At 38.8% G+C, this 144,179-nt stretch overlaps 1 protein-coding gene and 1 long non-coding RNA gene across 7 annotated transcripts; one reads left to right on the top strand and one right to left on the bottom strand.

The window, feature by feature from the left end:
- Window positions 1-33,705: 33,705 nt before the first annotated feature.
- On the bottom strand, window positions 33,706-54,920 carry LOC104976236 (uncharacterized). Of its 2 annotated transcripts, XR_009493327.1 has the most exons (3): window positions 54,833-54,920; window positions 51,117-51,314; window positions 33,706-34,282 (listed from the first exon to the last, which is right to left on the bottom strand). It is a non-coding gene; the product is annotated as an uncharacterized lncRNA (long non-coding RNA). The 2 variants fall into 2 exon arrangements; XR_816415.4 differs by lacking the exon at window positions 51,117-51,314 and having other exon boundaries at window positions 33,706-34,277.
- On the top strand, window positions 53,851-140,617 carry ANO5 (anoctamin 5). 5 transcript variants are annotated; one of them, NM_001168406.1, is made up of 23 exons: window positions 54,924-54,960; window positions 64,639-64,661; window positions 66,043-66,091; window positions 68,482-68,513; window positions 75,166-75,207; window positions 78,050-78,163; window positions 84,880-84,948; window positions 86,412-86,696; window positions 92,876-92,989; window positions 98,035-98,150; window positions 104,436-104,570; window positions 105,757-105,862; window positions 105,960-106,020; window positions 116,344-116,495; window positions 118,524-118,598; window positions 120,376-120,598; window positions 122,744-122,913; window positions 124,104-124,201; window positions 127,865-127,995; window positions 130,144-130,349; window positions 131,979-132,157; window positions 133,833-133,938; window positions 140,035-140,265. In NM_001168406.1, the coding sequence occupies exons 1-23, from the start codon at window positions 54,924-54,926 to the stop codon at window positions 140,263-140,265; spliced, it is 2,754 nt and encodes a 917-aa protein (NP_001161878.1). The 5 variants fall into 5 exon arrangements, with proteins under 5 accessions (XP_024842729.1, XP_024842728.1, XP_024842731.1 ...); XM_024986961.2 differs by lacking the exon at window positions 66,043-66,091 and having other exon boundaries at window positions 53,851-54,960; window positions 64,618-64,661; window positions 68,466-68,513; window positions 140,035-140,617; XM_024986960.2 differs by lacking the exon at window positions 66,043-66,091 and having other exon boundaries at window positions 53,851-54,960; window positions 64,618-64,661; window positions 68,466-68,513; window positions 105,754-105,862; window positions 140,035-140,617.
- Window positions 140,618-144,179: the final 3,562 nt, after the last annotated feature.

The raw sequence follows: 144,179 nt of genomic DNA, 5'->3' as shown, positions 1-144,179 counted from the left end.
AGGTGTAACAAAATATTCTGCTCACAAACTGGCTTGAATCACTCCAGGCAAAGCCCGAGTAGACTTAGTATATCAGAGGAAGAAACAACACACAATGACATTGTTCAGGGGTCACTTGTGAAAGACTCTTACTCTCCTCTACTTCCACTGACCTCACAATGTCATAATCGTTTCATAATGATAACTATCGTCTTCACTTTTCTACATGTTTCTGAAACAGTTCTTACATGAAACCATGATGAAATTTAGCATTACTTTGAAAGGAGCTTGATGTGAGTTTAAGACATATATATATTGTACTAAGTGGCTGTGTTACAAATTAGAGAATATTCTTTCCCTAGAAGTCTTCTGTGACAGATATAATGTAGATATAATTACAGATTGTCAGGAACAAATTTTGCTTCAATTTAAGATAATTAAAAGTAGTTCTGGCAAATTCAGTGTTCTTTTTTTTGTAGCAAGGATAACTTAATGTCTTCTTCCTGTAGTTACAAAACTATAAGCCTAATGGAGCATTTTTGTTTCAGAATTAAATTGTCATGTTTGTCAAAGATGCATCTAAATCCAATGCCAAGGCTTTCATTAGCTATGTTATTGCAATTCAATAACAGCTCTACAATTTAGGAGGCAAGTAAATACCATATTTTGAATGGAATTTCTAAATAACTGAAATCTTAAAAGACATATATAGCTTTTCAAACACTCTATGGTTATAATACCTGGTAGATTTTATCACCCGAAGAAATTTCTGTTCATCTCTACAAAAACTCCAGTAAATGGTCATTGAACCAGGATTGCAAAACTCTACTGTAAAGTACCGAATTCAATTTTTGGATACCTAGGATATAATTGCTTTCTTCCTCTCTTTTTCTTTCCTTCCTTCTTCCCATAGTACTTACTAAATGAAAATATGTGACCAGTTCTGTTAGGTCTACAGATATAAAAATTAAAGAGATAAAGTCCCTAACTTCAAGTAGCTTACAGCATATACTGAGACAAAGTAATATTATAAGGCAATATAGGATGAAAAGTACCAAGACAGAGACAATAATCTCAGGCATATTGGAAGTAAAAATCATCAAATATTACTGGATATCTATTGTCACCTAAGCATTGTAGTTAGAGCTAGTGAGCTCACAGGACAATTCTTACACTAAGATAAGTAACTTTAATTCACTGCTCTCTAAAAACATGCAGGAAAATCCGCATCCTTTTGCCATGTTCAACAGTCTTGTCAAAGAAATGTTTTATCTTCTCTCTCTTTGGCAGGCATTCAACAGCAAATTCTGTATGATTATCCCCTAATGTTAATTTAAAATTTTCTGATGATGGGAAGAGAAGGAGGAAAGTTTGTTTGCAATTTTCCATCTTTATTTCAGCTTTGAAAACAAAGCACTGAAGATTGTGGTCCTTTATTAATAAGTCATCCTCATAATCAACACAGAAGTCAGTGCTCAGATTAGCATTTGAGATCACTTGCTGCTCTTGCATTTCAGATGGTAAAAAGTGCCAAGTTCTTAGAGGACTAAGGTTATCAAAGTTGAATTTTCTGGATGACATACAATAGAGACGAACTTTCCTTCATTTCCTTTACTTTCATAAACATTTGTAAAAGCATAACAGACAGTTTAGGATTTGACATATACATTGTTAAGAAATGTGAATTAACTGAATAAGCTATGGCTTGTGACTTAGGAGCCCTGGATTCTATTTCCAGTTATGCACTAACTAGATTTGTGACCTTGAGAAAGTCTCTTAATTATTCCAAGTCTGATATCATCAACTGATTAATGATGATATGAATCAAGGATCCCCTAACATCACATCCTATGATTTTGAAAAAACTTTATCAAATAAATAGGTAAGTCAGAGAATCATACGACAAACGTGTCTATAACTCTTTCCTACCCTTCCCCAACTGTCTCTCACTCAGTAAATCTAAGGAATTCTACATTTCCCCCACATATTTTAACTGAGTAGGCCACAGGACAAGGGTGGCTCAGCCAGAACTGAAAATAATTGTGTTCTAAAATACAAAATGACATGCTAGATTCCTGATAAACACTTTCCCATTCTATCTTGTAATCACTTGTTTTGTATTCCTTTGTCTCATCTTTCCCACACTATTATCATTGTGTTGTTTTAATTACTGAGTAACCAAATACTAGCTGACTTCTTATATGTGCTGGGAAACATTCTAAGTGTTTTATAGGCATTAGGCACAGGGCTTGGCATCTTTTAAATATTCAGTATCAAGCAAATTCATAAGTAAATTTAAAATTATTTCTCAATAATTACTATATTCTATGACAAATGCTCAAAATTCTCCAAGCCAGGCTTCAGCAATACGTGAACCGTGAACTTCCTGATGTTCAAGCTGGTTTTAGAAAAGGCAGAGGAACCAGAGATCAAATTGCCAACATCCACTGGATCATCGAAAAAGCAAGAGAGTTCCAGAAAAACATCTATTTCTGCTTTATTGACTATGCCAAAGCCTTTGACTGTGTGGATCACAATAAACTGTGGAAAATTTTGAAAGAGATGGGAATACCAGACCACATCACCTGCCTCCTGAGAAACCTGTATGCAGGTCAGGAAGCAACAGTTAGAACTGGACATGGAATAACAGACTGGTTCCAAATAGGAAAAGGAGTATGTCAAGGCTGTATATTATCACCCTGCTTATTTAACTTATATGCAGAGTACATCTGAGAAACGCTGGAACTGGAAGAAACACAAGCTGGAATCAGATTGCCAGGAGAAATATCAATAACCTCAGATATGCAGATGACACCACCCTTGTGGCAGAAACTGAAGAGGAACTAAAAAGCCTCTTGATGAAGGTGAAAGAGGAGAGTGAAAAAGTTGGCTTAAAGCTGAACATTCAGAAAACGAAGATCATGGCATCTGGTCCCATCACTACATGGGAAATAGATGGGGAAACAGTGGAAACAGTGTCAGACTTTATTTTTGGGTCTCCAAAATCACTGCAAATGGTGACTGCAGCCATGAAATTAAAAGACGCTTACTCCTTGGAAGGAAAGTTATGACCAACCCAGATAGCATATTCAAGAGCAGAGACATTACTTTGCCAACAAAGGTCCGTCTAGTCAAGGCTATGGTTTTGCCTGTGGTCACGGATGTGAGTGTTGGACTGTGAAGAAGGCTGAGTGCCGAAGAATTGATGCTTTTGAACTGTGGTGTTGGAGAAGACTCTTGAGAGTCCCTTGGACTGGAAGGAGATCCAACCAGTCCATTCTGAAGGAGATCAGCTCTGGGATGTCCTTGGAGGGAATGATGCTGAAGCTGAAACTCCAGTACTTTGGCCACCTCATGGGAAGAGTTGACTCATTGGAAAAGACCCTGATGCGGGGAAATATTGAGGGCAGGAGGAGAAGGGGACGACAGAGGATGAGATGGCTAGATGGCATCACTGACTCGATGGACGTGAGTCTGGGTGAACTCCGGAAGATGGTGATGGACAGGGAGGCCTGGCGTGCTGCAGTTCATGGGGTCGCAAAGAGTCAGACACGACTGAGTGACTGAACTGAACTGATGACAAATCTATGACCTATTGTCTTTGTGATCTGCTAATTTTTTTGCCTTGAACCAGTCTACTTTTTAATGTCTCTCATTTCCTTGTCTAGAAAAGCAGGGTGGGTGGAGGGGGGGAAAGCAGTTCATGAAGTGCGTGCTAGGATCAAGTGAGATTAAAGCAAAGTTTGTTTTGATAAATAATATAATATAATATATATATATATATATATATATATACACACACACAAAACTAGCATAGGTTTAATAGCTATAGCCTAGTCTCAAACTTGAGATGTCTGAAAAGGTAGGTCAGCATTATAAATCCCAGACATGGTAGCAGGAGAGAAAGATGAATCTAAAAATGGAGGTTGAGAAAGGTGAGCTCCTCTTAGCAACCATTCATATCTTATCATCACCAACATCATCATTCCAAACATCAAAACCAAAAGTTTAAAGAAGGGGTCACAAAATTAAATGCTCACATGGTCTAAACAAGTTTTAGAAGTGTGGCAGATGGAGGATATGATAGAGTTCAGAGCACATAACTCATTTTAACTGGGCTACCATTACTCTAGTCTAATGCATTACCAGACCTTCCAAATATTGCAAAGTAGCTAGAAATTTATTGTCTATCCAAAATTACCTGTTTTTCAAGATGCCATGCAAAACTAAACACAAAAGATTGCAAATCATATCTACCATTACATTCATTTTCTGACAGCAGGCCTCAAGTCACTTTGCCTTTTTACAGGTAATCATGTCTTATAATTTTAAGTTTATCATTTTCTTGCCATATTCTCACTTTCACTGAAGTCTAAGCCCTTGTCATCTCATGCCTACATCACTGCAGCAATCTTCTTAATGGTTTCATTCCTTTTCTGCCAGGTTAATCTTTCTGAAACATGATTTTCATCAATTTAATCCCACACTGAATCATTTACAATGACTCCATAGTCTCTATCACACTAATTCCACATTCTTCTACCTGTTATTGAAGATTCTCTCTAGTTGGATCCCATTTTATTTATCTGATCATCTTCTTATTGTCTGTAAAGACAAAAGTGGATTTTCAGGAGGCCAGTCTCCTTCTGTCCTTGTAACTGCCAAGTCTGTTTTCCCTATGCCTTTCCTCTGCTAGTCCTTCAGCCTGGAATAAGTCCTGACCTGACCTCTCCGTGCCTATCAAACATCTGTTCTTTTCATGAAGGTGCTAGAGACATTATAGATTGATCAAATAGTTAGCTTAGAAACCCCATTAGGGAACTGCAGATAGAGAGGTAAATTTAGGGGGCTTTGGGAGACCACAGCAAGACTCTTCATCAAGTAATGGGACCACATCAAGACTCAAGAAAGTAATGGGAAAATTCTGAAACAATGTGGGCTTGCTTGACTCACAAAGCAAAACAAGTTGCTTAGCATCAAAGTCAGGCTGCTTGCTTAATGATAAAATAAAGCTAACTTGCTTAGCAACAAAACCATGCAACAGAAGCAGAAGACATGCCCCCAAACAAAAAAAAATGGTGGCAAGAGACCTACATCCTGCCCAGTCAATTCAATGAGTTAGTAACCCTCAAAACATGTTCTTTGGCCCATAAGACATATTCTTTGCACAGTGCTTCCCAAACAATAAAACAATAGTAGATAATAAGGCCTACAACCTACCCAGTGGTGTCATTAAGTTCAGTTCAGCTTTCAGTCATGTCCAACTCTTTGCAACCCCATGGACTGCAGCACACCAGGCCTCCCTGTCCATCACCAATTCCTGGAGTTTACTAATGACCCCCCAAAACAAGCTTTGTGCACACAAAAAACGATCATTTATGGGAAGGTGACTTTTCAAAATGAAAGATTCTCATTGTACTGAGACCTGAGGAGACTGTCCAAAGTACGATGACAGTCCTGGCCCAACCATATATGGAGGGAAAGTAAACTTCCCTGCCCTACCTGAGGGAGGAATGTGATGTCTACTCAAGAAAGACAAAGAAGGTCTTTTCCCCCCAAACCCTCTCTCCCTCTGATTATAAAAATGTAACCCACTGAGTACTCAGGGCAGTGCAACACTTGCCTGCCCATTTGTGAACCTTAAAAGCATCCTATTCTAACAAACCACTTATCTATCACTTTACCTTTGCTGAATTCATTTCTGCATGGAGACATAAAGGACTGTGGTGCCTGAGCTCTTCAGAGTCCTGGAAATGCCGCCTAATGGTTCAAAGACCTCCTTGATATCCTCACCCATACTAAACATACAAAAAAGACACTGCTTTCTCTGAATTTCTATCTCACATACCTTCAGCAATAAATATTAACAGCTTAACAGCCTCCAATTATTCTCTAATTGCATTATATGTTAGAACATAGATGCATGAATAGGGAAACTTGACTTTGGTTTAGATCTTTATTGTCACACAGACCTGGATCCAAGTCCAGAATCTACCATATAAGAGTTGTGGATTTGGGGATTTGTGAATCAATCTTATCCGAAGTAGTAATAATAGATAACACTTATTGAATATTCACTATTCCAGACCCTCTCATAACTACCTAACTCAGTAGTTGTCTCAACAACAACAAACTAGATAATTTTCTTATTCCCATCTAAGATAATTTTCTTATTTCCATTTTCTCATTCACATTAAAAAAAAAAAAAAAAAGCTGAGAAGACTCAGGTGTAGAGAATAAGATTAAATAACTTTTCCAGAATCACAGCTAATACAGGTTAGAGTCAGTATTTGAAACCCAGAAATCTTTGAAGACTACAATTGTAACCACATTGCCATGAGAATAATACAGTACCTTCCAGAAAGGGTTGGTACCAAGTTGTGGCAATAGTGGTCAGAGAAGCAGTATCTGTTTCACCTTTGGAGAATGATTTCTGTTCTCTAGTGTTCAGGGTTCATTCTATTGTATCTACTTAACTGGAGCTTTGGAATACACAAATGAGAATTCATAAAACTTTAAGTGCTATTTATTATATTATTTATTATATTAAATAACTATTTAAAAACTAGCTATTCAGAACTAGTTTTATTAACTCTATTATACTGTGAAGGACTTCTCACTCTTTCTATCATTAATAAATTCTTGAATTTTTTTTTTATTTCTTCCTGCACCATTGTAATCAAGGCCAAAACAGTCAATTGGGCCTTCTAACCTGCTACAGATAACAGGTTAAAATAAATTACTAAATAATTCAGCAAACAGACTCCCAGACCAAAGCTTATGGTTTCTGTCTTTAACCTATGGGGTATCATTATAGCAGAACATGTGCAATTCTTACTAGGTTAAAAAATATGTATTTGAAGGAATGTAGATAGCACCTACATAGTTGCCTGTGGATCTCAAGTTGGGAATTATTACATGGATTGGTAGACAGGCTAAGCTGGGATTCATTTACCTCTCACCCTTCTTCCCCACAGACTTAAATATCTCAAATGGCTTTCAACTCACCCAGGAAAGGCTGTAATTACTGCTTTCCGATTTATCTACAATTGATCTTTCTGTTTATTTTTTCAATCAGTCCTATGAAGACTGCTTTTTCCTTTGATTCAGAAATTATAAAATCTTGCTGTCAATCTGTCCTGACTGATGATCCAAGAGAAATAAGTGATAATTCTTCAAGTGAGGAGCTTTAGGACAGCTGACATAAGTAGTCCAGTGGAGAGTAAATGAGGCAGAGTTCTCTTCTGGAATGCAAGTATCCTGACCTCACAGGGAGAGTGGTTTAGAGGCCACTGAGAAAGATTTTGTTCAAATAAAATTTCAAACAGAATGCAGAGAACTGCTCAGGAGTCCTGGTTACAACAATGAGGACCTCTCACCCTGGGACCTATGAGCTCTAGATTTCTGGGGGAATTTTTAAGACTGGCAGCCACATTTGCTTGGAAAAATATAGGAAAATTATGTTGGTTTTTACAGCATTCCCCACACTTAAGCAGTATCTTCTAGGCACCAGTCTAACTCAGACTGAAAACATTCTTAAAGGTTTTATAATTTTTCAAATTAAAACAATTTTTAAGTTACTTCTAGCTAATATAATCCCCTTCTTAAAACCATAGCATATTAACAGATATAGTTGGGAAGAGGAATGAAGAGCCTGGGGATGATGAAGCAGAGCTATGGATCATTATGGTAACGTTGCCCTTTTCCTAAGAGGCTTTATCTCACCCTTTTAAATTCAAACTAGGGTATAACCAGAATTCTTGGCAGCTTGTGCTAACCATCAAAAATCCAAAATTACATTTTTGTTTTCCAAACTGGAAAGAGAGGCTCCTCACCTTTCTACCTCTAATTTTGTTTGTAGAATGTTGTGGTGAGGACCAAAGCGTAGAAGCATATTTGTTTAATAGCTGTAATCTAACTCGATTAGCTATGAAGGAGAGGAGCCAAGGACAGTCACTGCTCAACAATGTGATCATTTAGTGCTGTTCTGCATAAAGATGAAAATTTCTATTCTCTTCTCAGTTCACTAATAACGCTATCGTTAGGCTTCAATATGCTTGATTATAACTCAACATTATTCTATTCCAAAGTAGTAGCAGCCATTACAAAAAAAAAGAGTACAGAGGTGGATGGCTCAGAGAGGGCATTAATTAGGCTTTAATTTAGAAATAATAATCGTGTTAACAATGGCCTTATTCTGTTTTTTCCTGTTTGATCTCTCTTCCTCCACAACATTGCTTGCACGCATGCTAAGTCACTTCAGTCATGTCCAACTCTTTTTGACCCTATGGATCATAGCCCACAGGATCCTCTGTCCGTGGGATTCTCCAGGTAAGAATACTGCAGTGGGTTGCCAAACCTCCTCCAGGGGATCTTCCCATCCCAGGGATCAAACCTGTGTCTCTTACATCTCCTGCATTGGGAGGCAGTTTTTACCGCTAATGCCACCTGAGTGAGTGAGGCAAACAAGCCTCAACCAGCCCGTACGGTAGGATGAATGCATACATGGGAAAGTAGTTCATCTTTTCTAAAGATAAGAGACATTGCCTTTAGAACTCTAGAAGAAAAGAGAATATTTCTGAAAAACCAAATCTTTCATTTTATCCTATATTGTCTAAGTGAAGAAAAATCATAAAAGATTTGATTTTTTGACAAATGCTAATCAGATCAGATCAGTCGTTCAGTCATGTCCAACTCTGTGCAACCCCATGAATCGCAGCACACCAGGCCTCCCTGTCCCTCACCAACTCCCGGAGTTCACTCAGACTCACGTCCATTGAGTCAGTGATGCCATCCAGCCATCTCATCCTCTGGTGTCTCCTTCTCCTCCTGCCCCCAATCCCTCCCAGCATCAGAGTCTTTTCCAATGAGTCAACTCTTTGCATGAGGTGGCCAAAGTACTGGAGTTTCAGCTTCAGCATCATTCCTTCCAAAGAAATCCCAGGGCCGATCTCCTTCAGAATGGACTGGTTGGATGTCCTTGCAGTCCAAGGGACTCTCAAGAGTCTTCAACACCACAGTTCAAAAGCATCAATTCTTCGGCACTCAGCCTTCTTCACAGTCCAACTCTCACATCCACACATGACAATAGGAGAAGCCATAGCCTTGACTAGGCGGACCTTTGTTGGCAAAGTAATGTCTCTGCTTTTGAATATGCTATCAAGATTGGTCATAACTTTCCTTCCAAGGAGTAAGCGTCTTTTAATTTCATGGCTGCAGTCACCATCTGCAGTGATTTTGGAGCCCAGAAAAATAAAGTCTGACACTGTTTCCACTGTTTCCCCATCTATTTCCCATGAAGTGGTGGGACCAGTTGCCATGACCTTCATTTTCTGAATGTTAAACTTTAAGCCAACTTTTTCACTCTCCACTTTCACTTTCAAGAGGCTTTTGAGTTCCTCTTCACTTTCTGCCATAAGGGTGGTGTCATCTGCATATCTGAGGTTATTGATATTTCTCCCAGCAATCTTGATTCCAGCTTGTGTTTCTTCCAGTCCAGCGTTTCTCATGATGTAAGTCAACGTGAGGAAAAAGTGAAAATATACAGGAGAAACCATCCCTGAAGTTGGCTCTATTTTTATCTCATTTCTCTCTACAAACCTATAACAGAGGATCCTGAGCCAGTGTTTCATAGCACTCTGCCATGCCTCCAGTGGACTGAGGGTCTGCCCACATACCCATCCCACAAGCCTTCTTCAAGGCCAGGTGTGGCCTGGGGAAGCCAGAACTGTTTATCTTTTATGCAACCAGACCTATTCAATATCCCCGATGTGCCTTCAAGTACTATCATTTTTTACATATGCCATAACAGGATAATATTTAAAAGTATTTGCTGGCAACAATTCTGCATAAGACTTCTCCATGGGATAGATCATACTAAGTTAGCCACTTCTGCGTGTCTGTGTGTGTGTGTGTGTGTGTGTGTGTGTATGCACACACATTCTTTCAGAACTAGCCTCAACATCCCTAACACTCTTTGAGGACAGCAAATTAATAGTACAAAATTTTGCAGCACCTCAGAATACAATGCTCTATACATAGCTAGATTTTTTTTATAATAAAATGCTGCTGCTGCTGCTGCTAAGTCGCTTCAGTCATGTCCAACTCTGTGCGACCCCATTGACGGAAGCCCACCAGGCTCCCCCGTCCCTGGGATTCTCCAGACAAGAACACTGGAGTGGGTTGCCATTTCCTTCTCCAATGCATGAAAGTGAAAAGGGAAAGGGAAGTCGCTCATTCGTGTCCGACTCTTAGCGACCCCATGGACTACAGCCTACCAGGCTCCTCCATCCATGGGATTTTCCAGGCAAGAGTACTGGAGTGGGGAGCCATTGCCTTCTCCGAATAAAATGCTAGTTGATATCAATCCATTAGTGTCAAAATGAATAAGACTAGAGACACATCACCCACTCTCTCAACTGAGGAAGCACTTAGACAAATTCAGATTTGTTGCAACTCTTTGCAACCCCATGAACTGTAGCATACCGGGCTTCCCTGTCCTTCACCATTCTCCCGGAGTCTGCTCAAACTCATGTCCATTGAGTCGGTGATGCCATCCAACCATCTCATCCTCTGTTGTCCCCTTCTCCTCCTACCTTCAATCTTTCCCAGCATTTCTTTTCCAGTGAGTTGGCTTTTTGCATTAGGTGCCTAAGTATTGGAGCTTCAGCATCAGTCCAGATGAAGAAATGATTATTACTTTTGGCATTTAAGCCACATTTCATGTATTGACCAAAGTTTGGAAAAGATTTTGCTTCAATGTTTCCAATTATGTAAATGATGATTTACATAACAATATTTAAACAAGGGGTGGTATATAAGATAAAAACTCAAACTGGAGGCCAGAAAGCTGGAGGATGGTCCCCAAAATTGCTTTAAAAGTTGTTCTATTGTATCAGTTCAGTTCAGTCGCTCAGTTGTGTCTGACTCTTTGCAACCCCATGAATCGCAGCACACCAGACCTCCCTGTCCATCACCAATTTTTAAAAATCTCTTCCTTTCATTTTTTAAGTCATACAGTCTGTGGGTTCCCCCTGCTGGCTCTTTTAACTGTTAGAATTAGAAGCTAAAACACTTCTGATCCCTGCACACTGAAAACCAATTCCAGAGAGAGGAAAGGCATCTGAATGGTGCCTGCTCCTGGAGGAGTCTAGTTTGAAAGGGAAGCCCGATTCGAAGATAGAACTAAGCCTAAGCCAAGAACCAGTGAGATTCAGTCCATTATCACTGACGTGTTCATCCACTTAATGTCTTCGTGAGATGGTTTCCAGTACTTAAAATCTAGATTTAGTTTCACTTGAAAGACAGCCAACTGTGAATCAATATTCCCCAGATGAAGTGTACCCACCGGAGTTTTCCACAGTTACCAGGACTCCACACTGACCTGCTGTCTGTTGTTTATTATCATCAGGCACAAGCATCTAGTTTTTAGATATTTGGCCAGTTTCATTCATTATTGCTTTGTGTTCCAGTTCTACCAGGTATGTGACTCTTGGACTTCTGCTTTGACACATAATTTAAAAATCACTTTCTCTAAAAACTGCCACTGACTGTTTCACATCCTCAAACCCCAAACCCTTTCCAAGCTATGTATCTTGTTATTTTGACATAAAAAGAGATAACATGCTTGGGGAAAGTATGCTAAGAAAACTGTAATTCACAACTTAATTGCTTATAATGAGACAGCTCCTATCATTTGAGGCTTTAAACATGAGGGTAGTACACGTAGAGAGTTTTCTTAATGAAGAAAAATTATCAAAAGAATACAGTTTAGAGTTACTCTGTCATTTCTGAATCCACTGCCACAGCTGCACAAGAGAGCAAGCAGTATCCAGAAAACCGAATCAGTCAAATGGAAGAAGAGAAATGTACTATGAGTGACTAAGAAAGGGATGAAAGGAATATTTGAGGTCTTTCAAGAGAAGACCATATAATCTTATCAAGACCTGCCGAAAGCAGGCTAGAATTTAGGAAATTTAAACCTCCTTTTAAACTGCATTTGGATTTTTTTTTTTTTTTAAGTAAAGCTTTATTTGGTCTGTTATGATGTGCCCCCAAGAAACTTGAACTTGCTGTCTGGGCTCACAGCTCTTTGATAACAGTGGCCTTGGGCACTGACGGTTCACCAAAGCTGTTGTTAAGTTTACTTTGCTATATATATTTGGTGTAGAATATGTCCTTTGGCTTGTTGGGTTTAGTTTATTTTTCTCTCTCTCTCTCTCTTTTTCTTTTTTTTTTTTTAAGCACTCGAACAATTAAATAAGGGCTTTCTGAGAACTTTCCCTCCAATTCAAGCTCAATTTCTTTCCTCCATCCACCTCTCACTGTCCATTGCAATTACTTCTCTTCCCCCATCTCAGTAGCTCTTTTATTTAGAGATAACAAAATAGAGCAGCGTAAAGATTATGGCCTGGGAGTGAGGACTCCAGGCTCCAATCATATCTCTGCCACTGATCACTGTCTGAGCTGGTTTCTTCCATCAGTGAGATACAGAGTTTGAAATACAGAAAAATGCATTTTTTTTTCCTTTGACTAATACAAAATTAGATGTCTACGCACATGTGCTTACCTAGTTTAATATTTTTAATTAAAAACATAGGTGAGTTAAAGGGTCCACAGTTGGTATATGAGACTTTATCTATGGCCCAAACACAAGTAAAGTGCATAGGGAGGTTGTATCACATCTGTTTTCCTTTTGGCAGCAAATATTCCATCCCTCTCATTTTGCAATGAAATGTTAGTGGAATGAGACCTGAACAGCTCAAATTGCGTAATAGCTTCTATCAGCATCAAATAAAATAAAAGCTAGCTAGCCTGACACCTGGGGAGTTGGTCTCACAGACAAACAGATGGTTAGGTCCCAAAGGCTCAAAATATCATGATTGGTAATTACATTCAAAACAAAAATTTTAGGGAACTCCTTGGTGGTCCAGTGGTTAGGACTTGGAGCTTTCACTGAGGTGGCCACGGTTCAATTCCTGGTGGGGGAACTAAGATCCCACAAGCTGTGTGGCAAACTGGTCATATTTAGTTCATATTTAGGGGTGAATAGCAGCTGCCAGGTATTAGATGATAGCACTCTCATGGCAGAAAGTGAAGAGGAACTAAATAACCTCTTGATGAGGGTAAAAGAGGAGAGTGAAAAAGCTGGTTCAAAACTCAACGTTATAAAAACTTAGATCATGGCATCTGTTCCCATCACTTCATAGCAAATAGATGGGGAAAAAGTGGAAGCAGATTTTCTTTTCCTGGGTTCCAAAACTACTGTGGACAGTGACTGCAGCCATGAAATTAAAAGATGCATGCTCCTTGGAAGAAAAGCCATGACAAACCTAAACAGCATATTAAAAAGCAGATATCACTTTACTGACCAAAGTTGATATAGTCAAAGCTATGGTTTTTCTAGTAGTCATGTATGGATATGAAAGTTGGACCATGAAGAAAGCTGAGCGCTTTTGAATTGTGGTGCTGGAGAAGACTCTTGAGAGTCTCTTGGACTGCAAGGAGATCCAACAGGTCAATACAAAAGGAAATCAACCCTGAATATTCATTGAAAGGACTGATGCTGAAGCTGAAGCTTTAATACTTTGGCCACCTCATGCGAAGAGCCGACTCATTGGAAAAGACCCTGATGCTGGGAAAGGCTGAAGGTAAAAGGCAAAGGCAGTGCAGAAGATGAGATAGTGAGAGAGCATCTAGCATCGCTGACTCAATGGACATGAATTTGAGCAAACTCAGGGAGAAAGTGAAGGACAGGGGAGCCTGTAGTCCATGGGGTCACAGAGAGTCAGACACAATTTAGGGACTGAACAACAACAACAGATATTAGCTGATCATTAATATCTCTTCACTTGTAATATTCCTGTCCTGGTCCTTCTTGCTAAAGCAGTATTTTTCAAAAGGCATTTCATGGAATTTCACTTCGTGTTCTAAAAAAAGAAAACACAAAGGGTGGGGGTGGGGAGTAAACAAGAAAAGAGGGGAAACTATATTTGGGATACGCTGAATTAAATGAAAACTATTTTTAAAAGGAATTCTTCCCAGAATCTTTAATATACCAAAAAAAAAAAAAAAAGCTCTGTGAATTTGCATGAGGTGAGAGCTACGTTTGTTCTACGTGATATTTGGTACCCTCCATCAAGGGTCACTTTTTTCATTTAATTTCATGGCTGCAGTCACCATCTGTAGTGATTTTGGAGCCCAGAAAAATAAAGTCTGACACTGTTTCCACTGTTTCCCCATCTATTTCCCATTATGACCAACCTAGATAGCATATTCAAAAGCAGAGACATTACTTTGCCAACAAAGGTCCGGCTAGTCAAGGCTATGGTTTTTCCTGTGGTCATGTATGGATGTGAGAGTTGGACTGTGAAGAAGGCTGAGTGCCGAAGAATTGATGCTTTTGAACTGTGGTGTTGGAGAAGACTCTTGAGAGTCCCTTGGACTGCAAGGAGATCCAACCAGTCCATTCTGAAGGAGATCAGCCCTGGGATTTCTTTGGAAGGAATGATGCTAAAGCTGAAACTCCAGTACTGTGGCCACCTCATGCGAAGAGTTGACTCATTGGAAAAGACCCTGATGATGGGAGGGATTGGGGGCAGGAGGAGAAGGGGATGACAGAGGATGAGATGGCTGGATGGCATCACTGACTCGATGGACGTGAGTCTGAGTGAACTCTGGGAGTTGGTGATGGACAGGGAGGCCTGGCGTGCTGCAATTCATGGGGTCTCAAAGAGTCGGACACCACCGAGTGACTGATCTGATCTGATCTGATCAAGGGTCATTTAGAAATGTTTTAGGGCAAATTTTGATCATCATGACAGCTGAGGATGCTCCTTGCACTTGAAGGCCAGATAGTGTGGATGCTGAATGCCCTGCAGTACTTGGGACAATACCACACAACAAAGAATTGTTTGCCCCCAAATGCTAGTAACCTCTCATTGACGCTGGCAGAGAATGTAACATCCCCAAAGGAATCTGACCACAGAGCCTTTAATTTGGAGAGCAACTTGTGAAACTAGTACTTCCTGGGATTTATTTTGGGAACGTTCACTTAAGGTTTATATTTCAAGGCTTAGATTCTAGCACTAACCAACATTTTGCCTGCCTCCCACTTCTAAATTTCTCTCCTTTTAAAAACTGAGTTATAATTGACACATAACATTCTATTAGTTTCAGGTGTACAACATAATGATTTGATATTTGTAGATATCACAAAATGATCACCAAAAAAGTCTGGTTAACAAGCATCACACACATAGTTACGGTATTTTTTTTTTTCTTGTAATGAGAACTTTTAAGATATATACTTTTAGCAACTTGCAAATATGCAATACTGAATTTCTCTTTTTAACTAGGACTTAGTGAAGAGTAAAATTATTTCCAGCCCTTTAATCAATGTGAAGTGAAGGCAGTGGAAGGGAGATTGGTATTTGTGAGAAAAAAATTCTGCTTTGAGTCCACAGAGTCAGAAAGCCAACTTTGTCTCTTTAGAATATTGTCTCACTCCTCTTTCCTCAAGTGTTGCTGCTACTGCTAAGTCGCTTCAGTCGTGTCCTACTCTGTGGGACCCCATAGACGGCAGCCCACCAGGCTCCTCTGTCCCTGGGATTCTCCAGGCAAGAACACTGGAGTGGGTTGCCATTTCCTTCTCCAACGCATGAAAGTGAAAAGTGAAAGTGAAGTCGCTCAGTCGTGTCTGACTCTTAGCGACCCCATGGACTGCAGGCTACCAGGCCCCTCTGTCCATAGGATTTTCCAGGCAAGAGTACTGGAGTGGGGTGCCACTGCCTTCTCCCCTCAAGTGTTAGGATGACTTTATAATCAAAACCTTTCCACACTGTAGGAAAAATTGCTCAAGTGGAAGAGAACCGTTGTCTGGCCACTGGGATTGATGTCAGGATTTTGACCAAAGATGAAAAGATACAGATTTAGAAATGTATGGGGGAAAAAGTCTAAGTCTTACATGTGCCTACATAATTGGCTGTGGCATTTCCCCACCCCTACATCAAGAAGTCTGCTCCTTTCCACTTTCACAGAAACCTTCTCAAATCGTTACCCTTTTGGGACTTTCCCCACCTCAGGTGTTGCTTGCATACAGTTCATCATGTGATTTCATTTCCAAATGCAATGATAAAAAGAGAGTAGAAGCGGGGATAGACGAGGGATGTGAGGGCCATTTTATTTATATTTCCACCCAAAATGATAGATTCTTTATTTAATGCAAAAACCCCTGGATCAACTTGGGAAAATAATTTATATTTTTGGTATCTCAGCTTCCCTGTCACTAAACCATTTGAGTGACAAAAAAATACATACTTTACAGAACTTAAAGTCCTAATGAAATGAGCTCAGGTAGCAAAAGTCCTTGATCCTAGCATATAGTTAAATACTGATTACATAGTAAAACTGTTTTTTTTTTTTTTTTTAATAATAACGAAGCAAATCTTTTGACTCTTCTCATCTAGTATGACTATATACCATACTCAAAAGGAGCCCTTCTGCTTCCAGGTGTAGCTAAGACGATATCTTTTACATAACAAGCTCAGACAATCCTGGTGCAAGCAGGCAGCAGCTGTACCCCATTGGCCTGACTTCTCCTACCTCCCTGGCTTGCTTTGCTCATTCCTTTTTCCATCACTCAAAACCTCAATCAAGAAGGCACAGCAGCTGGGAGAATGCTGCTGCTGCTAAGTCGCTTCAGTCGTGTCTGACTCTGTGCGACCCCATAGACAGCAGCCCACCAGGCTCCCCCGTCCCTGGGATTCTCCAGGCAAGAACACGAGTGGGTTTCCATTTCCTTCTCCAATGCATGAAAGTGAAAGTGAAGTCACTCAGTCGTGTCCGACTCTTAGCGACCCCATGGACTGCAGCCTATCAGGCTCCTCCGTCCATGGGATTTTCCAGGCAAGAGTACTGGAGTGGGATGCCATTGCCTTCTCCAGCAGGGAGAATGGATACATGTATATATATGACTGAGTGAGTCCCTTTGCTGTTCCCCTGAAACCACTGCCACATCGTTAATTGGCTATACTCCAATATAAAATTAAAAGTTAAAAAAAAAAAAAAGGGCACAGCAGCAGAGGCCAGCAAATTAACAACTTCTCTAATATTCAGTTCTATTAGATTTACTACTCTCTTGTTGATCTGAACTGATCCCCAGGGTAATTATAAATGCCATTATATTCTGTTCGTCTTTATTAGCTGGCCCATTTGGCAGCTTGTGGGTAATAGTTGCATAACTGATTCTGTATGGAAGAATCAAAGGATCCAAATTGACTGCAGCTGTATCCAGCAACCAGCCCATGCTCCACGTTTTTACTAAGAGAGAATCTGAGGCCTAGAGGGGGCTGCCATTTGTCTTGGCCTCACTGTGGGTAAACTGCAGAACTCGAATCGGGTTCTCTTGTTTCCTTCAGGACACAGAGTATACTATTTTAGTATACTTAGTGCTTCTTGCAGTCATAAGCCAAAAAAGCAGGAAAATTCAGTTATAAGGATATTAATATACTAGCAATATATTTTGCTTAAATTCAAAATGTAGTTATGTTACATTAGGAATCCTTACAAGTATTGGACTAAATAATACTGAAATGGAGCAAGATCTATGGTCCTTGCCAGTGTTCTCTGCCTGCCATTTATCTGTGCAAAAACTTTAGCCAAAGAATAAGTTTAATCAGAGAAGTGAGAAAATGCAGAAACAAAGGAAAACAGTGAAAGGAGACCAAATAACGTAGTCATTAGGCATAGCCAAGAACCTTTAGTTCTTCTCAAGGGCTGTAAATATTTTGAGCCATATCCTATGAGTTGTCTTATCGATACTGAAACCCCCACCAGGTAGAAAAGTTAACTACATGACAACCAGATTGTAGCCATGACACAAACTGCCACAATCCCAATAAGTGGCCTCAACGAAATGGAAATAAATTGACCCTGGAGCTGAAGACCAACTGCAGCTAAAACAGTCAAGATGACACTGATGATCAGACCACTGATAACCAATTTCAAGATGACTGTCAGAACTGATTGTGCTTTTTCTGCCTGTAGCCCCTTCCCTCTGTCTATAAAAGCTATTGTCCCCTGATTTTCGGGGGAGGTGAGAGTCTACCTTTGGACAGGCGTTGCCCTCCCCAACTCAGCATCCTAAATAAAGCAAACTTTCCTTTCCACAAATTGGGCCTCTTTATTGGATTTTGAGAGGCGAGCAGCAGAACCTCACTTTCAGTTACAGTAGCACCTCAAAAAAATAGAACAGAGGGAGAGGGTGGGAAGATTTGGGAGAATGGCATTGAAACATGTAAAATATCATGTATGAAACAAGATGCCAGTCCAGGTTCGATGCCTGATACTGGATGCTTGTGGCTAGTGCACTGGGACGACCCAGAGGGATGGTATGGGGAGGGAGGCAGGAGGAGCGTTCAGGATGGGGAACACATGTATACCTGTGGCGGATTCATTTTGATATTTGGCAAAACTAATACAATTATGTAAAGTTTAAAAATAAAATAAAATTAGATTTAGTAAAAAAAAAAAAAAGAATAGAACAGAGACCCACCCATTCAGGTCATGAGATAAAAACATCCAGAAAGGGAACATGGTCAGGCAGTCCAGAGGCTGACCTTCCCTGGGGTGGGATGGGACAGCGAGATCCTCTTAATCCAATTCTCACAGGCACCTTGCCATTAAGCTCTGCCCCTTATATTACCTCCATGAACACTTTGGCTCAAGGAAGACAAAAGCTACCACTTGCTAGACTTAACATAATGAAGATAAAGGGAAGAATCTTCACCATCTTCACCTACTTAGCCAAGGGAAGCAAAGGGGCAGTGAACCTGCCCTCTCTGGACTCTTCCCACAGCCCTTCTCCTCAGAACCTCTGTAGTGTCTCCAGGGCAGTACCAGGAGTCCGGGGCTGGATCTCCACAGCCTAGGCTCCAACCCCTCCCTCACTTTCTAAGCAATTATCTGAGGGAAGCCTTTCTCTGCCTTCTGTATCTCCCATTCTTTCAGCCTTTTTCAAGAAACTCTACGCTTCCTTTTCACTTTTTTCAGTTGACTTGCAGTACAATTCAGTTGCTCAGTTATCTCTAACTCTTTGCAACCCCATGGACTGCAGCACGTCAGGCTTCCCTGTCCATCACCAACTTCCGGAGCTTGCTCAAACACATATCCATCCAATGGGTGATGCCATCCAACCATCTCATCCCCTGTCGTCCCCTTTTCCTCCCACTTTCAATCTTTCCCAGCATCAGGGTCTTTTCCAATAAGTCAGTTCTTTGTATCAGGTGGCCAAAGTATTGGAGTTTCAGCATCAGTCCTTCCAATAAATATTCAGGACTGATTTCATTTAGGATAGACTGGTTGGATCTCCTTACTGTCCAAGTGACTCTCATAAGAGTCTTCTCCAAAACCACAGTTCAAAAGCATCAAGTCTTCAGCATTCACCCTTCTTTATAGTCCAACTCTCACATCCACAGATGACTCTGGAAAAACCATAGCTTTGACTAGACAGACCTTGGTTGGTAAAGGAATGTCTCTACTTCTTAATATGCTGTCTAGGTTGTTCATAGCTTTTCTTCCAAGGGGCAAGCATCTTTTAATTTCATGGCTACAGTCACCATCTGCAGTGATTTTGGAGCCTCCAAAAATAAAATCTCATTGTTTTCATTGTTTCCCCATCTGTTTGCCATGAAGTGATGGGTCCAGATGCCATGATCTTAGTTTTCTGAATGTTAAGTTTTAAGCCAACTTTTTCACTCTCCTCTCTCACTTTCATCACGAGGCTCTTCAGTTCTTCTTCACCTTCTGCCATAAGGGTGGTGTTACCTGCATATCTGAGGTTATTGATATTTCTCCCAGCAATCTTGATTCCAGCTTGTGCTTCCTCCAGCCCAGTGCTTCTCATCATGTACTCTGCATATAAGTTAAATAAGCAGAGAGACAATATACAGCCTTGATGTACTCCTTTTCCTATTTGGAACCAGTCTGTTGTTCCATGTCCAGTTCTAACTGTTGCTTCCTGACCTGCATACTGATTTCTCAGGAGGTGGGTAAGGTGGTCTGGTATTCCCATCTCCTGAAGAATTTTCCACCATTTTTTGTAATCTACACAGTCAAAGGCTTTGGCATAGTCAATAAAGCAGAAATAGATGTTTTTCTGGAACTCTCTTGCTTTTTCTATGATCCAATGGATGTTGGCAATTTGACCTCTGGTTCCTCTGCATTTTCTAAAACCAGCTTGAACATCTAGAATTTCATGTTTCACCTACTGTTGAAGCCTGGCTTGGAGGATTTTGAGCATTGCTTTGCTAGTATGTGAGATGAGTGCAATTGTTCAGTAGTTTGAGCATTCTTTGGCACTGCCTTTCTTTGGGATTGGAATGAAAACTGACCTTTTCCAATCCTGCTGCCACTGCTGAGTTTTCCAAATTTGCTGGCATATTGAGTGCAACACTTTCACAGCATCATCTTTTAGGATTTGAAATAGCTAAACTGGAATTTCATCACCCCCACTAGCTTTGTTTGAAGTTATGCTTCCTAAAGGCCACCTGGCTTTGCATTCCAGGATGTCTGGCTCTAGGTGAGTGATCACACCATCATGATTATCTGAGTTATGAACATCTTTTTTGTATCATTCTTCTGTGTATACTTGCCACCTCTTCTTAATACCTTCTGCTTCTGTTAGGTCCATACCATTTCTGTCCTTTATTGTGCCCATCTTTGTATGAAATGTTCCCTTGGTATTTCTAATTTTCTTGAAGCGATCTCTAGCCTTTCCCATTCTATTGTTTTTCTCTATTTCTTTGCATTGATCACTGAGGAAGGCTTAACTCTCCTTGCTATTCTTTGGAACTCTGCATTCAGATGCTTATATCTTTTGTTCTCTTGTCTTTAGCTTCTCTTCTTTTCTCAGCTATTTGTAAGGCCTCTTCAGACAACCATTTTGCCTTTTTGCATCTCTTTTTCTTGGGCATGGTATTGATCCCTGCCTCCTATATAATGTCATGAACCTTCGACCATAGTTCTTCAGGCACTCCATCTATCAAATCTAATCCCTTGAATCTATTTTTCACTTTTGCTATATAATCACATGGGATTTAATTTAGGTCATACCTGAATGGTCTACTGGTTTTCCCTACTTTCTTCAATTTAAGTCTGAATTTTGTAATAAGGAGTTCATGATCTGAGCCACAGTCAACTCCCAGTCTTGTTTTTGCTGACTCCATCTTTGACTACAAAGAATATACTCAATCTGATTTTGGTATTCACCATCTGGTGATGTCCTTGTGTAGAGCCATTTCTTGTGTTGTTGGAAGAGGGTGTTTGCTATGACCAGTGCGTTCTCTTGGCAAAACTCTGTTAGTAGCCTTTGACCTGCTTCTTTTTGTACTCCAAGGCCAAATTTGCCTGTTATTCTATGTGTTTCTTGACTTCCTACTTTTGCATTCCAGTCCTCCTTAACAAAAAGGACATCTTTTGGGGGTGTTCTAAAACATCTTGTAGGTCTTCATAGAAACATTCAGCTTCAGATTCTTCAGCATTACAGGTTGGGGCACAGACTTGAATTACTGTAATATTGAATGGTTTGCCTTGTAAACAAACAGAGATCATTCTGTCATTTTTGAGCCTGCATCCAAGTACTGCATTTCGGATTCTTTGTTGACTGTGATGGCTACTCCATTTCTTCTAAGGGATTCTTGCCCATAATAGTAGATATAATGGTCATCTGAGTTAAATTCACCCATTCCAGTCCATTTTAGTTCACTGATTCCTAAAAGGTCACACTTGCCATCTTCTGTTTGACCAGTTCCTAGTTGCCTTGATTCATGGATCTAACATTCCAGGTCCCTATGCAATATTGCTCTTTACAGCATTGGACTTTACTTCTGTTGACCTTAGTGGCTCATTAAACTCAGACTCTAATTTATCCCTCTTTCTTTGAGGGAAAAGAAGACATAATATTCAAGCCATCCAGGGGATGAGGAGAAACACATTCAATTCTTGCACGTTAACAAAGAAAGGCAAGAAAAGCCAACCATTTAAGTTTCCATCCTAACCTCACCTGAAAATTTATCCTCTCTCCTAATTGTAAATGTGAGGCACATGACGGGAGGCACATAATTCTAATCCAAGTTCCTCACTCTCAGTAAAGTAGCTCTCTGCTCTGTTTCTGATCTCTTCAATAGCGTTTCTGCCTGGTGAAACCTCTCACCTAGTTTAATCTTTAGTCACTTCCTTCTTGTGTTTCCTTTAGACTTACCAACTCCAACTCTTGAGAGCTGACAGTAAGGGGAAATGGGGCAGTGGGATGGCCCATGACCATCACATAGGACAAGACAATAACCAGAGTATCTATCGCCAGCAAAGCCCCTTAATAGTTCCTGAGAAATAAAAATAGAAACTGAATAATAAAATACAGTCTAACCTTTTTTTCCCTCTGCTTCATCTAGTTTCACTTGCTCCTAGGGAACTGCAATGTGAAGGCGTTGCACTGGACACTTCAGGCCAGGGTTCCAAGTGGAAACGTCTGCACCCAACTCGGACAGCTCAGTTCAAGATGGTGGCGGACCTGGGCAGAGGCACTAGCCCAGGACTTGGCAGGATCTGAGCAGCACTCCCATGGAGCCCTGCGAGAACTCCGCCCCTCCGCCCTGCCCCAAACCCTATAAAGCAGTCCCTCCCACGGCCTCTCAAAAAACCTGTGCTCAAGAGCAGCAGTTCCCAACTTTTTGGCACCAGGGACTGGTTTCCTGGAAGACAAATTTTCCATGGACCAGGGGGCTGATTTGAGGATGATTCAATCGTGTTACATTTATTGTGCACTTTATTTCCGTTATTATTATATCAGCTCCACCTCAGATGAGCAGGCATTGGATCCTGGAGATTGGGGGCTCCTGCTCTAGAGCACGAACTCATCCTCTTCATTTGCTGATCAGCGTGCAACGCTTTTCTTTGCTTCTGAATCTAATGATCTTGGTCTCGTTGTATTGGCTCCAATGACACCAGGCAGGAGGACCCTTGTTGGGGTCCAACTCAAAAGGGTGGGTAATGCATGTTACCCTCTGTGCCATGGCAGTTCTGAGGTCAATCATAAAAGGCTAAAAAGTGGGGGGTAGCCAAGTTCCTAGAAATCCCCACCCACTTCTTAACCTGTGAAATTACCCAGCCCATAAAAACTACGGACCTCATGTTTGAAGGCCTCTAGCCTTGTGAGGTGGCCCACACTCCGTGTGCAGTGCGATTCTCCCAGACCCACTCTTGCCTTTTGAAACTGATTTCATTCTGTCTAGTAGAATGTGTGTCTATCGAAACAAATCCACTTGTTAATCCATTATCACTTTGTCTCTTGCTGAATTCCTTCTGTGCTGAGACCTAAAGAATCTGAACTTCATTAAGTCCCGGGACCAGGTGTACAAGATTTCAATTAAAAGACAGTGGGTTGGAGTCGCAGCCCGTGAGTTCAAGATCCAATCTGGATTGTGTCTGGGTTCAAGTCCCATCTGAGTTGTGCAGTTTCAGAAAGAGCAAAAACACAGAAAGTAGAGACTGTGTTTGGAATCTCAAAAAAAAAAAAAAAAAAAAGTTTTAAATGATTAGTGCTTACATCTAAAAACTCAGTTTCTCCCATCTTCTGACTTTTGATGTTCATTCAGTAAATGATTACCTGCTGCCTAGTATGTCCAGACACTCTTCTGTATCTTTTACTTTCTCATGGTGCTTACATTTCTTGGGAGGATACAGACAAAAAAAAAAGTATGTAAATATATATCAGATGGGTATAAATGCTAAAAATAAATAACATAATATAGTTTAAGGGAGAAGGACAAAGGTAGGAGTGATGGGGAGAGGGCAAATCTCCCCGAGGCTCCTTCTCCAGCTCTCCCAAGTTGGACATTTCATGCTGCTTTCATCACAATGTTCTCTCTGACAAATTTTTCTGTGATAATAGAAGGTGCACTAAGCATAACAGATCATTGATAACATAATTTAAAAGAGACCCATAGTCTGCAATTACTAAAACAGATGAAATTTTAGTACATTTCAAAACAGAGCAGAGACTTTTCACTACTGCAATGCTGATTCCTATCAATTTACAACATAAACTTTGTTATAAATTTGCTTTAAATGCTGGCTGTTTTTGTTACCAAAAGGAGTGTGGGGTCCGGCTTCCTGCCACTCATTAAACAGGCTGGTTTGGTGGAAAGGAAAGTTTGCTTCATTTCAGATGCCACAACTGGAGGGGAGGAAAGACGTCTGTCCAAAGGCCGACACCCCCACTGGCAAGCAGTGGGGCAAGAACTTTTATAGACAGAAAAAGGGGGGGTACGTGCAGAAATAGGACAGTCAGTTGTAACAGTCATCTTCTAATTGGTCATCTTGATTGTTTTAGGTACAGTTAATCTTCAGTTCCAGGGTTGATTTGTTACCATTTCTTTACGGTCAGTTCTCGGAATTGTGGCAGCTCATTTCCTGGGTACAGTCTGGTCATCAGGTAGGTAACTTCTCTACCTGGGGTTTCAGTCACAGGATGTGACTCAGAATATTATCTATAGCCCTTGAGAAAGAACTAAAGGTCCTTGCTATGCTTAATGAGTACATTATTGTTATTTGGTCTCTGACTTTTTTCCTTTGCTTTTGCATATTTTCACTTCACTACTCTGATTAAACTTATTCTTTAACTAAAGCTTCCACAGACTAAAGGCAGGCAGAGGACATGGGGTCAGGGGTTGGGGAGCTCGGGTAAGGACCATAAGGGCCCTGCTCTGCTTCATTTTCTTTGAAGTCAGCTCTTCTAAAAATTGAGCTTCCTTCCTTGAAAGTAAGAGCTCTACATAGTGATTAAATTTATCTGGGTGTTTTTCTTTGAATAATGAAAAACAACAATATGTATATTACTTTTATATATTAGTATATTGTGTACTCATATTTACTTATATGAATAGATAGTATTTCACATTTTAAAAACTACTTTTCTAACTATTCATTTATTTAATCCTCACAAAAATCCTATAAAGAATTATCATCCCAATTTTACAAAAGAAATTAGTGAAGCTCACTGATGGTGGGGCCTTAAGTCCTGCACCTGGCAAGCATCAACGCTACTAACAGACAAACAGAAACAATCATGGTTTTGCTGAAAAGGGCCTCCATCTCAACAGTGCTCTCTTTCCCAATTTAGAAATGAGAAATTGAGACAAGGTGTGGTTTAGGTCCCTTTTAGCTCTAAGTTGTGGATTTGATTTGGTGTTTTTTGTAATTACGACTTCAGCTCTAGATCTACATGGTACATCTTGCATTATTGAAGGGACTGCAAGGAAATCCAACCAGTCAATCCTAAAGGAAATCAGTCCTGAAAATTCACTGGAAAGACTGATGCTGAAGCTGAAACTCCAATACTTTGGCCACCTGATGTGAAGAACCAACTCATTGGAAAACACCCTGATGCTGTGGGAAAGTTTGAAGGCGGGAGGAGAAGGGGATGACAGAGGATGAGATGGTTGGATGGCATCACTGACATGATGGACATGAGTTTGAGTAGGCTCTGGGAGTTGGTGATGGACAGGGAGACTGGCATGCTGCCGTCCACGGGGTCACAAAGAGTCAGACACGACTGACCGACTGAACTGAACTGAACTGAAGGTCATGTACACACTGCTACATTCAAAATGAATAAGCAACAAGCATCTATTGTATAGCACGTGAAACTCTTGCTCAGTGTTATATGCCAGCCTGGACGGAAGAGGGCTTTAGGGGAGAATTGGTGCATGAATACGTATGGCTGAGTCCCTCTGCTGTTCACCTGAAACTACCCCAGCATTGCTTATCAGCTGTGTGTGTATGCTGTCACTTCAGTCGTGTCTGATTCTTTGCGACCCTATGGACTGTAACCCCCCAGAGCCCCTCTGACCATAGGGATTCTCAGGCAAGAACCCTGGAGTTGGTCGCTGTGTCCTCTTCCAAGGGATCTTCCTGACCCAGGGATCAAACCCATGTCTCTTACTTCTCCTGCAATGGCAAGTAGGTTCTTTACCACTAGCATGACCTGGGAAGCCCATTAATCAACTGTACGTCAACACAAAATAAAAAGTTTAAAGTTTGGAAAAAAATCTTTTTAAAAAAAGACCCTCTGAAGGCATAATTATCTATTGAAAGAAAAGGTCAACTTCTATGACATTAAGAGGCTGGATGAGAATATATCTAAGATATTTCCCAGTTCTATTAGTCTTCAAAATGCTTTGTAGAACTCTAATTTCTATAGAATTCTGTATTTTTTATTGTATGAAACAGTTTTTCTCTTTCTATTGTAAATATGGTTACCAATATTTATGCATTTTTTTCCTGTAAATTCACAAGAAAATCTCTTTGCATTCCCTGAGCAAACACGCACAAAGAAATTCAGAGGCTCAGAAGCAGCCAATCTGAGTCTGCCAATCAGTACTGAACTGGAGATCTGCCTTTACTGGACTGATTGATTTAAACATAGCTGATTCAAGAATATTTAAGGGTTCCTTTCCCAACCTCAAGTGATATTTCATTCATCACACTAAAAATTTATTCTCTATCCAAGGACTCAAAAGAAACCACATTTGAGTGGTTATGCTCTATGAAAAAGGTTATATCTACATTGCATGTATTCAGAACAACTTGGGAAAATTTCCAGGTCCTTCTGCACTAAAAGATGTGATTAGTGGTGGCATTATAAAACCACAGTCGTTGCTCAAGATCCATACCCTTCTCTTCATTTAAATGATGTAGCTACCCACTTCCAAATATAAAAATATAATTTATAGTATACAGCTAAAAGAGCAAGCCAAAAAAGCAGAGAAGAAACTCTACAATTCAGCAAAATTTGTATCCTATTCATTAGCATCTGTGTTTGTGAGGCCCGAAATAGAGGAGGAGAATGCCAAGTTTCCCTCCCTCCCTCCACTGTGTGCGGTAAATCTTGTCTGCTCTCGGGCTTTCAGCTTCTCATCTGTAAAATGAGGGGCTGGGCTAACTTGGTGGCTCCTGAACCCCAGACGGTAGAAGCAGGAGAAAGGAATACTGACACCCACGTGTACACACACACATTCTATCAACTTAGCACAGGATCAGCACAGGGGAAGGGAGTAAGCAGAAAGCTGTATTTTTAACCAGCTGTGAAAGAAGCATTGATGATCTGTAAAGACTTCCTGCCCCCTGCAGTCCTAGCCCAATATCCCAGCTGCCCAATGCCTTCTAGTTTCTTCCCAGCTTTCAGAAAAACATTATTTCCTCCACGGATACCTGTCAACAACCCCTCCACCTCAGACTGTACTTGTGCTAAGTCGCTTCAACTGTGTCAGACTGTTTGCAACTCTGTGGACTGTAGCCCATCAGGCTCCTCTGTCCATGGGACTTCCTAGGGAAGAATACAGGAGTGGGTTGCCATTTCCTTCTCCAAGGGATCTTCCAGACCCAGGAATCAAACCAGCCTCTCCTGCAACTCCTGCATTGGCAGGCAGGTTCTTTACCACTAAAACCTGGGAAGCCACACCTCAGATTCCCCTACTTGAGTATGCAAGTAGGCACTCCAAATATGCTGGTGTACTTTTCACTTAATAGATGGCTCTTCCTTCCGGTAATTGCTCTATAATTATCTCCTCTCCCCTAATCCTAGGAGCAATCCCATTCCACTTAAGTTAGAATTTCTTGACTGTAATGAAGAAAACATTTGACTCAACTAGCATAAAGGTTAGAAGTCAGGCTTGGGACTCAGAAAACAACCCTGGCACTTAGCGTCTTACATTAAGCAAATCACGTGACCTCCCTAAGCCTACATTTTTTCATCTGTTAAAATAAGGATAATTTGACCTTTTCACCAGGTTCTGTTGAGTACATAGTTTCTGCCCAGTGCATACAGCCATTATTTTTGTTATTATCACTTTAAAGAGAGAAAAATCCTTTCAGAAGAACATAATTTGAAGGGGGAAAACAGCTTTAAATTGGATGAACTCATGGTGTAATATATATATATTTTACACTGGACTGGGCTTTGGAAGACCTGAGAGGACCTGGTCCCATTTCCTCATTGTGTAAACTTAGGTAAGTCCCTTAACCTCCCAGATAGTAAAATAAACCATCATATAGCTTTATGCTGTTTTTCCGGTTAACAATATATTTATTTTCAGGGCCAAATTCATAATGCATTTCTTGCTATATGAAAATGGAGCTGATCTCTTTAAACATTTTTTTTTCCCTTTGTCAGAGGACACAGTATTAAATTTTATCAGTAGAGGGCGCTGGCGAGACGTTGCAGAAGGAACGTCGTAAAATGCACTCTCGTCCTCGTCCCGGTTACGCTGTGCTTTCTCAGCAGGCTTTTGCTGCCCTCAACTCCGGTAGGGAGTGAGTGTGGCTTTCCCAGAGCCTGGCTTCAGCAGTGATCGGTGAACAGAAGCTTCCCCCAGAATTCCCATGCTGAGGCAGTTTTTCTACTTTAGATAAAGACAGCTTTGTAAATAACTTTCCCCAGCCCCTAGAAAGTGGGTTTCCTCCAAGTTTACATTTGTTCATATTCAATTACATCAGGAGTGGCTCCAGGGAATTTCAAAATGTCATTATATACAGTGAATGGGCAGAAACCATGCAGACTGTGAATAGACACAAAATGTTATTTCCTTCATTGACTTCTTATTACATTTCAGCTAAACACTTTGATAAAACGCAAAACAAAATAAAGGTGTGTCAGTCAAGGAAAGCAGATTGGATACCCAAAAATTCATGGTAACCAACCGTGATACATGCTCAACAATGTCAAAACACGCTTCTACATTTGTCTGGTCAGTTCAGTCTTCTTCCTTTAGTTTGACCTGCTAATCTAACCTCAAATCTTAACGTGCCCTTCTTAAAATTTAGCAGTGTGTATAGTTGCCATTCTGTTCTCCAGAGGATCCTCCCTACCTGGGATCGAACCTGGGTCTCCTGCATTGCAGGCAGATTCTTTTTTTTTTTTTTTTTTTTATTAGATCCGCACCCCTCTGCTTGGGCCCCACGAAAGGCCAGGGGAGCCGCGCGAGCCCAGGACTCTGCCCGTCGAATCCTGTTGGGAGCGAACCCTGTAGGCAAAATCTGCAGGCAGATTCTTTACTGAGCAGACATTATCACCATTTACGAGAAAGCACAAGAATTATGTATATTTATATATAAATATATGTATATATACACATACGCGTGCACAAGTGCTCCTGTCACTTCCCACCAAATAATCACATTTGCCGTATATACTGAACTAAGCTAATAGTGTCTCTCCTTGGTTGAAGTAGACGTGCAGCCGCTTGCCTGAGGTCAGTACCTCTGTCTATGCTTTCAATCTCATCATCATCACTCTTCTCTGGAAAATGGCATGACTGAATTATCCCCCTGAATCTTTTTCTTTTTTATATATTGCAACATCTCTCTGATTCTTCTATTAGTGTTTAAATATCCTCAAGTCTCTCTGAAATTCCCTGGTTAGGATTCTGTGCTTTCACTGCTGAGGGTGCAGATTTGAACACTGATCAGGGAATTAAGATCCTATGAGCCAGGTGACAAAGCCAAAAAATAAAAATAGAAATTCTCTTCATTCTACATCCTGTACCAGTTAACAGTGTATCTTTTGACTCATCTTTAAGGTCAAACTTCTATAATGAAATGTTTCAACTCACCTCCAACTCACTCCTCTAACTACAGCAGTCTAGATTTTTGCCTCTATCATTCTGCTAAAACAGGTCTCCTAAAATGCACTCAGGACCTCCTATTGCTAAATCCTATGGGTATTTACAGGCCTATCTTCTTTAACTTCTCGGCATTGTTTGATTCTTCCGTGCACTCCTTGAGATACTTTCTTCCTCAGGATCCCAGGACTCGATATTATCGTGATTTGGTTGTAGCTACAGCTGTTACCTTTGAACTCTTTTTGTCTCTTTTACTTAGCTGTATAATGTTTAAGCTCTCGGAAGTTCTATTAGAGACACTATTATATTGTCATTTTTCATGCTCTCTCTTGGAAGCATCATCTATGCCCATATGTCTATTCCTCCCTAACCATAGATGACTCCCATATCTTATCTCCAGCTCAGATTGGTTCCTTGTATTTCAAGTACGAATTTTCAATAGTCAACTTGGCAAACTGTCTCAAAACAAACACAATACATCCAAATCACAATCATGAGTCGCCTACCTTCTCCAACAGCCTTATCCTTCTTTCAGTGATACACGTCTCATCCATTCAGTTGAGTAAGACGGAAATCTGGGATTATCCTTGATTCTTTCCTCTCCCGTCCATCACCTAGTTGAGTCAATTTTTGCCTTAAGAATTTCTTAAATATATCTAGTTTTGCTATCTCCATAGACACATTCCAGTCCAAGGCAACAGAATAATATATTCATTATGCTATAGCCAGAGAGATCCAATGATGTCTTGTCTGGATAAACACTTGACTAGCTTTCATTTTCTCTTAAGATGTAGATCAAAATCCTTGAGCAGTTTACATGATTCTGTCCCAGCCCCTACTCATACCATCCCTCCTCTGGCCTTGTTCTCTCTGTTTTGGCCACACTAACCATCTTTAGTCAATCAGTGTGTCACACTCCTTCACACCCTGTGTATCTGCATGAGATACTCCAATTTCTTTGTTTTACTCAGATAACTCCCAGCTTGTCTTTAGCTCCCACTACACTCATCTCCCCTAGAAAGCCTGCCTGATAGTTCTGTCCAGATCAAATCTTCCAATCATATGTTCTCCTGGTAACATTGACCTTTCCTTCATTAAATGTGTCACCTTCATAATGTTATATTTTTTATATTGAAATTGAAAGTCACTCACTTGTTTCCAACTCTTTGCAACCCCATGGACTATATAGTCCGTGAAATTCTCTAGGCCAGATTACGGGAGTAGGTAGCCTTTCCCTTCTCCAGGAGATCTTCCCAACCCAGGGACCGAAAATGGGTCTTCCGCATTGCAGGTGATTCTTTACCAGCTGAGCCACAAGGGAAGCCCAAGAATATTGGAGTGAGTAGCCTATCCCTCCTCCAGCAGATCTTCCAGCCCAGGAATCGAACCAGGTCTCCTACATTGCCAGGTGGATTCTTTACCAACCAAGCTATCAGGGAAGCCCCTGATATAAATGCTTTTTTATATTATCATTTCATTAATCTTTATCTTCCCTACAGGACTATGTACTTGCAAGGACAAGGAACATACAAATTTATTCTGTCCCCAGAACCTACCATAAGGTCTAAGTTCAGTCACTCAGTCATGTCCAATTCTTTGTGACCCCATGGACCACAGCACCCCAGGCCTCCCTGTCCATCACCAACTCCTGAAACTTGCTCAAACTCATGTCCATTGAGTCAGTGATGCCATCCAACCATCTCATCCTCTGTCGTCCCCTTCTCCTCCTCCTTCAATCTTTCCCAGCATCAGGATCTTTTCCAGTGAGTCAGTTCTTCGCATCAGGTAGCCAAAATATGGGAGCTTCAGCTTCAGAATCAGTCCTTCCAATCAATATTCAGGACTGATTTCCTTTAGGATCGACTGGTTTGATCTCCTTGCAAGCCAAAGGGTTCTCAAGAGTCTTCCCCAACACCACAGTTCAAAAGCATCAATTCAAAAGCACCATAAGGTAAGGTTATCATTAACTATTTGTTAAGTACATAAATAAATGAAAGAAATATCACTAGTTTCTGAAACACAAAATCAGTACAGAGAACAGACTTACTGCATTTGAGGGAAACGTTTAACCACATATGAAGAGGAGGCATTTTGTGAATTTTCCTTTTGCTGCCCTTACTGGTCAAAATGTGTTCCTCATGAACTTGGAAAGCCTTAGAGGTGATCCAGAGGTCAACTAGGAGGTAAATTAGAAGTCAACTGGCAGGGAACCAAACACTTTCTAAGTTCTGTGTTCCATTTGAACTAGATTAACTTTGACTTTCCCTGTGTTTTACACTAGACTTCCATGTGTTTTATAAGTGCCTAGTCTTCATCTTCCCTCTCAAAATGTTTCAAAATTACTGAACTGGGTAAATTTCAGTGTGAAGATAAAAACTGAAGCCCACATTAAATTAATGAAATAACCCAAAGCTACAAAGGTGATGAGTGCAGACTCCCTACATTAGATGGAAAAACGAGGCAAATCCCCTAGGAATGGTATGGTAGCGGCTTCCCTGGTAGCACTAGAAGTAAAAACCTGCCTGCCAATGCTGGAGACACAGATGACACGGGTTCGATCCCTGTGTTGGGAAGCTCACCTAGAAGAAGAAATGGCAACCCATTCCAGTAGTCTTGCCTGGAAAACTCAGTGGAAAGAGGAGCCTGGTGGGCTACAATCTGTGCAGTCACAAAGAGTCGGACATGACTCAAGCAACTTAGCTTAGCTCTGACAACAAATAGAAATTGTTATTTTCCTTCTCCTTCTTTCTTCTCCCTGGTAGTTCCCTTTCCCTCTTGATGCTTTCATTCTTACATTATTGCCACATTATTAAGAAAAAGACTTTTAGAGACTGAATGTGAATATTTCAACTGATGACTTTGTAAAGGAGAGCTATTCCGGTAACTAAGTTTCCCAGGCAATTTTCATTCTGTCATTTGCCAGATGAAAATGCCAGATGCTTTTTAATGCCAGAATGCTCCCAAAATAACTGGCTATCACTCATTTTTATTTCTGAAGTTAATATGAAAATATTCAAACATTAGCTCAATCTGTATTGACACAATTCATCTCTACCAAGAAATTCCTAATAAGCAGGAAACAAATTGGAGGTAAAATATATTGTTATTCCTTCTTTTCAAACACCAGAGGGCACTAAATACTGAAAAAGAAGCCAGAAATTTTTACAAAGCATACATAAATAGATTTTCTCACTAGAGGGAGCAAGAAAAAGTTAAATTAAAATAATATAGTATATGTACTCTTAAAAAATTCTTTCTCTATAGAACACATATGCTACTTTAAGAGAACAAGTATTTACGTTAACCTAGAGAATCATATTATTATCAGAAGAATTATAATAAAAGTCAACCAGAAAAGATGGTCTCTTTCTCAGGAATCTTAAAATGAAGGGAAATTTATATCTACATCATATATTTCATTGCTATCCTCTCTGTGTCTCTCTCCTTCCCCTCCTCTTTCCCTCCCTCTAAACTTGTGCCTCTATTTCTATTTACATCTCCATTTACAGGTCCAGCTTTATACCTTTAGTATGATATATTGATGTGTATCTCTAACTCTCTCACTTTGTCTGCTGTTTATATATATATATAATATGTATATAACAGAACCAAAACTGAAGTATTCATGCTAGTAAGTACATAGTAAAACAGACGCTGTCATACACCACTGGCAAGGGCATTATAATGGTCAAACAAAACAGACAAATACCAAAAAACAAATTCCGTAAAACAATATGAAGATGCACGTGTTTAGACAGAGAGATTTTTTTAAGCTGAAAATTCATTTTAAGTATACTTTAAGAAAATGAGAGATATGTAAAATATGAATGTACAGACATTTGCTAGAGAAACACAGTAGTAGCAAAGTAGAAACAAGCCTTATACCTTATAGTAAAGAAAATGGTATAATAAACCGCTGTTTCAGCCATAGACTGAATATTATGCTGTCATTAAAATTTATTCAGAAATTATTAAGTGACATGTGACATTATGACATAATGTTAAATTTTTTAAATAGGAAATAAAACTATATAAAAATATGTTCTCAATATAATTTTAAAATGTTCTTTTATTAATGGTTGTTAGATTTCTATAGTAGGGTTACAGATAGATGGTAATTTCTTTTTAAATTTTTCATCTTTTCTAAATTTTCTTGAGTGGGCACAAATCAATCTTCTTTTTTTTTCTTTAAAAAAATTAATTTATTTTTTATCGAAGGATAATTGCTTTTCAGAATTTTGTTGTTTTCTGTCAAACCTCAACGTGAATCAGCCATAGGTATACATATATCCCCTCCCCCTTGACCCTCCTCCCATCTCACTCCCCACCCCACCCCTCTAGGTTGATACAGAGCCCCTGTTTGAGTTTCCTGTGGTCTCAGGCAATCTTCTTGATGAACTTCTCTGGTTCTTTTAGTCTGGCCTCGGGTGGTCTTCTCTGGTATGAAGAATGCTGACATCTTCCATTTGTTGAGTTTTAGTTACACAAAGAGCTTGAAGACATTGTTCTGTGTTTCCCTTGAGAAGGAGTCAGGACCCTGCTCCACGGCTGCACTACTGTTTCTTCGCTGCTTCTCCCTTGACTCTGCACGCCTTTCATTCCTGGATTAGCAACTGTTCAAATCTGCCCTTAGAGAAAAGAAATTCAAAACTGCCCTTAGAGAAAAGGAATAGTTGTACATTTTATCTTAGAAAAAAAAATCAAAGTTTCTAAAAAGATACAAGAAAAGTAAAAACAGCTCTTATTAGGATACATTTAAGAAATGAAAGTATTCAGGTTAGATGATATTTTGCTCTTTACCTGTCTTTCAATTCATCCATCCAGCCAATCATCCATCAAGACATACACATCATTGGTGTATCAGAGTACTTATTTTCTTTTTTTTTTAATTTAATTTTATTTTTTAAACTTTACATAATTGTATTAGTTTTGCCAAATATCGAAATGAATCCGCCACAGATATACATGTGTTCCCCATCCTGAACCCTCCTCCCTCCTCCCTCCCCATACCATCCCTCTGGGTCGTCCCAGTGCACCAGCCCCAAGCATCCAGTATCGTGCATCGAACCTGGACTGGCAACTCATTTCTTACATGATATTTTACATGTTTCAATGTCATTCTCCCAAATCTTCCCACCCTCTCCCTCTCCCACAGAGTCCATCTTAAGTACTTAACCAGCATTGAATAATATAATGTGTTTATGTTTTATGTGACAGCTGCTCCGTCGTGTCCGACTCTTTGCAACCTCGTGGACTGTAGCCTGCCAGGCTCCTTTATCAGTGGAATTCTCCAGGCAAGAATTCTGGAGGGGGTAGCCACTTCCTTCTTCATGGGATCTTCCAAACCCAGGGATCGAACCCAGGTCTCCCACATTGCAGGCAGATCCTTTACCGTATGAACCACCAGGGAAGCCCTTAGTCTCCTTTAATCTAGAACAATTTATTAGGCTTTCTTTGTCTCTGGCAACACTGATTTCTTGAAAGACCATAAGTTAATTACTTAAGTATAATGTCTCGCAACAATTTGTATTTTTTTTTTCTTCTTATAATTCAATTCAAGGTACAATTTTGTCTGGGATACTAATGAAGTAATGTTTTCTCCTCAGTGAATCACATCAGATGCCCCATTTTTGGTGACTAGTAAGTAATTTCTGGTAAAATACTTTGAGATATGTACATATCCTATTTCCCTTTAAAATTTATGTTATGGTTCTATCATTCTTTGATGGATGGTTCATGTCTAAATCAATTATTGCTATCATAATCACAAAACGGTGACTTTCTAATACCATCATCCCTTCTACTTTTAGTAGTTGGCATTCTTCTACTATTAAAAGATTTCCTTTCTCTCTCATTTACTTATCAATGGGTTACAATTCATTACTATAATTTTTTTATTTTGAAATTTCAATTGTGCCAGCTTTGGCCGCTGAAAGCCCCTTCAGGCTTGCCCTTTGTCCTTTGGACACAATCCCACCTTTTTTTTTTTTTTTGAGCACTGTCTTAAAGTCAGTTCAGTCGCTCAGTTGTGTCCGACTCTTTGCAACCCCATGAATCGCAGCACGCCAGGCCTCCCTGTCCATCACCAACTCCCAGAGTTCACTCAGACTCACGTCCATCGAGTCAGTGATGCCATCCAGCCATCTCATCCTCTGTCGTCCCCTTCTTCTCTCGCCCCCAATTCCTCCCAGCATCAGAGTCTTTTCCAATGAGTCAACTCTTCGCATGAGGTGGCCAAAGTACTGGAGTTTCAGCTTTAGGGCACCATAAGATGGTCCAAGTTCATTTGTACTTTTCCTGTTTCAACCCTGGAAAATTCTAATCTGATACTATGAAGTTCTTTGTAGCCTTTCTCTATTCCATATTGGTATCTCCCTTCTTCAAGATCTACAACTCTGGTCATCAGTGTCTTTACTCATTAGCTTAACACTGCAATACACAAAAAAGTAGTTTCTAAATTGCGACCCTCTTGCTACTATGAAATGCAAACTTACCAAGTAGAGCTTAAAATTAGTTTATAGTTCTTTTTGTCTTTAGAATAAGGGTATGGTTCAAAAGTTACTAAAATATTATTTAAAGTTATTTGATTAGTTCTTTTTGTCCCTCTAAGTTGTACTATTTGAAAAAAATATGTTTACAAAGCTAATTATACTTGGTTGGTTTTAGAAAAGGCAGAGGAACCAGAGATCAAATTGCCAACATCCGCTGGATCATAGAAAAAGCAAGAGAGTTCCAGAAAAACATCTATTTCTGCTTTATTGACTATGCCAAAGCCTTTGACTGTGTGGATCACAATAAACTGTGGAAAATTCTGAAAGAGATGGGAATACCAGACCACCTGATCTGCCTCTTGAGAAATTTGTATGCAGGTCAGGAAGCAACACTTAGAACTGGACATGGAACAACAGACTGGTTCCAAATAGGAAAAGGAGTTCGTCAAGGCCGCATATTGTCACCCTGTTTATTTAACTTATATGCAGAGCACATCATGAGAAAACGCTGGGCTGGAAGAAACACAAGCTGGAATCAAGATTGCTGGGAGAAATCTCAATAACCTCAGATATGCAGATGACACCACCCTTATGGCAGAAAGTGAAGAGGAACTCAAAAGCCTCTTGATGAAAGTGAAAGTGGAGAGTGACAAAAGTTGGCTTAAAGCTCAACATTCAGAAAATGAAGAACATGGCATCCGGTCCCACCACTTCATGGGAAATAGATAGGGAAACAGTGGAAACAGTGTCAGACTTTATTTTTCTGGGCTCCGAAATCACTACAGATGGTGACTGCAGCCATGGAATTAAAAGACGCTTACTCCTTGGAAGGAAAGTTATGACCAACCTAGACAGCATATTCAAAAGCAGAGACATTACTTTGCCAACAAAGGTCCATCTAGTCAAGGCTATGGTTTTTCCTATGGTCATGTATGGATGTGAGAGTTGGACTGTGAAGAAGGCTGAGCACCGAAGAATTGATGCTTTTGAACTGTGGTGTTGACTCTTGAGATTCCCTTGGACTACAAGGAGATCCAACCAGTCCATTCTGAAGGAGATCAGCCCTGGGATTTCTTTGGAAGGAATGATGTTAAAGCTGAAACTCCAGTACTTTGGCCACCTCATGGGAAGAGTTGACTCATTGGAAAAGACTCTGATGCTGGGAGGGATTGGGGGCAGGAGGAAAAGGGGATGACAGAGGATGAGATGGCTGGATGGCATCACTGACTCAATGGACGTGAGTCTGAGTGAACTCTGGGAGTTGGTGATGGACAGGGAGGCCTGGCATTTGCGATTCATGGGGTCGCAAAGAGTCGGACATGACTGAGCGACTGAACTGAACTGAACTGAACTGAAGGAGCCAATAACATTTGCTAGCAACTAAGATCATAAATCCATCCAGCCTAGCCAGGATGCCTCTGCCTATTATGGGCTGAATATTTGTGTTCCCCAAAGTTCCTATGCTGAAACACAAGCCCCCAGTGTGGCTATATTTTGAGGAAGGACCTTGGGGATATAATTAGATTTAGACTACGTCAGCAGGATGGAAACTTCATGATGGGATTAGTGCTCCTATAAGAAGAGGAGGAGAGATCTCTCTCTGTCCTCCCACATACTTTGAAGAAAGGCCGTACGGGAACAAAGTGAGAAGGTGGTTGTCTACAAGCCACGAAGAAAGCCCTCACCGAGAACTGAACTGGCCAGCGCCCTGATCTGGGACTCCCTGTCTCCAGAATTGTGAGAAATAGATAGGTGTTCAAGACACCCAGTCTGTGGTGTTTGTAACAGCAGCACAAGTTGACTAAAACAGGGCCTTTTCTCACTTCTACTAGTTTTCTTCTCCTCAGCTTTGCCCCCGGAAACCAGAAACATCAGTTGGCAAGTGGATTAGGGGAAGGGCAGAGGGATGAAGAGGTCAATCATACAAGCTGTTTCCTAAGGGCAGGCAACTGCCATCTACAGACTTTAGCATGGAGGGAGGTAAGAAGTCTTATCTTTTAAAAAAATGTTTATTTATATTTTTGGCTGCACTGGGTCTTCGTTGCTGTCTGCAGGCTTTCTCTAGCTGCAATCCATTGGCTTCTCCCTGCGATGGCTTCTCTTGTTGCAGAGCATGGGCTGTAGAGCGCACAGGCTTCTGTAGTTGTAGCGTACAGGCTTAGCTGCCCTGCAGTACATGGAATCTTCCCCAGCCAGGGACTGAACCCATGCCCCCTGCCTTGGCATTCATCTTAACCCCTGGACAACCAGACAAGTCCAAGAAGTCTTGTCTTTCAATAACAATTGAATCACTTGATGGATATCTGAAAATGTGAAATTCTAACTACCGAACTGAAATAGTATTTTGTAAACATGAATGTAATAAGGGTTTAAAAGCTGAAAAGTATTGACTCATTCCAAACACCATCCAGGGCTAGGCACTATTTACTTCTACCAAACAAATATTTAAGAGACAGTGAAAGATTAACATGAATTAGTGCTTGAACGGTACATGAAATCATGCTTGCTCATTATCCTGAATATACATCTGTCATGACCTGAATTGTGTTTGCTCCAGATTTTATATGTTGGAGCTCTAAGCCCCAGTACTTCAGGATGTGACTGTATTTGGAGATAAGGCCTTTAAAAAGTTAAAATGTTAAGATAAGGCTGAAAGGGTGGAACTTAATCCAATATGACTGGTATCCTTGAAAGAAGAGGGAACCTGGATACACAGAGAGACACCAGGGGCATGTGTGCGCTGAGCAACAGCCATGTGAGAACACAGAGAAAAGATGGCCATCTGCAAGGCAGAGAGAAGGGCCTCAAGAGAAACTGAACCAAACCGAACCTACTAGCACCTTATCTTAGACTTCTAACCTCTAGAACTGTAAGAAAGTAAATTTCTGTTAAGCTACCCCATGACATAAATATATATGTGAATATATATATTTGAATATATATGTGTATATATTTGACATGTCACAGTTATTTCCCCAACACCTTCTAGTTCTCTGTTTCTAACCCTAAACACATTCCTCAAACTAATTCATCCTCTTTTTCCTCTGTTATTGTCCTTGGCTTTCTTCCTAAGCTGCAGTTGGAATCCATTTTCCTGTACTAAGCCTTCTTTTAGCCTCTATAGGGACAAAATGAGCAGATATAAATGGAGGCTGGCATTTTTCCTGAAGCCTCTTTTACAGGGCTCCTGCAATCACCAGATGCTAGTTTTTTTTTTTTTTTTTTTCCATCCTCAACCCAAATCCTGTGGTTGAACCAAGCCAAAGTCTGCCAGCTATACCTTATAAATATCTCATCAACTAATACCCCACCAAGACTAGGAGACATGAACTTCCCCTAGGCACTGGAAATATGTTAGCAAGTCACATATAAGCTGAACTACCAGTTCAAAATCTTTGATGGCTCGTTAGCACAATAGGATCAACCTCAGGAGAGGAGGTGTGATATCTGACAGCTGCAAATATGCTCTACACCAATCATCCTCTTTTTTCCCTTCTACTTTTCTCCTTATGAGATCTGTGTATTGCCTGGAGTAAAGGTGTGTGTGGCTAGATGACAGCCCTCTCTCGCAGAAAAGTTCTCTGTGGCTGGAAGAATAGTTTTTTTCTTTTTCTTTTTTTCAAGAATGAGGTGTCAAGTCAATAAAAACGATGGAAAGAATAGAGGCACTGGGACCATGCTTGCTGCCCATCACACCTCTTGGGTCATATGAGAGCTCCTGGGCAAGAGAGGAGTTAGGACCAGAGTATGAAGGAGGCCCTACCATGAGGGACCTAGTGAGAGTTGAGGGATTGGCACTGCCCCTATGGGACTCAGTTGCTAGAAAATTGAGCAGAGGATCATTCCCCTCCCTTCCTTAAAATACCCAGTGTTGGCAACTACCTTGGAGAAGGAATACCATTCTGGTATTCTTGCCTGGGAAATCCCATGGACATAGGGGCCTGGTGGGCTATGGTCCATGGGGTTCCAAAGAGTTAGACGTGACTTAGCAATTAAATTGGAGAAGGAAATGGCAACCCACTCCAGTATTCTTGCCTGCAGAATCCCATGGACAGAGGAGCCTGGTGGGCTGCTGTCCATAGGGTTGCACAGTCAGACACGACTGAAGCGACTTAGCATGCATGTATGCATTGGAGAAGGAAATGGCAACCCACTCCAGTATTCTTGCCTGGAGAATCCCGTGGACAGAGGAGCCTGGTGGGCTGCTGTCCATAGGATTGCACAGTCAGACACGACTGAAGCGACTTAGCATGCATTCATGCATTGGAGAAGGAAATGGCAACCCACTCCAGTATTCTTGCCTGGAGAATCCCAGGAACAAAGGAGCCTGGTAGGCTGCCATCTATGGGGTCACACAGAGTTGGACAGGACTGAAGTGACTTAGCAGCAGCAGCAGAGGACTGCCTTGGTGGTCCAGTGGTAAGGCTCTGAGCTTCCAATGGAGGGGATCTGGGTTCAGTCCCTGGGCAGGGAACTAGATCCCACATACAGCAACTAAAAAAAGATCCCCACATGCCAGAGTGGAAAGATCCTGCTTGCCACATCTAAAAGCTAGCACAGCCAAATAAACAGATTTTAAAACTCCTGCTTTGACCTCCAGGGACCTCCACACCTTTATTTTAGCTACATGCATGTATAATCACAGGTGCACTGAGATTCCCTCAAGCGACTGTGAAACGTTGGGTTTGACAAGGGAGACTTGAGTGAGATACAGCAGGCGCTACCTGTTGTTTGTGGCTGAACAGAGACAGTGGATGGATTTTGAGCATGTTTGACAGGTGCTCTTTGAGGATCCCTGAAAATGAGAAGGCAAGATAGCTTGTTGACAGAGGGGACATGGGAGTACACTGGAAGTACTGACCAGGGATAAAATTAACATGGAAATCTACTTCCTTTCTGCTTTATCTTTCCATGTAGCTCTTGCTTGTGCTCAGTCGTGTCTGACTCTTTGTGACCCCATGGACTATAACCCACCAGGTTCCTCTCTCTATGGAATTTTTCAGGGCAGAATACTGAAGTGAATTTCCATTTCCTTCTCTAGGAGATCTTCCCAACCCAGGTATTGAACCTGTGTCTTCTGCACTACAGGCAGATTCTTTACCACTTCCCAGATTCTTCTGGGAAGCCCCATGTGAAATAACTTCTAAAGCCACAACAATCTCATCCCAGGATACACAATTTTGTTACATCTACAAAGAGTCTTATTTCCAAATAAGGTCTCATTCACAAGTATCAGGGGTTAGGACTTAAATATACCTATTGGTGAGGACACTATTCAACCCATGACCTGTCCTATGGAAGTGTTCCTTCAGCTGAGAATCCTTCCTTTTTCGTTAATCCCAGTTGGGCAAGGCGATTTTTGTAGTCTGTATTACCAAAATTTTAGTGTTTTTTCATTTTCTAGAAAAAATTACATTTAGTTGAACTTTGGTTTTCAAAATATGTTTGGTCTTTATCCACCTTTCATAGGTAGGACGGGCTTCCCAGGTGGCTCAGTGGGTAAAGAATCCACCTGCAATGCAGGAGACTGGGTTTCGATCCCTGGGTCAGGACGATCTCCTGGAGGAGGGCATGGCAACTCACTCCAGTATTTTTGTTTAGAGAATGCCATGGACAGAGGAGCCTGGAGGGCTGTAGTCCATAGGCTCACAAAGAGGCAGACACGACTAAAGCGACTTAGTGCACAGCACACACACAGCATAGGTAGGAAGCCTTAAAACAGCTGCCAGTTACACTGTGCTCAGCTACTTACCAAGAAAGACAGCCTCAGACAATTCACTGCACTGATCAAGGTTGATTGAACTGTTTCCTTTATTCCTGGGCACCGTGCAGGCAGCATTTCCCACTTCCCTTTGCAGTTTGGTGTGGTCATATAGCTAGTTGTGAGCAGAAATGCTGCACATCGCTTCCAGCTGGCCCATAAACCCTCTCAAGAGGTCACCCATTCACCTCTCTCTCCCAACTCCCTAACATATTCCAGTCTGGATATCTAGATTCAGGGCAAAGTTGAAAGATACAGGATGATGATGGTGAATCATCTATCAGTCTGAGTTCCTGAATGATTAAGTAAAATAGAGCTCCCTAACAGTGATCAGGAACACCATTTTGGAATTTCATGGAGTAAGAAATGTACTTCCATTTCACTCAGGACTAAGTGACCAAGATTTTGAGGGTTATCTATCAGATGAGTAAACATTTTCTTAATACAAATAACAAAGGTGATGAGTAATCGATTCAGTTGGGTTCTTCCTTACTGGGAAGTTTGAAGGCCAAAGACACAAAATAGGATAATCTACAAAAAGTGAAAGGGTAAAATTCACACATTTCAAAGTGACCCCTTAGAGTCTAACGAAAACACACCTACTTGCCCCTTCTACCTCCTCTCCTGCCATTCAAACTGAGCGGCTTCACTTTCACTTTTCACTTTCATGCATTGGACAAGGAAATGGCAACCCACTCCAGTGTTGTTGCCTGGAGAATCCCACAGACTATCAGGCTACAGTCCATGGGGTCGTAAGAGTCAGACATAACTTAGCGACTAAACCACCACCATAGTACGTTGTACAACACAGGCAATCGACACAGTGAGTAGAGCAGAATATAAGGGATAAAAAGTTGATATGAATTCATAAAAGAATAGGAAAAAACGGTTGAAGAACAGGTCACCCTTAGAAACTTAAAAAGAGGTTTTTCTCCAAACTCTTCTATTTCACCTTTTAAGTCCCTAGATACACCACTTCCCCCGTTTCTCCTCTTCCTTAGAAGGGTGTTGGAGGAAATAGCACTTGAACATGGGCTTAGTTAGACACAATTTCCAATCCATGCTGTGCTACTTACCAGCTTTGTGACCATGGGCAAGTCCTTAACCTCTCTGCTGTTCAGTTTCCTTGTTCACAAATAGGGCCTTATGGGGATGACAATTTACCTAACAGGGAAGTTCCTTTCTGTCCCCTCTGTCTTTCTCGTACTGAGGCACCAAATCTAGTCATGCCCTCTGAGTAGATCTCCAATGCTCTTGGGCTTCGTTTCTCTCCTTCCTGGCCCCAGTCCAACCTTCATACATCTTAAAGGAGGTAACTTGTGATACAAATAAATGAAACTTTATTGAAGCAATGACAGGCAGGCAGAGAGTTATTTTTGTCAGGGCATCCTCCATGGTCATTTACATAATACGAATTGGTAATCACTTTTGCTGTAACACATTAGCTAGGCAGTAAGGCTTTTCAGCTGTAATATATGAAGTTAGTAAACCATTAGGCAGCCAAAAAGTGCAGAGAGGAAGAGCATAATCTCTCGAGCTTACCTACCTCCATGTAAATCCTGGCTTTAGCCCTTACCTGTTGTGTAACCGTGGGCAAGTTACTGAAACCCTTTGCACCCCAGTTTCCTCGTGAGAAGAGGGACAAGAGTGCATATTGTACGAGGTATTAGATTAAATGATATATAAAGTCCTTAGACCAGAGTCAGAACTAAAATTAGTTGAACAAAATGACTGAAAGATCCCTAAATATGAAGAAAATGATACATGTTCTTTTACTATTAACCTTCTTTTGTTCAAAACAGCTAACCCTATAGTTTGAGCAGATATGTGAGCTCTGACTCAGAGATAAACACCTTAGGCTTAACTAAATGAAGGTTAGACACACAAAGCTTTATGAAGGGTGACATATAATAGCCACTCATTCATACACTGAGAAGAAAAAAACAGGTGAACCAAGCCCAGACACAGAAAACTTTACCTTCTATTTCTCTCTCAGACACACACACACACACATCACCCACATATCCTTGTTTTCTATGTCCTATATAAGTGCCATATAATATTGTATGAAAGACTGTTGATTTTTAAATGAGTTGAGTTTAAAGCCATTATAAAAACTAATTAGGAACTAACTTAAAATTATAATATAGTGTTTATGATCATGAACCCCTCTTTATCTGTTTCGCCTGTTTTTCAGATAAGCAGATTAAGTTACAGAGATGTTACAATACTTGCACAAAATGACTGGGGAGAGGAGATACATTTATTGGTCTGTAATAGGTTTTTGTTTTTAAAAAAAAAATAGGTTAGAGTCTTAAATTCTCCACTCACCTAATCTCCACAACCCTCCAAAAAAAGACATAGACCCATTTCACAACTGAGGGAACTGAAATCCAACAAGAATTGGAAGTTTGTGCAAGATTATAAAACTGGTAAGTAACAGAGCTATACTTTAGACTTCAGTTTGCCTACCCAAATGCCTCGAGTTTTTCCCTTGGTTTCTCAGTTTTTCTCACTTTCCAGTAGCTGGGTGAAGCCATATGAAATTAATATAGAGTTTACAGACCAAATTTGGGATTTGCACGTAATTCAATGTATACTCAGAGATGTGCCGTGCATGCTGCTGCTGCTAAGTCACTTCAGTCGTGTCCGACTCTGTGCGACCCCATAGACGGCAGCCCACCAGGCTCCCCCGTCCCTGGGATTCTCCAGGCAATAACACTGGAGTGGGTTGCCATTTCATCATAACTGTTCACTCTCATTCTTGCTTCCCTACGTTTCCTTTACTTTCTCAAGTTCACAGCTTAACATCCTACAGGTATGGACACTGATTTGAATGGAATACCATTGGAAAGATCTTGGAGAAATATGAGATACGATCTTTGCTCTCAGATGACTATGGTTTAGTTAGAAAAGAAAAAATCCTCATGAAGGAAAGGATCAGAGAGGAAAACAATGAAGGAGAGATTCACTGGGATATCAATTCATCTGAATATTCATATGTCGAGCCCTATGCTTGCCTCTGGTGGATGCAGTAATGAGTAAGCGACACAGTTCGAGTCCTTGTGGAACAAGAGGTGAGATCAGTGAACAAATAATGGAATAATCACAGATAAAAAATCTGTTCAGAGTGCCTCGCTGCTCTCTGCCTCTCTGTCCATCTCCAGGAACTTCTCTGACCTCAGTAGAACAAATATTGATCAGTTAACTTTTGAAGCAGCCTGTTTTTCTTTTACAGACTCCCATTTCTTTGTCTTTGAAGATGACTTTTCTGGCAATTTGGGGATAGAGTCCTCCCCTGAATGTACAGCAGGTATGTAATCAAGCAGGGTGGGAGTGACTGCTTGCAACTACAAATAAGTATCTAGCTTGGGGGAACTAAATAAAGAATGTGATTAAGAACTTTCTTCTTAAAACATGAAATTACAAACCACAGCAGGCTAAGTTACAAGCTTGCTCGTGATTTGGGGACAGTCAAATATATTCTTGACGCTTCTTATGCTTCTGGTTATAACCACGTAGCCATTGGGTGGAGTACTAGAAAGAGGATTTAATTAGGTACATAAAATGCCAGATGTAACCACTGAGGGAGGGACACACTTTAATTACATTTTCTTTGTACTTATGGTCGAAATTGTAACCAAATTAGGTACTTTGAAAATAGACAAAGTTTGCACAAACATTTTATAAAAGGCTTGACAAATGTCATTGTACAAAATTGTATGCTCTCACTAACTAGACGCTTCTGTATTTCAGTCAAGTTTGGTTTTCTATTTAACCCAAGTTTTAAGGACTCCTTTAAAATTTCAATCGGGGTTGTCATTTATTTTAAGGAATATGAATTGGATGACAGCATATTTAAATCCAAGCATATCATCTTTTAATGGGAAATTACTATTTCTTGGAAGCTTTTATTTCATTGCCACAGCACAGAAGATCATCTGAATGCTACAAAATGGACCATTTTAATCAATAATGTGAGTCTGCTGGGTCTTCAGAATTCCTTCCATTACTTCAAGCAATATTTGTATTGACATCTTTATGCATGACATACATGATTTCAAAATTCAGAAATTTTTTGTTTGCTTCATATATTGTAAAAATATTAGACTAATAAAAATAAATTCCTTCATAGAAATTAAAGGCATGAATATATATATATATATATATATAATTTTTTTTTTACTTTTTAGAAATTTTTGACGGTGCTGTGTGGCATGTGGTATCTTAGTTCCCCAACTACTTCAAGCCAGTGCCCCCAGCAATGGAAGCACTGAGTCTTAACCACTGAACTGCCAGGGAAATCCCGGAATGAATATATATTTAACAATAAAAGGCTCCAGCTTCTCAAAACTTTACCACTTAAAATCAGCTCAACACCACCAATAATAACAAATGCAATAAAGTGAAGACGGCACCCCATGGTTTAATATTTGAACAAGTGAAAACATACGCATTACTATATTTATTGAACCTAAACAATCTTGTGAGTTAGGAGTTATTTTATCCATTTTATAAATAAAGAAACTGTGGCTCAGAGAGGTTAAGAATCTCATCAAATATCACTTGGTTAAGGACTGAGACAGCTAAGATTTGAGATCAGTTTCATCAGGCCTCAGAGCCAACACACTTAACCATGAACAATATAGCCTGATGAGAAGAAAGAAAATCAACTATCAGGCTGCCATAGTAAGCAAAAAGGGAGGCTATGAAGTGAAAGCAGTAGGAAATTACCCAGTGCGACTTCCAGCTGGGTGAAATCATTTTCAGTAACTGAAGAGTGAGATATTTCAAAAGAATAAATATCAGAAAGCTGGCAATTTAGATGTATATTATGAAAATACTGCACAGAATCAAAGTTGATTTTAGTTTCCACCTTGAAAAGCTATGTGGTGATTAAGAACACAAATTTTGGAATCAGGCTATTCTGGGTCCAAGCTCTTGCTCTTTTAATAGCTATGCAATTGTGGACTTATAACCTTTTTAAGCCTTAGTTTACAAAATATTTTTTAAATGGGGATAAAAATAATAATTCTGTCTTAGCTTGGGTTTCCCCTAAGAGGAGAGCCCAAGGTAAGACTTCTGTACAGGAAGGTTTTTCTGGGAAATGATCTTAAGGAAGGCTGGGAAGAGTCAAACATGAACAAACATGAAAGGAAGACAAGGTAATCCAAGGGCGAATGGAGGTAGATCCCTCTGAAGAACCCTTGAAGCGTTATGTTAAATGCACCTCAGAATTGCCTCTCCAAGGGACAGTGGAAAAGGGGCATATTTATCCTTCATTCCCAGTTGGTCAGAGTTGCCTTATGTTGTGTTAACATTCTCCTGCTTAAAGGCTTGCATGTGTGTCAGAATAGTGTGGGGTGGAGGAAACCTACTTCATGGTGGTGGAGAAAAACCAGGACAGAAAGGATGAGATACTCTGTAGAGTCAAAGTAAGCTTCTTTCAAACTACACATACGCATAACTAATTGCTATAGTAAAAACTGGAATAAAAAGGTGAGCTGTAAAATTGTGAGAGAATATCAGTAATTGCCAGAGGCTAGTGGATTAGATAAAGGAATTGACTTCAAATGTGTGGAATAGTTTTGGCAAATGTTCCAGTTTGTGAATGTGGTGATTGTTACATAACTATTTATGTCATAAAGTTATTTAATTGCACACTTAACATTAATGATTTTAATTATTAATATAATTACTAATAAATATTATACCTCAATACAGTAAATTTTAAAAGAAAAGGTGAGCCAGGCTGTGCAATACACACAGAGATGTCTGATGATAAGTTGCTTACCTCACATCATCATGAGGAATCAGTGTAGTAATATATCCAAAGCACAGTAATTAATACTTACATGAATAACAGTGGCTATTATAATTACTAATCACCTGCTTGAGATAATCCTGATGACTTTGAAATAAGTGGTAGAATTGGGAAGTTGAATTAGTTTGGAGGAAGACTGATTTAGCCTTGCATTTATTCAAATTAGATGACTAATATTAAAACATACAAGTGACTTAAGACTTTAGAACTTTCCAATGAGCACTTAGTGTGGAGCTGGATATTTGAGTGGGAGCCTCAAAGAAGAGATAGTTAATGAAAAAAAAAAAAAAAAGAGTAAACGAGAATAACAAGGGAGAATTTGCTGAAAGAAGTTCATCTTCCAATTTCAAGGAAATCGTTGAAAGTACAAAGGAAAGATGAAAACTGACATCCTTTTAATGAATACTTTGTGCCAAGGACTTAGCACTATTATTTTCCATAACCACACTGTTGGGTGGATACGATTGTTTCTATTATAGAGATGAGGAAATTAAGGATTAGAGAAGTTAACCCACTAGCTAAGGGCTACGCAGTCACTTCATACTTGGACAGGTCTGCCTGATCCAGAATGTCTGACTGTAACGTGCCTGCTCTTTCTCGCATATCATGTTTCCAGAAGAGTAAGAGAGTCAGAATTATGTCAGAATTATGGATGGAGACTCAGAGTGGCACAGGTCCATTGTGAAGATCTGGAGAGACATGCTGGATATAATGCTAATAGAAGGCAATGAAGGATAACCTTTAAGGAAACAGTTTCTTCCATTGGCATGATGAGGTTCTAAAGGGATATGATGGTAAAGAAAATGCAGAGCCAGTGGGTGTAGGTTTCCTGATGGAAAACTTTATCTGTGAAAGAGGAAAGGGAAATATAGTAATATAGGTATCCCCATTCAAGGTCCAAGATCCAGATTTTTATTTGATGCAGCCAGTGTAGACCATATGGGTTCATTTGATTTTTCATCTCCTGTGTATGTATATGCCAAAGACAAATTACAATCCTAAGCATCTGGCATTTAAACAAGAAGATGTGATTGCTTTACACCAAAGGAAACTTGTTAATACAGGAACACAGCAGCACTAGAGCACAGATGGGTCTTTGCTCTCTTCTTGAGCTTCCCTGATGGCTCAGTTGGTAAAGAATGTGCCTGCAATGCAGGAGACTGCTGTTTGATTCCTGTATTGGGAAGATCTGCTGGAGAAGGAATAGGCTACCCACTCCAGTATTCTTGGGCTCCCCTTGTGGCTGCCACCACTGCTTGCCAAAGGTCTATTCTATTTTCAAAGAGCAGCCAAGAGATTGGTGCTCAGATAGTGAGGCAAAGTCCTGACTATTGTCTCTATCTCTGCTGATTCTAGTTGTTTCTTTATGTAAATTTTAGAGCTTTTTTTTTTTCAAAATTAGAAAATTATTTCTTAGAATGGCATTGAGCCACAAGCCACTGCAAGTGTGTAATCCAATTATTCTCCCAGATGCAGGAAAGTGAGGGGCAATGAAGAAGACAGCTAGTGACTCAGGGAATAGGAAATGTGATGATAAACCTTTGACAAATCATTCATTCAACAAATATTTGTGAGAACCTTTCTATGCCATTCTAAGTGCCATTGATATATGAGAAAAGAAAACTGAGAAAACCTCAGCCTCCAGGGAGCTTATACAAAAATAAATATGCACAAACAATTAAATATACAAAGTCAGAAAGAATGGCTCTAAAGGAAAACTTTGGGCTAAGAGGATAGTAATGTGAGGTTATTGACTCAGGGTGGTCAGCAAAATTCTTCATTCGGATAGAAAAATGATGGAAGAGAGTGAACCATCAAATATCTGTGTAAAGATTTTTATGGAGAAGAAAACAGTGAGTACAAAGTGCTTGGGAAATGATGGGAAAAGTCTTACTCAGTTTGCGGAATAGCAACGAGACAGCATGGCTAGAATACGATAGCAGAGGTGGGAACTAGGCCTGGATCATGTAAGGATAGTGCTGCAAGCCTACTGGTAAGAAAGATGGTTAGATGTCCCCTTACATGTGATAGAAAGTCACTGGCACAGCTAAGCTTGGTGCTCTGTGATGACCTAGAGAAGCTGGATGGTGGCAGGGGGCGGTGAGTAGGAGGGAGGCTCAAGGGGGAGAAGATCTAGGAGAATACTCACAGCTGATGCATGCTGTTAGTACAGCAGAGACTAATACAACATTGTAAAGCAATCATCCTCTGATTTAAAAAAAAATCATTGCAGACAGCAGAAGAAGCACATCATTTATGATCTCAGGGGCTGTTGCAAGCTGTCATGAGAGAGATGAAAACATTCTTGTTTCTCATCTTTTGCTGAGACAGTTCCCCATCTCTCTAGACTGGGAACCAACTGCATCTTTCCAGTTACAGGGCACAGTAGACATGCCACCCTGAGTCTTTACATTGGCAAATGGTAAGGTTGCATGTGAGTACTCAAAATTGTACTGGTCTTTCTGATGATCATAATAGCCCCAGAGGCCAGCCTGTAAAGTGAGTTTTTCTAGGAGAGGGAAGAATGCCAGATGGTAGGCAGTCCTAGTAGATAGGGCTAGGGCTCACTGAAAAAGTCTAGGACCTAAATAATCAGGATTCAAAGAAACAAATATTGCAGTATTTAAATATTACAAATAAGGAGATTTGGCCCCCTCCACTGACACCAGTATTAGTGGTGAGGAATCTGTGTAGGGTCAGAAAATGCCTGCAAATCTCAGAGAAATGGTTGAAATGGCATTTTTGTTGGGTGGAGGAAACAACACCCCACAACTAGTATCCCTACCTACTGTCAAATCTATAACTACCTCTGCCAGTCAATAAAACTTTCTCATGTTTGTTACATTTTTACTGTTTCCAAAATCCTTTCATGCATACGATTTGTTTGACTTTCACAACTTTGGGAGATGGGTGTAACAGGTTAAGAGCCTTAATAGTCACAGGCAAGGAAGGAGGGATGCAGAATCATCTACTCAAGGTCATCATGCCCTTTAGCTCATTAAGGGACAGAGACATGCAGCTCTTTCGACTCCTGATTCAAAGATTCATACCTGAGAGCAGGCCATTTTATGTGGATTGTAATGATGCTGAAAATATATGGACTAAGTAAAATTTTTGTGTGCTGTGTGCCAAGTCACCTCAGTTATACCTAATTCTTTTGTGACTCTATGGACTGCCAGGCTCCTCTGGCCATGGGATTCTCCAGACAAGAATACTGGAGTGGGTTGCCATGCCCTCCTCCAGGGGATCTTCCCGACCCAGGGATGGAACTCATGTCTCTAACGTCTCCTGCATTGGTAGTCTGGTTCTTTACCACTAGCGTCACTTAAAATTTTAGGAGTTAAAAAATAAATGAATGCCAAGTAGCCCAAAAGGAGAACACTTACTGTAGGAGTTGAAGCCTTGGCACAGAAATACCAAGAAAGCAGACTGATCCAGACCACAGCCTGCAGGCACCATATCTTTGCTTTAAATACCAGCAGGGAGAAGGATTCATTGCATGACTTTCCAAGATCCTTCCTGGCTTCCAGAGTGTAGCTCATGAACTTGTCCTCTTTAGCCTTAAACCCATCTATTTAACGAGGCTGCTAGAATAAAAAAAATACCCACATGCAGTTGTTGCTCATTTTTATACATTTAACTTTCACACAGCCCAGGCTTGCATGTATTATATACTGACACGCATAAAGAGTTTTTTCTACAGAGAATCTACACTTTTACTTACTAGTTATTGTCGTTTAGTTACTAAGTCGTGTCAGGCACTTTTACAGACCCCATGGAGCCCACCAGGCTCCTCGGTCTATGAGATTTCCCAGAATACTGGAGTAGATTCCCATTTTCTTCTCCAGGGGATCTTCCTAACCCATAGATCAAACCCATGTCTCCTGCATTGGCATGCAGATTCTTTACCACCAAGTCACCAGGGAAGCCTACTTACCAGTTGGCAAACAAATATTTTAAGCAATCATTTGACAGTTTAGGACCCAAAGTATGACAATTTTTGTATTTACAGCTGTGTTTCTATTGTCATTTAAACACTTGCAGACCTCCCTTAGGATAGGACACAAAAGGCAAATTAAAATATAAAGGCACTACCAAATGATGCAATAACACTGAAACGAAGGGTGAATAATCTGGAAATAAAGGCTGAAATAATTTGGAGGGCTAAAAAAGATCACTTTCTGCTCTCAATACAACACTTAACTGTGTATTCAATTACATTAAAATAATATGTATTCATTATTCATAACATAATTCTGGAAATTGATGGTTGAAGATTGAGTTTAAAGAGGCGGGGTGTAGCAATGGAAGAAACTGACAGATCCTAAAATTATGAATGGATAAGCAAGATAAAGAATTTCAGTGATACAAATACAAAGAAAATGTCTCAAGATCTCAGGCGTTATGGAAAAAATACATACCTTTATCGAAAGAACACAAGAAAGATCCAACTTTTTTGTAAACAAAGATTAGAGAAGATGAATATCAGCAAAATCTGCATCAAAATATTCAATTTTGCACAAAATCATCATCAAATGTCTTTTTCACATGTCACTTCAAATACGGTGCAGAATCAAGAAATATTAAATATACAAGTCTATAAAATTATAGGAAAATTATTTTGTTGTTATTTTCATTTAATCTACATAAAGCAAAATCTGTACCGTGTGTTAAATCACAATACCCACAGCACCCAGCAGAGTAGCTGGTATATGGGAAGAACACAAATCACATGGTAAACATTTTATTAGACTTAAACAATGATTAGTCAAGAGGTAAATACCAACACTTGTCAGGTAACCACCAATTTATTATAATTACATGTAAGTCTACGGCTTAACTTATGAATACTGTTAGGTAGTTAGAATAGGGAAAAGGAGTCCAGAATGGCGGTGTCTAAAAGATAAGGAAGAGAAAAGCCTGCGAATATAGAACAAAGGAAGGTCTGAGGACTGGAGTGAGGACCTCAGGTAAAACAAACAACACTCCTGGCTGGCCCAATTTACATAGGACAGGTCGGGGGTGGGGTGGGGGGGGGAACATATAAAAAGAGGAGCCAAAGCTAGCTCTCTCTCTCTCTCTCCCGTGCGCTTGGGCGCTCTTCTCTGCACATCTTTGGGTTGACATGCCCTCACGCCTCGAGGATGGATTTTCCTGTTATTATCTAAATAAAATAGAGCTGTAATACGGAGCTGTAACACTGATTTGTCTAAGAGGTATAACATAGTCCGTTCGAGACCTGAGAGCTATAACACGGTCTAAGACCCAAGAGCTGTGACATGCTGAGGGCTTTAATGTCCGTCACTCCAAATCTTTGTTGTGTTGAGACAGAACCGAGGAGTATATACTCCTCGGTTGCCTGACAAATACCAACATTTCAAACACCATTCCAAAACACATCAAGTAAGCAATTGCCTATAGTCTGAAAGAGAACAGACAGCAAGGCATAGGAAAAAAAGAGATGATTTCCAGTTCCACAGTTAACCATTGACTTCACCAAAACACTTCTCGCAGGCCTATTTTCTCATCTGTAAAAGATACTTTTAGGCTCAAAAATGTCAATAGAAGGGGGAAAAAATAGAGTAACATGAAAATTCAAAAAGTTCAAGTCTTCCTTGGTTATGTTCTTATTCTTAAATGTGCCCATACCTGCCCCAAACTCAGTCACTCCCTCCTTAGCACTCTCAAGACCCTCAGCTCAGACCTCTACCTCACCCTTAGTTCATCACCACTTATCTATTTCCCTCTTTTAGACAGTAATTTTTATCTCCCAATTATTGGGGAGCTGGTATTGTTAAGGTCTCAAAGACATAAATCAATTCAGAGGAGCCTGTGAAGAGTGTGACCATTCACTCTGCTTGAGGTCGAAATGCTCAAGCCACTAAGAAACTCTGAGATGGAGCAGGGCTCAGTGCAAAATGGCTTCGTCTTGAGAGCATCTGAATTCTTAACTCATTACAACGGCACTGTACAATGTGCCCCTCACAAATCCCCGAGGTGGGTCCTAATAATGGTTCTCTTGAAGAAACAAGCCAATGTCTCCTGAAGAAACTTGACCAATGCCATCTAACTTCCAAGGGGCAGAGGCTGAATTCGAATTTAGGACAAACTTGACTTTCCACCAACTGTGTGAGATGAGATTCCCTCTGAAATGCAGGAAACCTGGGGTTTGATTCCTGGATCGGGAAAGTCCCCTGGAGAAGGGCATGGCAACCTACTCCAGTAATCTTGCCTGGGAAATCCCATGGACGGAGAAGCCTATGGGGTAGCAAGAGTCGGACACGACTTAGATACTAAACCACCACCAACCGTGTTGCTGCTACCTGCGCAGGATTCCGGAAGGAGGGGCTGCTAGAAACTCGCAGAACGGGCCACGCGCGGGCCTTTTAAGGGGTGGGGTCCCCTTAAGGAAGGCAGGTTTTTTCTCACCCGACAAAAAATAACTCCTCATCCGGGAAGGGGGCTCTCTCCGAGTGCCGCCCATTCTAGGCGGAGGGCCGGGCAGATAGATGGACGAGGACCTGACCGACAGGCTGAGGGCGCAGTTCGCCCGTCGGCTGGCAACAGAGAGTGGTTCGGAGAGAGGGGAGGCGGCAGCCCAGGAGAACCGGGAGCCCAGGACGGGCGCCAACACGGTGGGATGGGACCAGCAACACCAGTTGAAAAGCGAACTGCCGGACCAAGAGGGCCGGGAGGCGGCCGCGGGCCTGGAAGGAGAATGGGACGCGGAGGAGCCCGGGCCGAGTGAGGCAGGGGGCGGGAGCGAGAGGGAGCCCGGTAGCCCGCAGCCCAGCGGGTCGAGGGGCGGAGAGCTGGCGGGGAGGAGAGAGAGGCGGGGAGAGCCGCGGGAGGGCCAGAACCGACAGCACTGGTGGAAGCCGGGAAGCTTTCATCCCGGCACGATCCAGGAGATGTACTGGGAGCGGTCCAAGAGGCGCTACCGGGAGAGGGCGCTGAAGCTGAGCATCAAGAACCCGAACAAGTGGAAGTACCGGCAGGATAAGAAGCCTCACGGGCTGGCGCCCCCGAGACCGGAGGAACCCAAGGAGATCCACGTTTACAAAGAGGACCTCTTGATCCCGTCCCAAGCACGGCGGCCCACCGTCAGATTCAGCTTCCAGACCGCATTTCAAAAGTCGTCGCAGTGGTCGACCGTCTCCCCCTCGGGCAGCGTCATCAACGAGCTGGCGAAGATGGGCGACCCAGACGTCCTGGAGATGGTGCAGCAAGGTGGGAGCCGGCTCGCGTGGCGCGGAGACCCCGGGGGGACGTTGGCGGCCCGGCCGCCCGGATCCCAGGGACGTTCGTGGATGCGCTGCACCCCGCGCGAGACAGCGCCCGCCAGGCGCATGGTCCCTGCCCGGGTGGGTGAGCGTGGGCGGGTGAACCGAGGTTCCCCAGCCTCTGAACTTGGGCAGAGGAAAGAAAGAGCCTCCTACCAAGGGGAGAGCCCAAGCTTAGCGCGCATGACAGCAGTTCCCGGTGTGGGCCCTGGAGTCCTGTTGCCTGTTTCTATTTGCCAATTACTGTTCAAGCTTTGAGATCCTTGTTAATTATGGGAGGAGCAGACCGAACCCTAAGGTCCATCAGTTTGCGATTCCTATGCACGTGGGGAGGCTGCTGTTTCACAAGGTTTCGTTGAATTTTTAGTTTCTTTGGGGAAATACTTGTTCATCCTTTGCTCCGGGGTTTCCCATCTCCCCCTACCCGTGATACTTGGGCTTTCCTCCTGAGCCATGCCAGAGGCCCCAGGAACCAGCCAGAAGCTAAACAGGTGTGGGTCCAGGAAAATACCAAGCCCTCTGGGACAGGATGGGACAGAGACAGGGCCAGCCTCTGGAAACTCCCCTTGTGGCCGTCCCGAACCCGTATTCTGTGGGTCTGTTTTAGTACACATTTCTTGAAAATGCACATATTTTCGTAGGTCTGTCTCCAGGGCCTTCGATGATATTCAGTTGTCTCAATGACACTTTACTTTCATGTCTTGTTAAGTGTTAGATCTGAACATGGAAGCAGTGGGTTTTTTTTTTTTTTTTTTGTAAAGTGATAAATGATCTAAGAAGTCATACTATTTAGTCTTCAAAGACACCAAAGAAATAAAATGCCTTATTTTATTATGCATCCTCCTCCTCCCCTTAACAGCTTGAGATATAATTTAAATACAATAAGAATCACCCACTTTAAAGGTACAGTTCCAATTTTAGTATATTTACAATTTTGCCATCATCAGCATAATCTGATTTTGGAACATTTTCATTACCCCAAATAGAAACCTCTTAGCTGTCACTCCCCCTTCACCCTCTCCCCACCTCAGGTACCCCCAGCTCTAGGCAGCCTTTAATCTATTTACTGTCTCTAGGTTTACCAATTCTGAACACTTCTGGTAAACAGACTCATACAATATGTGATCTTCTGTAACTGGTTTTGCATGTTATAACTTGTATCATTGCATTATTCCTTTTTATTGTCAAGTAATATTCCATTGTAGATATATTCATACTTAATCTGTTTATTGATTGGTGGACATTTGAATTGTTTCCACTTCCTTGGCTACTGTGAATGATGCTGCTATGAACATCTATTGCAAGATTCTGTATGAAAATACGTTTATATTTTTCTTGGGTATACACCTAGTATTGGAATTACTGAATAATATGGTGGCTGTATATTGAGCATTTTGAGAAATTGCTGAACTGTTTTCTGCCTCATTTTCGTATTTTTACAAGTAGTATATAGTGACCCCAATTACTTCACGTCTTCACTAACATTTGTGATTGTCTGTCTTTTTTATTTATAGCAACCCTAGTGGTTGTGAAGTGCTGTCTCAATGTGATTTTGATTTACATTTTCTCAGTGACCAGAAGTGTTGAGTATCTATTTCAGTGCTTATTAACTATTCATGTATCTTCATTGGAAAAAATGTCTATTCAAATCCTTTGCCTGTTTTAAAAAAATTAGTTAGTTGCCTTTTAATTATTGTGGTGTAAGAAGTCTTTATATGTTCAGTGTATATGGCTTGCAAATATTTTCCTCCGTTTGTGGGTTCTCTTTCCATTTTATTGATGGTATCACTTGAAGCAACTCCTCCCTTTTTAAACAAAAATAATTAAATACAGAGGGAAATACAACTACCACCAGGGAAGTCCCCCACAGCATGAATTTTTAAGAGCTACTTTTATTCTTGTGTTTTAATATAAAATGGATTTCTTAGAGTAAATTCCCCAATATAGGTAAGCCTGAATCTGTGTATTATATATTTTCTAAATCACCTTTGAAGAGAAACCTGAATCTGTGTATTACACATTTTCTAAATCATCTTTGAAGAGAAAGTTAAACAGTTGATTTACATGTGATAAAATTTCTCCCTGGAGAGAGAATATTTACACTGTGCCTTTCAGACATAATAGATTTTTCTAGGATTTGTTATATTTTCTGTTTATTTTCTTTACAGTTGAACACAGGAACAATCAGTGATCTCCAATTAACTGTTTTCCCACAATATAATAATTTTTAAAGTGAAATTATAAGGGCAATGTGTAATAGAACATTAAATTATTATATAAAGATATGCTGCTGGCAAAATGTCAGTGTTGCTGAAATTGACTTATTGACTGATCGACATTGTTAGCAAGTTCTGATTTGAAATATTCATTTATTTTTTGTCTGTGGCCGTATTTATGTTTATGTTATTTTATACTCCTGGAAGAAATGTAAACTGAGAAGACCACTTGGTAAATCCAAGGGCTATTTTTGGGTTCTGGGTTCACTGAGTGTGTATTACTAACGTGCTTTCAGTGAAACTCAAAGCTGTCTTTGGGCTGGCATAAATTTTGACTCATATTTTATGATTCTCCATAGTGATCGATAGGGCTTCCCTCATAGCTCAGTCAGTAAAGAATGTGCCTGCAATGCAGGAGACCTGGGTTCGATTCCTAGGTTGGGAAGATCCCCTGGAGAAAGAGATGGCAACCCACTCCAGTATTCTTGCCTGGAAAATCCCATGGACAGAGGAGCCTGGCGGGCTACAGTACATGGGGTCGCAAGAGTCGGACATGACTTAGCGACTAGAGAGAGAGAGAGAAAGTAGAGATAGTGATCTATACTGAACCTTTCGTAGTTCTGGTTTCTAGGCCACAGGAATAGTGGCCTAATCAATTCTATTGACTTGAGGGGAAGTTGCAGGAATAGCAAGAAACTGATCTAGAGTTGTTGGCTTCAAATCTTGCCTCTTCGGATACGCCTCTGTGTTGACAGAGGTTTGTAGATTATGCAGTTTCTTCAACCTTATATTCTCTGGGTGTGAAATGTATCTGGGTCTCTGACATGTGCAAACATCTGATTGTGTGTGTGAGAGAGAGAGCGCAAATAAGTGAGCGCTGTATGAGAGAGGGAGCATGGTGTGTGAGGAAATACATCTATCTTCTTTAATGTTTCTGCTTTTCTGAAAGGGATGCTGTTTACAAAGTGCACTCCACCTGCTTCTCAGGGAGTTTGCAATCTTATAGAGGGTGGTGGGCTGCAGTCCACAGGGTGGCTAAGAGTCTGACACGACAGAGACTTCACTTTCACTTTTCACTTCCATGCATTGGAGAAGGAAATGGCAACCCACTCCAGTGTTCTTGCCTGGAGAATCCCAGGGATGGGGTACCCTGGTGGTCTGCCGTCTATGGGGTCACCCAGAGTTAGACACAACTGAAGCAACACAGCAGCAGCAGCAGCAACAGAGGGTGGTAGAACAGGGCTTACTTAGATCTCTTACTCTGATGCTGGGAGGGATTGGGTGCGGAGGAGAAGGGGATGACAGAGGATGAGATGGCTGGATGGCATCACCGACTCGATGGACATGAGTTTGAGTAAACTCCGGGAGTTGGTGAAAGACAGGGAGGCCTGGCATGTTGTGATTCATGGGGTCGCAAAGAGTCAGACATGACTGAGTGACTGAACTGAACTGACTGAGAACAGGGCTGTGCTGTGCTTAGTCTCTCATTCGTGTCCGACTCCTTGCGACCCCATGGACTTTAGCCCACCAGGCTTCTCGGCCCATGGGGATTCTCCAGACAAGAATACTGGAGTGGATTGCTATGCCCTCCTCCAGGGGATCTTCCTGACCCAGGGATCAAACCCAGGTCTCCTGCACTGCAGGCGGATTCTTTATCATCTGAGCCACCAGGGAAGCCCAAGAATACTGGAGTGGGTAGCCTATCTCTTCTCCAGGGGATCTTCCCAACCCAGGAATCAAACTGGGTCTCCTGCTTTGGAGGCAGATTCTTTACCAGCTGAGCTACCAGGGAAGCCCAGAATGGGGCTACATTTCCCAGAGAACTAAGGCCAGGGTGCTCTGGGAGCAGGGAGGAGGCTGACCAGGGGCCAGATGAGGAGGTTTACTGGTGAGGCTTGAAAGGAAGATGTCGAAACTGTTGTAAAGTGGAAAAATAAGCAAAAATTAGCTAAAAAAAGAAACAGTTGTTAGATCCAGGGTGAGGAATCAGCAAATTGAAAGGCAAAAGCATGAGAGAACTATTATAGATTGGAGATAATCTGAAGGAACTATATCATCAGCTGGTAAAGAATCTGCCTGCAGTGTGGGAGACCTGGCTTCGATCCCTGGAGAAGTGAACAGCTACCCACTCCAGTATCCTGGCCTAGAGAATTCCACGGACTGTATATAGTCCATGGGATCACAGAGTCGGACACAACTGAGCGACTTTCACTTCACTTCAATTCCACATTCTGAAATAAACACTTTGCATCCAGTCCTGATAACAATTTGAAAATATTTTTTAAACTATTTGTTTTATGTTAAGTACAGCAAAAATAATTAGAGGAAGTAAAAGTTAGTGTTTCCAGTTTTTCTACTTTCTTTTCTAAAATATGGAATTATAAAATATTCTATAACTCAAGCTTAAGGTGTACATTTTTTTCTCTGTGCTTGGAACTGTGTTTAATTCTATGCATAACAGTGACTATTTTTGTCCTCAAGAAAATAAAAGCCTCCTTACGCCAGTGTGCAAGTACAATACATTGAGAGACAAGGCATGTATTTTCTTAGACTTCTATTCTTTATCTACTTATTCTAAGAGTTTGCTAGATTAGTTTCCTTTCTTTTTTTTGTGTGGAAAGTCCAAAGAGAGGTAGTCAAGACATTGTGGAATTTTTAGCTGTACATCTAGGCAGTATTCATGAGTAAAACCCTTTGATAATGATACTGTGTGATATTTTATATATATCAGATAATTTTTACTTATATTTTAAATCTTTTAGACGAGAAAACCTGTACTCAGAAAAGTTAAATGCTATGGCTATATCTACAGCATGTTAGTTTTGGACTTTGCTTACACTAGCCATTAACTGTTTAATAGATCCTGCAATAAAAAGACCTGAATACAAAATATATTGTTTTATCTTTATTCTGACACTCAACAACTTATCCAAAGACTTTGAAATAGTTTTGAAAATTAATAAAAGTATAGAATATATCCTAATAATAATAACAGTATCAACAAGAATAACATTCATGATCTCTATGCCAGCAACTGGCTGCATGAGGCAATTTACATGCATTTTCATTTAATGCTTACGCACATCTTAGAATATAATATAGACATAAAAGCCATTTATGTGATATTTGGTAGCTTTGAATTTGGGCTTCCCAGATGGCACTAGTGGTAAAGAACTCACCTGCCAATGAAGAAGTAAGAGATGAGGGTTCAATCCCTGGGTCGGGGAGATCCTCTGGAGAAGGGCAAAGCAATCCACTCCAGTGTTCTTGCCTGGAGAATCCCATGGACAGAGGAGCCTGGTGGGCTATGGTCCACAGGGTTGCAAAGAGTTGAAGGCGACTGAAGTGACTTAGCATGGCAGAGCACACAGCTTTAAGTTTATGTCATATTCTTAGATTGCAAGGAAGGCTAGGAAATGTGTTCTTTTGTTCTTTTTTTGTGAGAGCTCATTGCTGCACCATATAATTAGTATTTTGTTAGTAAAGAACAAGGAAGAGAAAGGATATTTGTGGGGAGCCAGCAGCATCTGCTGTATTAATTGCCTACCATTAATAATCTTCCCTATTTCAGTAAATGGATTCACAAATTGCTCAAGTCTAATAATCTTTCATCTTCTTTGTCTCTCCACCTGCACAGCTGCAATATAATAGCAGTTTGTTTTCCATTTTTACTGAGGTATCTACAGTCCACTTAGGTGCCTTCATTTGCAGTGTTTCCAACTGCAGGCTGGACCCCCAACATCTCTTGTGATTTATTGCAGCAACCTCTCATGATTTATTTCTTTTCTCAGTTCTCACTATCTTTTAACACATCCTCCAGTCAGTAACTAGTGCTTTTCATAAAATTTAAATGTAAATACTATTTAAAGACTATTTCATGGCTTACTATTTCACCAAAGAAGAAATCTAGGCATACAAGGACTTCCACAAATAGTCCCCCACTCTATGCCTTTCTAACACCTTCTTATACCTGTCTGCCATTTACCTACTCATCTTTAGCTTGGCCTTTGTTTCTTTCAACACCTAAAACACTGTTCCTGTCTCGCAGCCTTTGCGTGTTCTCATGTTTCTTGTATCCTCTCAACTTTCACATCTAAGTATAATTATTACCCCCTCAGACAGATTTTCTGAGTTCCTTACGTCTAAACCGCATCTCTCCTTGTTTTTCTCACTTTCTCTGTTTGCTCTTTTAGTCTCTTGTATAGCATTTATCACAGTTTTGGGTCTGTCTCCTCTCATTTCAGTCACTAGGTCATGTCTAATTCTTTGAGACCCCATGGACTGCAGCATGCCAGGCCTCCCTGTCCATCACCAACTCTCGGAGCTTGCTCAAATGCGTGTCCATCGAGTTGGTGGTGCCATCCAACCATCTCATCCTCTGTCTTCCACTTCTCTTCCTGTCTTGAGTCTTTCCCAGTGTCAGTCCTTCCAGTAAATATTCAGGACTGATTTCCTTTAGGATTCACTCTTTTGACTCCTTGCAGTCCAAGGGATTCTCCAGAATCTTCTCCAACACTGCAGTTCAAAAGCATCAACTCTTCAGCACTCAGCTTTCTTTATAGTCCAACTCTCACAGCCATACATAACCACTGGAAATTTGACTGGATGAACCTTTGTTGGCAAAGTAATGTCTCTGCTTTTTAATATGTTGTCTAGGTTGGTCATAGCTTTTCTTCCAAGGAGCCAGAGTCCTTTAATTTCATGGGTGCGGTCACCATCTGCAGTGATTTTGAAGCCCCCCAAAATAAAGTCTCTCACTGTTTCCATTGTTTACCCATCTATTTGCCAGGAAGTGATGGGACTCAATGCCATGATCTTAGTTTTCTGAATATTGAATTTTAAGCCAACTTTTTCACTCTCCTCTTTCAGTTTTATCAAGAGGCTCTTTGGTTCTTCTTCGCTTTCTGCCATAAGGGTGGTGGTATCTGCATATCTGAGGTGATTGATATATCTCCCAGCAATCTTGATTCCAACTTGTGCTTCATCAAGCCCGGCATATCGCATGATGTACTCTGCATGCAAGTTAAATAAACAGGGTGACAGTATACCTTGATGTCAAGGTATACTGCTTTCCCGATTTGGAGTCAATCTGTTGTCCCCTATCCATTTCTAACGATTGCGTCTTGACCTGCATACAGATTTCTTAGGAGGCAAGAAGGTGGTCTGGTATTCCCATCTCTTTAAGAATTTTTCAGTTTGTTGTGATCCACACAGTCAAAGGCTTTCACATAGTCAATAGGTGAAATAGTCAGAAGTAGGTGTTTTTCTGGAACTCTCTTGCTTTTTTGATGATCCAACGGATGTTGGCAATTTGATCTCTGGTTTCTCTGCTTTTTCTAAATCCAGCTTGGACATCTTGAAGTTCACGGTTCACATACTGTTGAAGTCTGGCTTGAAGAATTTTGAGCATTACTTGGCTAGCATGTGAGATGAGTGCAATTGTGCAGTATTTTGAACATTCTTTGGCATTGCCTTTCTTTGGGATTTGGATGAAAACTGACCTTTTCCAGTCCTGTGGCCACTGCTGAGTTTTCCAAATTTGCTGGCATATTGAGTGCAACACTTTCACAGCATCATCTTTTAGGATTTGAAATAGCTCAACTGGAATTCCATCACCTCCACTAGCTTTGTTTGTAGTGATGCTTTCTAAGGCCGACTTGACTTCACATTCCAGGATGTCTGGCTGTAGGTGAGTGATCACACCATCGTGGTTATCTGGGTCATGAGGATCTTTTTTGTATAGTTCTTCTGTGTATTCTTGTCACCTCTTCTCAATATCTTCTGTTTCTGTTAGGTCTCTACCATTTCTGTCCTTTATTTTACCCCTTTTGCATGAAATGTTTCCTTGGTATCTCTGATTTTCTTAAAGTGACCTCTAGCCTTTCCCATTCTATTGTTTTCCTTTATTTCTTTGCATTGATCAGTGAGAAAGGCTTTCTTACTCTCCTTGCTATTCTTTGGAACTCTGCATTCAAATGGGTATATCTTTCCTTTTCTCCTTTGCCTTTTCTTCTCTTCTTTTCTCAGCTATTTGTAAGGCCTCCTCAACCATTTTGCCTTTTTTGCATTTCTTTCTGTCTCCTCTGCTGTACTGTAAATTTAACAATAGAGAATGAATGCACGTTAGCGATTATCACCACCATTATTATCATTGTTGTACTGACAATCAATGGCAAGAACTGTGAAAAGTCTGAGACTTGACTGCATTTGAAAGTTGACAAAGTAGCCTGTTACAATTTTATGGTTACTGGTAGAAGATTATGAGACACCTGGATGGGAGACAAAGAACAGTTTACTATTCACAGCATTAGCAGTAGCCAGAGTAGCAGCATATATCAATTTCCTGAGTCCAGGTTGTCACAGGTCAGTGCAGAGAGGGCCTAAATATTTGTTGTGTGGTTTGCAATACAGGACAGCAGTCTGAGCTTAGGGAACTGGAGTGTTTTTTTGGTGAGTAATTGTATTAATTGTATCCCAACATTTACCTACCCTTAAGTATTCATCCGTAAGTAACATACTTTGGTTTTGCATGGTTAAACTTTATGTAATTGAAATATTGCTAATTATTTCTGCCTTTTTGCTAACTATTTCTGGGAGATTTATGCTTTTGCATCTAATTAAAACTAATTCAATTTTATTGCTAAACACCATACATGGTGTGATTATACTACATTGTATTGATCCACTGTATTGTTTCTGGATATTTGGGGTGATGCTGGTTTCCTGAGTGTTGTATGCTCAGTCATGCCCAACTCTTTGCAACCCCATGGAGTGTAGCCCACTAGGCTCCTCTGTCCATGGGATTTTATCCAGGCAAAAATACTGGAGTGGGTTGCCTTTTCCTTCTCCAGGGTATCTTTCCAGCCCCAAAAATCGAACACACATCTCCTGTATCTCCTACGTTGGCAGGCGTTTTTTTCTTTTTTTTTTTTACCACTGAGGCACCTGGGAAGGCTTGGTTTTCTGGTTATTACCAGTAATACTGTTACGAGCGTTCTTGTACCATTCCCATAGCGCATGCATTTCTACTGAATTTATAGCTAAGATAGCATTTGTCAACTTTTTTTTTTTTTTTAATCTCAGAACCCGTTTATACTTTTAATACTTATTAGGAACTTCAAGGAGCTTTTGTTTATGCGTTAACTTTATTGATCAGCCAAGGATATTCGCTTTTGTCACTTCTATTCAGCATAGTACTAGAAGTTCTAGCCAGACGAGTTAGGCAGGAAAAGGAATAAAAGACATCTAAATTGGAAAGGAAGAATTAAAATTGTTTCTGTTCACAGATAATATGATCTTTTACATTTTGAATTCTCCCTATTCAGAGTTTTAATGTATTGTGATCAGTTGGCCATTTTAACGTGACTTTTTTTTATTGTTTAATTTAGACAGACGATTCAGTAAAGAAGAACGTTATTCCAAAGCAAATGAGGTAAGTTAAATATATGTTTTAGCTTTTTATAAGTCAGAACAAAAATTGAGGCAAGGTTAGATATGTACTTCATATGAATACTTGGGTCTTTGTACTTCAGTTATTTATTCATAGTACATTCTTCATGTTTTGTCCTCCACCTTATTAATTCTTAAGTAAAGCAAATTCCATGTTTCACATAACCTTAATATTGAATCTTTCTGGGTGTTATAGGAGAGAAAACATAAGTTTGGATTTGTTTTGAGGCTTTCTGTGATGTAAACTCAGATATGCTGAGACTTGATATGCAAGATAATAGTATTTAGCTTAACACTCTGCTTGACTATAATGCAAGGAATAATATTTGATGGCTATTTTTGGTAGAGTTAGCAGTATCTGATTAGTGCCTTTTTACTGAGGTATAATTGACATATAATCTGATATTTATTTCTGGTGTGCAACATAATGATTCATATTTGTTCTTACTGCTAAATGTCATCACAATAAGTCTAATTACCATCCATCATCATACAGAGTCACAGATGTTTTTTCTTGTGATGATAGCATTTAAGATTTATTCTCTCTTAGCAAATGTTTATTCTCTCTTAGCAAATGTGCAGTACAATACCATTGACTGCAGTCACTGTATCATATATTATATCCCCATGACTTATTTGTAACTGACTCTTTATGCCTCCTGACACCTTTCAAGCTTTTGCCTGTCTCCAACCACCTCTTTTCTGGCAACCACCCATCTGTTCTGTATGTCTGTAAGTTGTGTTCCATTTTGTTTGTTTTATTTTCTAGACTCCTCATGTAAGTGAAATCATACAGTATTTGTCTTTCTCGGTCTGATTTACTTCACTTAGCATAATACCCTCAAGTTCCGTTGATGTAGCATGTGGCAAAATTTTATTCTTTTTCTTATGGCTAAGAAATATTCCATTATGTGTGTGTGTGTCCATATTATTTATTAACTTATCCATTCACAGGTACTTCAGGTAGTTTCCATATGTTGGCTATTATAAATAATGTTGCAGTGAACTTAGGGGTTCATGTATCTTTTCAAATTAGTATTTTCTTTTTTGTTGGATAAATAACCAAAAGTGGGATTGCCAGACCCTGTGGTAGTTCTGTTTTTAATTTTTTGAAGAATCTCCATACTGTTTCCCATAGTATCTGTACCAATTTATATTCCCATCAGCAGTACATAGGGGTTCCCTTTTCTCCATATTCTTGCCAACACTGTTATCCTTATCTTTTTAATAGTAGCCATTCTTACAAGAGTAAGGTGATATCTCACGGTGATTTTAATATGCATTTCTGTGATGATTAGTGATGTTGAACATCTTTTCATGTGCCTGTTGGCCATCTGTATTTCTTTGGGAAAATGCTTATTCAGATCCTCTGCCCATTTTTTCAATTGGATTGTTTGGCTTTTTTGCTATTGAGTTGTATGGCTTTTTTTATATATATATGTATATGTATTTTGGTGTTGACCTCTTATCAGGTGTATGATTTGCAAATATTTTCTCCCATTTGGTAGGTTGCCTTCTCACTTTGTTAATGATTTCCTTTGCTATGCAGAAACTTTTTAGTTTGGTGTAATCTCACCGGTTTATTTTTGTTTTTACTGCCTTTGGTTTTAGAGTCAGATGCAAAAAATTATCTCTGAGACTGATGTCAAGGAGCTTACCACCTAAATTTTTTTCCTGGGTTTTATGATTTAAGATCTTACACTCAATTCTTTAATGCATTTTAAATTAATTTTTGTGTATGGTGTGAGATAGTGGTCTAGTTTCATTATTTTGCATGTGACTATCCAGTGTCCCTAACACCCCTTATTGAAGAAGACATTATCCTTTACCCATTGTATTTTATTGGCTCCTTTGTTATAAATTAATTGATCATATATAATGGGTTTATTTTTGGGCTCTCTGTTCTGTTCATCTATATTTCTGTGTTTATATCAATACTATTATGTTTTGATTACTATGTATTTATAATATAGTTGGAAATCGGAAGGTATGATACCTGCACATTTGTTCTTCTTTCTTAAGATTGGTTGGGTTGTTCAGGGTCTTTTGTGGGTTTAGGCAAATTTTAGGATTATTAATTCAGTCCTGTGAAAAATGCCATTGGAATTATGGTTGGTCGAATTAATCTGTAGATTGCTTTGTGTGATGTGGACACTTCAACACCGTTAAGCTTTCAGCCCATGAGCACAGGCAGCTTTCTGCTTACGTGTCTTCAGTGTCTTTCAGCAGTGTGTTCCGGGTCTTTCACTTCCTTGGTTAAATTTATTCTTAAGTATTTTATTCTTTTTGATGCAATTGTAAATGGGATTGTTTTCTTAATTTCTCTTTATGATAACTCTTTACTAGTGTGTGTGGAAGTGCAACTGACTTTTGTGTATTTTTGTACCCTGCAGCTTTACTAAATTTAATATTTAATTCTAACAGTTTTAGGGGGGCAGTCTTCAGGGTTTTGGTTATATTAACACATGCCATCTGCAAATAGTGACAGTTTTGCTTTTCCTTTTAAATGTAGTAGGTCTTTTATTTATTCTTCTTGCCTAATTGATCAGGCTAGGACTTGAAATATTATGTTAACTAAAAGTGTCAGGAATGAGCATCATATTATTATTCCTGATCTTATAGAAAAAGGTGAAAGCTTTTCTTTTGAGCATGATGTTTGCTGTGGGCATGTCATATATAGCCTTTCTTATGGTGATATATAATTTAATAATTAATCAAAAACTTCTCAACAAACAAAATTCCAGGACCAGATGGCTTCACTGGAGAACTCTACCAAAAATTCAAAGAAAATTTAGTATCAATCATTCTCAAGTTCTTCCAAAATATTGAGGAAAAGGAAACACTTCCAAATTCATTTTATGAGGCCAGAACTATGCTGATACAAAAACCAGACAAGGGCACCACAAAAAAAGAAAATTACAGGCTAATATACCTCTTGAACACATATAAAAATATCCTTAACAAAATATTGTAGCAAAAAGAATTCAAAAATGCATTAAAAGGATCATATGCCATGGTCAAGTGAAAATTTATTCTAGGGATGCAAAGATGGTTCAATACATGCAAATCAGTCAGCATAATACATCACATTGACAAAATGAAAGACAAAAATCATATGATCACATCAAAGATAAAAAGAATATGATACTGAAAACCATTTGACAAAATTCAACATCCATTTATGATAAAAGCTCTTCATAAAAGTAAAGATCAGAACAGAAATAAATGACATAGAGACTAAAAAGACAATAGAAAAGAACAATGAAATTAAGAGCTGATATTTGAAAAGATAAAATAAAATTTACAAGCTTTCAGTTTCAACTAAGGAAACAAAAGAACCTAAATAAAATCAGAATTAAAAGAAAAAAAGTTATATCCATGCTGTGCTTAGTTGCTCTTCTGCTGCTGCTAAATCGCTTCAGTCATGTCCGACTCTGTGCAACCCCACAGACGGCAGCCCACCAGGCTCCCCTGTCCTTGGGATTCTCCAGGCAAGAATACTGGAGTGGGTAGCCATGCCCTCCTCCAGTGGAGCTTTCCCAACCCAGGAATCGAACCCACATCTCTTATGTATCCTGCATTGTCAGGTGGGTTCTTTACCATTAGCGCCACCTGGGAAACCCCATGTATATACAGAATTTTGCATACAATTTCATGTGTTTCATAGCTCCCCTGAGTTGTAGGTTTAGATTTTGCATAGAGAATCTAGAGTTTTTGTTGTTGACAGTTGTATGCTCTCCATTGCCTTATTATTAACAGTGCTGTGTCTTCTCCATGGTGCTATTAGGACCTGAGAAGCGGAGAGTCCAGTTTTCTCATCTGTCAAGAACCACGGGTAAGCAGCCATCAGTAGTGCACTTTCTTGCATGGACATGATGGGTTATCTTTGTATAATCAGCATTTATGACTCTTATTTAGTTCACAGTTATTTTTCAAGTTCTTATACATGATATTTGATGCTTTATTTGCAAACAATCCATTGCTTGTGGGGAAAAAGGTGTCATCAGGCACATTAGTTAGAATGGTGCATAAAGCATAGCACTTTGCTTGCATTTTACTTTCCCAGTTTTAGAGATGAGAAAATGAAGGGTGTGAGACGTTTAATGATTTGACCAAAATTAAACATATGTTTAGGGGGCATATCCTGGACTAGGTTAGAACTCAGGTTTCCGAGGTCTAATTTAGTATTCTTTCTCCATACATCTCTCGTCCTACCTGTAGCTGCACACCTAAGAATAATCATGAAGAAGTACAATTTATTTAGCAAATTTGAATGTCAATTAAGAGGTAAATAAAGGCATTCAAAATTTTATATTAGTTGCTTACTAACTAAAAGATACCATTTGGGAAGATATGGAAACAGAGTTATTTTCTTACTGACTATTTTGATACAAATGTTTTCCTTTTCACTAGCATACTGATCTTTATGTTCCAGAATGAAGATTGTGGGGTTGATCAAAATAAAATACCGGAAATTTTATTAAAAAAATTTTTTTTAACTTATTTTAATTTATGTTTATTTTTTGACCATGTTAAACACTTATCTGATTCCCAAGTTGAAAACCATAGATCAAATAAGGTTAAGTGGAGCCTAAAGCATATGCTATTTTGGCGTCACTTTTTAAGAAGAATAATAGGACAATAATTTACTTTAAAACCCTTACAAAAATGTTTGACCGTGAGAACAAGCACATTGCTAGAATTCTTCCTAAATGCTTGAAGGGACTGATGTAAGAGGCACTGAAACTTTGACTTCATTATTTGCTGGTAAATCCATCTCTGTTTGAAACTATGAATCAAAGCATTTCAAGGAAAAGTTTCTTCTTTCTTTTCTCCTCTCAAGTCTTCTGTAGTGAGCATTTTTAGTTAGTCCTTCCAGTGCATCGTGCATCCTTTACTTTTCTGTGTGTCCGTGTCTAAGTACATATGTGTATTTACATTTCCCCTGCTTCTTACACTAAAGATAGCATACTCTATGTATTGCTCTGTTCCTTGGTTTTCACTTAAAAACATCCTGGAGTTACCTCTGTATTGTGTATCGATTTCACTCTCATTTGCTAGTGTGTGACATAGTATTCAATTGTGTGGGTTTAGGATAATGTATTCATCCAGTCTTTTATTGATGGACCTTTGGGTTGTTTTTAATCTTGGAAATCTTTTCTTTTTTTTAGTCTTTAACCCTTGGGAATCAGGCTTATAATATTTTGGCCAAGTGTATCTTTCTAAATAGTATTTAACCATCAAAAATAAAGGCATATGTAATTTTACCATATATTACCAAATTTCCTTCTGTTTTGCATTTCTAAGAAATATACAAGTGCTCTCTTTCTCCAGAGCCTTACTAACAGTGTTTACTGAGTTTAGATGTTTGCCTGTCTGTTAGAGAGATATAGATAGTGGAGCTTTTTCATTTACTACTGTATCCTAGGATAATTTAAACTTTCATACCTCTCAATATGAGTGAGACACTTATCTTTTTTCTACATTTATGGTCATGTTCATTTATTTTGCTGGATCATCTGTTATATATCTTGTCTATTTTTCTGTTAAGCTGTTAGGTTTTCTTTTTTTTTTTCTCCTTGATTATTTTGTGGGAACCGTTTACATATTTATTATCACCCCCTTGCCCATGAGGGAAATTGAGAGGGGACATTCTCGTTTCCCTGATGAATGATAATGTTACACATCTTTTCATGGGCTTATTGACCAATCATACATCTTCTGTTAACTGTATGTTCAAATCTTTTCTGTATTTTAGAAACTGGATTATCTTTTACTGGCTTTTAAAAAGTTTGAAGGCAAGACCTTTGTCAATTTTGTGTATTCCAAACATCTTCTCCCAATCTATGACTTTCCCCTTTTTTTTTTTAACTTAACACTGTTTTTTAAAAAAAAACAAATTTTCAAAATGTCAAAGTTCAGATTCTCATTCTTTTTTTTTTTTTAAATGAACCATGCTTTTGGTGCTCTAAAAAATATTTGTCTGTACCAAAGTAGAGGAGATTTTCTCAGATTTTCTACAATTTTATATTTTTAACTCTTACCTTTGGTCTGGGGTTCATTTTGAGTTCACTTTTGTAGATGATTTGTGGTGAGAATTAAATTTATTTGCTTTTTACTATGCATATGTAGCACGTGCTATCATTTCCTCATAGAACCTTTGTGGAAACTGACCATGTAGGTGTGAGTTTATTTCTAACTCTGCTTTGCCCCATCATATGTCTGTTCTTCTGACAGTATTACACTGTCCTGATTACTCTCAGTTCAGTTCAGTTCAGTTCAGTCACTCAGTCGTATCCGATTCTTTGCAACACCATGAACCGCAGCACGCCAGGACCCTTGTCCAATACTAACTTCTGGAGTTTACCCAAACCCATGTCCATTGAGTGTGTGATGCCGTCCAACCATCTCATCTTCTGTCATCTGCTTCTCCTCCTGCCCTCAATCTTTCCCAGCATCACGGTCTTTTCAAATGAGTCAGCTCTTCGCATCAGGTGGCCAAAGAATTGGAGCTTCAGCTTCAACATTAGTCCTTCCAATGAACACCCAGGACTGACCTCCTTTAGGATGGATTGGTTGGATCTCCTTGCAGTCCAAGGGAGGCTCAAGAGTCTTCTCTAACACCATAGTTCAGAAGCATCAATTCTTTGGTGCTAAGCCAACATCCACTGGATCATGGAAAAAGCAAGAGAGTTCCAGAAAAGCATCTATTTCTGCTTTATTGACTACCAAAGCCTTTGACTGTGTGGATCACAATAAGTTGTGGAAAATTCTTCAAGAGATGGGAATACTAGACCACCTGACCTGCCTCTTGAGAAACCTATATGCAGGTCAGGAAGCAACAGTTAGAACTGGACATGGAATAACAGACTGGTTCCAAATAGGAAAAGGAGTACGTCAAGGCTGTATATTGTCACCCTGTTTATTTAACTTGTATGCAGAGTACATCATGAGAAACGCTGGGCTGGAGGAAGCACAAGCTGGAATCAAGATTGCCGGGAGAAATCTCAATAACCTCAGATATGCAGATGACACCACCCTTATGGCAGAAAGAGAAGAGGAACTCAAAAGCCTCTTGATGAAAGTGAAAGAGGAGAGTGAAAAAGTTGGCTTAAAGCTCAACATTCAGAAAACGAAGATCATGGCATCCGGTCCCACCACTTCATGGGAAATAGATGGGGAAACAGTGGAAACAGTGTCCGACTTTATTTTTTTTGGCTCCAAAATCACTGCAGATGGTGACTGCAGCCATGAAATTAAAAGATGCTTACTCCTTGGAAGGAAAGTTACGACCAACCTAGATAGCATATTCAAAAGCAGAGACATTACTTTGCCAACAAAGGTCCATCTAGTCAAGGCTGTGGTTTTTCCAATGGTCGTGTATGGATATGAAAGTTGGACTGTGAAGAAAGCTGAGTGCCGAAGAACTGATGCTTTTGAACTGTGGTGTTGGAGAAGAGTCTTGAAAGTCCCTTGGACTGCAAGGAGATCCAACTGGTCCATTCTAAAGGAGATCAGCCCTGGGTGTTCTTTGGAAGGACTGATGCTAAAGCTGAAACTCCAATACTTTGGCCACCTCATGCGAAGAATTGACTCATTGGAAAAGAATCTGATGCTGGGAGGGATTGGGGGCAGGAGGAGAAGGGGACGACAGAGGATGAGATGGCTGGATGGCATCACCGACTCGATGGACAAGAGTTTGAGTGAACTCCGGGAGTCGGTGATGGACAGGGAGGCCTGGCGTGCTGCAATTCATGGGGTCGCAAAGAGTCGGACACGACTGAGCAACTGAACTGAACTGAACTGAAGCTTTCTTTATAGTCCAGCTCTCACATGTATACATGACTACTGGAAAAACCATAGCCTTGGCTAGAAGAACCTTTGTTGACAAAATAATGTCTCTGCTTTCACTTTGTAGTAAACGTATGAAAATCAGATTATTTCCAATTTATTCTTCTTTATCAAAATTGTTTGGCTACTCTAAAATCTACATTTTTCATATAAATTTTACAATCAGCTTGACAAGTCTAAAAAAATTATTTTTGGTGTTTTGATTGGTATTGCCTAGAATCTATAGATTAATTTCAGGAGAATTTACATCTTAACAATATTGACCCTTTTCAAAAATACATGAACATAAAATATATCTCCGTTTTGATATGTTTTAGTATATATCAGCAGTATTTTCATTTTTAATGTGCAAGTATTATACATATATGTTAAATCTGCCCATAGATGCTTCATATTTTTGATCCTCATGTAAATATATATATTTTTTCATTTCCAATTGGACATTACTCTTTCTCTCTCTCTCTTATCTCTATCTTTGATTTTAAAAATATACAGATTTAAAGCACCTGGCATAACAATTCAAAAGTTAGGCCTTAAGGTGTTCAAGTTATGTGTAATGAAAGAAAGATGTTATTGCCGACTCCTGTGTAGCACCAGTAATAAAAGTTTTCAACGCTATTTATAGAGAAGAGGCTCTGACATATCTTTTTACAAATAAATTAGATTAAATTTAATGAATTGAAAAGACACATACAAGTTGTGCTTATGGTAAGTTTATAATAATATGAGAACTAAATATCATGGTAATATTATTAAAAAGGCAAGAAAAATGTGTGGATTACATGTAGCCATTTATTATATTAAAAAATTCAGTGCTTAGATAAAACTAGAAGTAAATACGCCAAATGGTTACAAAGTACAAGGAAATAGGAATGATTTTAAAAATACATTTTTAGTAGGTTTAGTGTTACTATTTTGTAATGAAAAGTGAACATATTCGGCACATGATGGCAATGTATAATAAAGTTATTAATTCTAAATTTTTAGTCTATGGAATGTTAGTTGTATCATTTTGTAATCAAGTCCTTTGGTGATCTTCATTTAATATATTTAAAATTAATTTTTAGAAATGTTAAGTCAGTACTTTTTCAGGACCAGCTGTTGATACTGAGCTCACTGATTTTTATATTGTGAGGATATCGTGTATTGGAAAGGCTGCAAAGTAACTTGACATTAGATGTATTTATCACAGAAGGCTTTTTACCAGTCATTTAGGTAAATTTTTATACCTTGCATACTCAACATTCTTAATGTGGTGGTACTAGTTAAACCATGACTCCAGGGCCAACTTATTATCCAGGCATGGGAGCCACAAAATACTTTTTGGAGCCCGTGGAAATGTTTTAATTTTAATATATTTTAAAATCAGTAAAAAAAAGTATAATCATATTATTATTTTTTATTAAAAATTTTAATAGAAAAGGGACCCGTGAAAGTCATAATATGGTCCTATGTGGCTTCTTAGAGTATGAGTGTTTCATTTCCCTTAACAATTTTGTGATGACTTCTGGTAAAACATCTGAGAAAAGCAGTAACTTGTGCATCTCATGAAAGATGCCAAGAAAATTAAAGTGCTAAGTTGAAATATTTCAGCCCAACACAAAATAATATGCTTTATACAGTGACCAACATCCATCATGTATCTGTCTTTTTTTTTTAAATAATGGCAGTATTAAGTCATCTATACATAGTAGGTTGTTCAGTTTACAGAGCTGAGACTTTCCCAGCTTAGTCACCAGTTGCTGGGTCTCTTTAGCATTTTCCAGAAAGACAACAGTTTAAACAAAACTTTGTATGGCAAGAACTGAAATTCTTTATTGATAATTTAATTAGATAATTTATAATTTCATTTTACTGTGAAATATAGTACTTGCCTTTTTGTGCCATAGGTTGTTTTCCTTCCAAATATCATTGATTATCCCAGATGTTTTGTAGTGAATTGCTTTGGTATTCTAAAGATAATGGTAACCGAAGATTGAAGACAACTCAGCATTTAAGTAATTAAGTTACTTTTTCCCCCCAGTATTCTGATAGTGAAATATTTTAATTGTAATGAAAGATCGTTAATCTTTTAGATCTGATTAAAGCTTGGAACCTCTTTCTAAAAAAAAGGCAATTACACACACACTTATATGGTAATGGTAATTTCAGTATTTTTTTTCAGTAATGAAATATTTTACATTATTGGGTGAGCTTTTCATACCATACGTGGTCCCAGAATAACTGTAATAATTTTGCTTTCTTTGCCTGATGTATATAGGCATACATAACAGAATTTCTACTACATCTATTCTACTTTACATTTCCATTCTCATGTTTTCCTTCATTATTTTTTCTGTTCTTTCTTTCTTAATCCAGGCCCACAAATGTATATTATTTAAAGTTACTGTAAAAGGATTTAGGGAAATTTACTCCAAAGTCCCCTATTTTTCTTTCATTTATTGTCTTCTTCCTATTTTTGTTCTTCTTTTCTTCTTACTGTCTTCTCCCACCTTCCAAATCTCAAGTATTACACACACACATGCATATTCACTTGAGCGATCATACTGGGGTTTGTTTGTTTGCATGTCTGTTTTGGGGGAACTCTTCTTTAATTCTGGGCAGGATTTGCTAACATTCTATTGATTGCTTCACAGTCTGCCAAGCGATTCAATTTGTTCCTGAGGCGGCGTCTTCTGGTAACCAGCGTGGAGTGATAACTGCCTGTGCTTTGGATGGCTACGTTGCTAGCCTGAGTCATTTTTGTTGTAATGAATGCTATTAATTTGAGGGTGTTTGTCATTGGTTCCTATTCCCCAGACAACTGAGATTTTAGAATGGTGATTCATAATCTTTTTGGGGTCTGATTTAAGCTTTGGAACCTCTTCCTTAAAAAATTGTAATTGCAAACACACAAATACGCGCACTTGCACTTACACACTTTCAATTTACATACAGTTTCAGAAGTTTATGAATTCCCATGAAGAATTCTGAGGTTTATGAACCTCAGAATAACTACCTCATTCAATAGCCACACAGATGTTTGCCTCACTATAAACAGGCATTTCCAAGAACAAATACAAATACAATCAAATATAAATAAAAAGATACACACACTGCAAAAAACAATGATCTTAATGTCATGTTTTCTGCAAAAGAATGAGATGTTTTCATAGTTTTCAGTTACGTGTAACAAAATTATCATGTTTTTTTGCCCCAGTTGACTTCAGCCAGTTTCTGTGAACAGTGCTAAGGACGTCTGCTGCTGCTGCTAAGTCACTTCAGTCATGTCCAACTCTGTGTGACCCCATAGACGGCAGCCCGCCAGGCTCCCCCGTCCCTGGGATTCTCCAGGCAAGAACACTGGAGTGGGTTGCCATTTCCTTCTCCAGTGCCTGAAAATGAAAAGTGAAAGTGAAGCCGCTCAGTCATGTCCAACTCTTCGCGACCCCATGGACTGCATCCCACCAGGCTCCTCCATCCGTGGGATTCTCCTCATAGTGTTTACAGGGCTACCAGTGATTTCTCTGTATTTAAAAAAACTTTTACAGTGTATAGTTAGGGAATGACATAATGATAGAAATGTGGGTTTTTCTAGGTAGCCTTTGGTTTTTGAGAGAAGGGAATTACATATGCTCATGGACAGAGGAGCCTGGCAGACTACAGCCCATGGGGTTGCAAAGAGTTGGACACAACTGAGCAACTAAGCACAGCACATTTCGACTGAACGTTCAGGAAATAATTGGATTAAATAGTCTAGCTGCTTTGTTTGTTCCCTAATGGAAAAAAACTCTGAGTGTGATTTTTGTTGATTTCTATATGCACATCTTCTGTCACCAGAACTTCTCTTTGTGGACCTAAATTTAGCTGTTCAAATATGAATTCTTACCAATGTATGTCATAAAAAAAAAAAAAAACTCTACCAGACAAAATATGACTGACCCAGACTTAGAGCAAAAAGATTATTATTTTTCCCTCTAATTTTTTGCTTTGATTGCATTTAATCTAATTAGTATTATTTTCCCTTCCCCAGTTTGGGAACTTCATAAAATATGCTAATCCTGTGACAACTTACAAGAGCTCAAATAATTTTTCATTTTGTTCACTTTTATTTAGTGATTTATAATCAAGATCTATAACATGACAGTTTGAATTTTTCATTTGTTTTTTTTTTTTTTACTTTTATGAGAAGAGAGATGACTATGTATCCTTTGGGGTGCAAAAAACTGAGACATAACATTTAAATAACTAAATCTTGATATGTAATCTCTACACTCCTTGAGTATTTTTTGTTTCTCCATTCTTTTTTCACTCATTTCCTCCTGTGCATTGGGAGCTAGTTCTTTCTGAGACATACCAGTTATGCATTCATATAACTAAAATACAGTTATTCTGTTCATAAACCACAGATCAAACATGAGATTTTTTTCTTATTCTTACTTGACTGATCTATATCCAGTCCTTTTTATGGGTGATTTGCCTGGCCTGACTTGAATGAAAAACAGCATAGAATACCATAAAAGAAACTCATACACTGAAATAAATACAGTTATGAAAATTAAACACCCAGTTCCCCATTCACTAGTTAGCTCAAGCAGTTGGAAAGTTGTCTATATTATGAATTTGCATCACAGGGTTAGAGAGATCACTGATATGCACTGTATCATCTATTTACATCATTCTAAGTATTATATGTGGACTGTTCCAAATATTAACTATTACATATTACATGTAAACTTCCAAGAGGACCAAATCAGTCAAACTTAAAATCTCTTCTTTTTGAAGCTCTGATGTTTTTGTAGTTTTGAAAGGGGAGGAATTAATGAACTATACATGTGATGGGTGAATTTGCAAGTTTGATCATTTTACTGAGAGAATTGATAACACAGATTTAAACAATGGATTGATTTTGGCTCACTTAAATAATTGATGTTGAAAAGGAGATTTGTGTGCAAGTGTATTTGAATTGAAGCCAGATAGCAAGCTAACTTGCTTTCTAATTTTCAGCTGCATCTTGATTTTATTTTAACCCTTCAAAAAGTTAATTAAAAAGTAGCAATTTTATGAAAACATAGCATGAACATTAATTATGTTTTTGTTCTTGCAGTGTTCTTGCACTAATTCATGAATTAGTCTGTAATTAATTATACCCCTAAAATAGTATGTGACCATGAATTATTTGTTGGACTAATTGATATTTTGCTTAATGAAGTAACAAGTCTCTCTCTGAATATGCTTTTGGGATCAATGTATACATGTATTCATTTTGTATTTTGGTATAATTGTAACATTTTTATTATAGTGCATGTAGTCAATATGGTTCGTTTCATCTTGAGTCTTCATTGTTTAATATGTAACTTCTTTATGAATGTGACTTTCTAAAATAAGCATGATCTTCCATTGATGAAAGCTCTGTCTTCATCTGTCATTTTCTGAAAATGAAATTAGATGGTGACCAAATTTTAATTTCTTTCATTTTTTTTTTTTGCCATCTGAAAATAAAACTGTAACTTAAAGCTGTGCCATTCATGTCTCCTGCAGTTTAAAAAAGATGAACAAAGCAAAGATTCTATCTTCTTCAGAGATGGGATTAGGAAAATTGATTTTGTGCTTTCCTATGTTGATGACATAAAGAAAGAAGCAGAATTAAAGGCGGTAAGTACTTACGAGAGATAGAGATGGGAATAATAAAAAGAAGCACATTCCATAATTTGATAGGGATGTTTCCACTGAAATTATTTTGTAAAAGTTAGCAGCCCCAGAGTATTTCTGGAAGCAGAAACTGAGTGGAAAGACTACAAAATATGCAACCCAAAAATGCATATGTAATTTCAATTTTTTTTTTAACATTTTGGACAGTGGCTTCTCTTTGTAGCTCACCTTTGTTCTTAAATGTGACCACCAGAATCTGAGGTGTATGTATGAATATAATATTTATCTTTTGTATTCAATTTCATTTCAGCTTTCAGTAATCCATTCTATCTGAAATAGCCTTGACATTATGTTCTTTCTGAACTTACATTATCACTTTCTAAACTTACATTATTTGTGGTTTTTTTCCACTTGTTTACTGTCTCCAACACCATAAAGTAAGTTCACAAAACCAAAGACTTTGTCTTTTTTGTTACTGTATACTCAAATGCCTAGAGGAGTAGTTGGAGAATAATGGATGCTTAATAAATATTGGTTGGTTGGTTTAGTCCCTAAGTTGTGTCCAACTCTTTTGCGACCCCATGGACTGCGTAGCCCACCGGGCTCCTCTGTCCATGGGATTTTCCAGACAAGAATGCTGGAGTGGGTTGCCATTTCCTTCTCCAGGGGATTTTCCTGACCCAGGGATTGAACCTGGGTCGCCTGCTTTGCAGGCAGATTCTTTGCTGATTGAGCCATTAAATATTTGAGGTGTCCTGCAGTCCATGGGCAGAGCAGGAAATGACACCCCACTCCAGTACTCTTGCCTGGAAAATCCCATTGTCAGAGGAGCCTGGTGGGCTGCAGTCCATGGGGTCGCAAAGAGTTGGACACGACTGAGCGGCTTCACTTTGAGTTTTCACTTTCGTGCATTGGAGAAGGAAATGGCAACCTACTCCAGTATTCTTGCCTGGAGAATCCCAGGGACGGGGGAGCCTGGTGGGCTGCTGTCTATGGGGTCACACAGAGTCAGACACGACTGAAGTGACTTAGCAGCAGCAGCAGCAGCAGTACATGGGGCCTCAAAGAGTTGGATATGACTTAGTGACTGAACAACAGCAATGGGTAAGCATATAAACACACATTTACTAACATGCTTAACATCAGAAATAAATGTCCCATAAAGTAAAAAACTAGAGATATTATGTAAGTTCCTGTACATATCCCTCCCTGTCCTTTTCTTCTACTCTTTCCCTGGAAACTCTTTCACTAGGGCACTAAAATTCATTCACTGTCACCACTTTCAGCTCTTGTCTGAATGTTCTTCAAGCCTAGCTCCTCTTGGGGATTTGATGCCTTCCCCAGCAGCCCTCTTAAGTGGTGCTGGTTTTTCCCCTGCAGACTGTTTTTCCGGAGATGGATGAATGCCTGCTCTCCTTGTATCTTGTTGATTCCAGTCCGTCCTCCCTTGCTTAGCCCTAAAACTCCTGAGCTTTAAATCTCATCAGAGTTATCACTACCCAGCATTGTTGCTGCCCTTATTCCATCCCTGATCTTCCAACAGGGAAGATTTTGTTAACAAAAAGTTTCTCAACAATTTTAGCTCCTGGTTCACTATTACTCTACACCCAAGCTCCTTTTTTAAGTATTTATAATCTCAGTGCATATATAGATGATTATTTTGGCATCCTGGCCTCTGTGTTCCTTGAACTCCCTTTTCCAGTTATCTTAGTCTCTAACTCAGCCTTTCATTCCCCTAGAACTTGCCATTACTAATGGCTACAACTCTTTACAATCTCATACCAAGTATCCACCTGTCTGACTAATACCCTTCTTCCTTCAACTCACCAGGACCAGATTAAATATAATTATGTTAATCTTCTTACTGCTGCTCCTTATCTTTATGCTCTTTTTTATGCTTGTTCAGTTTAAATCTCATATCAAATTATACTTTATGGCATATGCCATCGAACCCCTTGCTCCTCTCTCAGTCATACTTAACTTTGCAAAACAACTTCGTTAAACCCAGCTGTCTACCTACTACATGCTAGAACCATCAGAAAGAAAGAGATATATCTCACTTACTGACTTTATCTCGTGTTTGTGCCAATGGACCTCAACTAGGTCCTTAATGCTATCTGGCAGTCACACTTTACTTCTTTAAATTATTCGATTTCCCAATCTGCTGGATGACTGTTTTATAACCTTTTCTCTCTCTTATCTTGGATGTATCCTCCTTATTTTCAAGCTTGGCTGACCACTTTTCTAAGTCACTGAGAAAACTGAAGCAAGTAGAAGAGAAATTATTAATTTTCATTATCATGTCTGTCCCTCTACCAGTATCTTCATCTGTGTAATCTGCATTTCTTTCTGTTACCACAGATGAGCTGTCTGTCCTTCTGTCTAAAGCCAAGAACTCTGCTTGTGTCCTGAATCCATTTTTAGGGATCAGAAAGACTACCCCAGGTTTGCTGATTCAGTAAAAGACCTCACAGAACACAGCATGCAGCCACACTCAATGGCTATGATATATTGCAATGAAATAAGTAAAGCAAAATCAGCAAAAGGAAAAGAATGTATGGGACAAAATCCAGAGAAAATCAGATACAAGCTTGTAAGAGTTCTCGCCAGGTGGAGGGGACTCATGGGATGCACTTGATTTTTCTAGCGACAATGTGTGACATTGCACTGGAAGTGTTGACTGCTGCTGCTACTGCTGCTAAGTCACTTCAGTCATGTCCAACTCTGTGCCACCCCATGGACTGCAGCCTACTAGGCTTCTCCATCCATGGGATTCTCCAGGCAAGAACACCGGAGTGGGTTGCCATTTCCTTCTCCAATGCATGAAAGTGGAAAGTGAAAGTGAAGTTGCTCAGTCGTGTCTGACTCTTAGCGATCCCATGGACTGCAGCCTACCAGGCTCCTCCATCCATGGGATTTTCCGGGCAACAGTACTGGAGTGGGGTGCCATTGCCTTCTCCCGTTGACTGCTAGGGAAGCTCATTAATGATGCAGCGCTGTAGGATTTTACTTGTCACCTTCTGCTGAGCTCATACCGATATTTCATAGTCCTAAAGGGAAGCAGGTGTTCAGTATAAATGACATAGTTTTGTACAAACTATGTCATTTGTGACAAAACTGTGTACAAAACTGTGTCATAGGTGAAGTGAAGTCAGCCACTCTCAGTAGTTCTGAGAGTGGTGGGAACACTCCCCAAAACCAGTTTCCAAACACCAGAACCAACCTTGCAGGCAGGCTTCTCTAAGAATACGTTTTAAGCCTGTTATAGTATGCCTACTTAGGGATGTTGCTTTTATAATTCTTTCTCCCTTAAACTGCATTTTGTGTCATTCTTTACTGAATCATTTCTTTCAACAAGTGAATGTGCTGTTAATTGTTCCTTATTTAAAAAATAAAAATTAAAAAAGCAAGAACAAAAAACCTTCTCTTGATCCTAGTTTCCCTGCCAGCTACTGTCAATTTCTCGATTTTCTTTTGGCTCAGTTTTCTCTTAAACCCATTCCTATCAGGCCTTAACCTCACCCACTCTGCTTATCTTTATATAAATGAATCTAGTGTTCAAGTCTCAACCCTCATTTTGCTTGACCTGTTAGCAGCATCTGCCACCACTTAGCTTTCCTTTCTCTATGCTGCACATTCTTGACGTGGCTTCCAAGTCTCCAGATTCTTTCAGTTTTCTTCTTATTTCACTAGCCACCCCTTTTCAATCTTTTCTTCTGCCTGATCCCTTGTTAGCATAGTGCCGTAGGCTCTGTCCTTGATCCTCTTCTTGTCTCAATCTACATTGATTTCTTTGATGATACATCCAGTCTCACAGTTTTAAAATTTAAGACCATGTTGGTGCTAATTCTGTTTACTTTTCCACTTCATTCTTCTTTCCTATATGGCTGTTCTGTATCTCTACTCGGAAGTCTTACAGAATCTCAGACTCAACAGGTCTAAAATGAACTCCTGGACTTCTCCCCAAAGCCTGATTCATCTACAAGTCTTCCTCATCTACAGTTATTTATCATATATTCAGTAGTTACAAAGGACAGAATTTATAGTGTACTGTAAATGGTCCAGTTAAATCACTTTTTAATTTATATCCCTAGAAGGTAAATGTCATGGCAATTTGGCACCCATCATCATTTATTTTTAAAAAATGAATTATATGAAGAAATTCTTTTTTAACACTTCAAATTTTACATAATTTACTTTTTTCCACCTAAAATTTTCCTTCCACTTTTTTCTGTGTACTTTTTTCCTAATTTAAATGTGTTTTATATTTAAAGAGGCTTCTATCGTTTGTTCAGTCAAGTTTGCTATAACAAATGTGTATATACATTGAAGGGTTTTTATTTCTTTATCAGAACGGTCTAAGCCTTAAGCTTTTTCATTTGTTTTTTGAGGGTTTTTTTTTTTTTTAATACAGTTGTACAAGTGCATAATTGGTAAACCTTGAAATACTATAATATTTGACAAGTAATTATCAAACATCAAAAGTAAACTCATCCTAAATGCATCAGTTAACGAAATGAATGCAGGGGCTTTAAACAATATCTTCTTTTTCTTTTAATAATTTTGTTGATTTATTCATATGTGACTGTGCTTGGTCTTCATTGCTGCTGCACAGATTTTCCTCTAGCTGCGGCTCTCAGCAGCTGTTCACTCGTGTGGTTTTCAGGCTTCTCGTTGCGGTGGCTTCTCTTGTTGAGGAGCATGAGTGCCAGGGTGCTTGGACTTCAGTAGCTGCAGCACGTGGGCTTCAGTAGTTGCTACTCCCAGACTCGAGAGCACAGGCTCAGTAGCTGAGGCACACAAGCGCAGTTGCTCTGTGGCGTGCGGGATCCTCCGGGATTAGGTGCTGAACCCATGTCATCTGCCCTGGCAGGCAACTCCTCAGCACTGAGCCACCAGGGAAGCCCAACCAAATTTTCTTTATTTGTAGATGAATGAGAATTATTCCTAGAATGAGATGCTTCTCCTTCAAGTATATTCTTTTTTTCATGTTAGTATAAATTAGGCTTGTTCAGATAAATAAGTAGATTGGAATAGAAATGGTACTGCTTTAGCAGCTTTAATCTTTTTTGGGTGAACTCCTGAATTACAGCTGCAAATTACAAAGTGATTTGTCATAAAAGTAATATTTAATGGTCTATCACCTAACAATACTTAGCTCAGCTTTCAATTTTACTGAAGTCAGAGAACTGGTGTCTACATGTCTCACAAAACCATTTGTTACTGTAATGAGAGGAGGTATTCCCTTTTTTTGGAAGAAAAGCTATGAGCAACATAGACAGCATATTAAAAAGGAGAGACATTACTTTGCCGACAAAAGTCCATCTAGTCAAAGCTATGGTTTTTCCAGTAGTCATGTGTGGATGTGAGAGTTGGAGTATAAAGAAAGCTGAGCACCAAAGAGTTAATGCTATTGAACTGTGGTGTTAGAGAAGACTCTTGACAGTCCCTTGGACTGCAAGGAGATCAAACCAGTCAATCTTAAAGGAAATCAGTGCTAAAGCTGAATGCTAAAGCTGAAACTCCAATACTTTGGCCACTTGATGGAAATGTCTTTTCCACACATTGGAAAAGACCCTGATGCTGGGAAAGATGGAAGGCAGGATGAGATGGTTGGATGGCATCACTGACTCCATCGACATGAGTTTGAGTAAGCTCCAGGAGTTGGTTATGGACAGGGAAGCCTGGCGTGCTGCAGTTCATGGGGTTGCAAAAAGTTGGACATGACTGGGTGACTGAACTAAACTTACTCACTTTTTTAATACTGATAATGTACTTTGAATGTCCTTCTTGCCCTTTATTTTTTTGTTTTGTTTTGCTTTCCTGGAGGATTGCAGCCTACTTTTTCTTTTGGTAACATAGGAGAAGGGCAATTGTGAAAAAGTATCAGATAGGGGAGAATTGTTCATAAACATATTCTCACATGTTGTAAATGTTAGATGTTGGAGAAAAAGAGCACATTAAAATTATATTCCTTGTAAAGTTTGAAGATCTCTCAAGGTGGACATATCCACTTGAAGATATGTCCTGTGATATCCTAGTAAAACCTTTTAAAAATTCATTTACTATTTTTCATAGTTATGTTATAATTTTTTACATTTAAGTCACAGTTGCAATTTTTCACACTTGCATAAGGGTTAACTCATACTTGAATTATACTTAAATCACAGTTACAATTTTTCACACTTACAGTTAAAGCCAAAAGCATTTTGAACAGTTAATTATTGTTTTAAAGCTCACAAGTAATGATTATTTGCACTTAATTGAATTAAATTTAATTTTACTTTTTCTGAGTGAAACTATTCTTCATGATTAAAAAGTCATGATGATATTTTGCCTGAAAATTGCATTAAATATGTCATTTGTTTAAAATATCTGATATCTTTGTAGGATTGAGTCTTCCCAACTATAAATGTAATATATCTCTGTTTATCAAAATGTTTTATGTTAATTTAGTAAAGTTTTCTGTATTTTTTTTTCAGAGAGTAGTCCTGCATATTTCCTGGAGATTATTCCTAGATATATTGATTTTTATAGTTATAGTATGAATTATAATACAGGTGAAAAGCCATTCATGGCACTCAGATGGGGGTAATATATAGAATGCTTTTATGTACAACCAAGAAATGTCTGAAGGCCCAGTCATTGTGTAACAAGTCTGTTTATCACTGGGCAAATAAAAGTATTTTACAGAATTCTACTGATTTGTTTTTCCATAGGAAAGAAGAAGACAATTTGAACAAAATCTCAGAAAAACTGGTCTTGAGTTGGAAATTGAAGATAAAATGGTAAATGTAGTTATTAGTCTATACCAGAGTCTTGGTTTTTTAAGTTTTGTTTCCTTGTACTCTGACCTTTGACTGACTAGATTGTGTTTGGGAGCAAAATAAGTTTTTCTGCCTACAGACATTTACACTGGGGTTGATAGGGCCTGTGATATTTCAGGTAAATAACTAGGTCAGTGCTCTGAAATTGAGATGATGAGTAATGAGTGGAACACTTTAAAAATAGGCATGCATAGTTCTCATCAGGATCCAGAGAAAGGAAAGACATGGCTTTTGTTTCATATCTGTCTCATTTTGAAGGCGGCCTATAATCTAACACCTTAACTAGTTAACCTGGCTGTCTTGCAACACAAACTTTTAGTTAAGGCCTAGACATATTTTTCTGTTCATTAATATGACATTTTTTCCCCCTAACCTACCATTTACTTGTTGTATTGAATTTCTTTCCAAATTGCTTTTAAAGACCTATTTCAGATCCAACCCTGTCCATGAAACTCTAATACTCTAGTTCTAAATTAATATTCTCTACTTTGTATTTATTGCTGAATTTTTTTCTTACTAAACTCTAATAAATATGAATTATACCATGTATTCTATCTGTAACTTAACTATTCTCCTTTGTAATGAACTGTTGTTACCTAAAGTTCTTCTGGGTATAGGCAATACATTGAAACTGGGTAAGAAGAGCAAGTACACCTTATGCTTTGCGTGTATTTCTCATATACCCTAAGCACAGTTCTGAGCTAATAGCTAGTTGTTAAAAACTTAAGAGATTGTCCAGAATCGCATGTGTTTCTATGGATATCAGGCTAGTGTACATTGACCCTGAAATATATTTTCAAAAAGACTCTCACTTTGTTTTTCTATGTCTCTTTCTTTCTCACACACGTGCATGTGCGTGTATATACGTGTGTGTGTGTATGTGTGTGTGTGTTATTATTTTTAGCTGCCAAGTGGTATCTGACTCTTTTGCAACCCAGTGAACTGTAGCCCACCAGGCTCCTCTGTCCATGGGATTTCCCAGGCAAGAATACTGGAATAGGTTGCCATTTCCTTCTCCAGGGGATCTTCCCAACCCATGGATTGAACCTGTGCCCCTCCTGCATTGCAGGCAGATTCTTTACCACTGAGCCACCAGGAAAACCCACATATTATACATACATACATATATGTATATATATATATCTCACATATATATATGAGAAAGAAATGGCAATCCACTCCAGTATTCTTGCCTGGGAAATCCCGTCCCAGTCCATGGAGTTACAAAGAGCCAGATACAACTGAGCAACTAAACAAGAAGAAGGTATGTACCACTGTTTTAAGCATTACTCTTCTAGAAATTTTGCTGAAATTTTTCAAAAAATTGAAAATGCTGTTACATCTTTAATTTGGGGTTTTATAAAAATTTTCTTTCTTTAATCAATTTAGTAATCTTTCCACTATTTTGCCTCCATTTTATACAGAACTCCGAAGATGGAAGGACTTATTTTGTCAAGATCCATGCCCCTTGGGAGGTGTTAGTTACTTATGCCGAAGTGTTGGGAATCAAAATGCCTGTTAAGGAGAGTGATATTCCCTCAGCTGACAGACTCCCTTTTAGTTGTATGCTTGAGCCTCTGAAGCTCCCAAGGGATGTGAAGCATCCTACTCCGGATTATTTCACTGTCCAGTTCAGCAGACATCGGCAAGAGCTCTTCCTCATTAAAGATGAGTCAAGCTTCTTTCCATCCTCATCAAGAAACAGAATTGTAGGTAGAGAAGACCTTTGGGTCCATCTCTTCAATTGTGCTTTTATGTGTGTACATGTGCAATACTATGCCTTACAAGGTGTTTCTGGGTAAACTCTGATGTGTTCCATGATACTGGGCAGGTTTGAATATCCATCTTGGACCACTTAACCCTGTCAACCTCCCTACTTCTCAAATTGTTTAAAAGTGAATAGTTGACAGTGTGAATATAGCAAAGAGAGGCCTCATGCAATATTGGGGGAATCACTTAATTGAGACCTAGAGGACTTTGATGTTGTAAGATTTCTGTAAAATCATTAGGAGAAATATTGGTCATTCCAAATGGAAATGAAATGTTTTAATTTCTTTACATATGGTGTTGACTGTAAAAAAAGCACAACCTAAATATTGAGAATTATGTTTTTTTCAGGGACATTGTCATAGACTATAGCCTCTGAGGAACTGTTACAAAAAGGTCATGGAGAACCCAGGATAAAAAGAAATTTTTGCTAGGAAAAAAAACCCAAAAAACATGTAATGGAGCATTAAAAGATTACTGCTAATCACAAAACACAGATATCTCAAGTTAATAATTTTAGTGCTCTTCTGGGTATAGGAAGATTCTGGAGTCTGGGCTCGTTGAAATTATTCCTTTGATATACCTCTTAACTATGTAGGACCCTATCCTGCTTTTCTCTGTCCTGAATTGCCCATTGTGGGATGGCTGCAGTGGTTAATGGCTTGTTGGCAGGCAACATTCCTTGTATATTGAAATGGCAGGCATTATTTTATTTTGTCCACAATAGACAGCATTTGAGAAACATCAGAGCTTTTTCCTTTCATTTAAAACCATTTTCAGTCTTTTTTATAATAGTATTTCCTCTCCGGTTGTAGTCCTAGAATCTTTAAATTTCTCATTAAAAATCTCTCACTGTTTCTTTACCCCTGTTTGTTTTTGTTAAAAGAACAGTAATGCCCACCTCATAGGTTACCCTGAGAATTAAATGAGTTAAGGTGTGAATGACTTTGAGTAGTTTTGGGAATGCATGAGGGATTTGCTAAGTGTGAGATCCTATTATTATTGATCTGACTTTAGAGGAAAAAAATTCAGGTTCTTTGTTACTCTTTCCCCATGTATCTGTTACCTACTAATGAAATCACCAGGGTTCTAACAAAGACAAGAGTCTTCTTGAGATTACTTACTCTTTCCTTGAGGAATGAGCAACTTCATTCACTTAGATTCACCACTCCTAAGTGTCTAAGAAGGATTTTGAAATAATCATTCTTCTAGTCCCTAGATCTGGTTTTTGAAAAATTCACTGACAGGAATATTAAACAAAATGTAGTACCTAGAATTTAAATAAAAATGCAAATCAACAAACTAAAAGTTCTCTCCCTTGTCTTACCTGGATTAAAAAGCACCAGCAGCAGGAATAGCAGATCTAAGAGGCAACATTTAAGGGGATGTTGAGCACATGGCATGAAATCAGAAAGCCAGGTTTCAATTCACAAGTCTGCTTTATAAACAAGATAATCTGTCTTGAGCAGATTATGTCTTGAGCCTCACAATGTGTATTTCACAGATGACCCCTCTATTAGGCTTGGCTGCACTATTTGCCACATAATTTATTCTAAGTTCATCTACTAATTGAAGTGTTCATAATAATAAAGCTTCTCATATATCTATGTGAAGCAGGTAGCTACAACTTGGAACCAGATGCCTAGACTACACTCCCATATAGAGACAAGGAACCAGCGATGCTGCCTTCCTTGATGTTTTCATTTGAGAGAGATGGTTCCTAGAAAACTTAAGAAAAACACTCCTGAGTTAGAGAACTGGCAAGAAGTTTATTTAGCTTTTAAAAGGATTTGCATACATCTCTGAGAGAAGAGAAAAAGAATTTATAATTATAAGTCTCTGAAGGAAATGCTTTAAGATTTGGCACCAGGGAAATGTCTGTTCGTTTGTTCCTTCCTACATCCATCCATCCTTCTTTACTCTCTTTTTTCCTTCCTTCCTCTCTTTCTTACTATTTTGACATATACCAAATGCATGTATCCAAACTTGTATTCTTCTTAGTTATATTTGCAAGTATATGCTTACAACAGTGACACCTCAAATGTGCAAAATAGTTTTGAGTTTCCTTAAAATACTAGTATTGTTAATAATAACAAATATTTAAATCAGTGCAGTTCAGTTGCTCACTCATGTCTGACTCCTTGCAACCCCATGAATCGCAGCACGCCAGGCCTCCCTTTCCATCACCAACTCCCAGAGTTCACTCAAACGCATGTCCATCGAGTCAGTGAAGCCATCCAGCCATCTCATCCTCTGTCGTCCCCTTCTCCTCCTGTCCCCAATCCCTCCCAGCATCAGAGTCTTTTCCAATGAGTCAACTCTTCGCATGAGGTGGCCAAAGTATTGGAGTTTCAACTTTAGCATCAGTCCCTCCAAAGAAATCCCAGGATTGATCTCCTTTAGAATGGACTGATTGGATCTCCTTGCAGTCCAAGGGACTCTCAAGAGTCTTCTCCAACACCACAGTTCAAAAGCATCAATTCTTCAGCACTCAGCTTTCTTCACAGTCCAACTTTCACATCCATACATGACCACTGGAAAAACCATAGCCTTGATTAGATGGACCTTTGTTGGCAAAGTAATATCTCTGCTTTTGAATATGCTATCTAGGTTGGTCATAACTTTCCTTCCAAGGAGTAAGCGTCTTTTAAATTCCTGTCTGCAATCACCATCTGCAGTGATTTCGGAGCCCAGGAAAATAAAGTCTGACACTGTTTCCACTGTTTCCCCATCTATCTGCCATGAAATGATGGGACCACATGCCATGATCTTAGTTTTCTGAATGTTGAGCTTTAAGCCAACATTTTGTCTCTCCTCTTTCACTTTCATCAAGAGGCTTTTTAGTTCCTCTTCACTTTCTGGCATAAGGGTGGTGTCATAGGCATATCTGAGGTTACTGATATTTCTCCCAGCAATCTTGATTCCAGCTTGTGTTTCTTCGAGCCCAGTGTTTCTCATGATGTACTCTGCATATAAGTTAAATAAGCAGGCTGACAATATACAGCCTTGATGTACTCCTTTTCCTATTTGGAACCAGTCTGTTGTTCCATGTCCAGTTCTAACTGTTGCTTCCTGACCTGCATATAGGTTTCTTAAGAGGCCGGTCAGGTGGTCTGGTATTCCCATCTCTTTCAGAATTTCCCACAGTTTATTGTGATCCACACAGTCAAAGGCTTTGGCATAGTCAATAAAGCAGAAATAGATGTTTTTCTGGAGCTCTCTTGCTTTTTCGATGATCCAGTGGATGTTGGCAATTTGATCTCTGGTTCCTCTGCCTTTTCTAAACCAGCTTGAACAACTGGAAGGTCACAGTTCACGTATTGCTGAAGCCTGGCTTGGAGAATTTTGAGCATTACTTTACTAGCGTGTGAGATGAGTGCAATTGTGCGGTAGTTTGAGCATTCTTTGGCATTGCCTTTCTTTAGGATTGGAATGAAAACTGACCTTTTCCAGTCCTGTGGCCACTGCTGAGTTTTCCAAATTTGCTGGCATATTGAGTGCGGCACTTTCACAGCATCATCTTCCAGGATTTGAAATAGCTCAGCTGGAATTCCATCACCTCCACTAGCTTTGTTCTTGTTCGTAGTGATGCTTTCTAAGGCCCACTTGACTTCACATTCCAGGATGTCTGGCTCTAGGTGTGTGATCACACCATCGTGATTATCTTGGTCATGAAGATGTTTTTTGAACAGTTCTTCTGTGCATTCTTGCCACCTCTTCATAATATCTTCTTCTTCTGTTAGGTCCGTACCATTTCTGTCCTTTATCGAGCCCATCTTTGCATGAAATGTTCCCTTGGTATCTCTGATTTTCTTGAAGACATCTCTAGCCTGTCCCATTCTGTTGTTTTCCTCTATTTCTTTGCATTGATTGCTAAGAAAGGCTTTCTTATCTCTCCTTGCTATTCTTTGAAACTATGCATTCAGATGCTTATATCTTTCCTTTTCTCCTTGGCTTTTCGCTTGTCTTCTTTTCACAGCTATTTGTAAGGCCTCCCTCGATGGCCATTTTTCTTTTTTGCATTTCTTTTCCATGGGGATGGTCTTGATCCCTATCTCCTGTACAATGTCACGAACCTCAGCCATAGTTCATCAGGCACTCTATCTATCAGATCTAGTCTGATATTTAAATAGCACTAATATTTAAATAGCACTTACTATATCCTAGACACTGTTTTTTGTACAACATAGTGATTCAGTAGTTTTGCTGGTTATATTCCATTTAAATGATAAAATACTGGTTATATTCCCTGTGCTCTATAATATATCCATGTATCCTATTTATTTTGCATATAATAGTTTGTATCTCCTATTTCTTCTCCTTATCTCACACCTCCCACATCCTTCTCCCTTCTGATGACCACTAGTTTGTTCTCTCTGAATGTTTCTCTTTTGTTATATTTATTCATTTCATTTTATTTTTTTTAGATTCTACATATCATATTCTACATATTTGTCTTTCTCTGACTTATTTCACTTAGCGTATTACCCTTCAGGTTCATCAGTGTTATAGCGGATGGCAAAATTGAATTCTTTATTGTGGCTGAGATCTATACTCTCAGATCTATACTTACCCTTACAGTTTTCCCTTTTGTTATTACTTTATGATAATAAAGTTTAAACACAGGCCTTCCACACTCCTCTTCTGTTTCATAAATTGTTACCTGAACTATTTATCCTCATCAATCCCGTGAAACAAAGTACTTGCCAGGTGAATTAACCAAACTTCAATTGGACTTCTTTCTTCCCCTAAAGTCCCTAAACTTTGATGTACCCATAACCTGAGCCAACGTTGGCATGTAGACTAGCCCTTCCTTAACACAAAGAAAGACACTTCGTGAACCTGGCTTACTTCTCCAGGTTCCCATATCTCTCTTGCAGTAGTCTGCCTCATCCTCTCCCTATAATCCTTCAAAGTCTTTCCTAAGTCTAAATTTGTTTTTATTTGACAATGTCATGCTGTATTTATTAACATAGCTTTATTATAAGTCTTAATATCTGGAAGAATAAAGTATTGCACTCTGTTAGCTCCCCAATATGGAGTTCTTTTTGGTGAATCTTTCCTTGGGAAATAATCCAAAGTATGTAAAATAGCTAATATTTATCACATTATTTATAAAATTAAAACTACCTCACATAAATTATCATTTATTTACCAGACATAAGTATTAAACAGCCCTTAAGATGAATAACCAGATTAGATAAAGATTCAAGATTGTAATCAGCAATTCCTTCGATAATAAAATGTTTAAAAGGTGAGGAGAAGAGAAATAGATCTATACAGTGCAAAAAAGCCCAAAATCAGAAAAGCTGATTGTTCAAGTTCAAAAGTTCAAAAAACTTTTGAAAAGTTTCTGAAAGACAAAAAACAGATGAGATTGAATTGACAAATATACAAGAACACAGCCCAAGGAAAATATAGAGTTTTATAAAGGATAAGACTGATAAAAATATATAAATGATCCCATAGTAGTTATATAGAGAGGTATGATCTTCTTGAGTTAATAAATTCATCATCTTATGTTAATATTAGGAAAAGGCCCTGTATAAAACATCAGAGTAATGAATTAGAAAGCATTCAAGACAACTTGGCCAAGTGTCAATTCTACTCCCTATTACCCTAACTCAACTGTTAGGAGCAGTGATATTAGACTCCAACTTAAAACCCCAATTATAGTATCAATTCTGGTACAAAGTACTCCCAGAGGAGCTTGGGACGTGAGAAGAAAAAATAAGTTATAAGCCATTCTCCCTCTCCCTGAGGGAATAAGGAGCTCTCATACCCAGGAGGTGAAGTACCTGTAACTACACAATCCTACCTTCTGCATCTTCCCCCAAACAGCAAGGGGAAGATTCCTTCCATTACCAGAGCCTGTATCTGCATTGAGAAAAAGTGTGTGTGTGTGTGTGTGTGTGTTTAGTCGCTCAGTCATGTCTGACTCTTGCAACCCGATGGACTGTAGCCTACCAGGCTCCTTTGTCCGTGGGGATTCTCCAGGCAAGAATACTAGAGTGGGCTGCCATGCCCTTCTCCTGAGAAAAAGTAGACATTGTTAAACGGTGATTTTGAAAAATGTGGAAAGCATAAGTTTCTGAAAGGTGTATCTATGCTTACCTCATAGGTTTATTATATTCTCTCACGGTGTCCTTTTGGCATGGAAGACGGGAAGAAAAGGTTTGGCATTGAAAGACTGCTAAATTCTCACACTTACTCATCTGCCTTTCCACTCCATGATGTAAGTATATGCTTGGTTTAGAAATACTGAGCCTGTTTTTGCTTTCCCGCATTCAGAGACTTACTTGTTGGGAGACAGAATCTTCCATTTGTTTCCTCTTTCATGACAGGTTGCTTAATCTCACTTATGTTGGGGAAAATCCCTTGCATTCCCTAGGTCCAAGCCGAGAACTATGCTGAAACACATAGTTAAAACCTCTCTACATTGAGGTTTCAATGGAAATTTATTAAAACATCTTTACATTTGCACGAGTTTTCTTTAGAACCCATATTGAAAATGGAAGTTATATTATTAGTAAAAGAATATTTTAGAACATAGCTTTTGAAAATTTGTATTCAGATTCATCAAATCTTTTCTTACTTGTAAAGTTTTGAAGTTGTAAAGGACTTAAATTGTATGCATTCTTGTATTCATGCATCAAATATACAATTGGTTTTAGTTATATGTAAAAAATTCCATGGACAGAGGAGTCTGGTGGGCTACAGTTCATGGAGTTGCAAAGAGACAGACATGACTGAGCAACAGAGCATGCATCTTTGCAGAGCATTCCGTTAGGTATTATTGGAACACGCCATGAATCCAGGCTCACAGGCTAGGAATTTCTGGGAAGTAAAGCATTAATACAAATGTAAAACAAGCTAAAGACTTCAGTCCATAGGAAAGATTTAAATAACTGAGATTGTGCAGAAGGATTCCTTGGGCCTGGCAGATCATGTTGAGTTCAATAAAGAAGTGACATTTATATCATGCATCCATTCAACCAAACTTACAGCTTGACTTGTCAACCAAGACAGCCTAGTTTCTGGGGCTATCTGAGAGAAATCTTTCCTTTTGGATATTTAGTGTTTAAATTTCATCACCTGTTATCAGCAGGCATTATTTGGCTAAATTCATGTGAACTACTTAGGATCATTTCCTGGAGCTTTGCTTTCCTTTGTTCTTGTTTAACTCTTCCACACTTATAAAGGCTTTTTGATGATGATCTCTTTTTGAGAAACACATACCTTTAGAATATAGAAGAATTAGGTATTTCTGTTTAAATAAGGGGCATCTGAATCATTGCCCATGTTTTTGAAAATTATGTTGCTCTCATGGTTTCCAAAAGCCCAACAGGCAACCTCTCTCTTTTCAGCTATCCTGTCAATATTTATTCAAGTGTTAGCTGTTGACTCTAAGTCTGTTTAACATTGGTTAGTTGATTATCTTTCCTGTGTTAGCTACAAGGGTATAGAGGAATTCTCCACAATGAGTGGCAATTCGCAATACAAGTATCAATTGAGGTAAATTTAACTTGTGTTAGAGAAACTCCCCCCATGCCCCCCCCCCCCACACACACACACACACTTTTTTTTTTCCACTGGGCCCAAGAACTTCTAGGGGATTATGTATTTCAAACAATGCCAAGACATTTGATCAAGTAGAGAGATCTATAGCAGTTTAATAAACACTTTGCAATGCAGTCTTTGTATGTCTTTCTCCACCAATGGGTTCATTCTTTTTTTTTTGAAGATTTTAAAAAATCTTTTCAGTTCCTAGCAAGCAGAAAAACCAGAGTTTCATTGACTTTCATCTTTTAAAAAAATATTATCTATATTTATTTGTGGTTGCGCTGGGTCATTCTTGCTGCAAACAGGCTTTCTCTGGTTGTGGCAAGCGGGGGCTACCCTTGGCTAGCTACCCTTTGTTGCGGTGTGCAGGCTTCTCATTGCGGTAGCTTCTCTTGTTTCAGAGCAGAGGCTCGAGGCGCCCAGGCTGCAGTAGCTGCAACACGTGGGGTCAGTAGCTGCAGAGTGCGGGCTCTTGGGCACGCAGGCTTCAGTAGTTGCTGCACACAGGCTCGGTGGCTGTGGCTCATGGGCGCCATAGCACACGGGCTTCAGTAGTTGCTGCACACAGGCTCGGTGGCTGTGGCTCATGGGCGCCATAGCACACGGGCTTCAGTAGTTGCTGCACATAGGCTCGGTGGCTGTGGCTTGTGGGCGCTGTAGCACACGGGCTTCAGTAGTTGCTGCACACGGGCTCAGGAGTTGTGCCATGTGGGCCTAGTTGCTCCATGACATGTGGAATCTTCCAGGACCACGGATCAAAGGGCTGTCCCCTTCTTTGGCAGGCAGATCCTTATCCACTGTGCCACCAGGAAGTCGCTTTTTTTTTTTTCCCTTAAAGATTTTGAGGATTGTTTGTTTTCAGGGCATTGATTCTTTTCTAACTACCAGACTGTCTTCAGTAACCAGCAATTTTAATCCATACATCTAACCTTCTTGTAGAGTCCTCCATGCTCACTAGAAAATCAGTCTTGCTAGGCTGTTGCTAGAGAGAGCTATCATTTACTGTTAATTTTTACCTCTTTTTCTTTATTCTCTCCTCAATACAGGTTTAGGTACTAGACTTTTCCCTTATGTGCTTTAAAGAAACTCTTTTTTTTTTTTTAAAGATATCCAAATAGGCTACTTTTTTCTTTGTCGTTTCTCAAGATTCAGTAGGACTAGCTACAGGAGATGAAAGTTGGAATCTGGATGATATAAAATTTTATACCTTATCATACAGAGATTTTTCATATGTGTTTAATTTTAAATTAGGTGTTTGCTCCATGTTGTCTTCAACACTTTGCTTTTCTAGGCAAACGGTTAAAGAAACAATATTGAACAAATATATATAGATAGTGTTCTGCATGCGTACTCAGTCGCTCAGTCAGGTTCTACTCTCTGCAACCCCAGGGACTGTAGCCCACCAGGCTCCTCCGTCCTTGGAATTTTTCAGGCAAGAATACTAGAGTGGGTTGCCTTTTCCTACTCCAGGAAATCTTCCCAACACAGGGATCAAGCATCTCCTGCATCTTCTGCACTGGATGGCAGATTCTTCACCACTGCACCATCTGAGAAGCCCTAGACAAAGCTCTGCTAAAACCTAATTAACTTTATATAAATAAGGCTACTTGGAGCTTACCTAGTGGTCAGTGGTAGATAACCCACCTGCCAATGCAGGAGACATGGGTTCAGTCCCTTGGTCAGAAAGTTCCCCTGGAGAAGGAAATGGCAACCTACTCCAGTATCCTTGCCTGAGAAATCCCAGGGGAGAAGAGCCGGGCAGGCTACAGTCCATGGGGTTGCACAACTTAGCAAATAAACCCCAACAGTATTAAGGCTACTTGGTACCTAAAAATGGGGGAGGAACTTATGCATGAAATAATATTGAGGCTCTGAAGTGCCTTTGACTGTGTGGATCACAACAAACTGTGGAAAATTCCTAAAGAGATGGGAATACCAGACCACCTTGCCTGCCTCCTGAGAAATCTGTATGCAGGTCAAGAAGCAACAGAACCAGACATGCAGCAGCAGACTGGTTCCAAATTGGGAAAGATATACATCAAAGCTGTATTGTCACCATGATTATTTAACTTATACGCAGAGTACATCATGTGCAATCCCAGGCTGGATGAAGCACAAGCTGGAATCAAGATTGCTGGGAGAAATATCAATAATCTCAGATATGCAAATGACACCACTGTTATGGCAGAAAGAGGAGAGAAACTAAAGAGCCTCATGATGAAAGGAAAAGAGGAGAATGCAAAAGCTGGCTAAAACTAAACATTCAAAAAACTAAGATAATGGCATCCAGTCCCATCACTTCTTGGCAAATAGATGGCGAAACAGTAGAAACAGTGACAGACTATTTCCTTGGGCTCCAAAATCACTGCAGATGGTGATTGCAGCCGTGAAATTCAAAGATACTTGCTCCTTGAAAGAAAAGCTATGACCAACCTAGACAGAATATTAAAAAGTACAGACATTATATTGCCAACAAAGGTCTGTCTAGTCAAAGCTATGGTTTTTCCAGTAGTCATGTATGGATGTGGGAGTTGAACCATAAAGAATGCTGAGAGCTGAAAAATTGATGCTTTTGGACTGTGGTGCTGGAGAAGACTCTTGAGAGTCCCTTGGACTGCACAGAGATCAAACCAGTCAGTCCTAAACTAAATGAGTCCTGAATACTCATTGGAGGGACTGATGGTGAAACTGAAGCTCCAGTATGCTTATGTTCTCCAGTATGCTTCAGTATGTTCTTATGCGAAGAACTGACTCATTGGAAAAGACCCTGATGCTGGGAAAGATTGAAGGCAGGAGGAGAAGGGGATGGCAGAGGATGAGATGGTTGGATGGCATCACCAACTCAATGGACATGAGTTTGAGCAAGCTCTGGGAGATGGTGATGGACAGGGAAGCCTGGCGTGCTGCAGTCCATGGGTTCCCAAAGAGTCTGATACAACTGAGCGACTAAACTCAACTGAGAAGTGCTAAAAGTCTGTTTTATATATTTTAATTAAGTTTTTTGGGGAAATGGGTGTCAGTAATAGCCAGTGACTTTGGATCATTCACTTAACTTTGCTTGAGGTTGTTTTTTTCATCAATAAAATTAAAAAGTCAGCCTATTTTCAAACAGTCAGCCTATTTTCAAAGTCCCAGCCAGTTATAGTTGTAGGAATCCCTGAGCTATGACTATTGGAACTTGAGTAGGAATGAAAGGAGCATTCCACATCAAAGGAGCAGCTTGAGTTAAACCAGTCTCAGGCTTCCACTTGTGGTTTTAGATAACCAGGTGTGAGAATTTAATAAATAGAGCACTGTTATTTTCATTTGTTACAGAGTGTAGCAAATATACTACACTCCATAATACACTAAAGTGAAAGTGAAAGTCGCTCAGTCGTGTCCGATTCTTTGCGATCCCATGGACTGTACCTTCCATGGAATTCTCCAGGCCAGAATACTGGAGTGGGTAGCCTTTCCCTTCTCCAGGGGATCTTCCCAACCCAGAGATCAAAGCCAGGTCTCCCGCATTGTAGGCAGATTCTTTCCAACTGAACTATCAGGGGAGCCCATAATATACTAAATGGTACAGTAATTTACATCGATGGAATATGAAAATCCAAATTGAAAAATGAAAAAGAACATTTGCCTCATCCACTCGCCTTCTTATAAAAGCAGTGCTCCTTCATTATCCTGTGTCTTTTGTTTTGCTGTTCAGTAATTTCTTCTTGCCTACTGTAGGGTCAATATTGGAAGGCATCAGAACCTCCTAATCCTGTCAATCAAAGGAACATACTCTACCGGAACTGGGCTCGGTTTTCTTATTTTTACAAGGAGCAGCCTTTTAATTTGATTAGGTAAGTTTCTTACACAAAATCAAACTGATTAAAACTTGATTATGTCCTTTTTATTCACAATGGCATTACATTCCATTCATTTTACTCTTTTCACCCACTGTATTTCCTATCTGCCCAGTTTTGTATCTAAACTATCATTTAGTCATTCATTTGTGAGAAAAATGCTGTTGTGAATGAAAATGGTCTTAACCACTATGCAGAGATAGCTCCATGGTTCAGAGGTTAGGCCTTAGTATTTAGGTAGATTAGGTTCAAATCCAAGTTCTTTCTCTTAGAAACATATAAACATGTTCAAGTTATTTAACCTCTAGGAGACTCACCTGTAAAATAGGAATCACAATAGTACTTTCCCTTTGGGGTTATTTGATAATTAAATGATATATATATTTTTTCTAGAATGGGGTTAGCGCTTAGTGTTTAATATATTTATTTTGTGTTTGTTTTTCTCTGGGTCCAGGAATTTAGAAGATAACAGAAAAGTTGTATATAGTTTGTATATATCGATCTCAGCTGTGAAGGCAGTTGTTCTATTATTTCAATTCCTAGTTTTATTCGCTGTGCAAGAAGAGTCTGGTTGCAGGTTCTTGCTTTGAACCATACAATGCTACATACATACGGGGTGTTAGGAGACTCCCGCTATGGTTTCAGTAAAGAAACAATCAGATGACAGAACCCCTGATTGCTGTATTTTTACTCAATGGTTTATGTTTTAACTGCTCTGCTTGCATAGCATCACAGCCTCTTTTTTATAAGACCGATTTGGATGTGTATATGCAGGTCAACTAAAATGTTATTCCAGCAGTCTCATTAAAGGCAAATAAGAAGGGAAATTTTTAAGAATAAATAAAAGACAGCTAGCATATAAACAACGGTTTCTATAAATCATTATATGAACTCTTCATTGGATGGATATTTTAGTTGTTCTGATTAGTAGTCATTTAATTTTTTACGTTATAAAAGTAGCACATGTATCTGAAAAAATTCTAAGCAATAAGGATGTGTGCAAAGTTTTAAGTGAAATTCTACCTCCCTAAACTCCACCAAAGTAACTATGCTTGATTTGGTGATAGTCATTCAGCTTTATTTTTATGTGCATGCATAACAAAATACATACACAATTTTTTTTTTCCTGGAGCAAGGGAATCTTTACTTACTTTTTTGCTAAGATTTTATTTTATCACTAAATAATATATTGTTCATATACTTCCCTGTGAATGCACCCAGATCTAGCTTCTGCTTTTTAGCAGAACACAGAGTACCATATTATAAGTTTTGCATAACTCTTTTATCTATTTTTCTTTTGAAAAAGATTAGGCTGTTTCAAAAATTTCACTGTTACAGTCAGTGCTGTTAAGAACCTTTGCAGACATTGTGCCCTCAGAGAGTGTTTCCATAGTATACTTTCAAATCAGCAAGGTTATCAGAATGAGGCTTACATATTTTACATTGCTGAAAATATATTGAGAGTACTTAGCTGTCTACAGATATTTCTGCTATAAATATTCCCCAAAGGTTTATACTTATAACCTTTGATATAGACAAACACATTACATCTCAGATCAGTACCTTGTTAGCACTTTCTGATTTTCTTTTAGAACAAAGCGGAAGCTCAGATATTTCATCAGATAGCAATATCTAACTTAAATTTAATAAATTTTTAAAGTTTTTCATCATATTATAGCTTTTCATTTATAGCAAATTGTACTGCTTTTCCATTTCAGTAATAATCTTTAAAATAAAGTTAAAATTTTAACAAAATTTATATAAAGAATTAATGAGTAGGTGTGAAGTTTTTAACCAGGTAAATCAAAAAGACAGGAAAGAAGACACCATGTTATCACAGAGAAAGGAATTGCAGAAAGCATTTATTATCCTTAAGGTTGCTTCTCAGTGATTATGTAGGACAGTATCCTTATTCTTACTAATAGACAATGAAGTATTTAAGGTAAAGGACCATGAAGTACATATTCAAACAACTTATTTGTAAGTAACTCAAATATATACATACATACAGCTACCCACTCTAGTACTCTTAGGCTTACCTGGTGACTCAGACGGTAAAGAATCCACCTGCAATGTGGAAAACCTGGGTTTGATCCCTGGGTTGAGAAGATTCCCTGGAGTAGGGCATGGCAACCCACTCTAGTATTCTTGCCTGGAGAATCCCCATGGACAGTGTGTATACACACACACACACACACACACACGTGCGTTAGTTACTTAGTCGTGTCCGACTCTTTGTGACCCCATGGACTGTAGCCTGCCAGGCTCCTCTGTCCATGGCATTCTCCAGGCAAAAATACTAGAGTGAATTGCCATTTTCTTCTCCATTTGATTCCTGACCCAGGGATCAAACCCTGGTCTCCTGCCTTGCAGGAAGATTCTTTACCATCTGAGCTGTAGGGAAGTTCATATATATATGGGGCACATATATATGGGGCAATATATGAAGTGAGATAAAATGCAATGGCATTGAAACATGTATAATATCATGTATGAAACGAGTTGCCAGTCCAGGTTCGATGCATGATACTGGATGCTTGGGGCTAGTGCACTGGGACGACCCAGAGGGATGGTATGGGGAGGGAGGAGGGAGGAGGGTTCAGGATGGGGAACACATGTATACCTGTGGCAGATTCATTTTGATATTTGGCAAAACTAATACAATTTGTAAAGTTTAAAAAATAAAATTAAATTTAAAAAAAATGCAATGGAACAATATTTTACTTATAATAAAAGAATTAAAGGGTACATAGGTATTATTTGAATTATTCTTACAACTTTACCTCTATATTTGAAATTATTTCCAAAGAAAAATATTTAATAAAAGGAGAGTCCTGAAATAGATCCATATATATATATATATAGAGAGAGAGAGAGAGATAGATTTTCAATAAAAGTGCCTGTTGTTCATTGGGGGAAGCATAGTCCTTTCAAAATATGATACTAAAACAAGTGGCTATCTACATGAAAAACATGAATCTTGACTCTTTCCTGTATAAAAATTTAAACTAACTTGAAATAGATAAGAGAACTAATTATAAGGACTACAATTACAAAACTTCTAGAACATATAGGAGAAAACTGTGGTCTGGAGTTAGGCATGGACTTTTCAGATAAAATGCAAAAAGCACAGTTTTAAAAACATAAATTTAATTTCAAATATTAGATTGTATGCTCTTTAAAAAACACTGTTACAGAAATAAAGAGCAAACCATAGGCTGGAGAAAATGCTTGCACAACACACATATCAGTAAAGGACTTTTATCCAAAATATTTAAGGAACTTTTATGACTCAATGATAAGAATAAAATGGAAAAAAAGATTATAAAGGATTTCTCAGCAAAGAAATATGTTTATGGATTGCCAGTAAGTATGTCAAAAGATGTTGTTGCTAAGTTCTGACTCTCTGCAACCCCATGACTGCAGCGCTCCAGGCTTCTCTGTCCTCCACGATCTTCTGCAGTTTGCTACAGTTCATGTCCATTGAGTCGGTCAAGCTATCTCACCATCTCATCCTCTGCCGCCCCCTTCTCCTTTTGCCTTCAGTTTTCCCCAGTATTAGGGTCTTTTCCAATGAGTCGGCTCATTGCATCAGGTGGCCAAAGTATTGGTGCTTCAGCAACCGTCCTTCCAGTGAATACTCAGGGTTGATTTCCTTTAGACTGACTGGTTTGATCTTGCAGTCCAAGGAACTCTCCAGAGATGTATACTATCTTTATTCACTAAGGGTATAAAAATTAAAATGGCATTGAAATACCACTGCACACCCACTAGAATAGCTAACATTGAAAAGATTGGCATCAATAAGGGCTGTTAGGGATGTGGGACAACTTGAAATCTCAAAGGTTGGTGATGGTGATACAAAATGGTATAGCAGCTTTGAAACAATAATTTTGACGGTTTCTTATAGAGTTAAATATGCACTTTCTATTCAAAGGATAGATCTACTTTTATCTGCTTGTCCCCAAAATATTAATATTATCAAAACGTTTATCATTGCCTCAATGATTTGTGGTACCACCTGTATCACACATGCTTAGTCACTCAGTGGTGTCTGACTCCTTGCAACCCCATGGACTGTAGCCTGCCAGGTTCCTCTGTCCATGGCCTTCTCCAAGCAAAAATACTGGAGTAGGTTGTCATTTACTCCTCCAGGGGATCTTCCCAACCCAGGGATCGACCCTGTGTCTCCTGCATCTCCTGCACTGGCAGGCGGGTTCTTTATCACTGTGCCACCTGGGAAACCCTTTACCATGTGCTAGACTTCTTTATGTACTCTAGCTGATTTCTGGATGTTCTGTCTATTCGGTTGATCTTGCTAACTATCCATGCACCAGTAGCAGGCTGTTTTTTTTAATTTAATTTTTATTTTATATTATGGTTGATTTGCTGTATGTTGTGTTAGTTTCAAGTGTATAGTGAAGTGATTTGAAGGCTGTTTTAATTGTAATGGTTTAGCTCTAGTGTATTTTAATATCTAGTTGGGCTAATAACTCGTCATAGTCAGTGTTTCTTTGTACATTCTACAAGTTTATCCTTCCATATAAACTTGAATCTCAACTTGTCTGTCTTGTTACTAAAAAAGATGGTTGGTATTTTTATGGAAATTACATTAAGTTTATAAATTAACTTAGGTAGGCTGGTAGTCTCATCTTGAGACATTCTAGTCAAGGGAAAGATGTGTCTTTGTTTAAGCCTACTTTGGGTTTTTTCAAGGGTATTGTAGAGTTATAAAACCTTCTTAAGTTTAATCCTCAGTAGTTTATATTTTTGTTGCTGTTATAAATTATATATTATACATATTCAAATTATAGAATCAGTAATTTTAAGGTAAAAGATCAATCTTACTACTATGCACCTAACCAGAAAATTACTAGGGAACTCATAAACTGATATTCAGATATTTTTATTCTTTTTATTTTGATGTTATGCAGTATCATAAAATTGCTATATTCTTCAGCAAAAAAAAAAAAGGGAGAAAAAGCAAGTTTACTCATCTTCTGTGAGTGAACCTAAGGAAGTTGTAAGTAAATTAACAAGGGAATACAATGGAATCATAGTTTAATTTCAGGTTTATAGTAATTTGAAAAGCAGAACAAGGAAAAACAACCATGTAAAAATGTTTATTATCACTGAGAAGAATAGAAGGTGGTACAAGCAGAAAGATCCCTTTTTTGTTAGAAAAGATGAGAAATTTTGAAAACTGAAGGATGGGAGGTTCAATAAAATTAATATTGAGTGAGAAAAATATTTTAAAAGCTTCTCATTGGGAAATTAAGTTTATGTTAAGTTTGTATTATGTAAAAGTTAAACCCTTTATGTTTAGATTTGTGGTTTTTTGAGTGTGGAAATTACAAGTTAATCATAAATGGTATAATAGATTTATGTATACCATGCTATTAGTGTCCAAGTAGAATTACATTTCTCTGACTAGGAAGCTGTGGAAAGACTTCACATGTTTGGTGAGCTGAACTCTATATGAATAAGGGGAAAGATTAACCTGTTTTGTGTTTTTAAAATTTTTTTTTAAAGAAGTCTAGTTTTCTGAGGCAGAAAAAACCTTGTTCTCTGGGTCTTTGAGAGATTCCTTAAGGGAAGAGTTAGTTTAAAAAACAATAGCAGAAAAAAGATAACAACTTGATTATAAAATTTGAACATTTGTGCTAACTAATGCTGTCATTTTTTAACTCGTAAAGCAAAAGCTGAGCCCGTATATTCTTTGGAATGTTATTGCATACTCATTTTTTATCCCTTGGTTTGTACCCCATCTTACTGTTGTGTACGATCCATCAGAGGTCCAGATTTAGAGGAAGATAAAAGTTCATACGTAAAACTACCCTCGTCCATTGTAGTCCGAGTATTTTCTTCAATCTTAGAGATAAAGCAGAAGTCTTGGCAGTTATTGTGAATGTGATTTTGATTTGTTAATTGCTAGAAGCATGTTCTGTACTTTATTTCAAAACATTTGAACTCTCTTTAAAATTGCAAAGTTTTTCAAATAACCTGATTATTTAAAAATAAATCTTAACTTCCACTCAGTTGGCTTCTTATTTATATGTGTTGTCTCTTTCAAGCCTCACACCAAGTCTATAGATAAGCATCATCCTGCGTTTTCTGATGTGGAAACTAAAGTTTAGAACATTTAGTAACTTTATCAAAATTACAGGGCTAGAAGGCAATGGGGCCAAAGCTAGAATACAAATGTGTCTGAATGGAAAACTAAGACTCTCTGAAGTGCATTATTCTTGCAGCCTCTGATTTTATTTTTACCTTCTTTCACAGGGATTATTATGGAGAAAAAATTGGCATCTATTTTGTCTTTCTCGGATTTTACACAGAAATGCTGTTTTTTGCAGCTGTGATTGGCTTAGCTTGTTTTATTTATGGTTTATTGACGATTCCTAAGACCTCAGGCAGGTAAGTGCACCTGAGCTGCCCAAACAGAATCTTATGTTAACCAAGATTGTATTTTTCTGAAATTTGTGTCAGAGTGTTTTTTATTACAGCAGGTAATTGATATTTCTGAAAAAGACCCAAACACAACAGCTACCTCTCACTTGATACTTTATGGAAAGTCTGTTTAAGAATGGGCTCTAAAGATTCTGTTCCTTAAGCATGATTTGATCTACAAAAATTGCTGCTATATTGCCCTGGTCCCATATGTGAAAAATTGTATAAAGATGTTTCAACAAGAATAGCTTTGTACTTGCACCCAAACACATCACTTTTTTTTTTTTTGCTTGGAATGTTTTATTTATCTATTTATTTATTATTAATTAATGTTTATTGCAGTGTAGTTAGTTTGCAATGTTGTGCTAGCTTCTACTGCATCACAAAATGAATCAGCCATATGTATATTTACATATACCCCCTCCCTTTTGGATTTCCCTTCTAGTTAGGATACCACAGTGTGTTAAGTAGAGTTCCTTGTGCTATATAGTATGTTCTTATCTGTTGTCTATTTTATACATAGTATCAATAGTGTCTATGAGTCATTCCAACCTCCCAATTCCTCCCACCCCCACTTTTCAGGGCTTCCCCAGTAGCACAGCAGTAAAGAATCCACCTGCAATGCAGGAGCCTTAGGAGACGCTGTAGGAAGATGCCCTGGAGGAGAGCATGCAACCCACTCTAGTATTCTTGCCTGGAGAATCCCCATGGACAGAGGAGCCTGTCAGGCTAAAGTCCATGGGGTCGCATCGAGTTGGAAGCAACTCAGGTGACTTCGCACACATGCATACCCCTTTCCCCCTTGAAAACAAATGTGTGGATACCAAACACATCTTTTAAAATAGCATTGCTCTTGGGAATTCCCCGGCAGTCCAGTGGTTAGGACTGTGCACTACCACTATACAAGACATGGTTTCTGTCCTGGTTGAGGAACTAAGATTCTTTATGCCATGAGGCATGGAGAAGGAAATGGCAACCCACTCCAGTGTTCTTCCCTGGGAAATCCCATGGACAGAGAAACCTGGCAGGCTACAGTCCATGAAGTCGCAAATGAGTTGAACACTTAGCAACTAAGCAACAAATGCCACAAGGCGTGGCCAAAACAAAACAAAACAAAAAATAAAACCAAACAACTTTGCTCTTCCCTCAGCAGCTCTGAGATCTGTGATCCTAAGATTGGGGGTCAGATTATCATGTGCCCACTCTGTGATGAACTGTGTGACTATTGGAGACTAAATTCAACCTGTTTGGCTTCAAAGGTATGTCTGTATTGTGGTATGCTTGAAGACTTGCAGTTTACTTCCTTTTGTATTGCATTTGATACTAAGTAGTCTTTCTGATATTGTTGTTTTGCAGATCTCCCATTTATTTGACAACGAGTCAACAGTGTTCTTTGCCATTTTCATGGGAATTTGGGGTAAGTAAATAGTTACATAAAAACAGCTTTCTCTGTGTTATGTGTTACATGGCTATTCATATAACATATACAGTTGGCATACCTTATAAACCAAAAGTAATTTTACATATTTATGTCTCTGCTAGCATCACTACCTTAATGGAGTCTACATCCATGGTTGTTAGTCCTTGGTCCAGAAAGGTCCCTATTAATCATCTACTCATTTCTCTGAAAAACACTTTAATTTTTGAAACTTCGTATGTATTCAGATCACATTCTCTCTTAGCACTGTGTAAAAATAAGCTCAATAATTGCTTAATTCAGGAGAATAAATGTTAAGTATTTGGTGGCTGGAGGATATTGAGTCATGGACACAAACTTGAACAAGACTCAAAAATTTCTGAGGGCTCATATATCAACATTTGAATTTAAGTTCCCTGTGTCAAATTCTATTTGGTTAAAAGCTCCCATATAAAGTGGAATTCCCCTTAATTTTGGAAATAATCCCAGTATCTCTTCTCCTTTGTATCCCATGGGAAGTAGAAGTGTCATGAAGTTTCTCCCATTGTCAGTGAGTAAAGTATTTTCTGTAAGAGTAACTTGTCAAGAAGAGGCCTAAAGACTTCTAAGACATTGGGGGACTCTGGAAAGGTAGACTTTTTTCTCCCCAGTTTAACAAACAGTCTTTAACAAAGCACAAGTATGTGCATTTAAAAACTGGCCAAAGGAGCAGGGTAACTTGATTCAGTCAAAAGGACACCTACATTTGTGAGGGCGTGTGTGTCTCAGAGAGGGTTATGGGTTTCTGTCACTTCTGCTTGACTGCTTGTCTGAAGAGAAAAGTGCAGACTCAAAGAGAAAATGGGACAGTGAGGTCTCCCCCACAATTCTCCACCCTCCTTTGGTTAAGTTAGTGAGTGGACATCTCTTCATCATGTGCCAGACAGATCCTGCCTCTGTCATTCTTTTAGAATCAGAAATGCATGACAGATATATATACAAATTACAACATATGTAATACTTTTCAATTCTTTCCACTGAGAGAACTTGTACACCAACATTGACCTTACATGTCATAACAAACAGACGAGCAACCATACGTGGAACACCCAGCAGCTGCGGTGAATGTGGGGGTGAAGACAGCTTCACGATACTGATTTTGTTTTCTTTGGATATATGCCTAACAGTGGAATTGCTTCATCACATTATAGTTATATTTTTAATGTTTAAGTCACGTTCATACTGTTTTCCATAATGGCTGTATGCCAATTTATGTTCCTGCACAATGGTTCCCTTTTCTTCAGTTTTGTCCTGCAAACAAATATCCAATTTTCCCAAAACCATTTATAGAAGAAACTATTCTTTCCTCATTGAATATTCTTGGGCCCTATGTCAAATATTAATTGACCATAATACATGGAATTATTTTTGAGCTCTTGATTGTGTTCTCTAGGTCTGTGTGTTTCTTTTTATGACATGCCAATTGTACCATACTATTTTGATTAGCTTTGTAATATTGAGATCAGGAATATGATGCCTAGAGCTTTGTTCTTTCTCAAGATTGCTTTGTCCATTTGAAGTCTTTTGTGGCCCTATACAAATTTTAGCATTGTATTCTCTATTTCTGTTAAAAATAGCATTGGAATTTTGGTAGGTATTGCATTAAATCTGGAGATCACTTGGGCAGTATGGACATTTTTATATTAATTCCTCCAATCTATGAGCATGGACTATCTTTCCATTTGTTTCTATCTTCAATTTCTTTCATCAATGTCTTATATTATATAGTGTACATATCTTTCACTTCCTTGGTTACATTTCTCCCTGGCTATTATGTTCTTTTTGATGTTATTACAAATGGGATTGTTTTCTTAATTCCTCTTTCTGATAGTAGTGTATAGAAACACAACTGTTTTTAATATATTTATTTATTTCCTGGAACATGGCTAAATTTATTTATTCTAACAGTTTTTTGGTGGAGACACTAGGATTTTTTTGTAACTTAATGTTATATGAAAATAGAGACAGTTTTACTTCTTTCCTTTTTTCTTTCTAATTTATGTGTTTGTTTGTTTTTCTTGAGTAATTGCTCTGGCTAGACTTCCAGTGCTCAGTTGAATAGAAGTGGCACGAATGGGAGTTTTTGTCTTATCCTTGATGATAAAGGAAGTTTTCAGCTTTTCACCATTGACTATGATGGTAACTGTGGACCTGTCATGTATAGCCTTATATTGAAATAGATTGTATTTATACCCATATTTTGAGAGTTTTTATCATAATGGATGTTGAATTCTGTTAAATTCTGTTTCTTCATTTGTTGAGATGGGTTTTTTTCAAAATCATTTATTTTGTTAATATGATATACCCTGTTGATCGATTTATGGGTACTGAACTATCCTTATATCCCTGGAATAAATCTTATTTGATCATGGTGTATGATTCTTTTAATATATTGCTGAATTTGATTTGCTACTGTTTTGTTAAGGTTCTTTGTATCTACATTCATCAAGTGTAATTTTCTTTACTTGTATTGTCTTTGTTTGACTTTGGTGTAAGGGTAATGATGCCTCATAAAATGAGTTTGGAAGGTTTCTTTCCCCTTCTAGATTCTGGAAGAATTTGAGAAGGATTATTTCTTCTTTACCTATATTATAGAATTCACCATTAAAGCTTTGAGGCCTGGACTTCCATTTGTGGGGAAGTTTTTAATTACTGATTTGATATCCTTAATATTTTCTGTTTGTTCATGATTCGGTTTCAGTAGGTTGTATGTTTCTAGGACTTTATCCATTTCTTCTAGGATATCCACTTTGTTGCCATATAATTGTTCATAGTAGTCTGTTACGATCCTTAGTATTTCTGTCATACCAGGTGCATCAGTTCAGTTCAGTCGCTCAGTCTTGTCTGACTCTTTGAGACCCCATGAACTGCAGGACGCCAGGCTTCCCTGTCTGTCACCAACTCCCGGAGCTTGCTCAGGCTCATGTCCGTCAAGCCGGTGAGGCATCACCAACTGCCTCAGGGGCATGTCCCCTATTTAATTTCTAATTTTATTTATTTGAACCTTATCTTTCTTTTTTCTTGGTAATTATGGCTAAAGGTTTTTATTTTATTTATCTTTTTATTGATCTTTTCTGTTGTCTTTTGTCCCTATTTTGTTTATTTACACTCTAGTGGTCTTTGTTATTTCCTTACTTCAACTACCTTTGCTTGTTCTTCTTTTTCTAGTTCCTTAAGGTCTAAAGTCGGCTTGTTTATTTTAGCTTTTTCTTGTTTCTTAATGAAGACATTTATGCCTCTGAACTTCTCTCCTAGAACTGCCTCTGGTGTATCCCATAAGTTTTTGTATATTGTATGTCTAGTTTAATTTGTCTCAAGATATTTGTTGATTTCTCTTTTCATTTTCCTAAGGCCCATTGTTTGTTCAGTAGCATGCCCTTTATTCTCCATATATTTGTGAATTTTCCAGTTTTTATTTTTCATATAATTCTAGTTTTAAACCATTATGGTCAGAAAAGATACTTGATATTATTTCAAACTTTTGAAATTTATTGACTTGTTTTGTGATGGCAATATATGACCTTTTCTGGAGAACATTCCATGTGCACTTGCGGCTAAGTTGCTTCAGTCGTGTCCGACATAGATGGCAGCCCACCAGGCTCCCCCGTCCCTGGGATTCTCCAGGCAAGAACACTGGAGTGGGTTGCCATTTCCTTCTCCAATGCATGAAAGTGAAAAGTGAAAGTGAAGTCGCTCAGTTGTGTCCGGCTCTTAGCGACCCCATGGACTGCAGCCCACCAGGCTCCTCCGTCCATGGGATTTTCCAGGCAAGAGTATTGGAGTGGGGTGCCATTGCCTTCTTAGAAGAATATTTATCCTGCTACTGTTGGATGGAATGCACTGTAAGTGCCTGTTAAGTCCTTTTAGCTTAACAGTAAAAGTAATTTAGTGAAAAAGTAATGGCAATTTTGGACAGTGAATTTTAAATCATTATAACTAGGTTCAAACACATCTTTATTAATCAAATAGGAACCATTACAATCAACACATTTTGCCAACAAGAAATAAGACTGTTTATTCCTGTAGTGTAAAAATTCATGCTTCAGATTTTGATGAACTCTTGGAAAGCATTTTCTACTGCCTGCTGGTTATGGAAGCATTTTGCCTGCAAAAAGTTGTTGAGATGCTTGAAGAAGTGGTAGTCGGTTGGCAAGAGGTCAGGTGAATATGGCAGATGAGACTTCATAGCCCTATGTGTTCAACTTTTGAAGTGTTAATTGTGTCACATTCAGTCAAGCATTGTCATAGAGAAGAATTGGCCTTTTTCTGTTGACCAATACTGGCTGCAAGTGTAGTTTTTGGTGCGTCTCATCGATGTGCTGAGCATAATTCTCAGATACAATGGTTTCTCTGGGATTCAGAAAGCTGTAGTGGATCAGATGGGCAGCAGACCACCAAACAGTGACCGTGACCTTTTTTTTGGTGCAGGCTTGGCTTCGGGAAATGCTTTGGCACTTCTTCTCAGACCAGTCACTGAATTGTACAAAATTCACTTTTTTTCACATGTCACCATCTGATCGAGAAATGGTTCATTATTGTTGCATAGGACAAGAGAAGATGACACTTCAAAATGGCAATTTTTTTGATTTGTGGTCAGCTCATGAGGCACCCACTTATAGAACTTTTTCACCTTTCCAGTTTGCTTCAAATGCCAAACAACTGGAGAATGGTGGAGTTGAGTTCTGCAGCAACAGTTTTGTTAATTGTTTTGTAATTGCTTTGTTCCTTTCTTCCTCTGTTGCCTCCTTCTTTGGGGGTGTGATAATTGTCTGTAATGTTATGCTCAGATTCCTTTATCTTTTGCATGTCTTTTATGGGTTTTTGCTGTGTGATTACAAAGGGGTAAAACATCTTGTAATTATATCATTCTATTGCAAGCTAAGACAAATTAATTTTAAATACATATAAAGCTCTATAATTTTACTTTCTGTCCTGTTTTATGTTTTGATGTTGCAGTTTACATCTTCTTAGTGTATCCTTTACCAATTATTATATTGTATATAACCAATTATTATAGTTACACAATTTTGTTGTAGAGTTATTTTTTACTACTTTTGCTTTTTAACCTTCATAATAGATTTCCAAGTGATTTATCCACCACCATTATAACATTAGAGTATTTTAAATTTAACTGGATATCTACCTTTACCAGTGACATTTATACTTTCATACGTTTTCATTTTAGTTTAAAGAGGTCCCTTTAACATTTCTTCAAAAGCCACTCTAGTCGTGATAAACTTTCCACTTTTACTTGTCTGGAAAACTTTCTAGGTAGAGTATTCTCGATCCTCAGGTTTTGTTTTGTTTTTTCCCAGTATTTCAACTATGTGCTGCTCCCTTCTGGCCTGCTAAAAGTCTTGTAAGTGTTGCCTTGTACATAACTTGGTTTTCTCTTCCTGCTTATAAAATTCTCTCTTTGTCTTTAACTTGTGACGTTTTAATTATAATGTGTCTCAGTGTGTTTCTCTTTGTTTCCATCTTTTTTTGGAACTCAGTGGGTTTCCTAGATCTGATATTTGGTTTTTTCCCCCTATGTTAAGAGAAGTTTTTACCCATTATTTGAATATGTTCTCTCTCTCGCTCTTCTCTTTCTGGGACCTCCTCTAATGCAAATGCTTATCTGCCTGACATTGTCCCATAAATCCTTTAAGCTAACTTCACTTTTTAAAAATCATTTTCCATTTTTATTTAATTCATTTTTGCTCCTCTGACTGGATGACTTCTACTTCCTTTTCTTGGAGTTGGCTGATTCTTTCTCAGTTTGATCTAGTAAGCTGCCAAACACTCCTGTTGAGTTTTGCCATAAAAGTCTTGTGTTCTTCAGCTCTGTTTAATGCTCTTGATAATACTCTTGATTTCTCTTTATTACTTTCTTATATTTTCTGTCTCTGTTCACAGTCTCACTTTATTCATGCATTGTCCTCTGTACCTCAGTAAGCATGTTTATGACCCTTATTTCGAACTCTTTGTCAAGTAAATCACTTGTCTTCATTTCATTAAAGTCTTTTTTTGAAGTTTGTTTGTCTTGTTCTTTTTCTTGGAACCTCTTCCTCTGTTTTTTTCATTTAGCTTGCCTCTTTGTGTTGATTTCTGTGCATTACGTAAAATAACTACCTCTCCTAGCCTTAAAAGTGGGGCCTGTGATTGGCCAAGCTGCCTCCTTCGTTCTCAGTGGCTCCCAGTCTTTGGGGCTGTGACAAGACCCATCAGGGTCCCAAATGGGAAGATCTTAGTCAGCACCTGGATGCAGGCTGTTTAGAAGTTGGACCCTAAGGCATCAGCTTTTAAAGTTTGCAAGTTAATCTCTTTCAAGGAAATATTGGAAGATGGGTGTTTGTGTCTGCTGCTTCTGCATTTAGCTCTGGGCAGAAAACCAGTTAGAAACTGTTTGTTTGCTACAGCAGTCAAAACCGTATGGTACTGACATAAAGATGGACATACAGACCAATGAAACAGAATGGAGTTCAGAAATAAAGCCCTTTGTATATGGTTAACTAATTTTCAACAGGATTTCCAAGAAAGCAAAATGAAGAAAGTATAGTCTTCCAGTGGTGCTGGGAAAACAGGATATTGACATGCAAAAGAATGACATTAGATCCTCATCTTTGTCAGCTGAAAAAAATTCACAACCTAAAAGTTGAGAATTATTTTTCATTTAGCAGACTTTCTGAGGACTTCAAGCCTGGGAGGCAGACTCTCAGATAGCTCTGAGGGACTGCTCCAAAGAGATAAGGGAGGAACCAGGTGAAAAGGAGTTTTGCAAGAAAGACCAGGTAGTCGGTACATCAATAGATTACTGGGGTTTTTTGTTGTTGTTGTTGTTGTTTTGTTTTTTCTAATTTTATTTTATTTTTAAACTTTACATAATTGTATTAGTTTTGCCAAATATCAAAATGAATCCGCCACAGGTATACATGTGTTCCCCATCCTGAACCCTCCTCCCTCCTCCCTCCCCATACCATCCCTCTGGGCCGTCCCAGTGCACCAGCCCCAAGCATCCAGCATCGTGCATCGGACCTGGACTGGCATCTCGTTTCCTACATGATATTTTACATGTTTCATTGCCATTCTCCCAAATCTTCCCACCCTCTCCCTCTCCCACAGAGTCCATAAGACTGTTCTATACATCAGTGTCTCTTTTCCTAATTAACCTTAAAAGCTTCTGCACATCAAAGGAAACTATTAGCAAGGTGAAAAGACAGCCTTCAGAATGGGAGAAATAATAGCAAATGAAGCAATGGACAAACAACTAATCTCAAAAATATACAAGCAACTCCTACAGCTCAACTCCAGAAAAATAAACGACCCAATCAAAAAATGGGCCAAAGAACTAAATAGACATTTCTCCAAAGAAGACATACAGATGGCTAACAAACACATGAAAAGATGCTCAACATCATTCATTATCAGAGAAATGCAAATCAAAACCACTATGAGGTACCATTTCACACCAGTCAGAATGGCTGCGATCCAAAAGTCTACAAATAATAAATGCTGGAGAGGGTGTGGAGAAAAGGGAACCCTCTTACACTGTTGGTGGGAATGCAAACTAGTTCAGCCACTATGGAGAACAGTGTGGAGATTCCTTAAAAAACTGGAAATAGAACTGCCTTATGATCCAGCAACCCCACTGCTGGGCATACATGCTGAGGAAACCAGAAGGGAAAGAGACACATGTACCCCAATGTTCATCGCAGCACTGTTTATAATAGCCAAGATTACTGTTAATTAAAGAAAGCAATATATATCAAATTAGTGAATTTAGTACTTTTCTATATATAGGAAGATGCAAGAGTTTGGATTCACTGAAATCATTCCTTTGACATGCACCTTGGCTCTCTTGTCTGGTGACTCAGCTGGTAAAGAACCCACCTACCAATGCAGAAAAAAATAAGAGAAGTGGGTTCGATTTCTGGGTTGGGGAGATCCACTGGAGAAGGAAATGGCAACATACTCCAGTATTCTTACCTGGAAAATTCCATGGACAGAGGACCCTGGTGGGCTACATACAGTCCATGGGGTGGCAAAGAGTCAGACAACTGAGTTGTGCATGCACACTCATTGCTTCGGTTCACTTCTTAACTCTATAGTAGTCAGTATTCTGTTCTTTCCTATTCTGAGTTTGCTCAAGGCTTATCATCTGGATGGTTATGGTGGCTTGACGGCAGAAATGTGCTTTGTTTACTGATGTGACAGACAACATTTTTCATTTGCGTTTTGTGTGCGTGCGTGCCAAGTCACTTCAGTCATGTCAGACTCTTTGTGACCCCATGGACTGTAGCCCGCCAGGCTCCTCTGTCCATGGGATTCTCCAGGCAAGAATACTGGAGCAGGTGCCATGACCTCCTCCAGTGGATCTTCCTGACCCAGGCACTGAACCCATGTTGCTTACATCTTCTGCATTGGCAGGCAGGTTCTTTACCACTAACACCACCTGGAAAGCCCCTCATTCACATCTTATACCACCACAAAAGTCAATTCAAAATGGATTAGACTTAAACGTAAGACCTGAAAGTGTAAAACTCCTAGAAGAAAACATAAGGAAAATCTTTATCACATTGGACTTGGAAACGATTTCACGCAGATGACACCAAAGTCCAGGCAACAGAAACAAACAAAATAAGCCAGAGTACATCAAACTAAAACACTTCTGAACAGCAGAGATAACAATCAACAAATTTCAAAGGCAACCCAGGGAAAGGCAGAAAATATTTGCAAACCATGTTTCTGATAGGGGGTTAATCTCTAATATATATGAGGAACTCTTGTAGCTCAATGGTAGGAACTCTTATAGCTTAATAGTAAGAAAGAAAAAAAAAGAATAACCTGATTTAAAAATGGACAAAGAACTTGGATAGGCATTTCTCCAAAGAAGTTATACAAATGGCCAACAGATAACATGAAGGAAAAAAAAAAAAAAAACTTAATGTCTAGTTCTCAGGGAAATGCAAATCAAACCACAATGAGATGGTATATCATACCTGTCAGGATGACTGTTACCAAAATAAAAAAAAAGGCATGTTAATGAGATGTTGAGAATTATAATGAAGTCCTATATACTATGGATGGGAGTGCTAAATGGTACAACTGGAAAACAGTGTGGAAAATTAAAAGTAGAACTGCCATGTGATGCAGCAATCCCAGTTCTGGGTATTTACCCAAAATAATTGAAATCAGGATCTCAAAGAGATGTTAGCATTCCTATATTCACTGCAACACTCTCTATTAATACATTAACCAAGGTGTGGAGTGGAAAGAGCCTAAATGTCCATTGATAGACAAATGGTTAAAGAAACTGCTGTGTTTGTGTGTGTTTTACCAGTTACATCTATGCCTTAGGGTGCTAAGGGAGAGTTTCTGGGGGTGCTGATCATGTGTGTGTGCTTTTCTGTAAATATATTATTCTTTAAGTGATAGTTTATTTAAAAAACTATATATATTGTATATTATACTATATATAATACTATATATTATACATATATAGTATGTAGTATATGTACATATAGTATATACATATATAGTATATAGTATATATAATATAGATATATACATATATAGTATATATGTATAATATATACATTATATACCAGGTGCTTCCCTGGTAGCTCAGACAGTAAAGTGTCTGCCTGCATTGCCGGAGACCCGGGTTCGATCACTGGGTCAAGAAGATCCCCTGGAGAAGGAAATGGCAATCCAGTCCAGTACACTTGCCTGGAAAATTCCATGGACAGAGGAGCCTGGTGACCTACAGTCCATAGGGTCGCAAAGAGTCGGACACGACTGAGCGACTTCACTTTCATATACAGAGAGAGACAGACCAACAGGTGTAGACAGAGGAGAGGCACAAAGAAAGATATTGTGCTGTGAAATGGCTCTTATATCTTTCTTAAATTTCCCTAAACCTGAGAAAGTGGTACTGTTGCTTGAATGATTTCAGTAAAACACATGTAAACAAAATCAAGGTGATAGTAAAATGTCACATTCAAATATTATTTCAAGTTATCTGAATGCAGAAAGAGAATAGTGTGCCTAAAAAAGTTTTTCTGTGTTTGTCTAAGAAACTAATTTGTATTTATATATATAGAGTTATTTAATACTATTTTGTAGTATTATACTAAAATTCATAGTATTATAATTTTATCATCAAACATAATAGTAACAGAATAACCATCATACAACCAAAATGTTTTTTCTAAAGGAAAGAAAACCCAGGTACTGACTTCTTATTCATTTATTGTGCTATCTCCTTATTACATTTGTTTTTATATATTTCTTTGCCCATAGTCACATTGTTTTTGGAGTTTTGGAAGCGACGACAAGCCAGACTGGAATATGAGTGGGACCTGGTAGACTTTGAAGAGGAGCAGCAGCAGCTCCAGCTAAGACCTGAATTTGAAGCTATGTGTACCAAAAGGAAACTGAATGCAGTGACTCAGGTATATTAGGAAACTGACATAGGCAGTGTATTTCAGTGGACACACTGTGGGTGGCCTCTCAATGATGTGTATTTTAATCTGCTGTTAAATATGAATATTCTCCAACATATAAATCACATAAACTTATTTACTTGATTCTAATATGCATTTTGAACACATGAAAAAGTAGGTAGAAAAGAGTAATGAGTCCCAGGACGGAGTCATCACCCAGCTTCAATGATTATTAATTCATGGGCACTTTTTTCTTTTACACACCCACCCCCCCCGCCACTAGAGTGAGCATGCGTGAGTGTGTGCTAAATCACTTCAGTCACGTCCAACTCTGTGTGATCCTGTGGACTGTAGCCCACCAGGCTCCTCTGTCCGTGGGATTTTCCAGGCAAGAATACTGGAGTGGGTTGCCATGCCCTCCACCAGACGATCTTCCCGACTCAGGGACTGAACCTGCGTCTCCTGTGTCTCCTGCGTTGGCAGGCAGGCTCTTTACCGCTTTTGCCGCCTGCAATTATTTTGAAGCAGATCCAAGCCATCATACATAGAATACCTGGTTTTAGTGCTAAGGGAAATAAAATGAAATGGAAAATAGTGTGTTGTGGACTTTATATATAAATTTGTATGTATATATATATATATGAAACACACACACATATATGGAAATGATACTAAGTTAATGTGTGAAAATTAAAATGGTATTGTATTAAGGTAAGGAGCTTATGATTGATTGCTTTATTAGACCAAAGTTTATCCATCTGTTCCATACTAATTGACTGTAATGGGAAGATAATTGCACCGGTGTCTAGAAAGGAAAGTCTAGATTTGGGGATAACTGGCAAACTGGCTGTATGTTGTTAATTGAGTTTTTTGACTTCTTGTTAACTCATGTTTGTTTCATGTGAAAATGAAAGGTACTTTGTAACTCTTGGCGCATATTCTTAGAGTTCTTACCTTGCCATACTCTATAATCACCATGTTACCTGATGATATTAAAGGGAGACTAGAAAGCCTCTAAAATCTCTTCAGTACAGTTCCCTACTCTGTTCAGGACACTATGCTTATGTATAACACTCAAAATCCTCACAGTTCAGGCATTCACTAAAGATTTATTAAATCTCTTTGAAACAATACAAAAAATTTAGTAAATGAATGAAGAGAAAAATCACCTCAGAAAATATATTAATAATTTGAAATTAATTGAAATATATTAAAAGAAATATTATCCTAATAATGATTTGATGTATATCTGTTCATACTTCATGGGATAGGAAAAGAATATAAAAGCAGTTCAGTTGGCTTTGCCAAAAACTATTGACCTAAAACCAAGATGTATTGAAACCAAGATGTATTCAAATGTTTACATTTGAAACCAGTTAAAAAAACATATGTATTAGTTCACTGTGAATCATCTACTTCACTTAGCTTTAATGGTTTTGGAAATGAGGTTTTTGTTTTTAACTTCATTGCAGTGCTTCTTCAATCGTAAAGCACAACCTAACCTCTTACATTTGAGTCTGTTAGGAACATGCACATACATGCGTGAAAACCCACACAAGTGTACACACAAATATGCACACACATACAAACACACAAACATTGGATACACACATGTACATCATCAGATGTATGCACAGACATCCTGAAGTTCAGTAGAGCTCTTGGGCAGCCTGCCCAATTCAGTTTAACTCAGTTAGAAAATGTTAGCGTCATTAAAGCATATCCACTTGAGCAGCAGCCTTCAGGTTTGGCTTTGTTTTTCCTGTCTGTGTTGCCCTAAATACCACTAGAATTCAACACTCAGGAAATAATGTATATCTTATAAAGTCTTATCATTTGTAGAACATTCCATCTAGGAGCCTTAAAGGTTTCTACCTAAACGTAAGGACCCACTACTAGCATACAGCTTCCCACGAGCTACGGTGAATCCACTGATTCTGAGCGCCTTGAACTGGGCTTTGTGGTTTTGACTATGGCTTGGAAGCCCGACTCTGACGGTAGATTTTTAATTTTGCTGTGATTTCTTCAAAATTACAGGAGATGGAACCTTACTTGCCTCTATGTAGCCGTCTTCCATGGTACATTTTATCGGGAGTCACAGTGACATTATGGGTGAGCATTCTTTAAAACCGTTGTCATCTATTTGATTTCAGATCATATTGGGGTCACTTCAACAGTTTCATCTGCAATGGCCCGCGTCCCTCTCTTCCCTCCCCCTCCACGGTATTTTGTTTTTATCTTGAATGGAGCACTTACATAAAATAAACTGTAATTTACATGGATGTGTCATAATTAAACCTTGGAAAAAGAGTTGTGGGGAGAGAAAGGTGCTTTATATTAAAGCCTATTCCTCCTCCTCCCCCAGCTCTTCGTTGATAACTTGAAATCAGAACAGTATAATAAACAATTTGAGCTATTTGGTAATTTTTTTTAAAATTATTAATTTGTCTTTATGCCCATCTAGAGTATCTATACAATACCATTAAGGTTCATTCTCTTGCCAAAATAATGGAAGAAAATGTTACATCTTCTACTTAAAGAATTTAATTAGTATATCCCATTGTTAGGGAGTCAGATTTTCTCCATGTCTTTTACCTAATAGCTTCCTCCATCTTCATAATCTATTTCCTGCCTTCCCTTTCCAAATCTATGCCCTCTTACAGTTAACCTTTAATTTTAGGAAACAGACAAAGTTACTCTCTGAGATGTTAGCCTGTTGAAGTATAAATAATTGGCAATTGTAGACTATTGATTAACCTCTCTACTCCATGTTGTCCCATAATTTTTTTAATCTTTAACCTTTTTTATTAAAGGCTTGGTTTTTCTATTTAAATATGTATTTTCCTAGATGATATAACAATCATTTTAGGAAAGATGATAGAATTAAAAGGGGTTATAATCAATTGGGGACACTAAATGAAAAATATTCTAGAGTGTGGTAAGATCACTGTCATTTATTTCTAGTACTCATTTAATTTTATTCAGTTCCTCAACTTTCACAATAAAATTCTCCAATCATTGTTATAAAGATCTTTGTGATTTTGCAGTATGGGAAGCTATAAAATTTATACTGGATCTATACAAATATCTGAACTACCAGGCATATCAGACTGCTAATGGCAATATTGTAAGGGGAAATAAAATTGAATTTTTAAACATATTTTTCTTGAGGAAGTATGTAATCTTCACAATACATATTTAACTAAAGCAGAGGTTGCCAAACATTTGCTGTAAAGGACATATTATAGGTTTTGTGGGCCACAAATAGTCTCTTACACATAATTGTCTTCTTCTTTATAATCTTTTAAAAATGCAAAAAAAGGAAAAATCTTAGAGGGCTACCCAGAAACAGGTAAGGCCACAGTCAGATGCTGGCTTGCTGGCTAATTTTCCAACTTGTTCAAGAGGGTGGACTTAGAGGATAAGCAATGAGTACTTTTCTATTTTCTACTTACTCAGCTGCTACCATATGCCTTATCTCTAACCTTTTTACTTTCCTAGTTTTCATTTCCTGCCATTTATACCATCTACAGTGAGAGGGGGCTTCCTTGGTGGCTCAGCGGTAAAGAATCCGCCTGCCAAGCAGGAGATGTGGGTTTGATCCCTGGGTCAGGAAGATCCCCTGGAGAAGGAAATGGCAACCCAGTATTCTTGCCTGGGAAATCCCATGGACAGAGGAGCCTGGTGGGCTACAATCTATGAGATCGCAAGAGTTGGACATGACTGAGCAACTAAACAACAACAGTAGTGAGAGGAACTGGTTGGCTTGCTCTCCACATCAGATCTGCTAAACTTAATATATGAGCTGAAGAGAAGAGTGTGTTTCAGCTATGTATGTGTCGCACAGATACAGAGACCAGAGTGACCGGTTTTTGTTTCCCTCCCCCAGATGGCTCTGGTTGTCGCGTGTATGGTAGCTGTGATTGTATACCGCCTGTCAGTCTTTGCTACATTTGCTAGCTTCATGGAAAGTGAAGCATCCTTAAAGCATGTCAAAAGTTTCCTCACTCCCCAGATAACCACATCTCTCTCTGGATCGTGCTTGAACTTTATTGTCATCTTGATCTTGAATTTCTTTTATGAAAAGATATCTGCCTGGATTACAAAAATGGGTAAGCTGGCCAAATCATTAGTATGACTCTGAAAAAGAATTCCTGCCAATGTTACACCTTCATTCTGGATCAGCCCCCAGGGAGTTCACTTTTCAAAGCACATTTCAAGACAGTTTTGCTCTACAGGTAGACGCATAGCCTGGTACTTCAGGATTCCCTAACAGCTACATTCAGGCCTATTATAATGGAAGCAGGAAGAAGAACTAAAAGGAATTAGGCCTCTGTAGATCTTCTTTGCATATTCTTGCCTTAATCCTTCCTTGATGGGATTAATTGAAGCCTAAATAAAATCCTCACACATTTCTCAAGACACAGATAATTTTTATTTCTTGTATATGGCTTTTGGAAGGTGTTGAATTTTGAAAGCCTGTGTCAGAAAAGCAGATCAATCAGGTCCTCCTGAATAAATCTAAAAGTTAGTGCTTTTCTTTTCAGTTGCCATTTCTTAAGACCTGGATTATGTTCTTGTGAAAATTTCTCCTAAAGCCATGAGGGAAGGTAAAGAGGTCCCAGGTGGAATGGGAGGGTCAGTTGGGGAGAGTAGCACAGGGTTTTCCTGCCCTTGCCCCCAGCAAGCCGGAGATGAGATCAGAGACTTAGCTCCTGCCTCAGCTTCTTCTGTGACTGCACTCTCCAAGAGCTTCTGCCTCTTCTCCAAATCTGTGCACTGTCCTTGGACCAATGGTAACAAAAAAGGCAGCACAGTATTTACTCAGCAGTAGGGTAAACACTGGAGAAGGAAATAGCAGCCCACTCCAGTGTTCTTGCCTGGAGAACCCCAGGGACATAGGAGCCTGGTGGGCTGCTATCTATGGGGTCGCACAGAGTTGGACACGACTGAAGTGACTTAGCAGCAGCAGCAGGGTAAACACTGGGAAGTCACTGCCATTAAATATTCTTTTCAAATTTGGAGTTCACAACAGTGTGTGTGTGTGTATGTGTGTATACATATATGTGTGTATACATATGTGTGTATACATATATGTGTGTATACGTATATGTGTATACATATGTGTGTATACATATATGTGTGTATATGTGTGTATACATATGTGTGTATACATATATGTGTGTATACATATGTGTGTATACATATATGTGTGTATACATGTGTGTGTGTGTGTGTGTGTATAAGCACCTAAAACCCAAGCACCTAAAAATACCTTAGCTTTCATCACCTGTACTCACATTAGAGATTTTGTAGGAATGCAACTAAATTTTAGTAAAGTGGAGGAGTTATCTGTGTCTTTAGAATATGTGTTACCATTTCCATGTTGCTGAACATGTCATGGTTTTGGCTGGATCAGCTCATACCCCTGGAAGATACCATCTCAGAAAAACATGGTCCCTTACTCTTTCACGGCTCATGCTGTTCTCCTGTGGTGTGAAGAGACTCTTAACATTTTCTTATCTTTGGAGTTCATTAAGTGATAGATCATGATAATCCACTTTAAATGAAGGAGAGGGGAAATGTGTACTATCGCTGCCACTGTTTGCATGACATTATTTTAAAAATTGATAAACCCATTTAATTCATGAGAGGGAAGCACAATTCAATGTGGAAATCACCCTCTGCCCTTTATATGATTTACTTTGTTTAAACTGGATTGGAAACAGACAAGAGAGATCTGAAATATTTACAGGATATCATGTAGTGATATGTAGACAGAAATGGCAACCCACTCCAATACTCTTGCCTGGAGAATCCCTTGGACAAAGGAGCCTGGTGGGCTACAGTCCATGGGGTTGCAGAGTTGGACATGACTGAGTGACACACACAGACACACACACAGATATCCTGGGAATCACGGAGATGAGCAGGAGGCGCTTCAGTTTGATAAGGGTTTGAATTCTGTATTCTGACTGTGTGTCCCTAGGCAAGTATTTCACCCCTCTAAACATACTAATGATGGCTTCCCAGGCTTCTCTGGTGATGAGATTAATGCAATGCTGGTTCTGGAAAGTTTAGTACACATCCATGGCTACTTAATATTGGTCAGTTATGAACTGAGTGGGGAGCATTTCAGTAGACTGTGAGTAATATGACTAGCTATCCACTTGTCCCAGGGAGTAAAACACTTTAAGAAGAAACAGGAAGGTGTGTTATTAAACCTTGTTTTTGTTGTTTGTTTTTTTTTAAATCAGAAATTCCTCGGACTCACCAGGAGTATGAGAGCAGTCTTACCTTGAAAATGTTCCTGTTTCAGTTTGTAAATTATTATTCATCCTGCTTCTACGTAGCGTTCTTTAAAGGGAAATTTGTGGGATATCCTGGAAAATACACATATTTGTTTGGTGTGTGGAGAAGTGAAGAGGTAAGAATTCTCTAGAGAGGTAATATTTATGGCTTCAGTAGGTCACTGTTAGGGAGAGGGCAATGGCACCCCACTCCAGTACTCTTGCCTGGAGGATCCCATGGACGGAGGAGCCTGGTGGGCTGCCGTCTATGGGGTCACACAGAGTCGGACACGACTGAGCGACTTCACATTCCCTTTTCACTTTCATGCATTGGAGAAGGAAATGGCAACCCACTCCAGTGTTCTTGCCTGGAGAATCCCAGGGACGGGGGAGCCTGGTGGGCTGCTATCTCTGGGGTCACACAGAGTCGGACACGACTGAAGTGACTTAGCAGCAGCAGCGGCAGCTCACTGTTAATCCAGTACCTTTTGGTGTGCCCCACACTTACTCAAATTTTATCAAGTTTCAAGAAAAGTGTGAGATACTGACTCTGTCCATGGAGCATATTGGTCTTAGAATCCTGCTATCTGATAGACTCTCCAGTTTATTTGGGGAAAGACAGTTGTATTGTACCCATTGTTTGATATAAAATATGAGCTATGAACTGGAATAAGTAAGTTCTATATTCCTGAAGGCTCCCAGCAAAGGATGAATGGTAACTTCCTGGAGGTACAGCAGAAAGGGCTCCCCGCATGGGTGTAGAATTAGACCCGCTCAGTGATTTCCAAATCTGGCTTGCAACCAGATCACATGAAGAAAATAACAACTTCCGGCCCTAACACAGATAGGAAGATTCGGAATTTTCTAAGAATAAGGCCCAGAAACGTGTGTGTGTGTGTGTGTGTGTGTGTGTGTGTGTTTTAACGTATTTCACAGCTGAATCTACTAGCTTCCCTTAGTAGCTCTGTCGATAAAGAATCTGCCTGCAATGCAGGAGACCTGGGTTTGATTCCTGGGTGGGGCAGATCCCCTGGAGAAGGAAATGGCAACCCACTTCGGTATTCTTGCCCAGAGAATCCCCATGGACAGAGGAACCTGGCAGGCACAGTCCATGGGGTCTCAAGAGTCGGACATGACTTAGCGACTAAATTACCACCACCACCACTGTGATCATGCTTGAAACTTGGACCTGAATATCCCTTTGTATCATTTAATATCTGTTCCAGTGCAAATCTTCAGATTCTCACCTTCTGGTTTGAGATTTCTTTTGTTGCAGAAGTCCATCTTTCATCATTCACTTAATTTTTCTCCTTTTTCTTCCTGCTAGTGTGATCCTGCAGGCTGCCTAGTAGAACTGACAACCCAGTTGACCATCATAATGACTGGGAAACAAATCTTTGGAAACATTAAAGAGGCCATTTATCCGTATGTATGATTTACAAGTTTTGTCTTGATTTAAGTAACCATGAGAGATTTCCTCTGAAAGAAGGTGGAATTCTTTGATTATCATGGTGCCTTTGTTAGCTAATGTCTAAGTCAATAGCAACAACAACAAAAAATTCACTTTAAAAAAATATTTATTTAATTGGAGGATATTTATAATATTGTGGTGGTTTTTGCCATACATCAACATGAACCAGCCACGGGTGCACATGTTTCCCCCTATCCTGAAATCCCCTTCCACCTCCCTCCCCACCAAATCCCTCTGGATTGTCCCGGAGCATTGGCTTTGAGTGCCCTGCTTCTTGCATTGAATTTGCACTGGTCATCTATTTTACATGGGGTAATATACATGTTAAGTGCTATTCCACTTTTAATCAACAGTCAAATGTATATAAAGGTAATACAGACTTTTAAATATGCATCTCTGTTTGCTTGAGTGTAGTTTAGGGAAAGATAATTATCCCTGTCTCCTGTGAATATTTCACTGGGGAATCTAAATGTTATATGCCCTGTAAATTATTCTATAGTTGCATTTTATTTCTCAAAATTACTGGAAGTCAAACTCTTTGAAGATATCTGTGTGTCGTGGACACATCTGTTACTGAACCAAACTCAGGTCCAATTGCCTGCCCACAGTAAGTCAATCTACCGACACCGGATTGTGGTAAAGGAAAGTGTAGTGTCTATTGTTCAGTTCAGTTCAGTTGCTCAGTCATGTCCAACTCTTGCAATCCCATGAACCGCAGCATGCCAGGCCTCCCTGTCCATCACCAACTCCCGGAGTTCACTAAAACTCACGTCCATCGAGTCAGAGATGCCATCCAGCCATCTCATCCTCTGTTGTCCCCTTCTCCTCCTGCCCCCAATCCCTCCCAGCATCAGACTCTTTTCCAATGAGTCAACTCTTCGCATGAGGTGGCCAAAGTATTGGAGTTTCAGCTTCAGCATCCGTCCTTCCAATGAACACCCAGGGCTGATCTCCTTTAGGATGGACTGTTTGGATCTCCTTGCAGTCCGAGGGACTCTCAAGAGTCTTATCCAACACCACAGTTCAAAGGCATCAATTCTTCAGCGCTCAGCTTTCTTCACAGTCCAACTCTCACATTCATACATGACCACAGGAAAACCATAGCCTTGACTAGACGGGCCTTTGTTGGCAAAGTAGTATCTCTGCTTTTCAATACATCTCTGCTTTTCAACCTATATCTAGGTTGGTCATAACTTTCCTTCCAAGGAGTAAGCGTCTTTTATTTTCATGGCTGCAATCACCATCTGCAGTGATTTTGGAGCCCAAAAAAATAAGTCTGCCACTGTTTCCCCATCTATCTGCCATGAAGTGGTGGGACCACATGCCATGATCTTAGTTTTCTGTATGTTGAGCTTTAAGCCAACTTTTTCACTCTCCTCTTTCACTTTCATCAAGAGGCTTTTTAGTTCCTCTTCACTTTCTGCCATAAGGGTGGTGTCATCTGCATATCTGAGGTTATTGATATTTCTCCCAGCAATCTTGATTCCAGCTGTGCTTCTTCCAGTCCAGCATTTCTCATGATGTACTCTGCGTATAAGTTAAATAAACAGGGTGACAATATACAGCCTTGACGTACTCCTTTTCCTATTTGGAACCAGTCTGTTGTTCCATGTCCAATTCTTTTTTTTTTTTAATTTTATTTTTAAACTTTACATAATTGTATTAGTTTTGCCAAATATCAAAATGAATCCGCCACTGGTATATATGTGTTCCCCATCCTGAACCCTCCTCCCTCCTCCCTCCCCGTACCATCCCTCTGGGTCGTCCCAGTGCTCTAGCCCCAAGCTTCCTGACCTGCATATAGGTTCTCAAGAGGCCGGTCAGGTGATCTGATATTCCCATCTCTTTCAGAATTTTCCACAGTTTATTGTGATCCACACAGTCAAAGGCTTTGGCATAGTCAGTAAAACAGAAATAGATGTTTTTCTGGAACTCTCTTGCTTTTTTGATGATCCAGCAGATGTTGGCAATTTGATCTCTGGTTCCTCTGCCTTTTCTAAAACCAGCTTGAACATCTGGAAGTTCACGGTTCATGTATTGCTGAAGCCTGGCTTGGAGAATTTTGAGCATTACTTTACTAGTGTGTGAGATGAGTGCAATTGTGCAGTAGTTTGAGCATTCTTTGGCATTGTCTTTCTTTGGGATTAGTGAAAACTGACCTTTTCCAGTCCTGTGGCCACTGCTGAGTTTCCAAATTTGCTGGCATATTGAGTGCAGCACTTTCACAGCACCATCTTTCAGGATTTGAAATAACTCAACTGGAATTCCATCACCTCCACTAGCTTTGTTCATAGTGATGCTTTCTAAGGCCCACTTGACTTCACATTCTAGGATGTCTAGCTCTAGTTGAATGATCACACCATGGTGATTATCTGGGTCATGAAGATCTTTTTTGTACAGTTCTTCTGTGTAGTCTTGCCACCTCTTCTTAATATCTTCTGCTTTTGTTAGGTCCATACCATTTCTGTCCTTTATCGAGCCCATCTTTGCATGAAATGTTCCCTTGGTATCTCTAGTGTTCTTGAAGACATCTCTAGCCTTTCCCATTCTGTTGTTTTCCTCTATTTCTTTGCATTGATCGCTGAGGATGTATATAGGAATGCAATATATTGATAAACGCTTATTATTTGTAATAATTTTTGTCTATCTTCATTTGAGTTTTTTAGGCAAGCAGTCCATTCACATTACTATTTGTAATCATAGATTTCTCTTTCATTTCCAGTTCTTTTGACTTTTCTTTTTCATTTTATTGTTTGGCTAAGATCTCCAATAAAGTCTTGAATGTTATAATATACACTCTTATTTTGATCTTAATTCTAAGGGGAATTCTGCTAATTTTTCCCTGTTAAGAATTATGTTTAGCTCACGATTTTGGCAGATGCTTTTGATCAGACTGAGGCAATTTTCTTCTTTTTCTTCTTTTCTATCATAAATAGGTTTTCATAGGTTGTTGAAATACATCAAATGCATTTTTCTGCATTAGTCACTATGATTTTATACTTTTCTCCTTAAATGTGTTAATGTGATGTGTTACATGGATTGAGTTTTTAATTTTGAAAAAGTCTTTTCTTAATTATATCATGATATATTAAATTTATATATATATAATGTATATATTCTTATATATTTATATAGAGAATTGATTTAGGTAATATCTTATTTAGGATTATTATATTTATTGTCATGTGTTAGATAAACTTCTGTATTCCCTTGTCATACATTTTCTATTGTAACCCATTTCTCATTCCCCCAAGTGGCCTTAGTATCACAACATCGTTAAGGTCAGTGAATTAAATACATAAAAACAGTCCTGTGGTGACCTCTCCTCCATGTGCTCTTTAAAGAGCTGTCTCTGAGTAAATACATTACCCTGCAGAGGCAGGCTTGTCTTACTTTCTTTATCATCCAAATAAAGATCTTTCATCCTTAGCAAGTAGATGTGAACAGAGCACTAGATTTTGACTTGGACTTTAGTTGCAGTCATGTCTCGCTCTACTTGTTCTGTGATCTAAACTTACTTGCCCTCCCTCACCTCCATTTTTTAGATCTAATACTGTGATTCTCTGACCCCTTTCTCTTAAGTCCTATTTCATGTTTACTTTTACCACTTCCAACAGCTTGGTTCTGAATTGGTGGAGACGCCGAAAAGCCCGAACCAACTCTGAAAAGCTATACAGTCGATGGGAGCAGGATCATGACCTTGAAACTTTTGGTTCTCTTGAGTTATTCTATGAGTATTTGGAAACAGGTAATTTTCAACCTCTGCCTTGAAACTTGAAAGAAGCTAAGTAAAATAAGTGTTTTTCATCTCTTAATATTTCTTCCTACCTTGCACATAGTAGGTGTTCAATAAATCATTGGACAGTGAATGAAAAATATTGGCTCAGTATTTCTGTCTTCCCCAAATATAATGCAGGATGAAATTTAGTTTCAAAACAGCAATCTCAGAGATATTTTTCCTATCAACTTAATGTTAGTATTGTTGAACAAAATTAAGTAAGGATCACTTTTTAATACTTGTCTCAAAATAGTTTAGCTTTCTGCTTTTTTTTTTTTTTTGCCTTGGTGATTGCTCATAGAGGGAATACAATGAAAAACATTACTAGAGTCTGACATACATTTAGTGTATATCCTTTTTTCAGGCTGAAAAGAATGAAGCTAAAAGTAGATATGCAAGGGAAACCCAAAGCGGACATAAGAAACGCATAAAATATTCTAAGGATTGAAGAGAGTTTGGGGTGAAATTTTAAGAGAGAGAACCCCAGGACTGATTGTGGAATCTACTCAGAGTGTTTCCTCTCAAATGACCTTCTCTGCTGTTTTGGTGAAATTAAAGAGGACAGTTTTCCCAGCTTATTTTCGTGGCCCATGAAAGTCATGGTAGAATAAATGAGATGACCTGAATTTGTTACTGATTCTCCACTGAAATATGTACATATGATACCTGAATTAAAATAGGTATATTTGGGCAAATAGGAAGATGTCTACAGTTATAAAACTAGGCAGTCCTTGATTTGTGGAGTCATAAGGCTGTGATTTTTAAATAATTGTGTATGTTTCAAGTGAATTTTTGCACAAATGTGTCAGAGGTTATAACTGAAAGTAAAAGATGAAATCAGTGTTTCATAACAAGATTAATTATTGAGACACAATTAAGAGTTAATTTATTCTGATTGTTTTACATACTGTATCTCTAATCTTAAAACATTCTACAGAACAGTCATTATTCACTGCGTTTTATTTGAAAGAATACTGAAGCTTGGAGAAGTTATTTGCCGTGGGCCACAGAGATTATAAGTAAAGATCTGAGATTTGAACCTAGAAATTCAAGCTGTTTCTGCATAATACTTCACCTTCATTTTCTGTTTCTCGGTTCAGTAGAGAAGTTAGGAAGGAGGCAGTTTGTTCTCTTGGATTAGTAGATGGAAAGACTGATGCTAATCAGAAAGTATTATGAGAAATGCTGAAATCCAGAAACACTCAAGATCTATCTAAAAATAGAGGACTAGTGGAAGATTCCTTTTTCTTTTTTCCTACAATGGAAAGTCATCTTTGTCTTATTGTTTTTTGGTTCTCTCCTGTGGGAAGTACAGTCTGCCAGCCACGTGGATTCTTTTACCCCAAGCACTGATGGAAACAAAAGAAGAAACATAGAGAAATAAGCCAGCTTATGTAGGTGTTAAGCCTTAGTGAGGAAAGAGAGTAAAACATATTTAGAAAGATGTCAAGTTAGTATAGAGGACTGGGACCTTAAAAAATACCTCATTCTAGGATATCTGTATTTCCTTTGACCACATGCAACTTATATATATATTTCTGATGTTTATGTGGTTCATTTTCTGATTTACTCTCAAATATCTTGTTTATACTACCTTCTCCTCTATTAACATTTTCAAATCTTAAATAATGCATTCATTCATAAGGCTTATAGTTGAGTACTTTTATATACTCAGAACATACAAATGAGTCAGTGATTATTTCTGATCTTATAAGGTACATAGGTTAGCAAAATAGAAAGCTTGATTACCCCACAGATGTGCCAATACCAATATAAATACTAGACTAGCAGACCTAAGCATAGGCCATAATAATAAAAGACTGTGTTTTATGAATAAGAAGACTATCTTATCTTATCTAATAAGAATAGATGCTTTCTTCAGACAAGCAGATCTTAAAAGAAGCAGCAGGGATAGAACTGAGCTGTGCATGGCTAATTTCTCCGTCCTATTCTAGCAAGCAATCTCGGAAAGGGGAAGAAGGCAGCTGGAAGGAGGCCTGGAGTGTTTTGCTGATGTAGATCCCTTCAAAATGAAGGAAGTGGTGGGAGTTAGGCCGACTGTTCCCCCTTTTCCCCTCCACAATGATGAGTTTGTGAATTTCTCTTTTCTCCCCACAGTTATCCAGTTTGGATTTGTTACGTTATTTGTGGCCTCTTTTCCTTTGGCCCCTCTTCTCGCGCTCTTGAATAACATAATAGAGATTCGAGTGGATGCCTGGAAGCTTACGACTCAGTACAGGAGACCTGTAGCTGCTAAGGCTCATAGCATAGGTGTTTGGCAAGATATTCTTTACGGAATGGCTGTCCTTTCTGTTGCAACTAATGTAAGTAGACCTATTTAAGTGGAAACTCTACTTGATGATTTTTTTTCTTGGAGATGGGGAGATTGTGAATAATGTTTAACTCAGTATGTACATTGATTTCATCTTGGTGACCTTCCTAAAGATAAAACATCCCTAATCTTATATGTGCTAAACAACACAGATAAATCTGTGACATGCAAACTCTTAGAAATATAAGGAAAATTGTAAATCATGCTTATTAAAATGCCATGATACCCATACCATGTGACAGAGTAGACAGAAAATAAGTAGTGGTGTAAGGAACCTAAGTAATACAATTAAAGCTTGATTAAACATCAAGTTATGTAGTACAAATAGAATATATAACATTTACCTGTTATTTTTATGGAGCACTTATTAAAAATGATAATAAAACTGAATTCCCAAAAGCTGAAATTTTACAATGCATATTCATGTACGATAATAGTATAAAAAATGAATTTGATAATAAGATAGCCAAAAATTCAGCCACTTAATATTCATGCTTCCAAGAAAGCTTATTGCACAAAGAAGAAATAAAATTGAAATTACAAGGAGAACTTAATTAAAATGAAAACTCATACAAATCAGCTAAAACCACATTTATAAAAAGTATATACCAATAAATGCTTTTATTGTTGAAAAGAAGGAAAGTATGAACTGAGCCTGTTATATGAAACTAAGAAAAAATGTAAAACTAATCAACAGAAAGTGGTAAGAAAGAAAGAATAAAGGTATATGCAGAAATAATCACATTAGAAAATAAATAAAAGGTAACATAATTGCTAAATAAACCAAGAGTTGGTTCATTGAAAAGATAAACAAAATTCTGACAATCTCAGAAAAGAATGAGGTGAGAAAGTTATAAAAATGCTATATATATATATTCATTCTAATACATTTTAAAATCTGTTTGAAATTGTCACTTTTTTAGAAAAGAAAACTGCCAAAATGTGCTCAGTAAGTGATATAAAACAGAGAATGTACCAGTAGCTACAGGAGCAATATTAAAATATTTTTAAAATCTATCACTAAAAGGCAGAGCAAAATGATTTTAAATTGACTCATCTTACCCAAAGGAAACATGAGATTTACACTATTCCAGAGCTTAGGAAAAGATGGGAAAATAGCATTCCTACGGAATCAAATACTGAAATTAATTGCACTGAACTCTGGGAAATTTACCAGTACATGGTCTTCTGTTTCTCCATTCCTCATTCCCTATACACCCCCTGACACACACACACAGAGTCGGTCCTGTCTTATGAAATTGATCCAGGCAAGTTAAATTTGGTTAAAGAGAGTAGAACTGTATTATGAAATAGTAAGAAATGTAAGAAATAGCAAGGCAAGATGGAAAGAGACAGATACAGGTATGGTGTTTTTGGAAACAAACAGTGAGGTTAAATTTTCAGTGTAACTCTTTCTAGCTGTGAAATCTTGTAACACTGATCATACACCATACATGAACTATTTTACGTTTTAGGTCAAAGACTCATATGTTAACATGATTAGTAATAGCATACTAGTAATTTTGCATCCTTAAGGCACAAAGATCTGAACGATATACAAATTAGACTTTCATAAAATTGCTTTATTAGCTCATGATTTTCTTCTTGCTTTGTCCTTTAGGCTGTTATTGTTGCATTTACGTCGGATATGGTTCCCCGTTTAGTTTACCACTACGCCTACTCAGTAAACGAAAGTTGGCCTATGAGTGGGTATATCAATAACAGCCTATCAGTATTCCTCATAGCCGATTTTCCAAACAACACTGTACCTTCGGAAAAACGAGACTACAACACTTGCAGGTTTTCTCTTGTTTTCATTTTGCTTTTTAAATGTATTTCTTAAGTTCTCTGTTTTCTTCATGTCTTAACAAAAATTTACTTGGGGCAGTAAAAATCTTGGATAAAGTACATCAGTTCTAAAATTCATACATTGTATGGTTCTGATTTGAAAAAAGTAGAATACTCAAAAGTAAGAGAATACTATCAGTAAAGATAATGTCACTTTTGAATTGCTTCTTATTTTCTAAATTTATTGGAAAAATTTTCTCCAGCAAATGTCCCCTTGATTCAAGCTTTCATGTCTATAGATCACACAGCATGGTCATATTATATGTGCATTCAACCTACTTGAATTTAACTCTGTGTCCTCAAACAGAGAGAGAGGAAGAGAGAAAGAACAATATAGTTGGTTCATTAGCCATCCCATTTGAAAGGTTTCTTCGATGCAGGGAGTGTGAAATTGGATTTGTAAACCTGCTCTTTTCATACTCTGTGTCTCATGAACTGTGTGGATCTTTTTACTTTAGGATTTAAAGATCATTTATACATATATACACACATATGTGTGTGTGTGTGTGTATATATATGCATGTGTGTATATACATGTGTGTGTATAATATATGTGTGTGTGTGTGTATATATATGTGTACACACACACACACACACACACATATGGTACATCAACTTAAACCTTAAACCAACTGCTTCATCTGGGATTCCAATAAAAACAGCAATATCTGTTTTTGTCTACCTGCAACATAGGTAGACAAAAACCTTTTTATATTCCATATTTTTTATTTATTGTTGGCTGCCCGCGGGCTTGCTCCAGTTGTGGCAGGTGGGGCTTAGTGGCTAGCTTTGGCGGCTTCTCACTGCAGTGGCTTCTCTTGTTGCAGAGCACGGGCCCTAGGCGGCTAGCTGAGTAGTTGGGCACACAGGCTTAGCCTCCGTGAGGCACATGGTATCCTCCCACACCAGGGACAGAATCTGTATCCCCATGGATGAGGTAGACTCCCAACCACTGGACCACTAGGGAAGTCCTGTTCCATATTTATATAGAGAAGAATCGTAACGAGTGTCAGATTTCTTGATGCCATCACTTCCTAGCTGGACTGAATCTTTGAAGAACATCAATATCTAGACACATTATAGAAAAAAAAAATGAATTCACAAATTGAACACCAGGGAAACCCCCAAAGGATAATAAGTAACACGAAAACAATGCAGTGTCCTGTAAACCAAAAGAAAACAGAGTTTCAAGAAAATGAGAATGATCAACAGTGTCAAGTTCTGTTCTTCACAGACATAAAATAAGATGTGAATTAAAATTTTCCTTCAATTTAATGACCAGAGACAGTTGGTGTCAGTGGAGTGATGGTAGAACTGAGTTGTTAAGGAATAGGAAGAAAGGGAATGAAAAGAGCAAAGTTAGCTAACTCCTGAGAAACTTGTCTTCATGGCAAGAGAGAAGTTTCACTTGTGTCTCCTGCTACATCTATACTATACATTAGAAGCATATGGCTATGATTGTTATCTGTATAGGGAAAATAAATGTTTGGTAATAGCAGTTATTTTCCTTTGACTTGACTTTTGTGGTCAACTAAAAGGATCTCTTACAAGAAACAATATGAATTTATACTAAGTCTCTTTGTTTGTAGTTGTAGCTTATTTTTTGCATTGACTTCCATTTTTTCAGATACAGAGATTACAGAAATCCTCCTGACAGTGAGGACAAATATGCTCATAATATTCAGTTCTGGCACGTCCTTGCTGCCAAGATGACCTTCATCATAATCATGGAGGTAAGCCTTTCTTAACTTTCATGCCAGTAAGTCTCTTTTCACCCTTCAGGCATATATTTCTAAGAGTATCTGTTGAGCAGAAAATTAGCATTATCTCACTAGAGTGTTTTGAAGGAAGTATTTGTTGTCATAAAAAGTAAGTTAGGAATAGTTTAAGTACAGCAATTGCCTGTTATTCCTTGCTATTGTTGAAGATACCAAGGTCACAGAAAAGAAAAATTAAGATCTCTTCCCTTGAGGTCAGAGGATCCACCAATTTTACCAAACACCTGTTATGTACCAGTTCCAGAAGCTATAATAATAACTTTCTACGTTCAGCTGTATTATTCACCCTTGACAAATAAATCTCACAGTCAGCAAAATTAAGTAGTTGGTTTAAAGATAATCAGCTAATATTAAAGCTGAGTTTCAGTGCCAGATATCTCACTGCCAAACCTCCATTCTTCCCACTGCATTACATTTCCTTTCTTGTAGAATAGCTAGTATGATTATGGATATAAGACAAGAGAACCAATACAGAGAGGGTGTTTGACCAAGGTTTAAACCGAGGACCACAAATCATGAGACATTAAGGCCTATAAGGCAGAGATAAATAAATGTAGGGCTTCCATGGTGGCTCAGTGGTAAAGAACCTGCCTGCAAATGCAGGAGATGCAGGTTCGATCCATGGGTTGGGAAGATCCTCGGGAGAAGTAAGTAACAACCCATCGAGTAGAAGTAGTGGCAACCCATGGAGTGAGGAGTCTGGCAGGCTGCAGCCCATGAGGTCACAAAAGAGTTGGACACGACTTAGCGACTAAACAACTAAGAAATATAAGGCACTTATTCACTTGATTGTTGGTGGTGGTGTTCAGTTGCTAAGTTGTGTCTGACTCTTTGCGACTCTGCCATCCCCATGGATGGCAGCACAACAGGCTTCCCTGTCTTTCACTGTCTTCCGGAGTTTGCTCAAACACATGTCCATCAAGTCGGTGATGCCAGGCAACCATTTCATCCTCTGTTGCCCCTTCTCCTCCTGCCTTCAATCTTTCCCAGCATCGGGGTCTTTTCAAATGAGTCAGCTCTTCGCATTAGGTGGTGAAAGTATTGGAGCTTCAGTTTCGGTGTCAGTCCTTCCAATTAATATTCAGGATTGATTGCCTTTAGGATTGACTGGTTTGATCTCCTTGCACTCCAGTGGACTCTCAAGAGCCTTCTCCCAACACCACAATTCGAAGGCATCATTCTACGATGCTCAGCCTTCTTAATGGTCCAACTCTCATATCAGTACATGACTACTGGAAGTATCATAGCTTTGACTAACGGGACTTTTGTTGGCAAAGTGATGTCTCTTCTTTTTAATATGCTGTCTAGGTTTGTCACAGCTTTTCTTCCAAGGAGCGAGTGTCTTTTAATTTCCTGGCTGGAATCACCGTCTGCAGTTTTTGAAGCCCAGTCTGTCACTGTTTCCACTGTTCCCCACCCCACCCCCATCTATTTGCCATGAAGTAATAGGACTGGATGCCATTATCTTAGTGTTTTTTGAATGTTGAGTTTTAAGCCAGCTTTTTCACTCTCCTCTTGCACCTTAATCAAGAGGTTCTTTAGTTCCTCTTTGCTTTCTGTCATTAGGGTGGTGTCATCTGCATATCTAAGGTTATTGATATATCTCCTGGCTCTTGATTCCGGCTTGTGAGTCATCCAGCCTAGCATTTTCCATGATATACCCAGCATAGAAATTAAATAAGCAGGGTGACAATATATATACAGCCTTGATGTATTCCTTTTCCAATTTTGAACCAGTCCATTGTCCCATTTCTGATTCTAACAGTTGCTATTTGACCTGCATACAGGTTTCTCAGGAGGCAGGTGAGGTGGTCTGCTATTCCCATCTCTTTAAGAATTGTTCACAGTTCGTTGTGATCCACACAGTAAAAGGCTTTAACATAGTCAATGAAACAGAAGTAGATGTTTTTCCGGAATTCTTTTGCATATGGATGTTGGCAATTTGATCTTGGTTCCCCTGCCTTTTCTAAATCCAACTTGAACATCTGGAAGTTCTTGGTTAACATCCTGTTGAAGCCTAGCTTAAAGGATTTTGAGTATTACCTTACTAACGTGTAAAATGAGTGCAATTGTGTGGTAGTTTGAACAGTCTTTGGCGTTGCCCTTCTTTGGAATTGGAGTGAAACTGACCTTTTCCAGTCTTGTGGCCACTGCTGAGTTTTCCAAATTTGCTGGCATATTGACTGCAGCACTTTAACAGCATCATCTTTTAGGATTTGAAATAGCTCAGCTAGAATTCCATCACCTCCACTAGCTTTGTTCATAGTAATGCTTCCTAAGTCCAGCTTGATTTCACACTCCATCTGGTTCCAGGTGTTCTCAGTTCACATACTGCTGAAGCCTAGCTTGAAGGATTTTGAGCATTCAGTTCAGTTCAGTTCAGTCGCTCAGTTGTGTCCGACTCTTTGCAACCCCATGAATCACAGCACGCCAGGCCTCCCTGTCCATCACCAACTCCCGGAGTTCACCCAGACTCACGTCCATCGAGTCAGTGATGCCATCAAGCCATCTCATCCTCTGTTGTCCCCTTCTCCTCCTGCCCCCAATCCCTCCCAGCATCAGAGTCTTTTCCAATGAGTCAATTCTTCGCATGAGGTGGCCAAAGTACTGGAGTTTCAGCTTTAGCATCATTCCTTCCAAAGAAATCCCAGGGCTGATCTCCTTCAGAATGGACTGCTTGGATCTCCTTGTAGTCCAAGGGACTCTCAAGAGTCTTCTCCAACACCACAGTTCAAAAGCATCAATTCTTCGGTGCTCAGCCTTCTTCACAGTCCAACTCTCACATCCATACATGACCACAGGAAAAACCATAGCCTTGACTAGACGGACCTTTGTTGGCCAAGTAATGTCTCTGCTTTTGAATATGCTATCTAGGTTTGTCATAACTTTCCTTCCAAGGAGTAAGCGTCTTTTAATTTCATGGCTGCAGTCACCATCTGCAGTGATTTTGGAGCCCAGAAAAAGAAAGTCTGACACTGTTTCCACTGTTTCCCCATCTATTTTCCATGAAGTGACGGGGCCGGATGCCATGATCTTTGTTTTCTGAATGTTGAGCTTTAAGCCAACTTTTTCACTCTCCTCTTTCACTTTCATCAAGAGGTTTTGAGTTCCTCTTCACTTTCTGCCATAAGGGTGGTGTCATCTGCATATCTGAGGTTATTGATATTTCTCCCAGCAATCTTGATTCCAGCTTGTGTTTCTTCCAGCCCAGCGTTTCTCATGATGTACTCTGCATATGTTAAATAAGCAGGGTGACAATATACAGCCTTGACGTACTCCTTTTCCTATTTGGAACCAGTCTGTTGTTCCATGTCCAGTTCTAACTGTTGCTTCCTGACCTGCATACAGGTTTCTCAAGAGGCAGGTCAGGTGGTCTGGTATTCCCGTCTCTTTCAGAACTTTCCACAGTTTATTGTGATCCACACAGTCAAAGGCTTTGGCGTAGTCAATAAAGCAGAAATAGATGTTTTTCTGGAACTCTCTTGCTTTTGGCAATTTGTTGGCAATTTGATTTCTGGTTCCTCTGCCTTTTCTAAAACCAGTTTGAACATCTGGAAGTTCACGGTTCACATATTGCTGAAGCCTGGCTTGGAGAATTTTGAGCATTACTTTACTAGCGTGTGAGATGAGTGCAATTGTGCAGTAGTTTGAGCATTCTTTGGCATTGCCTTTCTTTGGGATTGGAATGAAAACTGACCCTTCCAGTCCTGTTAGTAAAGGCCAATATTAGGCTAGGTAAGTCTAAGGCAAGAAAATGCAAATTCCAATCAGTTTTTGTTTGATTTTATTTTTATTGAGGTTATGTATATAATTTAAATCTCTACCCCTCTCAGTTCTTTACGAATTTGTCACCCTCATCCCACATTTTCCATCAGTGTTTTAGATCACCTTTCAGCCTGGTAAATTACAAAAAGAATTCTTTTGAATTTTTGTTTTTGTTTATTTATGATTTTCATTACAGGTTCTGACTCACCATCATTCTGGGAGTTTAACTTTCCTTATATTAAATACAGTATTTTCTTCAATCTATGTTTTTCCCATTCTTGGATTACTAGTTTATTTAGATTAAGCACATCTTTTATTAGTTTTCTGAGGAAAATGGGCAATTTTTGAGAACTTGAATATTAAAATTTCTTCTTTTTCTCATAGATAGTTAATTGGTATAGTATTCAAGAGGAGAAGTCATTTTCCCTGAAAAATTTTGAATCAACTTTATTTAAATATTCCTGAAATTTTAAGACATTGGTCTGTTTTTTGTCAGCTTCCAGTGTTGCTATAAAGATACAATACCATTCTAATTTTCCAGTCTTGGTTTATGATTGTTTATATGTCAGTAAATTTTGAGGATTCTCTCACTAGACCTTCTTTCATGAAACTTCACCAGAAAGTCATGTGATATTGTCCAATATTCATTGTTTTGGACACTCACTAAAGTCCTTGGATCTGCAAATGTTATTAGCCTTTGAGACAATTTGCTTGTATTATTTCTTTGATAATTTCCTTCTTTTCTCTGTCCTATCTTTTTGAGACTTTTCTTATTCAGATGTTAACAACTGTTTTGAAATTCTAATTATCATTTATTTTCTCTCTTATCAATAGTCCAGTTTGTGTCTTTGTCTTGTTATGCTACTGTCTGTCATTCCCATGATTCTCTCTATGTCCTCTTAGATATCCTAAATGGACAATAGATCCTGTTTGTCCATTTCCGTCTTACTCTTCCATGTTAGTCTTCCTTATGTATTTGATTGTTCTTGGAAATCTGCTCGTATTTAAGAGCGAAACAGTGATACCTGGTCATGAGCTTTGTGTGTATACAAGAGGAAGATCATTTTGGGTGGGTTTCACTATAGGCTGAAAAAGGGGCCTTTTCATTTGAGACCTATAAAATTTTGATATCTATAATTCTAATTTCTCTGATTAGGTATATTTTCTGGAGGAAAAATAAATCATTCCACCTCCTGCTTGTTGAGCTATTTCGTGGTTGTGTTGAAAGCCAAGAAGGGAAGGAGGGATTCGAGATCTCGTGATTTAGAATGCTGAACTTCACTGAGTTGTCCTATCTTCAGTATGATGCCGCATCTTCATCTTCTGCCATCTCTGCTGCCTCTGAGTGCACAGCTTTCTGTTTTAATTTCTGCAGAAAATAAAGCACTCAGTTGCGGTCGGGTGGGGGTTGGAAAGAAGTAATACTCAAATGTAGATGAGAGAGAGGTTCTGAAAATTCATCTGCCCCTTTACAGATTTTTAAATAATCCTCTTATTTTTAACTCCACCCACACTATGAATTCACAGTCCTTAGCACCATCTTTCCTGACTTTTTTGATTCAAGACAAAATTAGCTTTTGTCTTGGTTTCTACCATCACGGTATCATCAATTGCAAATTTAAGTGCCAGCTTTCTTCACTCTCCAGTCTGTTTTCACTGTTTGCTCCTTTTTTTTTGTTTCTTTGTGAACAATACAATTTATTAATTTCTTTACAAATATTTGATTAGGTTTTCAGGAGGAAGCATAGATGAAGAGTATATTCAGTAACCAAGTTCAACTGGAATCTCTGTAATTACATATTTTAGTATATATTTCAGAGAAGGCAATGGCACCCCACACCAGTACTCTTGCCTGAAAAGTCCCATGGATGGAGGAGCCTGGTGGGCTGCAGTCCATGGGGTCGCTAAGAGTCAGACACGACTGAGTGACTTCACTTTCACTTTTCACTTTCATGCCTTGGAGAAGGAAATGGCAACTCACTCCAGTGTTCTTGCCTGGAGAATCCCAGCGACGGGGGAGCCTGGTGGGCTGCCGTCTATGGGGTCGCACAGAGTCGGACACGACTAAAGCGACTTAGCAGCAGCAGCAGCAGTATATATTTATTTATTTGCTTAATGTTGGATTTATAGGAAAGTTCCAAGACCAAGGACTAAATCTTCTTGCTTTACCTTCTATCTACTGTGTCAAGCACAGTTTATTGAATGAATGAAATGATTTGTAAGGACATTTTGCTGAACATTTGATAGCTAAACAGTGTCTCTGATTTTCTTTTATGTTTCCTCTAGCATGTTGTGTTTTTAATTAAATTTTTTTTGGCCTGGATGATCCCTGATGTTCCAAAAGATGTTCTGGAAAGAGTCAAGCGAGAAAAGTTAATGACTGTCAAGATTCTCCATGACTTTGAACTTAACAAACTAAAAGAGAACTTGAGGTTGAATTCTGCTTCTTCTACTGATTTTGCCAAGCATTTCACTATTAAGGAAAACCAAGCAAATCTGGCTGAATCAACACCCTAATTAACACAATGAGCAAGTGGTTGGTTGACTGTCTGGGTTCACAGTTTATCTGGATTTGGAGTCAGAAGCCAGAAGCCGTGTGTCTTTTACCCTTTCTTCTTCTTTTTTTTTTTTTTTAAACTCAGATTTTTGTACACTTTTATGGAGGCCTTTGTACAGCTTCATGGAAGTTGGAAGAACACCCGTCTACTTCACTGGCTGGACCCTCCCTAGATATTGTTTCTGGGATTCTATAAATAATTGTTAAATGTATGTGTGAAATCAGAATATTGGAAAATCATGGGATGTTGCAGTTTGGAATTAAACACTGGACGTGGGCTCTCCTATCACCTTCCAGTGAATGTGCACATTTTCATGGTCTTCTTTCTTTTGGGTTGTGTTATATCTCTACCCTATCAGAGAAAGTATTGGGACGAAAAGAGTAGAAGTGAAGAGGTCTACTGAGCCATATATATATATATATATATCCTGCCATTTTAGACTATGCAGATGAAAAACCAAAATCAGATAAGATAGGAAAACTTACATATTAAAAATACTGGATAGATATCATGGCAGAGCTTTGTTCTGAAATCATCCTGAATAAGGTAAACCTCCATCAAAATTCCAGATAGTACTTCCTGGTGAACACAAAATTGATTTTTAAAGAGACTGGATTTCAGCCAAGGACTAATAACTCAGTTCTTTAAATATAACACTTTGGTAGCAGTGGTTTTAAGACTGAATCGTCTTATCTGGGAAATAGCATTAAGAAGGTGTTAGATTATTTCAGGTCTTTAAGTAAATGAAAGATATAGTGAAGTGATTATGTCTTCTTAATAGTTTAAGAATGCAAGACAATGTATATTGATTAACTTACTGACTTCAGTCTAAAAAATCGCTGAAATATTTTTAAAAACCATTTTTCATCCACAATGCCTATTTTGCATCATGAAGTGAATCTGAGCATTAACTATTCCTATAAGTTAGGTACAGGTCATTTATGAAACTGTATCTCATTGTTTAAAGCAGTCTCAAGTCTTTTAATGGGTTTACAACTTTTTCTATTGATGCACTGCTGTACAATGTTCAGTGCCTTTGACCCACACAATGTGGTTGTGCTGTTGATTTGATGATGTAACATCTCAGATGTGAGCTTCTTTCAGAGGAATTGTTAGTTTAACATCAATCACAGAGTTAACACCAAATGTGGATCAACCAAGTAAGAATGCAGTGATGGATTTGACAGCTAAGTGGAAAAAAAAAAGTATGTTCATTGAATTACTTCTCTAATGCTTTAGCCTATGGCACAGGTACTCCAGTTTTTGTTCTTCTTTCTCTTAAAAATACTTACTATGTATTTTAAACACTATAGAGAGATGTTTCATTATACAACATTTGAACCTCTAGTTTCAAATTACACTTCAGTTTCAAAAGAATAGTGTTCTGTAATTGCACACAAAACAAGAAACCATTTAAGATTTTTTTCAAAGTAGCATTTCATGATTTGATTCTAATATTTTTTATAAAATTTCCAATATTAAGTATATGGAAGGTAATATTAACTAATGATCAGTATTAAGCATTTAAAACTGAAGATTATGAATTTTATAAAACCATGAGATGGTTACCCCACTATGGGCAGTAATTGGTAGTAGGTAGATTTTATGAGTAGTTTTGCATAATTTTAAATGTTCTCATTATTGAAGAATGATTTCACTTGTGGAAGAGATGTATTTTCCTGCTTGAGAGAACCAGTTAGTGATTCTATGAAATTAGCCACAGATGCAGTTCTCTGTCAAATCAAACTCTGTTCTTGCAGTGGTGTACATTTTGTACAGCTCATATTGCTTCCTTCCTGGGTGCTAATAAAAATAAGGAAGAGCATGGAAATTGGTTTCTTGTATATGAGCTTTAATTATTATGGCTGAAGAGTGTTTGCAGAGCTAGGTTATAAGTAAAGACACATTTAATTCACAAGGTTATCTGTAACACTGCAATCTGAAACCAACTCAAGTGTTGAGTTTCTAGGATGTACAGAGAAACCAACAAGGGAGGAAGTAGTTTTTAAGGTAAGTAAATAGTTCCTATGAGGTAGATGTTTTCCTTTTAAAATGCTTTGTACTCACCTTTCAGTTTTCTACCAAGAAATTTCTCACATTTTAAAAGGAAATACAAGTATCGGTCACTTTCCTAAAAAATAAACTAAATCCGAAGCCAAAAAATAAACAGAATCTGATGCCAAATTGGTTCAGATAGATTTGTCTTATCTGTCTCGATTTGCAACAGGGGAGTCGGTCCTCCTCTCGAGTTGTGAGGGAGACATCAGGGTTCCTCTTGTGTTGCAGCAGGGAGTTGGTCCTCCTTGAGCTGTGAGGGGAAACTCAAGGTTCCTCTCGAGTTGCAGCAGGGAAGTCGGGGTTCCTCTCAAGATGTGGCAGGAAATTAGGGGTTCCTCTCGAGTTGTGACGGGGAACTCGGGATTCCACTCACGTCGCTGCAGGGGAATCAGGCCTCATCTAGAGTGGAGGTGGGGAATTCGGGATTCTTCTCCAGTAGCAGGGAGAAACTCGGCTTTCCTCTCAAGTTGCCATGAAGCTCTAGGGGCTCCTTTTAAGGTGCAAAATGGTAGTCAGTCCTCTTCTTGAGCTGAGGTGAGGAACTCGGGTTTCCTCTCAGTTTGCCACAGAAGACCCATTAGTTATTGTGAGAGGGCTGAATTGAGCATCTAACTACCAAATGCAGGTTGATATTTATCAGCATGGCAGATGTTTTTATCATTCACTCAAACCCATAGCTGTTTTATTTTTTTCATAAATGTCCCAGAAATCATTTGAGATTTTATTCAAAATAACATTAAGTACAAAATTTAAAAAAAAAAAATTTTTTAAACAACTCTTCAAATGTCATCTCAAATCCTTGCCTTCATCAGTTTTTCTTTGCACAAAAGAAGCAGAATCCACTTCAAAACATTACTTTTACAGGAACCCATCAAGAAGGGGGTGGGAACTTAAGAAATGGAATGCTCTCTTATTTTTGCTATATTTTATGATCCCTTGACTTTAACAGTTTTCTTTTAACTAAGCCATCAAGCAAATTATCAAGGAAAAGAAAAAAGAAGATAAACAGGAGGCTAAGAGGAGGAAGGAGCTAAGAGTTCTTTCTTTATGAAGAGCTCTTTGCTTATGAAACTTTGTGTACTGCGGACAGGAATCCCTCAGAAGAAATGGAGTGGCCATCATGGTCAACAATAGAGTCCGAAGTGCAGTACTTGGATGCAATCTCAAAAACAACAGAATGATCTCTGTTCGTTTCCAAGGCAAACCATTCAATATCACAGTAATCCAAGTCTATGCCCCAACCAGTAACTCTGAAGAAGCTGAAGTTGAACGGTTCTATGAAGACCTACAAGAGCTTTTAGAACTAACACCCAAAAAAAAGATGTCCTTTTCATTATAGGGGACTGGAATGCAAAAGTAGGAAGTCAAGAAACACCTGGAGTAACAGGCAAATTTGGCCTTGGAATACGGAATGAAGCAGGGCAAGACTAATAGAGTTTTGCCAGGAAAATGCACTGGTCATAACAAACACCCCCTTCGAACAACACAAGAGAAGACTTTATACATGGACATCACCAGATGGTCAACACTGAAATCAGATTGATTATATTCTTTGCAGCCAAAGATGGAGAAGCTCTATTGAGTCAACAAAAACAAGACCAGGAGCTGACTGTGGCTCAAACCATGAACTCCTTATTGCCAAATTCAGACTTAAATTGAAGAAAGTAGGGAAAACCACTAGACCATTCAGGTATGACCTAAATCAAATCCCTTATGATTATACAGTGGAAGGGAGAAATAGATTTAAGGGCCTAGATCTGATAGATAGAGTGCCTGATGAACTATGGAATGAGGTTCGTGACATTGTACAGGAGA

The sequence above is a fragment of the Bos taurus genome, chromosome 29, assembly GCF_002263795.3.
Source record: "Bos taurus isolate L1 Dominette 01449 registration number 42190680 breed Hereford chromosome 29, ARS-UCD2.0, whole genome shotgun sequence".
NCBI lineage: Eukaryota > Metazoa > Chordata > Mammalia > Artiodactyla > Bovidae > Bos > Bos taurus.
The sequence above is the reverse complement of the archived record's forward strand: the minus strand, read 5'-3'. Positions and strand labels throughout refer to the sequence as shown.

Coding starts and splice junctions, on each gene's coding strand:
- ANO5 (XM_024986960.2), top strand. CDS start 54,240: ATGGACGAGGACCTGACCGACAGGCTGAGGGCGCAGTTCGCCCGTCGG. Junction 75,208..78,049: donor TCCTGAGGCGGCGTCTTCTG/GTAACCAGCGTG, acceptor TGTCTCCTGCAG/TTTAAAAAAGATGAACAAAG. Junction 133,939..140,034: donor CCTTCATCATAATCATGGAG/GTAAGCCTTTCT, acceptor TGTTTCCTCTAG/CATGTTGTGTTTTTAATTAA.